Source organism: Heloderma suspectum, chromosome 2 (genome assembly GCF_057233095.1).
Source record: "Heloderma suspectum isolate Gila_16-S chromosome 2, 16-S_ref, whole genome shotgun sequence".
In the NCBI taxonomy this organism is placed as follows: Eukaryota; Metazoa; Chordata; class Lepidosauria; order Squamata; family Helodermatidae; genus Heloderma; species Heloderma suspectum.
In genome coordinates, this window is record NC_139459.1 from 74,284,413 (window position 1) to 74,428,591 (window position 144,179).

General features: G+C 44.0%; 1 long non-coding RNA gene across 2 annotated transcripts; it reads left to right on the top strand.

The window, feature by feature from the left end:
• The first annotated feature begins 1,779 nt into the window (after positions 1-1,779).
• Positions 1,780-92,593, top strand: LOC146352358 (uncharacterized). Of its 2 annotated transcripts, XR_014787350.1 has the most exons (5): positions 76,952-77,013; positions 78,858-78,998; positions 80,123-80,253; positions 84,024-84,078; positions 92,322-92,593. It is a non-coding gene; the product is annotated as an uncharacterized LOC146352358 (long non-coding RNA). The 2 variants fall into 2 exon arrangements; XR_014787351.1 differs by lacking the exons at positions 78,858-78,998; positions 80,123-80,253 and adding an exon at positions 1,780-1,900 and having other exon boundaries at positions 76,925-77,407.
• Positions 92,594-144,179: the final 51,586 nt, after the last annotated feature.

Below are 144,179 nucleotides of genomic sequence, written 5' to 3' on the forward strand. Positions count from 1 at the left end.
ACATGGTCTATGTGAGGCTGCCTTTGAACAGAAACTTCAGTCGGTCCAGAATGCTGTAGCCAGGCTGTTGACCAGGGCCAGAAACAGGGAGCATGTGACTCTGTTGCTACAACAGCTTCACTGTCTACTGATATGTTTTGGGGCACAATTCAATGTGCTGATTATGACCAATAAAGCCCTATACAGCTTGGAGTCAGGTTACCTGAAAGACCACCTTCTTCCATATGAGCATGCCTGGGTTCTAAGATCTTCTACTGGGGCCAGAAGAAAGAAGAAGAGCACCCATTGAGGGCTTTCTCAATGGCTGCTCACAGGCTTGGAAATTCCCTGCTGAGGGAAGCTAGGTTGGCTCTCTCTGTGTGTTCTTCTGCAGGCAGGCAAAGTCATTTTCATTCAGGCAGGCCATTGGTGTGTAAGCTAGTCTATTGCTGAAGGAGGGGGGTTAATTGGAAGGGTTTTTTCCATTTCTTTTATTGTTCTGTTTTCAACTGTGTTTTTATGGATCTGTTTTTATCTTATGTTTTAACTAAGATTTTGTTTTTAACCTGTATTTTATTTTACTAGCTGCCTTGAGCACCATTTTTGGCAGAAAGTCAGGAAAATAAATAAATGAATAAATAAAATAATATTGCATACCATGCAATAAGTAGAGAAGAAATTATTTGAACTACAATGAACTGTATAATCTGTGCTGGCTGGGGAATGCTGGGAGTTGTAGGACTTTTCTTCTGTTTAAACTTCCATAGGATTGCACCCTTAGGGATCAATCCTATCGGGATAGGTGGCCACCTCCGAACTCAGAGGCGACTGCCTATCCAATTCAGGGCAGAAGAAACACGGAGGGGATCATCCCCTCTGCGCTTCAGCCGCCCTGCACTTACGGCTAGACAGCTGATTCTGGCTGTCTAGCTGTGGGACCTCAGAGCACGGGAAGCAGCAGCCAGACGACATGCAGGATGTGTCGTACTAGCCTTTCCAACTTTCCCACCCTGACACGCCCCCAGGAATGCCTCGTTTTGGCCAATCCACACTCCTCTTCCAAGTCCGGAGCATGGGGCCATTCTGCACTGCCAATGAGGCACCGCGGGAGGGGATGGAGGTTGGTTCTCAGGGAACCGACCTCAGAACGCGGGCTCCGAGGTCACTTCCCAGGAGCTTACCTATCCTATGGCCATCTAGCCACTGACTAGTGGCCATAGGATTGCACCCTGAAGCTCTTACTGCCAGTAACTAATTCTTAGGAGAGATATTTTGACTTTTTAGAATTGGAGAAAACATTGCACAAAAGCTGGGAAAGCACCACATGACTGGCAGTTGGAGGAAAGGGGGTGTGGCCAGGGAAAGTGGGCATGGCCAACTGGGTAACCTCAGACAGCCATATTGGGACCTCAAGCAGGCTGATTCCACCTACAGGCCTGAGGTTTAACGCCCTTGCAGTAAAGGGTGTTAATTTCAGCCCACAGACAATTAAAAAAAAACCCTCAATTTAGCTATCAAAACCAAGCCAATACTTTTTTAAAAAAAGTTCATTCAGTTTATACAGCATAATTAAATTATACACAATGAATATGTAATAACAAGAATATAATCAATTGGAGATGCAATAAGATGAAACTGAAAATGACTCAGCCTCACTTATACCCGTGACTGTGAAGACCAACTCCCTTGCAACATAAGCAACTTGACATGTGTTTAAAAATCAGCATACTCTTTTATTACAGCCTAACATGAGCACATCATGAGAGTCCAAAGATCAAAGTCTTTAGTGTGCCCAAGTTCAATCAATTCAGGTAATCCAAACAGAAGCCAAAGGCAGGATCTGAAAGTCCAACTTTGTAATCCAAGCAGGGTCCCAAACACAGGATTCAAGGCATGATATAAACCAGGAGCACAGGCAAAGGTATGTTCGATTCAGCAACTATTTATTTATTTATTACATTTCTATCCCGCCATGTACTCACAAATCTGTTTTGCTTCTGTGCTAGCTTTTATGCAGGGGCAGAGCGACTAGAGATCCTCACTTGTCAATCTCACTCTGTCAGGAAATTTATCCTGGAGATGTGAACTGCATCAAAGCCATTGTTTTTCATTTAGCCTCTTCAATCATCCGTGTTGCCTAGGTGACAGTTTCGGGCACACCCCTTCTTTGGCCGAGTCTGGTTCCTTCTGTTTATCAAGGAATGCTCCCAAGCTGTGCTGGCTCAGGCGTGCCTTCCAACATTAGCTTTGGCTGCAATTGTGAAGGAGTAGCTGACTCCTCTTGACTTCACCCCCCTGAGAAACTAGACAAAGAAAGACAAGTTCCCAGCAGCCTGACCTTGCATAGTTTGACTAAATCAGATCCTTCTATCTCTTACTCTGAATCAGATTATTCTTCTGAGACCTTGGCAACAGAGGAGTGCAGACACTGACCTTGTTCTCATAGATGCAGCAAGAAACTTTATGTTTCTGGTGGTCATAGTGGTATAACACTCATCAGAATTTTCTGGATATAATCAAAGCAAAGGAGAAATAAAACAAGGTTTGATATCCCCATAGAAATGACAATATAGAAGAATATGGAGTAGTATTTCTATCACACTACTGCCACATGGGCAGACTCTCAAATGCCAGGGTAAGCCTTTAAATTGTCTTGCCATGACAGCTGATCAGGGCAGGAGAATTTAAATGGAGGGGAGAAAAACCTTTCTATATTTGGGAATACTTAATGATGACAAGTATTTTGCAGGACACAGGTCAGCCTTAGGCTGTAAGCTAAGATATATTGGTGAGCAAATCCCTTTTGCCAAAACAACAGAGTTTTGGAAGTTTAAGTCCAAAAGTCTCTGCTTAATACAGGCATTTGATTTCTCCAATCCAAGTGGAAGCAGTTGGTATAAGTAACCAACTGAGTTGACTTTATGATTATTAAATGTCAACAATGAGAAGACTTAATTGTCAATTTAAAACAAAGATCAATAGCTAAGATCAATAGGAGATAAATAAAGTTGCAACCAATATCTTATTGCAATATGCAATCATTTTGAAAGAACAAATCCAGACATCAAGGCATATTACTTCATTAGAAACACATCTTGGAACACTCAAAAATCTTTGTCAAAAGAGGACTGAATTTCCCATATAGATTAATTGATCACCAATACCCACAGCTGAACTCCATACATCTATCTGATGACTATTTTAGCTTTATAACCTATCAAAGCTGAGGAAATATATTGTCCTCCTTTTGTGTAGAAGAACCTTCACAATAGAGTTGATATTGTGGGACAGTAATACATGAGAGTATGGGTAGGTTCATTTGGGGGCATGGGTCTCCCAGAATGAACCTACCCATACTCTACATTCAACATCTAAGGTCCTCTTCCAAGTGCCTCCTCCAAGGGAAGCTTGGAAGGTGGCAACGAGGGAGAAGGCCTTCTCAGTGGTGAGAAGTGGTGGCTCCCCATCCATGGAACAACCTTCCCTATAAGTTCCGCCTGGCACCAACATTGTTATCTTTTCAGCACCAGGTTAAGACCTATCTCTTTTCCCAGGCATTTGGCAGCACATGATGAGTTTTAATTGGTCCTGGATGTGTCTTTAGTTATGACTGACTGTTCACAGTTATTTTTAGTTATATGTTGTTTGTGTACATTGTCTGTGTGCTTTTATGTAAATGGTTTTCAAACATTGTATGTTGTATTTTAATGTCTTAACTTCTGTAAACTGACCAGAGAGCTTCAGCTATGGGGGGCGGGGAATAGAAATGTTTTACCATATTTAAAAACCAGTTATTCATCCTTACAATAACCTGAGAATTCTGATGTTTAGAGTATTTTTCTGTTAAAGAATGAAGAATTAATGCATAGTCTAAAGTAGAATGGCTCCTTCAGATACCAGTTTGCTTAGCATCCATGATACTCTCTTCACTTGTTTATAATTTAGGTGCATAGAACTGAGTAGAATTTCCCAGTTATCAAAAGGAGCCTAAGGGGAGAACAATCCTATGCATCTTTAGACAGATCTGGCAGGGGAATGCTGGGAGTGGTAGGATTTTTTTCTGTCTAAACATGCATAGGATTGCACCCTTATAGGACTATAATTTGAAGGTTCATTTAGAACCTCTTTTTATAAATTGGTACTACCGCACTGCTTATTTACCCATCAATTAACGTTAGACTTAAGTAGTTTAGAAGGGATAAAGTCTAATCCTGGAGCTGTCCCAGTTTTAGTTGTTCATTTCTGATTCTGATACTGGTTCCCATTCTTGCAAGCCTTTGATGGAACACTCCAGATTAATACTGTGCAGATATTTGGCTGAGTCATTAAAACTGAAAACAACAACAACCCCTTTTCCAAGTGATCATAGAGATACGGCAATTATTAGTTCTATCATAGTTATCTAGTGCACTTGTGATAGTTTTCAAAATAATTTACTGTTAAATTTAATTTTCTTGTAGTAATGTCTCCCAGTTATTCTTTCCTGCCTGCTGTTTTTCAGTATACACATTTTTTCTCGTTAATCCTATACAGTCACTGTTAAACCAACTGTTTACTCTTATCAAATTAAAATGTTGGCTACCTGACTGAATAGTGGTCAGATGCTCATGAAAAGCTATGATTAAAATATCATAGGCTGCTAGTCCTGGTGCTTTCCACTTTCCAGTACATTTTTTAGATGTAAAAAATCAGGTGATATTTTAAAGGCATATAAACTTTAGCATCAAGTTTAGGTGACCACTAAAGTTTCCTAGGATCAGAAATTTCCAGTTTTAAGAATAGGGTCACCAAGCTTTGTACGTAGGGGAAATACCATCATTCTCATTTTTTAATTCTAGACATTGTTGGGAACCTATAATAAATTTATCAACAGTAGCTTCTAATGAGTTAGAGATCTGTATATAATCTACAGTATTGTTTCCAGTTAAGAGATTATAGATGACTTTACCAATAAGATCTCCACATATGGAAGCATTTTAAAATCCCAAGCCAGCTCTTAATTTGAATGAAATAGTTTAGATTGTGCAATGATGCTGATGATGTCTTCAGGATTTCTCAGACTCATCCCCAAATCCTCTTCATTACCTCCTAGATCATTACATTTTTAAAAAATAAAAGTTTAATCAATTTGAGCATTGAAGTCCACAACTGTTACCACATAGCCTGAAGGGTATTGGGATTCTAATGTCAGTAAATATTGTTATAAACAGGACCACCAGAATTCTTTATAATTATTTCAGGCCTTTTTGCACCTACCTTGAACTGAACAACAGGCTATTGAGAGTAGACAAGAGAGCTTCATAGTGTGTCAGTGAATGAAATGGATGTGGTAGCTGAGGAAGATTTGATTTGTTTTTTCAGTAAATTCTGAAATGCACACAGAAGCACATTCACAAAAGATTTTCAGTACCTTTTGCAGAAGAAAGCAATTATATTATTTTTGTCAGTATTCTCAGTTAGTGGTAAGTTACTTGTAGCAGAAGCATTAAATTTTGAGATGCTTTTATTCTTAATTAGCTGGGTTTCACTATCAATATTTTTCCTTATTTCACCCTCAGAATTAACATGATTAGCTTGTCCTACTGTTCCATTATTGAAGTTAAGTGCTGACATAATTCGATCCAGCTCCCCCCTAATCTCCTCCAGTTGCTCATAAATTGATTGAAAAGTTCTTGAAACCAGGAGGACCTGTTCCCCTTCAATTGATAACTGGTTTATGGGGAGCTTCACTTACATTCAACTGAGGATGGATGGAAGGCTGAGTTACAATATTAGAGGTTTTATTAAAGTCCATATAAGAGTCTAAAAATGCAAATCTGTTTTTAACCAGGATATCACTTTTAATCAATTCATCATCATTTTTTAAAAAATGATCAGTTTTATTCTGTTTGCCTGTTGGTGCATCAACTGAGCTAGCGCTATTGTTAGATCTTCTTAACCTCCCATTGAACTCATACAGGATAAATATCTATTAATGTTAAACAATGTAAACAACAGAACTACCTGATAAAAATCAACTTAAAAACAAAATTAACCTTTAGAACTTAGAAAAATAGTTAAATTAAAATCTAAATAACTCAGGCAGTGGCCCCAATTCATACTTCACACTGTCCTCCCTCTTCTCAATCTCTGTGTCTCTCTAAGAGGCTCAACCAGGAAAATGAGAGCAAAATTGAAGATCTCTGTCCAACTTTTTCCCTTCCTCCCCTTCTTCCTCTGCGGCTCCACCAAGAGGACTAACTTTTTTTTTTCAATAGTGCCCCTAGAGCGAATATTTCAGAGTTCATTTCAGCAAGTGATGTAACTGCAGCGTTCATATTCAGCAAGAGAAACCATCCAATATTCCAGGGATCAAACCAGAAAAAAGAGCAGCAGGAATCCAAATGGGAAACCTACCATGCGCAAGACCCCCAATGTTCTTTGGTGTCTTAGGTTGGATCCACGCTAAATTATTTGCACTGAGTTCCTACTGAAATCAATGGAACATAAATTAAGACATGACTAATTTGTGCTATTGATTTTAATGGGACCTAAGTTCAATTAACAATGGAATCTTATACCTGTCTACTCAGATGTAAGTTCCATTGAGTTCAATTAGACTTACTCCCAGGTATGTAGCTAAAGGAGTACAGACTTAGTCTGAATCCAACACATGGATATCAGGGGAAATCCTTTTCAGTTCCTTTTGTAAACTTAAATGCATACCAGCTCTGGGGCATATACATGTATTTTTGAAGGGGGGAAACCCCTTTTCAGGTCAGCAATGGCAGTAGGGGAAGGGAGTGAATGAATGGTTGGAGTTTTCCCAGCATCTGTGAAACTGGCAGGGCTTTCCCCCAACCTTTAAGCTTCACCTGTGAAATCTGCCTAATCAGCCCCACACATCGGTGTCTATCACATTTAATGCAAACTGGAAATCAAAATACAGGTGCACAATATTAGAACAGTTTCCATGGAGACAGGGAGAAGAAAGTGTTTTAAAAACAGAAAAAGAAAAAAACAATTCCTCGAATAAAAAGGAAAGAAAATATCACTTTATGTCATTTTCTTTCAAGTGTCATGTGTGTCATCTTAACTATTTGGTACAAGCACTTTGCAGCCAACGTTATGACAATCTGTGCTTGAGAAATGTTATTTTTCCAGCTCTTTGTTACTCAGTTCATCTGAGTGGGCTGTAGATCATAAAACTATTTTAAAAAATCTTTGCAAGAGTGGAGCAACTTATTCATTTCAAAATACAGAAGGAGCAGCATTTTAAAGTCTAGGTACCATGGGAAAGCTGGGTGCTTTTTTGGTGTGTCTGTGTGGGGTTTTTTAGGGATGTCTGGATTTTGTGAAATCCGTCCCATGTGTATTTCGTGGATTATGCAGTGTTGTTCATTCCGGTGTCCGTTCATAGACAGATTTGAATTTGTTTTCCCATTATGCGGAAAAATACGCAAATCATTCCGTAAGAGGGTTTGCGACAACTTACATAATTTATGTTAGTATGTAACATTTAGCATATTGTCCCCCATTCCATTCAACTTTCCCCCACGCATATTTTCCAGGATGGCATATGTCTTAGCAGAAACATGCGTATTTCCTTACGTAAATTTCGGGAAAGCAAAAAAAAGATCCGAAAGTCCACAGATTCCACACTACCTGAGGAGGCCACTCTGCAGCGGATTCCACAGGTTGGATTCCTAGAAATCCAAGCTCATTTTCGTCTGTCTTGAATTTCTCCAGCATCACTAAGGGTTTCTTTGCATGGGACTATATTCCCCTTACACACACACATGCAAGCATTGGGAGCTGCTTCCCATAGAGCGATCTATGTAGTTATGTTATGATTGTGGACAGTGGAGGCTGGTGGCTCTGATGTCAGTAGAGCACTGAATTTGGTGCACCTTGGACAGCTCCTTTAGAGTTCTGACTGGTACTGACTGAAACCCGGAGCGGATTCACTGCCCCACTGACATCGGAGCCACCAGCCTCCACTGACTGTGGATGCCACAACCATGGACATTGGAACATAGGAAGCTGCCTTATACCAGGTCAGGCTATTTGTCCATGTAGACTAGTGTTTCTCAGCTATGGCATCCCGGCTGTGGAATGCCCGCTCCTTGGAGGCCCGATTGGCGCAGACATTGGTTTTGTTTTGGCGCCAAGTTAAAACATGGCTTTTCACCAAAGCCTTTGGGGGCTGACTGAATTCCCTAAGGTTGCACACTGTTTTAACCGGGGTTGTGGGTTTTTTTAGATTTTGATATGTTTTTAGGTGTTTAAATTATTTATTGTTTTATATTGTTTAAATTTATTTTATCTGTATACTGCCCTGAGATCTTAATGATATAGGGCAGGATACAAATGCTGAAAATAAATGGCCAAATAAATAATAGTATTATCTGTTCTGACTGGCAGTGGCTCTCCAGGGACTCAGGCAGAGGTCTTTCCAATCATCTAGTACCTGATACTTTTTAACTGGAGATGCCTGTGACCATCTTCATGAAAAACATGTGCCCTACCATTGTGTGAGGGGCTGACTGCATAGATCTTTCCTATACAACTATCACCCTCCATCCCAGTGAGGCAGTGATGGGCAGCCCTGACCCATGGTCTCTTGCCCCCTGAAGCAGGAGGCAACATGTGTCGCTGCTTCCACACCTTGCCCCTTGCCCCTCTCCCTGCCACCACACCATCACTGCTGCATCACACCTCCCTCCCCACTACCTTCCTGATTGCACCCCCTTCCCCTTACCTTTCCTATCATCACCAGGCCCACTCTTGTGAAAGCTCCACTGGCTGGATCTCACAAGAGTTCAGCTAGCAAGATCTTAGGAGATATCAACTGGCTGGATCTTTCAAGAGCTCTGCAGTGGCTTCTTCTGGCCATACGACTCTCCATAGAGCCAATGTGCCACGGCAAAGTGAAGGCACACAACGAGGGAAACGGAGGGCGGGTGGCTTCTCCAGAGATCCCCACCAGCCACTCTGTCACTGCAGGAAATGCTACGGTGGGAGAGCAACTGGTGGGACTCAACAGAGCACCTGCTGGAGGAGCCAGTGTCGATGTCAATTTCAGTGTCTGAAATCCTCAGGTAGCCAGAATCAACACGCAGACAATAGGGCTCTTTTCCAAGGCTTTATTCCCATTCAACCTAATGACGCTTACAGATGCTAATTGCTTGATCTTACAAGTGAGACTTAAGAGAGCTACCTACTTGGGGGTTCTAACCTTAGGAATCAGTTGATCTCTGTTTGGAGGGGAAGGCGGGAAACCTCTGTACTTATGGGCTAGGAGGAGAGAGTCCACCCTTTTCCTGTGGGGCATCGGGGCACTGCTGTTGCTGTCGCACCAAGCAGGCTGAGCGCCTCCTCTCAGCGCTCGCCATCTCCCGCTTGATGCTGCACCAGCACCTAGCATCCAGAAACTGCTGTTGCTCCTCCCTCTCCCTGCCAGGGTCATTATCACTCTCAGGAATGTGTACCAGGAGGGGCTGTCCCGCTGGCTGCTCCTCTGAACAGCGTGTGGGTTCCTCTCCAGCAGTTTCTATCTCTTCCTCAGAATCAGAACTGCTTTGAGGCTCTCTGGGCTCCGATCCAACCCTGGCAGCCAGGGAAACAGCAGTGGGGGGGAATCTGGGCGGGGGTGGCACAATTCACTGCTCCTTCCACTCCACCACCTGATGCAGTTTCACCCAGGACCAGCCCTCATGATGGGATGGGAAAATCCACCCACATGGTGGTTATATTCACAGACCTGGTACCACTGACTGAGGTAGCAACCTGAGGAAGAAGCTCCCATGTGGCTGCTGGTTGTGTGAAGGTGGTCAGAATGGAACTCATTCTCAGATTCCTTTCCATAATCCTTTCTGGGGCTTGTTCTAGAGCAGCCTGCCCCAACCTGGCACCCTCCAGATGTGTTGGACTACAACCCCCATCACCCCCCACCAGCATGGTCCTGCTCACTGAGAATGATGGGGGTTGTAGCCCAAGACATATGGAGAGTGCCACACTGGGAAAGATGGCTGTAGAAGGTACTGTTGTAGAGGGTACTATATCACAGATGCTACAGCAAGGTTTGTGACTGTATTTGATGTGTTAAATTCACCCATGTTACATTATAGTTGTGTTAGTGTACTTCCTACTCTTGCTCCTCTGGGGTTTTCTAGTGTTCTGAGGACCTCTGTTGGTTTGCAGATCTCATGGCCTAGATGGAGTGGGATGGCCACAAAATGATTGACTGCTGTCTGCAATGTAAGAATTTGGTGCTCAGAGGCTTGAAAGATAAACCCAAGTTTATTTATTCAGTTTAAACTACTATATTATATTATTTTTTAAAAAGATCTTTCTGCAATAAACCCAGGCAATATGTACTTCTACAAAAACATTGTAAGAACTGAAATAATAACAATGTTTAAAAATCAACTAATAGGTTTTTATTGTAACAGGCATCAAAGTGTAGTTTACAGTGCAATCTTATACATGTCTACTCAAAAGTAAGCTCCACAAAGTTCAATTAGACTTACTCCAGGGGAGCTGTGTATAGGATTGCTGGCTAAGGCTGTAATCCTATGCATGTTTAGACAGAAAAAGTCCTACAACTTCCAGCATTCCCCAGGGTGCTGGGAGTTGTAGGACATTTTTTTTGTCTAAACATGCAAAGGATTGCACCCTAAATGTATTAAACTGCCTGTTTCCCCACCCACACCCCATTTCAAAGCCTAAAAATGAGATCTTCTTTCAATAACAGCAAATTTATTTTTATTCCAATCCACCCTTCCTCCAAGGAGCTAGGGGCAATGTACTGGTTCTTCTTCTCCCCACCCCACCCCCATTTATCATCATAACAATCATGTAAGGTAGAAGTAGATTACAGGGGCCGCGGTGGCTTAGTGGTTAAGACGCTGAACTGCAGACTGGAAGGTCGGCAGGTCAGCAGTTCGAGACCCGAGTGCTGTGTGACGGAGTGAGCTCCCGTCTTCAGTCCCAGCTTCTGCCAACCTAGCAGTTCGAAAGCAAGAAATTGCAAGTAGATAAATAGGTACCGCCTCGGCGGGAAAGGTAACAGCGTTCCGTGCACCTCGGTGTTCAGTCATGCCGGCCACATGACCACGGAATTGTCTTCGGACAGCGCTGGCTCTTCGGCTTAGAAACGGGGATGAGCACCGCACCCTAGAGTCGGACACGACTGGTTGGGGACACCTTTACCTTTTAAGGTAGATTAGGTAGAGAGATGGTAACTGGTCGAAGATCACCTGAATGAGTAATTGAATCTGTGCCCAGTTCTAGTCTAGGACTCTCTCCCTCACACCACACTGTCTCTCAAAATGCCTGATTTGTAACAGTAATATTATTCCACAGCCCGTAAAACTTCAAATTGGAAAACTGTAGTCATACCTATTATTTTAGAATTTGCATATCTCAAGAAACAAATCAGTAATTATCATTGCAACTGAGCAATTGCTCATTATAATTTATCCTGGCCTGGGGGATACCCAACATATTTGACTAATCAGAAGTTCAGATATATGGGGAAGCAGTTTACATGTGATTTGCTTGCCAGAAAGAGAGATGAGGGAAGCCAGCCCAATTTCAGAGACATGAGTTTAAACTAATCAGTTTTGGAAAATTGGAGTTCTGCCAAATTTGTCTTGTGTATATAGTGCATATTTTTTACAACATAAAATTAAAAAAAAACACTACTAAATTACTTCAGACTAAAAGGTCTTGAAGAGAACATGTTTTATAAAATTAGAATCATTTCACTGTTTTGGGCTCTAAAGAGGAATTTCGTATCTTTAATTTTAGTATAGCATTGTTTTAAAGTTAAAGGTTATTAGAATTACTTTATTGAAGCAATCTCTGTATATACTGGGTTGAGTCCAGATTTAGGTGCATGCAACAGGGCTGGCAGAAATGGATGTCCCACCTCTCCTCCCCGTGGCAGCCCCTTATCCCCCGCCCCCAAATGCTGCACAGAGTATTGGCAGACATTGCTGAATGGGGTAATCAATGTTGTTGGAAAGAAGGGACCTGCCCAGATCAGGAGAGGACGCCTTCTTCCACCTCATATTCAGGGGTCTCCCTTTTTTCCACACCACAGCCTTCCACATTCAGCAGATTCCCCACCTTTCTGTATAGCATTTTGGAACGGACTGTTGTGGTGGTGGGGAATCCTGTTGTACATTCCTAAATCTGGATCCAATCCACTGTGTCTGATTAAGCAATGACAAATAAAATTAATTCATGTTCTATATGTTATATAATATTTTATTTATTTATTTATTTATTTATTTATTTATTTATTTATTTGCAATATTTATATACCGTTCCACATCAGAAGATTTTGGAGCAGTGAACTACAAAGATAAAAGAATATCTACATTATGCTTTATAATAGACTAGATACATTGAACAATTCACATTTGAGTTTTTCTTCCTGTCAGTAGCCATTCTAAACCAATCCACAGACAATTCATGTTCCTGGGATCACTATATCTATGAGACAGTGTCATGTTATGACACATTATTGACTTTGAATTTGATAGAACTCAGTGGGCGCAAACACAGCTAAACTGGCTTAACCGCATGGTGGTATAGTAAGTAAAGTCTTAACATTAATCAGAACTTGCCATGTCATGAGCTTAGCTGTTTTTTCAGAATCAAATAATTCTAGTCCTACTGAGAATCAATAATTCTCAGTAGGGATGTCAGAGAATTCCACCACGGATCTTGGTGAGGCCGAATGCCAGTGCATTCGGCCCCCCAAACTCCATGGCGGAATGCCCTGCCCCCCCCCCCGCGGATCCCCCCAGGGACGAGAATCACCTGGGGCGGATCTTCCGGGCGGCGGCGGCTCCAGTAGCAGCTCCGGCAGCGGCGGCGGTGGCCAGTCTTCCGACTGGCTGCACCACCATCGCCATTTCCAGGCTTGTGTAAAAAAAAAAAAAAAAGACGTGATAGGCTACGTAAAGATTTACGTAGCCTATCATGGCTAGGTTTAAAAAAAAGGAAAAAAAGATGTGATAGGCTACATAAATCTTTATGTAGCCTATCATGGTTGGGTGGGTTTTAAAAAAAAAATGCGTACACAAATGGCGGCGGCTATGGCCCCTGCAATTTGTGTTCCTTCTTTTTACCATCTTAATCTACGTAAATATTTACGTAGACTATGATGGCAAAAATAAAGGGGAACACAAATAGTGTAACGGGCTCTATTTGCATCCCCTTTTGATTTGCTGTTTTAGCCTACGTAAAGATTTACGTAGGCTAAAACGGTGAATGAAAAAGGGACGCAAATAGCGCCCGCTACACTATTTGCATTCCCCTTTATTTTCACCGTCATAGTCTATGTAAATATTTACGTAGATTAAGACAGCCAAAAAGAAGGAACGCAAATGGCGGCGGCCATAGCCACCACCATTTGCGTAAGCGGTTTGTTTTTTGGTTTTTTTTACCCAGAGACCTCCGTGGCTGGAAATCCGGCTGCGGACAGCTCTGGCCTGGCCGGGCCGGGCCTGGCTGGCTGCTCCGCGGAGCTGCCATGGAGCACAGCCGGCCGTTCAAGGATTCCGGGGGGAGGAACAGAGTGCCTCCCCCCCGGCCAGGATTCCAGGGGGAGGGACGGAACGCCTCCCCCCCCCACCATCAACATAATCCACGAAAGGTAAGTCACTTTCGTACATCCCTAATTCTCAGTAGGACTAGATCCAGAAAACAAATGGCCAAGCCAAGAGTGAAAACTGGATAACTCAGATGTTGAGCTCAAAGGAGACAGCTGGTGTTGTTGTTTATTCAGTCAGTCGCTTCCGACTCTTCATGACTTCATGGACCAGCCCACGCCAGAGCTTCCTGTCGGCCATTGCCACCCCCAGCTCCCCCAGGCTGTAATCCCTGAGGGAATTCTGCAGCCATACTGGTGTACAGGTGGAGCCTAGGAATACTGCCACCAGTGGTTAGGAGAATGTGAGAAGTGGGAGCACCGGAAGTCAGGAAGTCACAGGCAAGCAAGAGGGATGCAGTGACATTCGGTAAAAGTAGGGATGAGTGAGGATTTCACTTGGTTTGTTTTTTTGACAAGAGCTTCACAAAATTCGCAGATTTCTTCATAAATGGGATGGAAACAGCTGGAGATTAAAACAAAAAAAATAATGTGGGAGAAAGTGAAACTGACAGATTTGTCCATCCCAAGTCAAGAGTTGTCAAGATCCAGACCGTATGAGGCTTTCTGCCACTGACTTCCATGGAATTTAAAAGTACTTAAGTTTGGTTAAATCTAACCTTACATTATCCACTCACGTGAAGGGAGGAGCAACACACAGCCCATGGCTGCTTGTGCCTCTCTGATCCTTTTTGTGGGCCCCGCTCACCCCCCACCATGGGGAAGGCACACCTTGTTTTCCCGCAAAATTGCAGACTTTCTGACCACCACGTTGTGGAATTTCTGCAGCAGGGGTATAACCCAAGCGGGAGGGGCAATATGCCCCCCAGCCCCCAGACGTTACCGTCCCCTGCACTACCACATCAATATGGTTTTGTAACTGTAGGATTTTTATATATTGTTTGGTTTTGTCAACAACTCTATAAATCATTATATTATACCTGAGTTCTGCAGTGGAACCCTTTATTATTCATGAGTAATGGGACTTTGCATGAAATCTCCTTTAGGGACACAGGGGTGTGAAATGAGAGCCAATTCAGCAAATCATATTTGTTTGTTTGTTTGTTTGTTTAAATAAAATAGGCCAGTATTTTATTAAATTCTAATGCAATCCCTCATTAGGTTTCCCAGTTATTGACAAATCGCAGCTTTTTATCTACTGGCAAGATGTTAATTTAAATTATAAATCCTGTTCTTGTTACATTGCTCACCACCCCCCATCTATTCCCTGCATGGAAAGAAATCCTGTTGCATATGCCTTAATACAAATAGTATAAAAATCAATTTTCTTTTAAAAGAATTGTAAAATGTGTGGAAGTACAGGACAATACAAACAGATCTTTTTTCCTGGGCTGGCGAATATCAAGCACTGTAGTGCAGTACTGAATGTTTCCTTAAACAATATGAATGATCAATGAGGCATTTGTGTGACAGTAGCTTTAGATGGTCACTTATCACACCTGCACTTTAATCTGGCAAGGGCAGGACATAGCTGCATAAATACTTTTCCATGGTCTTCCTAGATGCACATTCCATTCATAATCATATCGCAATGCTTAACCAAGACAGTTGAAGTTCCCAGATGCATCCAATGCAACCAAATGGCCATGGTAGCTAGGAATTATGGGAGCTGCAGTTCAACATATCTGAAGGCACCAGGTTGGCAAAGGGTGGTGTATGGTGTAACATGGGATACCGCTCCCCTGCCATACCACTGTGATCCTTTATTTGGGGGAAGGTTGGTGAAGTTGAAAGTAATTTCACAATCCGTGGGCAGTACCCTATACTGCCCAACTGCTAGTAGAATGAGAAATCACAGTTTCTGGAAATGAGCAGCAGCGTTTGCTTCCAGAATGGGGTGGGTGAGTTAATGGAGCTGACCTGCTCTGTTCTGGAAATGAGCATTGTCACTAGTTCCCGGGGTTATTTGTGGATCAGCTAGTTCTTGTTGAGCCAGCAGAAGAGAAGCATGTCCAAGAGAAACAGCGGAGGCACAGTAGCAATACATGATAATGCACCAATCAATACACATACCATGTCAGCACACCTGTATGGCTACCATCTGGACTTCTGAGACCTGGCAGGTAAATGGTCCATGAATATAGGGGGAGAACACAGGTAAGAGCCTTTTAAATATCACACTGGCCAAGTGGGACACCTACACGAGGTTAATGTTCTCTGGCAGCCTTCGTGTAGTTTAAAGCTGCCCTTAGTATCATTTCACAGGTCAGGATTTTCCCAAACCAAATCTGTTGCTGAAATGGGACATGATAATGCTCCCTAAAGGACTACGCCAGCTTGAACAATTTTGCAGATGTTTCACTATTGTATCCAAAAGTTAATGCAGTCCCATAACCGCAACCCACTCCACCCCGAATTTGATTCCCACCAGCTTCTGGGACTTCTTTAAAACCCTGTAGGGTATTTAGGATATATTCCATTTTGTGAAAAAGCTTCCAATTCCCATTCCGTACAACAGATGCAGGGGTTTTGTTGTTGTTGTTTTTGTTTTAAATCAAATTGTGTTTTGACTAAGAGTGAAAACAGGCAACCACATGCCACATGGCTGCAGTTTCAAAACATCCCACATGGCAGCTCTAATGGGAGGAACTAGTCATTAGCCTCTGGCCATGCAGGGAGTGATCTGGACGTCGGGGGTATATCCAACCCCCCCTTGTCATGGTCAGATCACTATCTGGTGACATTGGACTTCTTGGTTCCACAACCCCTCAGCAGGGGTGGAGGACCCATTAAAATGGTCTGCCCCAGGTGTCTTATGGATCCAAATGGATTCCTGAACGTGCTTGGTTCAGGAATTCTCCAGAGCACGCAAACGGCCACTCGGTAGAGACCCTGGTGGGTGGGTGGAATGCCACAATCATTGGGGCATTAGATTGGGTGGCTCCAAAATGCCCTCTCCCCCTGAACACGACTGCACCATGGTTCAATCCGCAGTTATGAGCTCTGAAACAGGAGGTCAGATGGCTAGAGCACCGGTGGCGGAAGTCTCACTCTAAAGACAATCAGACACCGGCTAGAGCTGTATCTTCAGCCTATCATGTGGTGGTGAAGGCAGCAAAAAAGGAATATTATGCTGCCTCTATTGCATCTGCAGCATGCTGTCCCAGGAGGCTGTTCCAAGTGGTCTGGATCCTGGTCAGTCCAATTGCTCCAGAACCACTGGAGCATTCTAAGGCTTCCTGTGAGGCCTTGGCAAGGCACTTTGCAGATAAAATTGATCGGATTAGGAGTGTTATTCCGTTCACCGTGGATACAGTTAGCGAGCAAGAGGCGGTCTGTGGCAAACCGGTTTTGTGGGATCGGTTCCAGCATCTTCCTCCTGATGAAGTGGACAAGGTGCTTTCATCTGTAAGGCTGACCACTGCTTACTTGATCCTTGCCCATCTTGGCTCATTATGAGCTGCAGAGAGAGGCTGGGTGAGAGGATCAGGGTGGTGGTGAACGCCTCCCTTGAGGAGGGAGTGATGCCATCAGCTCTCAAGGAGGCAGTAAATAAGACCGCTTTTTAAAAAGCCCTCCTTCGATCCCCAGGTTCTGAACAACTTTCGCCCAGTTTCGAATCTGCCATTTATTGGCAAGGTGATTGAGCGGATGGTGGCAATGCAGTTGAAGGCACACTTGGAAGAAGCTGATTATTTAGATCCATTTCTATTGGGCTTCAGGCCTGGCATGGGACAGAAACGGCCTTGGTCACCTTGGTGGATAATATGAGGAGAGCTCTGGATAGGGGTGAATGCTCCTTCCTTGTTCTCCTCGACCTCTCAGCAGCTTTTGATACCATTGACCACGGTATCCTCCTGGACCGCCTGGAGGGGCTGGGCATTGGAGACACCATATTACGGTGGTTCCAGTCCTTCCATCTTGGCAGGTACCAGAGGGTAGCACTGGGAGAGGAGGTTTCAGACCTGTGGCCGCTCACTTGTGGGATGCCACAGGGTTCCATCCTCTCCCTGATGCTATTTAACATCTATGTGAAGCCACTGGGGGCTATCATCAGGAGGTTTGGGGTGCAGTGTCATCAATATGTGGATAGGGATGTATGAAACCCCTAACTGGCTCCACGCTGGGCAATCTGCGGAGGGGGGGAGGCGCTCTGTCCCTCCCCCTGGAATTCTGCCTGGCTGGCTCTGCTCTGCAGCCAAGCCGCGGAGCCACCGGCCAGCTCTGGCCACCCGTAGCCAGACATCCAGCTGCTGGGCAGACCTGCAGGGACACAAATGGCAGCTCTCGTAGCTGCCGCCATTTGCGTCCCTGTATTGAGCCGTGATAGGCTACGTAAATATTTACGTAGCCCATCACGGCAGGGGAAAAAAAACCAGTGTACACAAATGGTGGCGGCTACCGCCATTTGCATACGCTGGGGGTTTTTTTCCCCTGCTGTGATAGCCTACGTAAGTATTTATGTAGCCTATCACGGCGGGGGGGGGGGAACCAGTGTACGCAAATGGCGGTAGCCGCCGCCATTTGCGTACACTGGGGTTTTCCCCCCTTGCCGTGATAGGCTACGTAAATATTTATGTAGCCTATCACGGCAAGGGGGGAAAACCCCAGTGTACGCAAATGGCGGTAGCCGCCGCCATTTGCGTACACTGGGGTTTTCCCCCCTTGCCGTGATAGGCTACGTAAATATTTACGTAGCCTATCACAGCTATTGAGAGGAGGAAGCGAATGGCGGCCGCAGGACAGCTGCCATTCGCAAAGCAGCACAGACGGGAGCAGGTAAGTGCTCCGTTTTGCGCGCCTTTCGTGGGGTGGGGCGGCGGGGACTTCGTCCCGCACACCTTTCATGGGGGGCGCGGGGGCTTCATTCCGCGACGGATTTCGGGGGGCCGAATGCACTGGCATACATCTTCACCGAGATCCATTGCGGAATTCTCTGACATCCCTATATGTGGATGACACGCAGCTCTACCTCTCATTCAAATCTTCACCAAGGTTGGCCGTAGGATCCCTGTCCAAATGCCTGGAGACGATGAGTAGCTGGATGGGGAGGAATAAGCTGAAGCTGAACCCTGACAAGACGGAGGTACTTTTGGAGGGAGACAAGAGGAGGTTGGGGGATGTTGACCTGGTGTTAAATGGGGTATGGCTACCCTTGAAAGACCAGATCCGCAGCCTGTGGGTCATTTTAGACTCCCAGCTGTCCATGGAGGCTCAGGTATCAGCTATGAGACAGACAGCACTGTACCAACTCTATCTGATATGGCAGCTGCGCCTCTACCTTCCTGACTATCTGCTCCCATCAGTAGTACATGCCCTGGTCTCCTCTCGTCTAGACTACTGTAATGTGCTCTACGTGGGGTTACCCTTGAAGACAGTTTGGAAGCTGCAGCTGGTACAGAACGCGGTGGCTCACCTGATTAAAGGGAGCCACCGGCATGATCACATCACTTCCGTGCTGAAGAAGTTGCACTGGTTACCAGTTGTTTTCCGGGCCAAATTCAAGGTGTTGGTTTTGACCTTTAAAACCCTATATGGTTCCAGCCCAGCCTATCTTAAGGAGTGCCTCCAGCTACACCAGACAGGCCGCTTAACAAGATCAGCCTTGGATGGCCCTTTTTGTCTGTCCCATCAGCCAGGACAGCTAGACTGGTGGGGATGAGGGAAAAGGCCTTCTCTGTGGTGGCCCCCACTCTGTGGAACTCCCTCCCCAGGGAACTCTGCCATTCCCCCTCTTTAATGAGCTTCCGCCGTGCATTAAAAATGTGGTTGTTCAGGCAGGCATTTGGGATGGGTATCCAACTGAATGCAGATTTCCAGAGAATAGCAAGGAGAGACAAGAAGGCCTTCTTAAATTAACAATGCAAAGAAATTGAGGAAAACAATAGAATGGGGAAGACTAGAGATCTTTTCAAGAAAATTGGAGACATCAAGGGATGTCTCAACACAGCCCCCCCCCCGCCGGAGGTTTGGGTCACCACGGTTGGGGAAGTGACCTGGCCAGCTCTGTGCCATGCCTTCAACATCAACCTTTGAACTGACTTGAAATCTCATTTTTTATTAATTGCCCACAGGGGCGAGTTGTGGCAAAGTATGTATTTCACTATGCAAGGGTGTACTCCATAAGAAATCTTCAACATGTACCTTCATACAACCTCCCTGTCTAAAACGTTTGTTTAAAAAATCCATTAGCCTTAGATTCTTATTGTATCACACAATGCTATTTAATAAAGTTGCAGAGAGGACAGGAGGAAAAAGCTTTCAAGTTCTTTCTTTAGTGGGGAAAAATCTCAGTCATCCATGTCTGTCCATATCTTTTAGAGCTTACGCTTTCAATCAAGTACAGCACTTTAGTTGAAGATTGAATCACCATGTATGGCCAACTATTCACAAGATCTTTGTTCTTAATAAAGCTCTAAGAGAGCTGCGGGGTGTCTCCACAACAACAGAAGGAGAAGCAGATGGTGGCTTACATGGATTTTTCAAGGAACCGGCTTTGGTCTGCGGAGGGCTCCATGAACGAGTGCAGCACACTGTTCTAAGTCACTTCACAGGAACATACTTCAGGGTGTGGTGGGGGGATTGGAGTGAACGTCATCAGACTGGCAGGGGCCGCTCAACCAATAAGACAGGCTCCTCCTCCACCCCTCTGTCCAGGCTCTACCTCCTTTCTCCTTCCCCTGCAGCTCCCATAATGCAAAGGAGCAAAGCTTTGCATTAATTACTTCCTTACAGCAACAAAGCAAACGGTAAAGAAATGCAGCATCGATATTTAGGGAACAAGCCTCACTCACCAAATGGGAGTTACTTCTGAGGAGACACCTGCTTCCCCAACCTATGCCTAATTCAGCCTTTTTAAAAATTTATTTCCCTTTAAAACCACATTAGCAAGCACTACCCCATCCCACTATCGTGCATTTGCCAGCAATTTCTATACCCCCCATCTCACTATCTCACTATTGCACAATACAGCTATTGCACAATTGTGAGATAGTGAGATGGCTGGTATAGGAATTGCTGGCAAATGCACGATAGTGAGATAGGGTGTGTAGGTACTGCTGACAAAACTGCTATTTCGCTTTAATGTTTTACTTTAAAAAAAAAAATGTTAGAGGCTGCCCAAAACATACCTCTACTTTGCAGGGATGGCCACCAGAGTTTAGCGGTTGGCAAGGTGAAGTAAATGCCATGAAGTAGTTCAGAACTCTGACGGCCAGCCACGAAATGGCAGAAACGTCAGGGAAACACAGGCAGGGAAAACATTGGGGAAACACCCCTTGACCTGCTCAGTGAGGTCATGGCCAGGTGGAAGACACACTCTGAGCAGGAAATCATGCTGGAGTACATGCAAAGGGTGGTGCACACCACAACAGAAGTGCAGACAAGCCGAATTAAGGAAAGCAGTTGGACTAAAAGGAATCTCAGAAGACCTGGGGTATTGGCATGGGACTACAGGGTGGCTGCGAGATGGCCATGACGTCATGTGCCCTGAATGACCTCCAAACACAGCAACCTCACAGTAAATCACTTGTGGAGACACACACACACACACACCTGGTTAGAGACAAAGGATGTGAAGGACTTTTACTAGATGCTGATTGGACATATCTTAATGCATGCATTCAAACAGACCTTGACAAGATCCACCTGAACTTTTAATAGACTGACTGAAATTTCCTGACGAGTTGGCAAAACCTGATAGAACTCAGACTGTGAGATATAATAATGTATTTGCTTTTCTGCCTAGCTGAACATCTTTGCTGAGAGCCTTAAAATGGGGGAAAGGGTTCTAGTGCTGCAATTCTCTTCATGCTTACCTGAGAGCAAGGGCTATTGAACACAGTGGAGCTTGGTTCTAAGAAAGCATTTATTTAGTTCAATTTTATCCCAACCTTCCTCAAAGAGCTCAGTGTGATATGCATGGTCATTCTCTCCTTTAACTTCATAACACACCTGAGATAGGCTATGCGGCAAGGTATTGACTGGTCCAAAGCTTTTTGGCTTGAGTGGGAATTCGAATACAGATTGACAAATCTGTAAATTTGGGTTCTCTCGGTTTCTCATTTTTTCAGTCCTTGATTCATTCAGTCCTGTTTCTGCATCTGTCGTGACTTTAAAAAAAAAACAGCACAAAAATTCATATGCATTTTCATCTGCATTTTGGCATGCATTTTTGCCTAATATATGCATTTTTGCAAGCTCTTTTGCCTGAGATATAATGCTTCTTGCTACATTTCTCCCACTTAGACCAAAGTCGGAGGCTGCTGTGTATCCTAATGCAGGATTAGGGATGTATGGATTCCCCACCATCCATTCCAGTGGGGAATCCACCCGGGGGGTGGGGGAGGAGATCCGTTCCTCCCCCCCCCCAAGAATCCACTGGAGCGGATCTGCTCTGTGGGGATTCTGTGGAGCCACTCAGCTTGAGGGCCACTTACCTGCTGGACCCATCCCGTTTGCCTTAAAAAAAAAAAAAGGCCATCGGCAGGATGTGCCCATAGACTTATACGTAAACTAGAGCCATGAATGGACACATAGACTTATAGGCAAGATTACATGGCCACATGTAGTCCCCATTACTATTTTTGCACCCCCTCCCCACCACACGTCTGAATTTACAGCAGCAAAAAAGCAGCAGAAAGCAAGGTCTGTGGGGAAAGGGCACATTGTTTAAAAGCGGAATCACACCCCTGGAAGCCTCCTGGAAGTGCAGTTCTTCTTGAAACCATACCACGTACTCCCTGCACAAAATTGTGTGTGTGTGGGGGGGGGTGCCACTGCTCCTGCCATGGCAGCAATTGCAGTGGTGGAAATTTTGGTGGTGGGGGAGGGGTGCACCGCTGTGGTGGGTTCTGGAAGGGCAATATAGCCCCACACCACAACCTCCAGAAGTTGCTCAGCCCTGGTCTACACTGACTGGCAGCAGCTCTCCAGAGATTCTGACAGGAGTCTGTCCCAGCCATAGTTGGAGATGCCAGGGATTGAATCTGGGACCTTTTGTTTGCAAAGCAGGTGCTCTACCACTGAGCCATGGCCTTTCCCTTTTTATTACTACTCTCTCAAGATGATGAGAAGGTACATGTAGGGAGATTAATACGTTTTTGCTTGTACTGTTGTAAGCTGAGTCTAGCTTATACCAAAGATGCAAAGTACAAACCAGACACAGCCTTCTGCTAGGACAGCCTTCACCAACCTAGCACCCTCCAGATGTGTTGGGCTACAACTCCTATCATCCCCAGCTTGCATGGTCAATGACAACGGGCAGGGATGAGGGGGGCTGTGTTCCAATACATCTGGAGGGCACCAGGTTGGGGAAGGCTATGCTAGGAACTCACATTTAGTCAGGAACAGCTCCTGCTATAACTTCTGCAGAACAGGATATTAATCCTTTGGCTAATCATTTGTATGTAGAAATCTGCTTTGGAACAAAGCATTGAGGAAGGTGTCTTCCAGATCCCATTGAGACAAGATCATTCTAGTCTTACTATATCGATAGGCATGAAAAAAGTGTGCACAGAAATTAATGCAGATTACAACACTCAAAGTTCTGGCAATCAGGTCTTGATTTTTCATTTAATCTGGTACTGCAGGCAGCTTTCGTAATTGATTTACTCCCCCTCTCTTTCTGCAAGCGCTCTCAAATTGCTGAGGTTTCTGATAGAACTCTGGATGCACAGCTGGCCAAAAATGTCTTGCAATTAAGCAAAGGTTCTGATGTAATTGCCAGTAATGCTTATGCAGCACTTCTGAAAATATTATAAATTACTGCAACCATTCACTTGACCTCCGAAAATGGAAGAAAATGAAGGATTGCTCCAAAACGTGTGTGTGTGTGTTGTTTTTAAAAGTGTGTGTTTTTAAAATAGCCTCTTAATTATAAACAAATGCTGACAAAAATAATGCTCTCCTCTATGTCTAATGGGATTTTAAAAAAAGAAATATTAAAAATATTAAAGGAAGCAATTTACTATATTTTTTGTTACTTAGCCAACTTGTTGCTTATATGAAAGAGAAAGACGGACGGGGGATGGGGGAAGAGGGAGAAGGCGAGATCTTACTTGAATCTACTTCTGGCTTGCAGATGACATATTAACTTGGACATATCTCTGTTTATTTATTTAGGCTCCAATCCTGTACCCACACACCTGGGAGAAAGCCCCATTGAAACCAGTGGAATTTACTTCTGAGTAGACATACCTAGGATTTCACTGTAAATATATTTGTACCCTCCTACAATATTCAAGGTTGCGAAGATCAGACCTTATGGACTACATTCAAATTTTATGGACTACTACAAATCCCAGCATCTCTCAGCCAGAATGTTTGGCTGGTGGATGCTGGGAGCTGCAGTCCAACACCTGGAGTGCACCAGGTTGGAGAAGGCTGCCTTTGGACATTTCTTACATTTAGGGCGCAATCCTATGCAGATAGGCAGCTGCCTCCAAACTTGGAGGCGACCGCCTATCCAATGCAGGGCAGGAGATGCACAGAGGGGATCGTTCCCTCCCTGCTCCTCCTTGCCCTGCATTTTCAGCTAGACAGCTGCTTTTGGCTGTCTAGCCACAGGAGGGCAGAGTAGGGGAGGAGGCTGCTGTATGACACATAGGATGTGTCATGATACAGGCACTTCCGCCCTCCTCGCCCTGGAACGCCCCCCGGAATGCCCCGTTTCAGCTGCTTCGTGCTCCTCTTACGAATGCGGAGCACAGGGCTTCTCCTCGCTGCCTGTGTGGCAGCGTGGAAGTGGGGAAGGTCAGTTCTCTGGGAACTGACCTCGGAGTGCAGGATCCAAGGTTGGTTGCTGGAAAACCACATATCCTATGGCTGTCTAGCCACTGACTAGCGGCCATAGGATTGCTCCTTTATTCTACTTGTACCCAGGGGGCAAGAAGATTGTACGGTATTCCAAGCCTGCATGATATTATAATGCTGCCTTCAACATGCCCTTCAGTTCTTTGCAGAACTGCATTTCCCTGATATGTTGTCAGTGTGGGATCTCTAGTTTCTATACACAGCTTTGTCAGCCGGTGCCAAATTTACAATCTTCCTCTACTTTACTCTTTATTTTTTACCCTCTCAACAGATTTCATTTCTCTTCTGTTTCACCTGAACAAGAAAAATGCACAAACAAAATAATATTTCCCTCCTCCATTTCTTTGTATCTTCATTGCTTTGTATCTTCTTCTTCTCTTCTCTCTCTCTCTCTCTCTCTCTCTCTCTCTCTCTCTGGGACTGGTCCTCATTCCAATACACTTTCCTTTCCAAGATCAGCTATCAATCTTCCTTTGCTGTTATCTCCCCCTTTCTCTTTGTGGCCCTGTTCTTGACATCATGCCTTGCTTTGCTCTGGACTTCCTGTTCCCAAGGCACATTATAATCTGTCATTTTCTAGCTAAGGGCTGCAGTAGGGAAATTGTTCCAGGTGGTTTACATAAACTGCCCCTGGCTACTGCCAGCAGCACTGAATCAGGGAACTGGCGGAATTTTCTAAAAGGTGGAGAGTCACCAGGTCACAACTTTACTGACAGAAATATGAGCTACTGAATTTACAGATTTTGTGTTATATGGCTCTCCTAGTGTTCTCAGACACACACAACAGCTTTTCATAAATAACTAGGATAAGTGCTGTCAATCCAAGGTCACATCTCAGTACTATTTATGTGTTGTGCATCAGATTCTCATCTGAGAAGTCCAGTGAAGCAATTTATGACATCTTTTTTCTTTCCCCAAACATGTTGCTCATGAGCAACATGTTACTAGCAAACCTTTCTTAAATAGCCTGAGGCTTAATCTTATCAGGTTGCATCTCTTTAAACATTTAAACATGACATTGAGAGTGCATAAGAAAAACACACACTTGTGGTATTCTATGGAGCTTGTACTTTGTTTAAACAAGGTGACTTTTCCTACACCTACCGCATTCATGGTGTGGCTGAGGGCCCAAATTTCAATGTGATGCTGGCTACATTATATACATATCAACAGACCAGAATGTGACAGCAGAATGAGATGGCTGCCTGTACCACTTCAGGTTGGGGACTGCAGTTTTGAATATACTTCTTCATAGAATGCCCCTGGATGCAGACAACTGGTACATAAGTTTTAGTTTGGCCTTCTCCCTGAAGTTTTAGTTTACTTAGGGGTCCACAAGTTCTTTGGGTCAGTGGGAACATTTGGAAGTGTGTCATGGGCAGTCTCACAAAATGGCTGCCATGGGGGCTTTCCCATTTACAAAATGGCTTCAACAGTGGGTGCAGCTGGAGTGGCAGGCATAAGAAGTGGCAGAAAGCCTGGTGGGTGCCAAGAGACATGTCCACAGGAACGTTGGTGCTCATGGGCACCATGATAGAGACCACAGAGTTTACTACATGTCTGGAATGTGTATAAATACTGCTAGAAGACAGGTTGGTGAGGAGAAGACATCTGGTTATATACATCTTATTCTCTGAATCCTACATTTTAAAAACAAAACCCTAGATGAGCCCATTTGGACCATTTCTGGTGTTTCCCAAGGTCTTCCTTCCAAAGTGACCAGAAATGAAGCTGGACCCTGCAGGAGGCATGGTTCACAATTCAGCTTCAGAAAGGCAGACAGTCGAAAATAAAAGTTGAGTGATTGACAGATCCACCTTCTAATCATATGGTATATTTTGCCAGGGGCTCTCCAGTCATTGTGCTTTGTGGGAGGGCATGAGATGGACATTCTTCCAACACTACCAGGCTTCACTATGAAAAGAGCCTTAAACTGGTTTTCTGTTATCATAACTCCCTAACCCCTGCTCCTATCCTTTCAGGCTTCTTGCTTGAAGAAACCTCTATAATGTGTGCCATATTTATACAAATTGCCCAAAGACCTTTGGCGGGAGGGAACGGGAAGTGAATCGCTCACCACCACACCACACTCACACATTTGAGAACTCCTCTTCCACATAAACAGTTCCATCTATCCTTCTGAACTTTTGCAGTTTTCTTACCTAGGGCCACTTCTGTGCTGTCATTTTCAGAAGAATGGTCTATGTCAGGAGCGCAATTGCTGCCTTCTGGAATCCTCAAGTAGCCAGAATCAACACGCAGACAACGGGGCTCTTTTCCAAGGCTGTCCATTCAACCTAATGACGCTTACAGATGCTAATTGCCTGAGCCTAAGAGGGAGACTTAACAGAGCTGCCTACCAGGGGGTTCTAGCTTTAGGAATCAGTTGGTCTCCATTTGGAGGGAAAGGGCGGGAAGCCTCTGAACTTAAGGGCTAGGAGGAGAGAGTCCATGCCTTTCCCATGGGGCATTGGGGCGCAGCTGTTGTCATCGCGCCAAGCAGGCTGAGTGCCTCCTCTCGGCGCCTGCCATCTCCCACTTGTCCCTGCGCTGGCGCCTTGCATCCAGAAGCTCCAGTTGTCCCTCCCTCTCCCTGACAGGGTCACTGTCACTCTCAAGAATGTGAGCAGGGAGGGGATCTCCCTCCAGCTGCACCTCTGAACAGCACGCAGGTTCCTCTCCCACGGTTTCTATCTCTTCCTCAGAATCAGAACTGCTTTGGGGCTCTATGGGCACTGACCCAACCCTGACAGCGTACAAGGAACATAGCAGGATAAGCACATCCTGTTTAGATACCCTCAGAATGTCAAGTCTGCTCTTGCACAAAAATCCCTGTACCTATTCACCTGAAACTTGGCAGGTTTGATCCCCTGAGAAGAGGCACCTATCCCTGCAAATCTCATCCAATTCTGCCAAGAAATAGTTATTGGCTGTTCCCCTTTTAAAAAATCAAACCATAAAGTTGCACAGTATGAACCCCCCTCCTAAGGTACTACTATCCCCCCAAATTTCAGCCACTTCACATAAACAGAATAAAGGTTATAGTGTGGGGGGGGGTTAGTTCCCATGATAGTCAATAAGAGGAATGATGCTTCAGATTTCTGAATCTCAACTCAAGTTCAGTACCCAGGTTGAAGCAGAGAGCCTCCAAATCAGTCTGAATTGGGACTGAAGTCAAATCTTGTGGCTGGTACACACCTCTCCTATGTAATCATCCATAACTACATTAGGGGGTGTTCTGGTGACGTTGTTTACTTGGACTTTCAAAAGGCTTTTGACAGGTCTCTCACCAAAGGCTCCTGAACCAACTTAGCAGTCATGGAATAAGAGGAGAGTTCCTGTCAGGGGTGTTTCTGAGTGCAGGGAGTGGGATAGCAGTTCAGATTCTGAAGAAGAACCATCAGATATGGGGGAGGTGTTTCCCAGGCTAGTCCAGATATGAATAGGCCTGCTTCTCAGGTTACAAACATACAGATGGCTGTGTATGTTTGGGCACTGAAGTGAAGTGGGGGCTAAGGGAATCATGACAGTTCTGCTTATAGACTGGCAGATGGTTAAAGAACAGGAAGCAGAGAGTAGGAATAAATGGACAGTTTTTGCAATGTAGCGATGTAAACAGTGAGGTCCCCCAATTATCTGTATTGGGACAGATGCTTTCCAACTTGCTCATAAATTATCTAGACTTAGGTATGAGCAGTGAGATGGCCAGTTTTGCTGATGACACCAGATTATTTAGGGTGGTTTTAAAAAAGGGGATCACAAATAGCTTCAAAAGGGTCTTTCCAAATTCAGGAAAAGGGCATTAAAATGGCAAAATGCAGTTCAATGTAAACAAGTGTAAAGTGATAAACATTAGGGCCAAAAATCCCAATTTCACATATACACTGATGGGATTTAAGCTGGCAGTGACCAAACAGGAAAAAGGATCTTGGGATTGTGGTGGATAGCTCGATGAAAATGTTCACTTGGTGTGTAGCTGCTGTGAAAAAGGCAAATTCCATGTTGGGGATCATTAGGAAAGGAAACAAAATTGAAACTGCCAATATCATATTGCCCTTATACAAATCTATAGTGAAACTATGTTTGGAAAACTGTGTGCAGTCCTGGTTACTACAGCCCCAAAAGGTTGTTGAACTGAAAAAGTACAAAAAATGGCAAGCAAAATTATCAAGGGACTGGAGCAGCTCCCCTCTGAGGAATGGTTACAATGTCTTGGAGGTTTTTAAGCTTAGAAAAGAAGGCAAGTAAGGGGCTTTAGGGCAGGGGTGTACAATGAAATTGGCATCATGTGGAGAAAGTGGATAGGGACAGGTTTTTCTCCCTCTCTCTTAATGCTAGAACCTGGGGTCATCCCATGAAGCTGAATGGTGGTAGATTTAGGACAGATATAAGGAAGTACTTCTTCACCCAGCACCTAGGTGAAGGTGCTGTCATTGCTGTACACAATCCTTCTTGGCCCTCTACCATTTTTCACTGAGTCTTCTATGGGGCCAAATGCTTTTACAAACAGTGCTCCCCTTTGGGCTTAGCCGGAACAGAGAGCAAGTTCCAGCAAGGTTGATTACAAAATATAACTTGCATAGCAGAAGCTACATATAACTCAAATCTACCTAAAGCAAAGCCATTTCCCCTCCCTTGTATTTTCTGCTCTTTCTGTCCTGTCAGATTACATTTCTTTGAAAACAATAAACCCAGCTGACTATGTTGTTGTTGTTCAGTCGTTCAGTCATGTCCGACTCTTCGTGACCCCATGGACCATAGCACGCCAGGCCTTCATGTCCTGCGCTCTCTCCCGGAGCGTTCTCAAGTTCATATTCATTGCATCGGTGATGCTATCTAGCCATCTCATCCTCTGCCGTCCCCTTCTCCTTTTGCCTTCAGTCTTTCCCAGCATCAGGGTCTTTTCCAGAGAGTTTTCTCTTCTCATTAGGTGGCCAAAATATTTGAGCTTCATCCTTCCAATGAGCAGTCAGGGTTGATTTCCTTTAGGATGGACTGATTTGACCTCCTTGCAGTCCAGGGGACTCGTAAGAGTCTTCTCCAGCACCACAGTTCGAAAGCATCAATTCTTCGGCACTCAGCCTTCCTTATAGTCCAGCTCTCACAGCCATACATTATTACTGGGAAAACCATAGCTTTGATTAGACGGACCTTTGTTGGCAAGGTGATGTCTCTGCTTCTTACTCTGCTGTCTAGGTTTGCCATAGCTTTCCTCCCAAGGAGCAAGCGTCTTTTAATTTCATGGCTACAGTCACCATCTGCGGTGATCTTGGAGCCCAAGAAAATAAAATCTGTCACAGCTTCCATTTCTTCCCCTTCTAGATGACAGGAAGTGATAGGGCCAGATGCCATGATCTGAGTTTTTTTAATGTTGAGTTTCAAACCAGCACTCTCCTCTTTTACCCTCAACAAGAGGCTCTTTAGATCCTCTTCGCTTTCTGCCATTAGGGTGGTATCGTCTGCATATCGGAGGTTGTTGATAATTCTCCCGGCAATCTGAATTCCGACCTCTGATTCATCCAACCCGGCGTTTCTCATGATGTACTCTGCATATAAGTTAAATAAGCAGGGTGACAATATGCAGCCTTGTCATACTCCTTTCCCAATTTTGAACCAATCGGTTGTTCCATGTCTGGTTCTTATTGTTGCTTTTTGACCCTCGTTCAGGTTTCTCAGGAGACAGGTAAGGTGGTCTGGTACTCCCATCTCTTTCAGAATTTGCCACAGTTTGTTGTGATCCACGCAATCAAAGGCTTTAGCGTAGTCGATGAAGCAGAAATAGACGTTATTCTGGAATTCTCTTGCTTTCTCCATGATCCAGCGGATGTTGGTGATTTGATCTCTAGTTCCTCTGCCTCTTCGAAACACAGCTTGTACTTCTGGTAGTTCTTGGTTCGCATACTGCTGAAGCCTAGCTTGTAGGATTTTGAGCATCACCTTGCTGGCATGTGAAATGAGCGCAATTGTGCGGTAGTTTGAACATTCTTTGGCGTTGCCGTTCTTTGAAATTGGAATGTAAACTGACCTTTTCCAGTCTTGCGGCCACTGTTGAGTGTTCCAAATTTGTTGGCATATTGAGTGCAGCACTTTAACAGCATCATCTTTTAGGATCTTAAATAGCTCAGCTGGAATACTGTGATCTCCGCTAGCTTTGCTGTTAGTAATGCTTCCTAAGGCCCACTTGACTTCACTCTCTAAGATGTCCAGCTCAAGTTCAGTGACCGCACTATCATGGCTATCAGGGATATTCAGGTCTTTCCTGTATAGTTCTTCTGTGTATTCTTTCCACCTCTTCTTAATCTCATCTGCTTCTGTTAGGTCCCTGCCTTCTTTGTTCTTTATCATGCCCGTCTTTGCACAAAACATTCCCTTGAGATCTTCGATTTTCTTGAAGAGATCTCTAGTCTTTCCCATTCTGTTGTTTTCCTCGATTTCCTTGCATTGTTCATTTAAGAAGGCCTTCTTGTCTCTCCTTGCTATTCTCTGGAACTCTGCATTCAGTTGGCTATATCTTCCCCTTTCTCCCTTGCTTTTCGCTTCCCTTCTTTCCTCAGCTACTTGTAAAGCCTCATCAGACAGCCACTTTGCTTTCTTGCATTTCTTTTTCTTTGGGATGGATTTCGTTGCTGCCTCCTGAACAATGTTATGGACCTCCGTCCATAGTTCCTCAGGCACTCTATCAGGTCTAATCCCTGAAATCTATTCCTCACCTCCACTGTATATTCATAAGGGATATGATTTAGGTCATCCCTGAATGGTTTAGTGGTTTTCCCGACGTTCTTCAATTTCAGCCGAAATTTTGCAAGAAGCAGCTCATGATCTGAGCCACAGTCAGCTCCAGGTCTTGTTTTTACTGACTGTATAGAGCTTCTCCATCTTTGGCTGCAAAGTACATAATCAATCTGATTTCGATATTGACCATCTGGTGATGTCCATGTGTAGAGTCGCCTCTTGTGCTGTTGGAAAAGGGTGTTTGCTATGATCAGCGTGTTCTCTTGGCAAAACTCTATTAGCTTTTGTCCTGCTTCATTTTGTACACCAAGGCCATGCCTGCCTGTTATCCCGGTGATTTCTTGACTTCCTACTTTAGCATTCCAATCCCCTATGATGAAGAGGACATCTTTTTTTGGTGTTAGTTCTAGAAGGTGTTGTAGGTCTTCATAGAACCGATCAACCTCAGCTTCTTCGGCATCAGTGGTTGGGGCATAGACTTGAATTACTTCAATTGATGTTGAATCGTTTGCCTTGGATTCGTACTGACATCATTCTATCATTTTTGAGATTGTACCCCAGTACTGCTTTTCCCACCCATTTGTTGACTATGAGTGCTACTCCATTTCTTCTAAGGGATTCTTGTCCACAGTAGTAGATATGATGGTCACCTGAATTAAATTCGTCCATGCCTGTCCATTTTAGTTCGCTGATTCCCAAGGTGTCGATGTTCAGTCTTGCCATCTCATGTTTGACTACCTCCAGCTTACCTTGATTCATTGTTCTTACATTCCAGGTTCCTAAACAATATTGTTCTTTACAGCATCGGATTTTCTTTTCAGCTGACTATAGGCAGTACTATATTTAAGATAACCATAGATTCTTACAGCTGCTTTTCACTTTACTTTTTTGTTCTTGGGTTCATGTACCTGAGTGTACTATATGTACTCCCATCAAGTCTGAAGGGCACATGAATGTAGAGTTAGGCATGTTTCTGTCTAAAATCTTAGAAGTGGTGGCCTATTTTTTTCACACCTGCTGATTCAGACAGATAACTACTTCCACATGATCATGCCTTTCACACTTGTACTCAGCTATATGTATTGGAGAGAAATCAGCCCTCATTGGACTCAGTATAATTGGAACAAGATGCTTTCATCTCATCAGTTTCATATTGACAAGGTTCCCACATGGTTACAACATCGAGCAGAACTAGAATCATAGAATCATAGAATAGTAGGGTTGGAAGGGGCCTACAAGGCCATCGAGTCCAACCCCCTGCTCAATGCAGGAATCCAAGTCAGAGCATCCCTGACAAATGGCTGTCCAGCCTCGTCTTGAAGGCCTCCAGTGTGGGAGAGCCCACCACCTCCCCAGGTAATTGGTTCCATTGTCGTATTGCTCTTACAGTCAGGAAGTTTTTCCTGATGTTCAGCCGGAATCTGGCTTTCTGTAACTTGAGCCCATTATTCCGTGACCTGCACTCTGGGATGATCAAGAAGAGATCAAGGCCTTCTTCTCTGTGACAACCTTTCAAGTACTTGAAGAGTGCTATCATATCTCCCCTCAGTCTTCTCTTCTCAAGGCTAAACATGCCCAGTTCTTTCAGTCTCTCTTCATAGGGCTTTGTTTCCAGTCCCCTGATCATCTTTGTTGCCCTCCTCTGAACCCTCTCCAGTTTGTCTGCATCCTTCTTAAAGTGTGGTGCCCAGAACTGGACACAGTACTCCAGATGAAGCCTAACCAGTGCTGAGTGGAGGAGAACTAGTACTTCCCAGGATTTGGAAGCGATGCTTCTATGAATGCAGCCCAAAATAGCATTTGCCTTTTTTGCAGCCACATCACATTGTTGGCTCATATTCAGCTTGTGATCGACAACAATTCCAAGATCCTTCTCCCTTGTAGTGTGGTTGAGCCACGTATCCCCCATCTTGTAACTGTGCATTTGGTTTCTTTTTCCTAGGTGCAGAACTTGGCATTTACCCCTATTAAATGTCATTCTGTTGTTTTCTGCCCAGCACTCCAGTCTATCCAGATCACTTTGAATTTTGTTTCTATCTTCCAAAGTATTAGCTATCCCTCCCAATTTTGAGCCCTGAGCCCTGCGGTACCCCACTCGTTACCTCTCCCCAGTTTGAGAAGGTCCCATTGATAAGCACTCTTTGAGTCTGATTCCATAGCCAACTGTGGATCCACCGGATCGTTGTTTCATCTAGCCCACTTTGAGCTAGTTTGCTCATCAGGATATCATGGGGCACTTTGTCGAAAGCTTTGCTGAAGTCGAGGTATATGATGTCTACAGCATTCCCACGGTCTACAAGGGAGGTTACTTGATCAAAAAATGAGATCAGATTTGTCTGGCAGGACTTGTTTTTGACAAATCCATGTTGGCTTTGAGTAATCACAGCATTGTTGTCAAGGTGCTTCCAGATGGATTGCTTTATCATCTGCTCCAGAATTTTCCTGGGGATTGATGTCAGACTGACTGGTCTGTAGTTCCCAGGTTCCTTCTTTTTACCCTTTTTGAAGATAGGGACAACGTTAGCCCTCCTCCAGTCATCTGGCACTTCCCCCGTCCTCCATGATTTCTCAAAGAGAATAGACAGCGGTTCTGAGAGTTCTTCTGCCAGTTCCTTTATGACTCTAGGATGCAGTTCATCTGGCCCTGGAGATTTGAACTCATTGAAAGTAATTAGGTGTTCATTGACCATATGCCTGTCGATCTCAAGCTGCAATCCTGCCCCTTCAGCCTGTACTTCGCCTTTGCCAGGGGGCTCATAGACCCTCTTTTGGGAGAAGACTGAGCCAAAGTAGGAATGGAGCACCTCTGCCTTTTCTTTGTCATTTGTCTGTTATCGTTTTGCCATCCTTATTTAATAGCTGAACCACCATTTCTTTCCTCTGCCTTTTACTATGCACGTAGCTGAAGAAAGCCTTTTTGTTGTTTTTAACATCCCTTGCTAACCTCAGCTCATTCTCAGCTTTAGCCTTCCTGACGCCATCCCTGCAATTCTGTGCTATCTGCCTGTACTCTTCCTTTGTTACTTGGCCTTCTTTCCACTTCCTATATGTGTCCTTTTTTGTTTTCAGGTCATCCCTAAGCTTTTTGTGAAGCCACATTGGCTTCTTCTGTTGTCTTCCATCTTTTCTTCTTGTTGGAATTGCTTGTGATTGTGCCTTGAGAATTTCCTTTTTTAAAAGCTCCCACCCATCTTGGACTCCTTTTCACACTAGCATCGCTTGCCATGGGACCTTACTGATCATTGTTCTGAGTTTATGAAAATCAGCTTTCCTAAAATCCAGGGTACGCGTTTGACTACACTCGGCTTTTGCTTCCCTTAGAACCAAGAACTCAAGTACAACATGGTCGCTTTCCCCCAGAGTTTCTGTAACTGCTACTTTATCCACTAAGTCATCTCTGTTGGTTAGGATCAAGTCAAGGATAGCCGATCCTCTAGTTCCTTCCTCTCCTTTCTGTAGGAGGAAGTTACCTGCCACACAAGTCAGGAATTTCCTGGAGGGGCCATGTTTTGCAGAATTTGTCTCCCAACAAGTATCGGGGAAATTGAAGTCCCCCATTACTACTACATCATGCTTCCTTAAAACATTGGCTATTTGCTTTTCAAAAGTTTCATCCTTGTCTTCTCCTTGATTGGGTGGCCGGTAGTAGACTCCGACCACCAGGTTCCTTTTATTCTTTGCTCCATTTATTTCAACCCAGATGCTCTCGATGGGGCTACCAAGCTCCTCCTCCTGTATTTCTGTGCAGAGATATGTATTTTTCACATACAGTGCAACCCCACCTCCCTTTCTGTTCCTCCTGTTCTTTTTGAACAAGTTATATCCTTCAATTGCTGTATTCCAGTCATGAGAGTCATCCCACCAAGTCTCAGTTATACCTATCAGGTCATAATTTCCCTCTTGTATTAAGAGTTCAAGTTCGTTCTGTTTGTTTCCCATACTCTGGGCATTAGTATATAGACATCGAAGACCATGTGCTTCATAGTCTGGCTTTCTTCCTACACGTGTCTGAAGACTATTATTGGGCATTATCAGAGCTGTTCTCTCCATTGCAGTGCATGCGCCTATGTCCATTGTTACCCCCAACATTACATCTCCCTTCCCCGTAGGATTCAGTTTAAAGCCCTCCTGATGAAGCTCTTCATGCTGTGGCCAAACACATTCTTCCCATCCTTTGTGAGGTGCAACCATCCCTAGCCAACAGCCCATCTTCCAGGAAGTATAGCCCGTGGTCCCAGAATCCAAATCTCTCTCGTCGGCACCACCTTCGTAGCCAGTCATTCACCCAGAGTATTTTTCGTTCCCTTTCTGTCCCTCTTCTAACTACTGGAAGGATGGATGAGAAAACTATCTGGGCCCCAAAGTTGTTGAGTTTCCTTCCCAAAGCTTCAAAGTCTGACGTGATCTCTTCGTAGCTCCGCTTGGCGGTATCATTTGTTCCCACATGGATGAGAAGAAAGGGATACCTGTCAGTGGGCTTTATGAGTGCAGGCAATCTTTCAGTCACGTCTCTAATCTGTCCTCCCGGGAGACAACATACCTGGCGAGTCCATGGGTCTTCGCGACATACTTGGGTCTCGATCCCACGCAGCAAGGAGTCTCCCACTACTAGCACTCTTCTCTTCTTCTTCTTGTAGGCCTGGGTTTCATCGCCTCTGTTTGACAGACCTTTAGCCTCTTGCTCACTCTCATGCAGGTTCCCCTGTGATTCTTCCTCTGCAGGCTGTCCTCCAGTCTCATCCGCAAGTACCTGGAATCGGTTCCACAGCTCCACTGCTTCCACTGGTGCAGAGTGGCATCTAGTTCTTCTTCTCCTAACTGTCACCCTTTTCCAAGGAGTATCCTCTATTCCATTTTTCTTCACCTCAGCATTTCCCACTGCCTCATCTGCTGTTGCTCCTCAAGCTTCTGGTCTGCCCTTTGCTGCTGTAGTTCCCCCATTCTGTCCAAGAACTCTTCGTGTTCTCTTATTCCCCGGAGGGTCGACAGTCGCCGCTCCAGTCCACTTGCTTTTTCCTCCAGCAGCATGATCAACTTGCACTTGTTGCAGGTGTAGGCCATGTTGTTCTCAGGCAAGAAAACAAACATTGCACACACCTTGCAGGTCACCACCACTGGAGAGTCTTGTCCTTCCATAGCCTCTTTTCCCTTTTTGTGTCTAGCTTTGTGATTGTTCTAGACTAGCCTGTGCCTGCTCCTCTACTCAGTAGAGGTTAAAAGCAGAGTCCCACTGGTGTGAAAGTGTGTGTTACAAGACAAATAAATGGAAAGAAGTTAGTTAAAATAAAAAATTTTAAAAAATGAAAAAAAATGTTAGGGGCCTCTCCCTTGACCTCCCCTGCTGAACTCCCCTGGCCAACTCCTGTTTGCTCCCCCTGTTCGCTCGCTTTGGTTGCTCGCTCTCTGGGAGCTTGCCTGCTTCTGTAGTCCCTGGACCAGCTGGAGCAGCTTGCTCTGCTCTGCTCTGCTCAGCTGGGAGGCGGGAAACAGACTGAAGCTTCCCACCCAGTCAGCTGCTGGGAGTACTCAGGCCACACCCCTCCATTTCAGTTGGAGCTCTCAGAAGGCTCACAGCCAATCAGAAAGATAAAGGGCAGCCCCCTGGGCTTCCTGCAACCCACTTACCTCTTAGCCTCTGTCTCCTTTGTCTCCTTTGTCTCTTCAACCACTGCAACTCCCCTGGCCAACTCCTGTTTGCTCCCCCTGTTCGCTCGCTCTCTGGGAGCTTGCCTGCTTCTGTAGTCCCTGGACCAGCTGGAGCAGCTTGCTAACTGTTTGTTTTCAAGCCATACACCTCAATAGGTGGCCAATATGTGCTATCACCACATGGAGGGAACATCTTTAAGAAATATTCTCCAGATAAAACATCCAAGGTAGAATTATCTGTTGATAATTTTACCAAGTCAACAGTAATAATAGGAATTGAGCCCCAAAGTCTCAATTTATGGAATTTCCTCTCAGCAAACCCCATTCATTTGCATGAATCTTGTGGTAGAAGTATGCTTTGAGGCTTTGAGGTTTTGTAGGATATAGTATAGTATGAAGACTCCCAACCTACAACTATTTGTCCACAGAACACATATAAATGCTTACAAGATTCCCTATAGTGATACCCACCCATGGAATGACCTCCCACTGGTATTCATGTAGCATAACTGCAGCATGCTTTAGACATCAGTTAAAAACCCATCTCTTCACCCAAGCCTTCCCAGAGTGAGTGTGCTGCCCAGTTTGTTAAGTATGGTATTTATTGGTTTAAATGTTTTTTTAATTAATGTTTTACATGAATGTTTTAGCATTATATAGTTTAATTGTATTTTAATGTACATCATAATGATGTTTAGTGTGTTTAATTGTCTTGTGAACCACTCAGAGATATTTTTGGATATGGGGCAGAAACCTACGCTCCCACTGATTCCTTTCCACCCTGCCAATCCCCTTCCACAAGTGGTGGGTCCCACCAATTCCATTGCATAAGCAGAACCCACTGCTTATGCAAAGGAGATTGAGTGCTTCCTAGGGGAAGCCTCAATATGAGCACAAGTACTTGTTTCTGGAAGAGGCAAGTTGGCAGAGCTCCTTTCTGTGAGCTCCACCAACCTTCCTCCTTCCAGAAACAAGCATTTCCACTCATTGTAGGTTGCCCTGGAAGTGCTAAATCCTAGTTGTGCAAACAGTAGGGACCACTTGCAGACCGGAATTGGTGGGTTGTAAGAGAATCAGCAGGGGTGTAAGCCCCCCATTGGATTCTGTCCATAGTCAGTGGTATATAAATCTATTAAATAATAATAATAAGATGGGAGCTCAAAGGTACAGTATGGTATGTATGTTCTCATTATATGGCACTATAATAATACTGATGGAATTTCTATAGAGCATAGCGATTAGCAGTTTGAACAACAGCCATTTAAAGTACCAGTTAACTATTTATGTAATGTAATTACTGGATTTTTTACACAAGACAAACCATTCTGAAGCTAATCCATACCTATTTGTAATTTCTGATTCTCTTGCAAGAGATGGTTCAGTAGGTTAGTTTGTCATAAAATTCACAACAGTTGGGAAGTCAGAGTGATAATTAATCTCTTCCATTGTAACAATAAAGGAGCATGTATAGAGACAGTGCCTGTCTATGGTGTGTTGTAAAGCCCTAAGTAGCAAAAATTTAGAAACACACCATAAGCCTATAATAGTACACCCTTGGGATGTCTAATAGTGTAACTTTTTAATGCATTTGTTTGTTCCAATTAGTATTTTAAATAAGAAGGAGTATCTGCTCCCAGAGAAACACAATATACAAAAAGAAAATAGGTCAAGATTCTTATTACAAGTTTTCTTCCCCCCAGAAAAAACCCACACCACAAATAAAAAATTGCTGCTACTTTCTTTTTTCTTTTTCTTTTCTTTTCTTTTTCTTTTTCTTTTCCTTTTCCTTTTTTTTTTTAAACCTCTTGTAAATTTTGAATAGTTCTGTGTACTCCAACTCCATCTAGTCTCCAGAGTCGACAACATTACAAAATGAATTTCTAGAATACATGTACTGGTAACAACCAATGGTTATGGGGATGTATATCTCATTTGCTCTTGAGATTTCTCAACAGCTTTGTTTGATTGGAAATTGTTTGCCTTTCACTACAACTAGTACTTGGAAGACGTCGCTGTGGTTCCCAGAGGTGTCTCTATAGCAAGTGGGACCACTACCAGAGAATATCTTGGCTATTTCCGTTGGCAGGATCAGAATCCCATGGGTATAAGGGTGGAAAACAGGACTGCATTATGCTCCCGTTGGTGCTGAATATTCTAATTCTATATGGATTGGGCAATATCACAAGAGTTCCCAAGAAGCACCTACTGAAACAGATGGTAACATCAGTGGTGCAGTTAGTTAATTTTAGACTCTGGACTTAATGGCTCCAAAGTTCTGCCCTGGTGGCACTGCTGAGTGGCATGTAGGAATCAAATATATCCAGGTCCTTCTCATTTGGAATCTGAATAGGTTAGTTTAGCCAAATGTTATTTTGATTTGCCAATAAAATGAAAGCATTGTTTTCTGTGAAGAATGATCTTTCTGTGCCCGTCTTGTGCCAAGAGCTGACAATCTCCATGGCAATATTAAGTAATAAAAAGATACAGTGGTAGGCCAAGTTTATTAATGCATTTTGAAGAGAAAGTATCCGAATGTGGGTGTAAATATTGTTATTGTTTCACTTAATAACTGCCACAAGCCAATCAGTGTTGTCTCTCATTTCTAAGATAAGCTTATTCTCTTTTCAAGAAGACTGGTTGTGTTCAGCTCTGGGGTCTATGACATTAATATACAATATAATCTCATTGCATTTTTACCTCAGAAAATGCTGTCTTGACTGAACGATATCTTAAGTAACACTTGCCAATAAAGAACTAGAAAGTGAAAGGTTTTTCTTAGGCTCAGTTAAAAAAGAACTCAACTAATACATACATGTTACACTGCATTTTAACCAGCTTTATCCTGTACTGCTACAACATGGATTTTTTAAAAATCTCTGTTTATGCAATGAGGGATCCTCCTCCCTCAACTGTCACTACCAGCAGCCAGTCTAGCAAGCTGAGCTGAGGGAGCTGAGAGGGGGGATCAGAGCCATTCCACCAGCCCTCTTGAAAGATTTAATTCCCCCCTTCCCTCTCCCCTCCCCATTCCTTTTCTTTGTGTGTTATGTATTTTTAGATAGTAAGCCTGTGGGCAGGAACTACCTTGTATTAATTATTGTACATAAGCCTCTCCAGGAGCCTTTTTTGGCTGAGGAGTAGGATAAAATACTATAAAGTAAGTAAGTAAGTAAGTAAGTAAGTTTAGGGTGACTTGCCAAAAACTACCCAATAAACTTAACTGAATAGAGATCTGAGCACAGCTTTCCTATATTCAAACTCACCACTCTAGTAATTGCTTCTCACTGAAAAAGTGGTGAAAATGGAAAGGGGGGGGGGGTTGAAAATGGCATGCAATATATTGACTGATGACAAAATTGCTATTTGACAACTTGAAGAGAAGAGGCAGTTTTAAACCTGTACTTCTTCACACAGTGCATAGTTAAACTATAGAATTCACTACCGCAAGATGTAGTGATGGCCACCAATTTAGACAGCTTTAAAAGGGTGCTGGAGCAATTCCTGGAGGAGAAAGCTATCAATGGCTACTAGTCCTGAAGTCTCTATGCTACTTCCAGTAGTATCAGAGGCAGTAAGACTATGCACACCAGTTGCTTCGGAACATGGGTGGGAGGGTGCTGTTGCTCTCATGTCCTGCTTGTGGGTTTCCCATCAACAGCTGGTTGGCCAGGGTGTGAACAGAATGCTGGACTAGATGGACCCTTGGTCTGATCCATCATGGCTCTCCTTATGTTCTTATGTTCTCTCACTTTCATATCCAAACCATTTTTCAGGAATTCAGAATATATACTTGGTACTAAATATTTTAGGAGTAAAACAAAATAGAGATTTTTGTTGCATGAGGCCCAAGAATATGCCTCAGTGTAGGGTCTGCCTGCATGTCTTTTCATGAGGCCCTGTTGAAAGTCTTGCTCATCTACAGAGAAATAAAGTTGGAGAAGATAATTAATACTATGTTGCTGTCCTATCTCCACTATTTCTTGATATATCATTCCTTTCAGCCTAAGAGGACCAAGTCATTAAGGTGGCAAACCTAAACCCAATTATCTGGGAGTATGCCCCTTAAACTTGAGCACACTCCGGGAGAGAGTGGAGGACAGGAAGGCTTGGCGTGCTATGGTCCATGGGGTCACGAAGAGTCGGACACAACTTAACAACTGAACAACATACCCCTTAAACTCTATTGGACTTACTTTTGAGTAGACACATATATAGGATTACATTGCAATCCTATACCCACTCACCTGGGAGCTCCCTTGACCTGAATGGGCCTTACTTCTGATAGGATAGGATTGCACTGTAAGTGGTCTATACTATTGGGAGATTAAAGTCACAACTATATTTTTAATATGGATGGTCTGTCTTCAAAAGCCAATGCAGTAAATGACTCCTGTACCAATGTTGCATGGCCAGCTCAGTCAGGTAGGGTGTTCAGGTGAAAGATATCAGAAAACGGTTAATATTAAAGAGACTCTGTATTTTGATGGAGGTCCAAAGAACATAACATGACCTCTCCTTTGCCTCTCTCTACCCACCAAGCCATGCTGGTAGAAGTGATGGCTACTGTTGGTCCAATAGGCAGCATTGCAGAGGCCACAAAACAACCTCTGTAGAGATCCAGGAGCTATGCTTGTGTAGTGAGAAAGAGCCAGTGTGGTGTAGTGGCTAGAGTGCTGGACTGGGAATCGGGAGATCCGGGTTCTAGTCCCCACTTGGCCATGGAAGCTCACTGGGTGACTTTGGGCCAGTCACAGACTCTCAGCCCAACCCACCTCACAGGGTTGTTGTTGTGAGGATAAAATGGAGGAAGGAGGAGGATCATGTACGCTGCCTTGAGTTCCTTGGAGGAAAAAAGGTGGGATATAAATGCAATAAATAAATAAATAAGAGTCTATGTATTTTGCATAAGTTCCAAGGTTTTTTGGATATATCCCAAAAGAATAACTAGAACAGTGGCATAATACATAATTACATCAGCATGGCAGGAAAACCCAACGCACTTTAAAATGATTCATCCCATAAGCAGGAGATGAGTAAGTTAAGATGAGATGTTTAATATATATTAAATGACATATTATGTCTGACCACTGTGCTATAAAATGCATAATACTGCTCTAAGGAACTGGACATTCCAATACGTTGTTTCAAAGGTCATCTTCCAAGCAGGGATTGCACAAAGTCCTTCCTTGTACTTTGTGATTTAGAAATACCCAGATAAAAAACATTATTGTTGTTAATAACCATTCATTGTAAGTGTATGTTCATGATAAATATTTTATTCCTATCATTGCTAACTGAAGGTGAAAATACCCCAACCGAAACAATTCACTAGGAAGGTTCCTTCTGCAAGTCTCATTGAAATAAATGGAGATTGTGTAAGAGTGAACGTTGTGATCACTTCATAAATAGTAAAATGTTGCATTTGGTTTTCTCTTCTCTCATCATGCAAGTATAGGTTTATCTAACAAGGCTGGATAATTGCACATAGCCTAAAGGAAGGGGAGGGAAGCCAAACCAAGCAACATCGGTGAGCCTTTAGGAAAAGGCAGGTGAGATAAGTAGGATGCAGGAGGATCCACCCAAAGGTACAATCCAGGGAAAGTTAGGCATTACACCCCACCCCCGGCAAAAAAACCCCCCACCAAATCAAAATCAATGGGACCATCATTTAACTGTACATTCTGTTTTAAATGGATTTCAATTGACATAAGTGTGTATAATTTGTCCTACATCACACCAATGATTTCCAGTTTGTGGTGTTTTGACCACAGACCAGAGCACATGAAGACTGGTGAAGTCATGATGCAGTATCTTCTTGTGCCTGTGCATCAGAGGGACTGCCTACTAATGCAACGAGGACTTAGCACTTCTAAAAGAAGCCTGAAATGAGCACAAATACTTGTTTCCAGAATGAGCACTTCTGCTTGTTTCTGGGGTTACTTTTAGAACTGTTAATTCCCGGTTGCACAAGCAGGCAGTCCACTGGTACAACACAATCAATGGGAGTGCAGTGGTCCCACTGAGTACTACCCATGTAGTTATAGAATGGAAGAGCCAAGGAGAAGTAAAACTGTCTTAAAACCACATCTGGAACTGGTCTTGTCACCAACATTTGAAATGACCTGATTTTGTATATGAATTTATCCAGCTCATAAGGCTTGGTTGTATTACAAAAATCTAGTCCCATTTCCCCAGATGTTTTTCTCTGACTTGGAATCCTAAATGAGATCCTGTGGGTGCGTATTCAGTGCACCACAGATCAGGCTCCCAAAGCCAGCTCTTTTGCAAGCACATGCACAGAAATTCTTAATGTTAACTGCTTACTCTCAACAAAACTCTCCTCGATTGCTGTGAACTATGTCAAGGGTGGGCAGAAAGTAGACCTTGAGATGTTTTGGACTTCAACTCCCAGCATTCCTTACCACTGGCCATGGTGGCAGGGTCTTCTGGGAACTGAAGTCCAAAACATCTGGAGATCTACCTTTTGCCCACCCCTGAAATATGTGACCAGACCATCTAACCAACCAACCTTTTGTTTGGTGTATGCTTTCATCTCATGAAATCATGACTTGGTTGGAGTCTATCATGATTGTTCCTTGCTAAGATTTTATGTGGGAGTTGTCACCCATCCTCTCTTGTTTCTGGCTGTGTGGGTTTGGGGGAGGGGGTGGTTGAATTTCCAGGCAGCTTTCTGCCAACACTGGTGCCTCAGAAGGGCAAATGAAACTCCAGTTCCCAGGGGCCAATACAATAATGCACATGCATGAAGCACCAATGGTATATGATGTGTGTCAACTTTACTGGCCAGGAGAGAACTCTTTCCCCATCACAAAAAAGCTCATAAATACCAAGCTGACTACAAATTGAACTGAGGGGATTTCCCCCTTTAATATTAGGAACACAATGGCCTTTGATTTCTTGGCAGGAAGCACATGGTCAGGCAAGGGAAGTTTGGAGGGCTGGAGACCATGAGCCCAGGAGTTAACTGTATAGGATTGCTTCATCTAAAGAGCATAGGCCCAACAGAGGAATTCTCTAAAACGTGGCTTTTACTGTCACACATTGTGACCTGGTCCTGGCAATCCCAAAAAGGCAACAAAAACCAAGAAGCAGTGGGTGGGGAAGGGGAAGGGTTGAATTTCACAATATCAGTTGAACTAATGAGCCCATATTTTGGCTGCAGGTTTTTTGTTCACTTACATAGCATGAGAAAGAGAGAGACTGAGATTGAGATTGAGATTGAGACTGAGAGAGAGAGAGAGAGAGAGAGAGTCCTCCTCAAAGGCCTTACTTCCTAAAACCTGACAGTGGGGAGAGAAGAGACTGTCATTGGGTGGCCATGTGTTCTACTTTACAGTCCTCTATTTGAAGAACTGTCCATGGACAGTCCTCTGTTTAAGAGGATCCTCTATTAGAAGGGCTGTTCAGTCCAAGTCTGGTTTAAAGACAATGAACCATAAGAAGGGAGAGCAGGAAGGGGCCGTGAAGTTTCCCATCAGCAATGAGCACCTGGGCAGCAGACCCCACAGGTCACCTGGTCACAGTCTTCCTCACTATGGTGAAATGTACTGTATTTCTATTGAAATTATAGCAATTATTTCTAAAATAATTATTATATTTAAATTATTAATTTCCAAAATTCTATCTATCTATCTATCTATCTATCTACCAATCAATCTATCTATAAATTAGCATATGGAAAGTTCTATGCAAATCTGTGTCCTCTTTTTTGGTGACGCATTTCCTGTTCTTTGGTGATGCATGTGGCCACCTTACTGTTCTACCGCCTTTGCTTATGCATGTAAAGATATTTAGTGATGCTTAGGAAATGAAAACAAAACAAATGTCACTCACTATAGGTTGGGTTCTATGCTACAGTGCAAGAGTTCTATGATGAAAACAAGGCTTCACAAAACTTTCTAGTAGTTTTATAATTAATGTAAAAGCCTTTTCCAGGCTTGCTTTCAAATATTATCTACAGATGTGATAACATGGCACGATACTCCTGACTTTCCTTTTTGCCTTCCCAGCTATCATTGATTCTAAATACCATCTGGCTGTTTCATTAACATTAATAAGAGCCATCAGCTTGAATATATCCTGACAGAACCAATTAGTAGACTCTGGTGTATGTATTATTGTAAGCAAATGCAATATTTATTAGTGTTAAGCAAATGCAATATTTATCGTACAAAGAAGTAAATTACAAGGAGAAGGTGTGGCATTCCATGAGATGCCTCAATTACATTAAAAGCTGAGATTAAATTAAATGGGAACATCCCCCAGTTTGGGGATACCCAGAGATATCATTGTGATTGACTGAGTTGCAAAGGTTTCTTTGGCCAAAGTCTGCTAAATGACTGCCTTCTAGAGTCTATAAAGATCCAGGATGTTGTGAACTGAGGTTTAGCTTTTCATTTGGGAGCCGATTCTAATTATAAAAAGAGATCAGACATTTTTTAAATGTGTGTGTGTTTGTGTGTGTGTGTGTGTGTGTGTGTGTGTGTGTCTCTGAAGCCTGGGTCTATTTTCATTGAAGGAGACATATACCATGCTGTTAAGCTGTGTGTAGCTTGTAAAGGAGTATGCCTAAAGTTGAAGCGTCTAATTTCTTTCTCATCAGCTGATACATTTACTATCAACAGCTTGAGGCACTTGTTGAAATTTATTGCTGCTAACATAATGCCTTGCTTATGTAAGTCTTACTGTGATTCTAGCCATTACATTACAAAACACGGAGCCCCAGCCAAAAGATTACTTGTTTTTTTCCCCTCCAGTTAGGAACATAGGAATCCGCCATACACCAGATCAGATGATTTGTTCATCCAGTTCATCATTATCTACACTGATTGGCAGTGACTCTCCAGGGTTTCAGGTCGAACTGTTCCTAGCCCTACCTGGAGATGCCACAGATAGAACCTGGGACCTTTTGCATGCAATATGTGCGTCTACCACTGCACTACAGCCCTTCCCTTAAAATGTATTAAGAAAACATTCAAATAAAAGCCTGTATTACTTAAACATCCAGTGCAATTACCTGAGCAAGGATGAAGGTTGTACCTTCAACCTCTAATGGGGAAAATGAATGATGGCCCATGCATCCTGATCCTAAATACTTTTACCTGGTAATAAAGACCCACTGATTTCAATGGGATGTACTTCCAAGTAAGGATGTATGGATTTTGTTCAATCTGTTGCATCTGTGTTTCGTTGATTGTCAGGCATCTTTCGTTCCATCATCCACTCATAGACAGAACTGGAGTTTGGTACGGGGTGGGGTGGGGGATGTATGAGAATTTTGTTCCACTTGCACTAATGCACATTAGCACCAATTTGCACTTGCAAGAGAGTTGCAGTCCAAAACAGCTGGAGTGCACCAGGTTGTGAAAGGCTGTTGTAGGCAATGACAGTTTGATGAACAACATCATATTTCAATTGGGCTGAAAGAAAACTGCATTTGAATTGGCATCAGTGTATCTTAAGACTAAATTACTAATTTGGTTTACTTTAGGAATCGGTGTCATGTGAAGCATGTTGCATACCAACAGTTGTTATGGGCTCATATTCTACCCAGCCCAATCTTATTGTTCAGTAGATCTTTGCTCTTGTTTTTGCTTGGTACAATACTACTGTTCCAACCTATACAGTGGAAATGTTTGTTTTACACTGTGGAATTGGGATTGTGTTTCCTCCGACAGAGATGAAAGAGAGAGAGGAGGATGTATAGATTGAGTCTTAAATCATTTCTGCTGTAAAATTACCTGCTGCACAGCTCAAGATAAGCCTGTAATTATCCTTGGGTCTGAACTCTGCTATCATGAGCCAAACTTTGCAGTGTGGCCTAATTTCGCCATATAACTACAGTGAACCCAAGACCCAGAATTTGATACGGACATATCTGTCCCTGGTGACAAATCACTTCTCCAAAGAATTGTGAGGCAGCTGTATGTACCTCTGTGCCACATTTGCGGTACTGTGAAGGGCAGCTAAAACCAGTGATCTGACAGTACCAAGCACCGATTGTCTATAAACAGAGCAATTCTTTTAAAAGGGCAATTTGTTTACAGCAAAGAATCCATACTACACACTTATGTCAAATTATGCCATTGTCAGAAAAAAGCACACTTCTGCAAAACTGAAACTTTGCCAAATTAATTATTTTAATTAATTAATTAATAATACTTAGATACTGCTTAATGTAAAAAAATCTCTAAGCAGTTCACATATAAATATTAAAAATCACATTGAATACACTATTAAAAATAATTTCAATTACAATAACAATACAAATACATTTAAAATGCATCATTAAAAACCATTTCAAACTACGCTAGCAGTTCAAAACCATACAAGGAACAGTAAGATGGAGCAGCATATAATTAATTGCAATTATTTACAAGTCAGTGTTTAAAATTAATTGTCCAGTGTTTATCTAACTAGACAGTACAAAGTGGCTAATTAGACAAATAAATATTTTCTTTAAATGGCTGGAAGGTAAAATTGTCTTGCTGCAAGAAGGGGTTCCCAAAGATCAGAAGAGATTTAATCTACAATTTGGTTCAGATGTAACACTGGATTAAAACATGTATTTGTGGTTCTCAATGTATGTTTAAAAGCATATCTGGGTTAATTTTAAACAGGGTCACACTGCATAGCATTAAACATAGATTGGGGGGCAGAAATCCCAGAATAGGAAAGGGTGCAATGTAGCCAGGTCCCAAACCCTAACCCTTCATTCCATTTATGCCTGAATTGGACTTTACAGTAAACATACTATGATTCTATGAGTTTCATAGAATTGCTTTCTTAAAATTTGCTTTCCAGACCGAGAGGATAAATGGGTATGTATTAGAAGGCCATCACTTATTGGGAATCAGGAGTCTTTAAGAGGCACGTAGAGGAAATCAACTGAGCTTGACCAATTTTCCTTCCCCCTTTTCATTAAATTCATCAATCTAAACACTTTGATCAGTAGAGGGGAACATGGCCCTCCAGATGTTGTTAGACTGCAACTTCCATCAGCCCAAGCCAGCATAGCCAATGGTGAGGGATGATGGAAGTTGTAGTTCAACTTCTGGAGGGACATATGTCCCCAAGTCTTTCCACACTGCAATACTGGTGGCTTTTGCCTTGTAAGGGGTTTAACAGGTAAAATAAAGACATACATACATACACACACACACACACTCACTCACTCAAGCATACTCCCTACCCTAATTATAGTTTTAAAAATATCCTTCTCACAGTGGAAATCTTCCCACCCACCACCCACACAGTCTTGCCTCTTAAGAAGATCTACATTCAGCCTAATGCCATGCACGTTTACCCTGACATCAGTAGAATTTGCTGCCAGGTGACTGATTGTGCATAAGATTGCTAGCATCCCTTCAGCTGATATAGTGAAGGCATATAAATCATTTATGAACCTTCATACCAATAATCACTATCTGTGATTATGGCTGTTGCCTGATCCATTTGTTTGCAATAGAGCAGCTAGATTCACTAGGACACAGATTACATTTGCCAGCCATATGAAAGGGAAGCTCAGTATGATGTCCTCAGACCAGGATATTATCAACATCGAATATAAGTAGATGGTACTGTAATCTTCTTTAAAATAGGGTGTGTTCTGCAAAGCCTGTGCTTATTTGATAAGTCTTAAGAGAATTAAAAGATCATGATGTGTAGTCCATGGTGCAGCTAGGTAATTTTAAACCCCGGACTTAATGATTTCATCCCACCCCGCCCCAACTTTGGATGGCAGTGTGAATTATTTCAGCTGTGAAGCATGGTACTAACATTTCTCTTCCTGCACCCCAACTGCCATCCTATACTTTACAGCTGCTTCTACGTTCCTTATATGTTAGAGAAGCAACAACAAAATTCAGGTCTGGCCCAAGCCATTGTGCTGCCTAAGATGGACCAGTAAATCCCACCACCACACACAAGCCAAGGTGAATAGTACCCAAGGCCAGTCAAGTTTTCTGAAGCAGAAAATCCCTCTACCCCTACCTGGCAGTAAAAATACAACAATAATAAATGAAATAACTAACATTTTACTGGCCTTTCATGACAACCAAAATCAGCTGCCTGAGGCAGCCACCTCATTTTCTGCCTAAGAGCTGGCCCTGACAAAATTGTTTGCCAACCCAGATTTTTTAAAAAAATACCCTGAGTATGCACAGTTTTGCATTTGAACTCACTTAAATCATAGCACCCTCATGGCTACAGAAAGAAAATGGAGTTTGCTGACGCCTTCATCACCTGCTGCTGTCTGAGTGGTCATTTAGGAGGCTGCTGGGTTGCAGGGCCCTGGACTTTGGCGCCAAGGTACAGCCTAGCTGCTCCTAGCTGTGTGTGGTTTTAATGAACCTCAGCCAGTTTGAAACAGGAGATCCCTGGAGAACCAATAGGAGTGTTTGGGGGACAATGAATTTGGAATGTTCCAGGACCTTCGTTTCTTTGGGAGGTGCTCTGGGAGAACATTCAAAGGAAAGAGGGCTTCCTTTGAGTTGGAAATCATTTCCTGGCAATAGCTTCCAGATAGAGCCATTCAAGTCAGGGAACGGAGAAAGGCATCACCTCCATTGATCATGCTGCAGAAACTGTGGTCTAATTGCTATAAATGTGCAGTCTGAGAAGTGCTCTGAATCCTCATATGCAAATGGCCTCGTGTCCTCATTTACAGCAGGCAATACATCCTCTGTTTGAAGGGCTGCCAGAGGCAGAGGGTCGTCCTCTGTTTGAAGGCACCCTCTGTTTGAAAGTCTGTCTGAATAGCTGGGCACACAGTCTTCAACACTATTAGCATATGCAAATTTTGTGCAACTCGCTCTCCCATTTTGTCCTCTTTTTTGGTGGTGCATTTCTTCCTTTTTGGCAATTCATGAGTGGCCACCCTAGCTGAGATTCATGTATTCCAGAATACACCTGTCATTGTGGGTAGGGTTCAGGTCTCCACGCTTTATGTGTTATTTTGAAGACAGGGATTCAGAAATGCAATTTACAAATTTCAATGTGCACATGCAAGAGAATATCTGCGTAGGCCCTCAAGGACAGAGTGGTTTGAGTCTCACCTCTACCATGGGCTCATTATGTAGCCTCGAACAAGTTAGTCTCTCCCAACTCAGTTTCCCATCTGTAAAATTAGAATACCACCAATGAGCTATCTCCTAGTAACCATTGTGGTGGCAAACAAAATAAAGAGTACAGCAATACCTCATAAATTAAAATGCTATAATGGGTAAATAGTTAGATAATAGCTAACAAACTGAAAAGATGTTAGGTGGAATTCTGATTTTGCAGTTCGTGCAGATATCTTCATATCCTGAAAGAAAAAAGAAAGAAAGAAAGAAAGAAAGAAAGAAAGAAAGAAAGAAAGAAAGAAAGCCAGCCCGCCTGCCCCAAAGTTCCCAAGACTCTGGTTTAGAAGCCTTAGGAAAAGAAATTGCTTGTTAATGGTCATCTGAGGTCCTCCAAATGTTACAAAGTGGGTCAAGAAGTAAGCCAGCACTAAACATGACACAACATTGTAGCCATACTTTAAATGCTCCTTCTGCAATGATTTTAAAATGCAAGCAGAAACCAGCAGCGTGGTGCCTTGAAAGAGGTAGCTGCTAATCAATATTGCCTACACCAGGGGTGGACAACTTCTTTGGGATCTGAGGGCCAATTTTGCCTCACCCCCAAAACCACTGGGGGCTATACCCCTTCCCCCACACCACCAAATTCACCACTAACCATTGGTGATGCAGTGGCAGGGGCAGGAAAAAGAATTGGTGCCATGGCAACAGCAAAAAAGAACCTATTTAGAATTGGGTTTTTTGCTGCTGCCATACTACCTAATTTTGGCAGCCAACTGCCAATATCCTCCCATCGCCACAATTTTGGAAGTAGCAGGGTGCAGTGGGGACCACACAGAAGGGTAGCAGCTCTCCAGAATTTCAAACTGGGATGTTTCCCAGCTCTATCTGGAAATGCAGAAGATTGAACCTGGGACCTTCCGCATGCAAAGCATGTGCTATTCCATTGAGCCACAGCCCTTCCCCAAGGTATCAGAAGTATGGGTCAATCACTTAAAGTGTTTCAAAGTAGATTCAGGACAACATGGTGAAAACCACATGAAATTTATTTTCCACACAGAACTGCTAACTGATGGCTGTTAGTATAAATGACAAGAGAACTGATAGTTTCATGAAACATCAAAGAGCCTTGTAGAATCTTAAGACTAAACAAGAATTATTATGGCATAGGTTTGTGTGGACTGAGTCCACTTCATCAGATAGTCCATGAAATCTTATTCCATAATACATTATTAGTCTTTAAGTTGCCGTAAGACTGTTGTTTTTGCTGAAACAGACTGAGACTGCAACAGAGATTAACACAGCTATCTCTCTGGACATATGTGGTATAGCGGCTAGAGTGCTGGACTGGGAGCCGGGAGATCCAGGTTCTAGTCCCCACTTGGCCATGGAAGCTCACTGGGTGACTTTGGGCCAGTCACAGACTCTCAGCCCAGCCCACCCCACAGGGTTGTTGTTGAGAGGATAAAATGGAGGAAGAGGGGGGTTATGTATGCCACCTTGGGTTCCTTAAAGAGGAAAAAAGGTGGGGGGATATAAACATAAATAAATTGTCACTGTGGAAGACAGAGCTATTGGTGCCTGATAGCCATGATATCTAAGAATAAACCTCATGTTTAGAAGCAAAATATCTTGGTTTATCAGGTAGTGGGATGGCTATCTATCATGTCTTGTTTTGGAAGTTCATGGAGTCATGCACCTATCCACTGTTGGAGACTGAATAATAGTCTTGGGGGGTATCTTCACAACAACGGAATGAAAGCGTGTTGGAATATTATCTGGATTTTCATGGAATAAGCTTTGGTTCATCAGGGATGCATGAAACAAGATAAGGGTATGCACAAGTGCACCCTACCTTTAAAATCGTGTTTGAAAACAACATACTTGTGGGTGGGGTGCGGGGAGTAGAACTGAACATCATTAAACTGGCAGGGGCTGCTCAACCAATGAGAGAGGCTTGTTTCCCGGCCCATGTCCAGGCTCCCCCCCTGCTATTGAATTATTATGCATGGAGAGCAACTAATTTTTCCCCGTGTGTGCAGATTTCCCTGAAGAAGCCAAAATCCCTGATTATCCAGTGCAGCATGTGAAAGCTCCCTATGAGAGCATCCTGCCCACCCCCAATTTCAACGCATTCCAGCAAACTGTCACAGAGTTACTCCTCTCTCCCCTGTTCTCTAATGTGCACATTTTTGCCTGGAGAAGACAAAACCCCTGGTTTTTGAGGGCAGCATCTGAAGGCTCCCCCTATTTATTTATTTATTTATTTATTAAATTTATTAATTGCCCAACTGGCTGTTAATTTATTAATTGCCCAGCCACTCTGGGCAATGTTGTTGTTGTTCAGTCATTAAGAAGTGTCCGACTCTTCATGACCCCATGGATCATAGCACACCAGGCCTTCCTGTCCTCCGCTCTCTCCCGGACTGTGCTCAAGTTCATATGCATTGCATCAATAATGCTACCTAGCATCTCATCCTTTGCCATCCCCTTCTCCTTTTGCCTTCGATCTTTCCCAGCATCAGGGTCTTTTCCAGTGACTTTTCTCTTCGCATTAGGTGGCCAAAATATTTGAGCTTCAGGCTTCAGCTTCAGTATCTGTCCTTCCAATGAGCACTCAGGGTTGATTTCCTTTAGGATTGACTGATTTGACCTCCTTGCAGTCCAGGGGACTTGTAAGAGACTTCTCGAGCACCACAGTTCAAAAGCATCAATTCTTCGGCGCTCAGCCTTCCTTATAGTCCAGCTCTCACAGCCATACGTTACTACTGGGAAAACCATAGCTTTGATTATACGAACCCTTGTCGGCAAGGTGATGTCTCTGCTTCTTACTATGCTGTCTAGGTTGGCCATAGCTTTCCTCCCAAGGAGCAAGTGTCTTTTAATTTCATGGCTACAGTCACCATCTGCGGTGATCTTGGAGCCCAAGAAAATAAAATCTGTCACTGCTTCCATTTCTTCCCCTTCTATATGCCAGGAAGTGATGGGGCCAGATGCCATGATCTTCGTTTTTTTAATGTTGAGTTTAAAACACGCTCCACTTTCACCCTCAGCAAGAGGCTCTTTAGATCCTTTTCTCTTTCTGCCATTAGGGTGGTATCGTCTGCATATCTGAGGTTGTTGATAATTCTCCCAGCAATCTTAATTCCAACCTGTGAGTCATCCAACCCAACATTTCTCATGATGTACTCTGAGTTAAATAAGCAGGGTGACAATATACAGCCGAGTCGTACTCCTTTCCCAGTTTTGAACCAATCGGTTGTTCCATGTCCAGTTCTTACTGTTGCTTCTTGACCCTCGTACAGGTGTCTCAGGAGACAGGTAAGGTGGTCTGGTACTCTCATCTCTTTAAGAATTTGCCACAGTTTGTTGTGATCCACACAATCAAAGGCTTTAGCGTAGTCAATGGAGCAAAAATAGACGTTTTTCTGGAATTCTCCTGCTTTCTCCATGATCCAGCGAATGTTGGTGATTTGATCTCTAGTTCCTCTGCCTCTTCAAAACCCAGCTTGTACTTCCGGTAGTTCTCAGTTCACGTACTGCTGAAGCCTAGCTTGTAGGATTTTGAGCATAACCTTGCTGGCATGTGAAATGAGTGCAATTGTACGGTAGTTTGAACACTCTTTGGCATTGCCCTTCTTTGGAATTGGAATGTAAACTGACCTTTTCCAGTCTTGTGGCCACTGAAATTTGGAAATGTGTTCCAAATTTGTTGGCATATTGAGTGCAGCACTTTAACAGCATCATCTTTTAAGATTTTAAATAGCTCAGCTGGAATACTGTCATCTCCGCTAGCTTTGTTGTTAGTAGTGCTTCCTAAGGCCCACTTGACTTCACTCTCAAGGATGTCCAGCTCAAGTTCAGTGACCACACTATCATGGCTATCAGGGACATTCAGATCTTTCCTGTATAGTTCTTCTGTGTATTCTTTCCACCTCTTCTTAATCTCATCTGCTTCAGTTAGGTCCCTGCCTTCTTTGTCCTTTATCATGCCCATCTTTGCACAAAACATTCCCTTGATGTCTCCAATTTTCTTGAAAAGATCTCTAGTCTTCCCCATTCTATTGTTTTCCTCAATTTCTTTGCATTGTTCATTTAAGAAGGCCTTCTTGTCTCTCCTTGCTATTCTCTGGAAATCTGCATTCAGTTGGATACCCATCCCAAATGCCTGCCTGAACAACCACATTTTTAATGCGCGGCGGAAGCTCATTAAAGAGGGGGAATGGCAGAGTTCCCTGGGGAGGGAGTTCCACAGAGTGGGGGCCACCACAGAGAAGGCCTTTTCCCTCATCCCCACCAGTCTAGCTGTCCTGGCTGATGGGACAGACAAAAAGGGCCATCCAAGGCTGATCTTGTTAAGCGGCCTGTCTGGTGTAGCTGGAGGCACTCCTTAAGATAGGCTGGGCTGGAACCATATAGGGTTTTAAAGGTCAAAACCAACACCTTGAATTTGGCCTGGAAAACAACTGGTAACCAGTGCAACTCCTTCAGCACTGGAGTGATGTGATCTTGCCGGCGGCTGCCTTTCATCAGGCGAGCCACCGCGTTCCGTACCAGCTGCAGCTTCCAAACCGTCTTCAAGGATAACCTCACATAGAGCGCATTACAGTAGCCTAGACGAGAGGAGACCAGGGCATGTACTACCGATGGGAGCAGATGGTCAGGAAGGAAGGGGCGCAGCCACCGTATCAGATGGAGTTGATACAGCGCTGTCCCGCTCACAGCTGTCACCTGAGCCTCCATGGACAGCTGGGAGTCCAAAATGACCCCCAGGCTGCGGACCTGGTTTTTCAAGGGTAGTTGTACCCCATTCAACACCAGGTCAACATCCCCCAACCTCCTCTTGTCTCCCACCAAAAGTACCTCAGTCTTGTCAGGGTTCTGTTTCAGCTTATTCCTCCCCATCCAGCCACTCACTCTCTCCAGGCATTTGGACAGGGATTCTACAGCCAACCTTGGTGAAGATTTGAACAAGAGGTAGAGCTGCGTGTCATCTGCATATTGATGACACCACACCCCAAACCTCCTGATGATAGCCCCCAGCGGCTTCACATAGATGTTAAATAGCATCGGGGAGAAGATGGAACCCTGTGGCACCCCACAAGCGAGCGGCCACAGGTCCGAAACTTCCTCTCCCAGTGCTACACTCTGGTACCTGCCAGGGTGGAAGGACCGGAACCACCGTAATATGGTGTCTCCAATGCCCAACCCCTCCATGCGGTCCAGAAGGATACCATGGTCAACAGTATCAAAAGCCGCTGAGAGGTCAAGGAGCACCAGGAAGGAGCATTCACCCCTAACCTACCCCTAAGAGCATCCCCCCCCCCAATTTCACCCCATATCAGAAAACTGTTGCAGAGTTCTAGCTTCCACTCACCCCTTCCCCCTTCTCCTTCTCTGGGCACTTCCTCCCTGCTGTTAAATGCAGGCTCCACCCAAAACCTTGCCAGATTAGCACTGTGATAAAGTGGAGAATCAACTTTGGACAGCATCAAAAAGTGACTTTATATAACATCGAAGAAGTGACTTTACACAGCATCATAGAGGCAATTTAACATAACATTGAAGAAGCAAAGTAATGCAAACTGAGGCTAATTGCTTCCACTTGGGAAAAGGAAGTGCAGGGCAATTCTGAAGGCTCAAAAGAGTGCTCTAGGGCTTTGATGTGTGGGGAAGGCAGGCGAGTTTCTGTAGTTATCTAGGTTATCGAGGGCATGGCCACACCTCTAGGAACACCCCCATCATACCAAATTTAAAGCGGAGGGATGGCCACACAGCAGCTGAACTGCAGGGGAGCTGAATTAAACCAATGATGTAAACGTACTCTGCAAAAATGCAGCTTCTCCACAGGTAAACTCAAGGGTGGCTTCAGACTGGCCACAACATCATGTGTCCTTAACAACTTTCAGCCACAGCAACATCGGAGATAAACTCCCATGTAGCCCTAAGGCTGCAATCCTATTCACATTTTCCTGGGAGTAAGTACCATTGAACTCAATGGTACTTACTTATGAACAGCACTATTAATTGATCTTTGGTTTCATCCAGGAAATCACTTCTTGTGTTCTGACAGAATTGGCATTCAAGAAGATTGGCATTGTTTCCTTCCAAGCTCATTGCAAACACATTGCCACATCTAGAGTACGATTAGCGTTTGAACATTCTTCCAACGACTCAGCATAAATTATGAGGTGTTCTTGCAACAGAGTGGCTTTTAGGCCAGATGTATTAATAATTGTAAAAGTATAGCAGTTGATTGTGGAATTGTATTTTGACTGTCTAAATTAAAATAAGGCCATGAATAAAGTCTGTATTTAAAGATTGTTAGCTATATCATAGAATCATAGAATAGTAGGGTTGGAAGGGGCCTACAAGGCCAACCCCCTGCTCAATGCAGGAAAATCCAAGTCAGAGTATCCCTGACAGATGGCTGTCCAGCCTCGTCTTGAACGCCTCCAGTGTGGGAGAGCCCACCACCTCCCTAGGTCATTGGTTCCATTGTCGTATTGCTCTAACAGTCAGGAAGTTTTTCCTGATTCACATATCTTTTTGTGAAGGATAGAGAAGTATTCACTATGGGCATGGAAATGAGAAGAGCAAATGGGCTGAATGTCCACCTTTGCAGACTCTTCCACCTCTGAAGGAATATTCAAACGGCATGCCAGTCACTCCTGTTTCAGTTCCGCTTATCCTCACGGCCTCTAAAATTATATGACTTTTGTTTGCTCTTCATTACTTGGAACTCTGTCCATATGATGGTCAGAGCCAGTGAAGTTTGGTAGAGAGGGAGGTTGTTAGACTTGGATCAGGAGTTGGCCTGGGACTGGAGAGCAGAAGAGAAGCACACTCTGGCTTTTGCCATCAGCCAGGGGAACCTAGGGTCAATGGGAGGCTGAACCCCCTGCTTCCCAGGAATAACATTAAGCCAAGGGAGACACCAACACTTTTCCCTCCCTCCCTCCCAGAAAGAACACGTGACTCCAGCTGACAGTTGCCCTGAGACTGCAGAAGTAAGGGGTAAGAACGCTCTGTCCCCATTCATCGGCCTAATGCACAAGGGCTTCATTCAAGTAAGAACAGCACCAAAGGAAGTGCATTTAAATTCTTGTTCAAATGTAAGCCACTTTGGGAGACAATACATGTCTGAAAAGCTGGATAAAAATACAGTAAATAAATTCCCATCTCCTCCATGAAGCTCACTGGGTGACCCTGGGCCCAACATATTTTGTGTCAGATCCAGGATCTGCCTTCTTCAGGAGGAAGAGACCTTCTGTGAGAGGAAGGACTCTGCTTGCAGAAAGTCTCTCCACCAGATTTTTGGGGATGCCCCCTCCCCTCTCACAACACAGCTCAACCCATTCAGCAGGATCTCCTAACTCTGTGTGCAGAATTTTCAGGGGGCTGGAGGGTCTGCTGTGGGAAAGAGGGGGCATGGAAGTCCACCTCCGCCAGCTTAAATCTGGATCCAAGCCCCCCAGATTAATTTAATTCAATATGGTTGTCATGAGGATTAAACTTATTATGTGTAATTTCTGTACCATCCTTCAGTAATGTTCCCTGGATGGTTTATATAAGAAATAGTAGAACACAATTAAGCAATAACTCCTTTTATTTATGTATTTATTTAGTATGTTTTCAATAATACCTCCACCCAATGAGCACTTGAGGCAATGTACAAATAAAAGAATAAAATTCATCAAAAAAAAAAACACACAACCAACCCCTGACAAAGGCAAACAAGAAAAACCACATTACTGAGAGTAGAACTGACCATTAAAACTCAGTGGAACACTCTTATAAGAACATAAGAAGAGCCAGATCAAGGCCCATCTAGTCCAGCATTCTGTTCACACAGTGGCCAACCAGTTGCCCATGGGAAGCCCACAAACAGGACATGAGTGCAACAGGACCCTCTTGCCCATGTTCCCCAGCAACTGGTGTACATAGGCATCCTGCCTCTGATACTGGAGGTAGCACATAGCCATCAGGATTGGTAACCGTTGATAGACTTCTCCTCCAGGAATTTGTCCAATTCCCTCTTAAAGCCATCTAGATCAGTGGCCATCACTACCTGATGTGGTAGTGAATTCCATAGTTTAACTATGTGCTGTGTGAAGAAGTACTTCCTTCTATCTGTCCTGAATCTCCCACCAATCAGCTTCATGAGATGACCCCCAGTTCTAGTATTATGAGAGAGGGAGAAAAACATCTCCCTATCCACATTCTCCACACCATGCATCATTTTGTACACCTCTATCACTATTTATTTATTTATTTATAACATTTATATCCTGCCCTATATCATTAAGATCTCAGGGAGGTGTACAAATAAAATCACATCTCCCCTCACTCACTTTTTCTCTAAGCGAAGCAGTCCAGCCCCCTGATCATGTTAGTTGCCCTTGTCTGCACTTTTTCCAACTCTACAATATCCTTTTTTACGTACAGTGACCAGAACTATACACAGTACTCCAAGTGTGGTCACACCATAAATTTGTATAAGGGGAGAATGATATTGCAGTTTTATTTTCTATTCCTTTCCTATTTTTTTTATTATTACATTTCTATATGGCCCAATAGCTGAAGCTCTCTAATTATGCCTAACATGGGATTGGCCTTTTTCATAGCAACTGCACACTGGGTCGACATTTTCATTGAGCTGTCCACCACAACCCCAAGATCTCTTTCTTGGTCATTCACCGCTAGCTCAGTTCCCATCAGCTTATATGTGAAGTTGGGATTTTTTGCCCCAATGTCATCTTCACCAGCCATCTGAAGGACAGTAAAGAGGGAGCTAACCTAAGTTCCCTCTTACAAAAAAATAACCAGACAGGAAGATGGTCCAATTTCCTTGGATGTAACAAGTTAATGTGGCTGTAAAGAGGTGCAATCTGTGATTAGTTAAAAATGTGCATTATGTTCACAGCCAGAGATATCAGCATTTCTAAAATGTGGGGGAATGGCAGATCTCTCAGTTATTTCACAGGAAAAGCAGCAAGTACTACTTAACCCAGATTTGGGTGGTTAAAAAAAAACCCATTAAGAGGAGAGGTAAGGCATCAGGTTAGGACACACTGAGCACCAAAAAGCAAGGAAATTATGTCCTCAATTGCTGCTCTAAATGGCCACCATGGTAGCATGTTTAACACTGTGTTATGACTGCAGTAGCAAAAAGAACAGAGGGCTTTGTAGCCTGCCTCATAAATACTCCACGAAATGGAGCACTTCACATTTAAACACATCACATATTATTAAATACAGACATGGCTTGAAGTATAGTATTTCTTGTCCATTTGTCCTCTTAATTTTATAAATGTTCTTCTGTCCATTCCCAAATTTATATCTGCCCTTCCAGCAATTAGGCTTGGGCTGGCTGGGGGGCTTTTTGATCCATAGACTGCATTCCTTTCCAGGGAACCTTCCAGGGGATGCATGCCAGAGGTGGTCAGGGACCCCACAGAGTGAAAGCTAGAGTCAGTGGGACCCCACCCCCCAGCACACATTCTCTCTCTGTGTCTTTCATACACACAAACATACACATCTTTATCCACACCCACATATCGTACAGCACGTACACACACAACACACATACACATTCATTCTCTCTCTTTCTCTTTCTCTCTCTCTTTCTCTCTCTCTTTCTCTCTCTCTCTCTCTCACACACACACACACACACAGATCCTCCCACCCCGAACTGCGATTCAGCTTTAAAAGGGGAGGCTTTTTCCAAGCCTAACTGGAGCATAGGGGAACAATTTGTGAGGGAGAGTTTCCAAATGCAGTCAGAGGATAGTTAACCATTCATATTCCAGCCGTGGCCCCCTGCCCTCATACATGGGGATACATATGGGGGATTTCCACCACCTATGGGGAAACTGCTCTTCATTGGATAATCCCACCTCTGGGCTTTCTTATACTTATTTCCTTATTCTTATAATAAGAAGAAGGGAATGCTAATATTTACTTCATAGTTTTCAAAAGCATGCTTGCTTTTGAAAACTCTTAAGGACTCAAGAGAGACTTTTGCTAATACAAGCATCTAATAACTTATTTTTGTTGTTGTTCAGTCGTTCAGTCGTGTCCGACTCTTCGTGACCCCATGGACCATAGCACGCCAGGCCTTCCTGTCCTGCGCTCTCTCCCGGAGTGTGTTCAAGTTCATATTCATTGCATCGGTGATACTATCTAGCCATCTCATCCTCTGCCATCCCCTTCTCCTTTTGCCTTCAGTCTTTCCCAGCATCAGGGTCTTTTCCAGAGAGTTTTCTCTTCGCATTAGGTGGCCAAAATATTTGAGCTTCAGCTTCAGTATCTGTCCTTCCAATGAGCACTCAGGGTTGATTTCCTTTAGGATGGACTGATTTGACCTCCTTGCAGTCCAGGGGACTCGTAGGAGTCTTCTCCAGCACCACAGTTCGAAAGCATCAATTCTTCGGCACTCAGGCTCAGCCTTCCTTATAGTCCAGCTCTCACAGCCATACATTACTACTGGGAAAACCATAGCTTTGATTAGACGGACCTTTGTCAGCAAGGTGATGTCTCTGCTTCTTACTATGCTGTAGCCAAATACCCTTACAACCAGGTCCAGCTCTTGGATACAATCTTCCTGTTGTTGCAGAAATCAGAGTCAGAGAGACCACAGAGTGAAGGAAAAAGAGTTCTTCTTTATTAACGCGCGGGCTTTATGGCTGGAATCACTTCCAAAGAGCCAAAAGCCCCGATTTACATCAGCAGATTTTTTTTATAGATATTGTGACACATAGGAAACGGCTCCTCCTCTCCCTCCCATGTGGGGTTGCAGTCCTCAACATTTCTTCTCCTAGCACCATTGTTTATAATACAAGAAATGGGTTATAGGGTAGCCATGATAAGCAGAGAACAGCAGAGAACAGCAGAGAACATGATATACAACTCTATGACCTTAGCCTTTGTTGACAAGATAAGAAATTCCTGTGTCTCGTCAGCTTACAAACATATATTTCAGAGAGCAAGAGCTCAGCAAGAACATGAAGCATGAGACAGCATGAGGCTACTTAGTCTGTCCCCCGATATGGCTGCTACACTGTGACACCAGAGCTCCTCCTGTTGTATTTCTGGGGGCTTGAACAGTTTACCTGGTTTTTTACTACCTGCTTGTATAACCATCCTTCCTTCCTTGTGTAGAAAGCAGCCTTTCTACACAAGGCTTTTATTGTGTGCGCATGATTCCTCACTCACAGTAGTTTGCAGGTCCTTTACATGACATTGTCATCCTGCAAAGCCTCTCCCATGCTTTGCAACCATTATTGGGGAGCAGGGGGTTAACAAGGAAAGTCTGGCATTTTTCTGAATGGCACTATAGAATCCTCATGTATTTGCACAATTCTGCTATACCACAGTGCCACCTAGTGGTTGTGTAACGGAACATTTAGAAAGGCAGAGTAAGAAAAACCCTGTGGGGAAAAACACGTGTAAAGGATCTGATCTTAATCCCAGAAAGAATCTGGAAACAGAAGCCTCGGTAAAGGTGCAGGTTAAAAGCCCCATATAGAAAAGCCCAAGACCTCAGGGCAGCCTCCTGGCATCACAGCCACTTGCTCCCTATTTCTGATCTTCACCAGCCATATGGTTATCCCACAGAGAAGGAATAGCTTCATATTCAGGACTTAGCTATTCACTTCTCCTCCGTTTTCTCTTCAGTCCTTCTAAAACACCACACACCAACCAGCAGACCTCCCCGCTCACTCTCCATAGACTGTGCTGCAAATAGGCTTGAAAACAACCGGTGGAACTGAAGGCTTTAAGGCATGCCCAGGATTTAATGTGGTCAGGATGTGACACACTGTGGCAAAACCACCAGGGAACCGCTTTCAGTAAAAAAAATGTCAGAGTAAAAGGAGCTTCAGAAAATGCAGCTTTTCAAGAGGGAAGCAGCTAGTTGGCAGCAGACTGGTGACAGCATCATCTGTTGCAAAGGAATTTAGACTGCTGTAACTTTGCACCAAATTGCTCGTGAAGACAGCCCCCAGTCAGGAAGTCAGGACTGCTCCTGTGATCCATTTCTTTCCACAGATGGCTTCATGACCATACCATCTGTGCTCCAAATGCCAAAGCACGCTGAGCAACATCCCAGAAGTGTGGGACTTGACCTAAAGCAGGGATGGAGAACCTCAGGCCTGGGGCCCCCAACTGGCCCTCTGGAGTTCCCCAGAGGGCCCCACCCCCTTTCCCCCAGCCTCTGATAATTTGGTGGTTCCTCAACGTTTATGCAGTTTTCCCCTATTCTAAAAGGCTGAAATGCCTCTGCTAAGGCATACTTACTGGCAGAAAGAGCTTTAAGCTACAATATGCTGCTATTTTGACCCTGCCCTTTTTGCCTTCAGCCGCACCCACCATTGGAATGTGCCACCCAAAAGCTTCTCAGCCCCCAGGCTTCAGGAGGTTCTGCACCCCAATCCAAACATTCACCAAAGTCTGAGCCTAAGGCTGATCTTGTGGAAGCCGTGGGTTGGCCTGTACTGGCTGAATGCACGGAAGTAGGAGGATTATTTACCTTTACTATATTACATTTAATTTTTCTTTTAATAACATGTTCGTATCTTCTCTGAGCCAGAGAAGGGAGGCAGAGGAAAAATTTAAATAAGATGCAGAAATAAATGTTGGTTAGAAACGATATATCATTAAATGCATGAATAATATCGTCTATTTTAAAACACTAATAATGAACTTGTGTGGCAATGTCAGAGCCTATATTTGATGAGATTTCCCCCCTTTAAATGATGCCGGGGCTGCAAGCCAATACTCACTGGCCTGGAAGTAAGTACCATTAAACTCAATTGGTCCTTACATCTGAGTAGACCTGTATAGAATTGTACTGCACGTGTCATAAACTGGAAACACTGAAAAGTCATTCAAAGAATGAGACCAAATGGCCAGTGCCAAAAAAAGCCATTCTTCAGAGAAAAGACAACACACAGAGTGTGTGAATTATTCCAACTGATGTTGTTCCTGTAAAAACTCCGCATCTGTAGCTCCAGGAGGCTCATTGCCAACATGACAGCAGTGCAGGGTAAAGCTTAATTGCTTGAGTGCTTTTGGCAACAATGATGAGACCTTTCTTAGTCTAGATTATAGAATGTTTAGGCCACTTAATTAAATTCTGATCAACCCTTTCTAGAAGAGAGCAGGCTGGCTGCTGCCTCTGCATCTTGAGAAGTCAGCAAGTCAAGTGGGTGCAGTGATTAAAAATGGACTTCTAGTAAAACCCCTGTTCGAAGAAGCACACTGAGAATCAAGTGCGATAAATCCAGCAGTTGAGGGAGAAGTGCTCTTTTGCGTCCCCGTGCGCGGCATGCTCTGTATTGTTTGGAATGGTTAACTGTTCAAATAACAATTTTTGTGGGATCTATAATTACAAAGAGAGGTCATGCCCACATTTCATGTCTTCCATGTTTTCTAGAAATGCTAGTGGAAGTCTGTTTCTTACAAAGTGCCCCCAGCCATGCTTTCTCTGTTTGTTTGTTTGTTTGTTTGTTTATTTACTTTCTTGTTTGTTTATTATTGATATGTCTACCCCAACATACCCCACTGGTTCAGGGTAGCTTACAGTAATTTCAGCAGTATTCCTCTTTCTCTCAAAGAGCACACAATTAATCATGATGCTAAAAGTAGTTTCAGGGTGTGGGGGGGATGTACTTTAAATAGCAGCTGCAAGGACTGGGACCCTGATGCATGAGGATGGGAATTTAACTATTTTCTCTTGAAACACACTCTCATTGAAATCCCTCCCCCCACCAGCTTCCCTCTGGGTCTAAACTGCCTAAAAGCTCAAGATAAAGATCTTACAAGGGGTGCTACTCTTTTATTTCGAAGGACAGATTAAAATATCTCCTAAAATGATAAAACAAGATTCTGTGAACACACAAAAGTAGATGAAGTTGTTGGGGCAACAGATGTTAGGGATGGCCCCCTAATGTTGTCAGATAAACTTTCCATATCACATTCACTGATGTTTGTGTTCTCTTGCTGAAAGGAAAGAAGTGCATAGTTTGCTTTATTTTCTGTGTCAAGTGTTGAATGTAGATACTGTTCTTGTTGTAACTTATGCTACAATATCAGGTTTAGAGCTTTGCTTACATAATATTGTCTTACACATCAAAATAACAAAACATGACACAGTCTGGCTTGTTGCTAGAGGAAGACTGTGTCGTGGTCAGCGGCTTAGCTGGACTTTCAAGAACCACACTAACACAGTCTGCACTCGCAAAAGCTTTATTCAGGATGGGGTATTGAGGCATGGGATGGTTCACCTCAAACATTTGAGTGACCCAGAATGGAATTCTCAACCCTCTGATATCGTTAATACGCTAAACCACATTCCTCTGTGCCCTCCCCCTTGTATTTCATCATTGTGGTTCCTCATATAAAGCAATAAGGTATTAAAGCTTAGACATAAGTTCATAAAGGTGACAGGAAAACACTAACTTGACCACAAGCTCTATAGGAAACTTACAGAAACCCACAAACTACAGCCTGTTATTTTTCACCTTTTGTCCAAGCAAAAGCCTTTCAATCAGTATTGCGCCTTGCATTCTTCCCAAATCGTATTATGGCCGCTAACTTAAAATGGGATCTCTTTGGCCAAAGCTAAATGTCCATTACAGCCATGACAACTGTATTACCAGCCAGCAACACAACAACCATAGAAATGTGGGGGGTTTTACTCCTTTAACTCCTTTTTTTAAACTCTTTTTTTAACTGTAACTGTAGAACAGCAACACCCAAGCAACTTAAATATTCATTCACAATATATGTCTTGAGTATTTCCTTTTGTAGATGAAATATGGGGAAGCTCTGTGGAGAACTGTGGATTGTACCCAGTCAATCCAGGTTTAAGCCCCCTATGTGCAGCAGTGCACAGATCTGGTGTGCACACATTGCTCCTATGTGTCTGGGCTTCCCTAGTCATTTCAACTGGTGCAACTTGCCCCCACTGAAGCTGCCCCCATGTTGAAATAAACAGTGATGCTCTTGTGGGCATAGTGAGTGCTCCATGGGTACATCAGAGTCACCATGCCCACAAGAGAACACTGGATTAGGGCACATAAATCCAAACCTTTAAACTGCTGCTCACATTATCCCATCCTTCCTCAGGATAGCATACAAGAACCCTGTGAGATTCACTAAACCGAGAGACAGTGACTGGCCCAGCCTCAACCAGTAAGTTTCATGGCTAAACCAGGAACCCAGGTCTTCCTGATCCTAATCCAACACTTTATCCACTACTCCACTACAGCACAAGTACACATTTTCTTAAATCCATGCTTACAACAACCTGATACAAAAATAAATTGCTTGCCCCTCCCCCTTGGCAAATTATGAAATTGCATCATGTTAAACTATGACACCGATGCAATTAGCTTCAGAGAAGTGAGACACAAAGTGTTTTATTTCCAGCAAGACTATGCACTGTGCAGAGTTCCAAGTCATTTCCCGATGTCATCTCATTACTCGTGATTAGGGGTGCTTCACACCGAACAGGGCCAGCATTTCAGCCTTGCATTATTAATAAATACCTAGCATGAACATTGCCCTTCTCAGCCAGAGATTTCAACATGCTTTTAGAAAGGTGTAAGAGCAAACCACCCACAGGGCAACCTGGGAACTAACATCAACTGGGATGTCTGTGCACAGATGCACTCTGATCCACTGAATTGGGTTTCCCAATCACAGACCTGTTAAGTATGAGAGGAAAGCACTTGGTTGGGAACTTGATATTTCTTAAGAAATGTTACTTCACCCAAAGATCTTCTCCGGAACCTTTGGTGCTTCTGTTAAGAAGCCCTATCCCAGTTTTGCCCGTGCTGGCTGGGGATAATGGGTGCTGTGGTCTAACACATCTAGAGGGCACCAGATTGGCTGTATGGAGACTTTCACTGTATATTTAGGGGGGGCATGCTTGTGGCAGCAGTCTCCTCTCCCCTCCACAAGTTGGTTAGAAGAACATGTGTGTTACAGCCTACATTAGTAGACCTCCAACATGCACAGTGAGAAACCATGTGAGTACACCAGCAAAACAGGGAGTATCACTCACATGGCTCCCATTTATGCACATAAGGCGCTGAGCACAAGCTCCAAGTGACACATGGAGTTGAGCACTTGGAGGGCGCAATCACAATATACATAAAGCAGGATATCTTCACCGGGCTTCTAGAGATCTGCTTCTGGCAAAGGGTTCTTCGTCCCTCTATAAATGCTTGAAAGTACAGGCAGCTTTTGGTCTTCTATAGTATTCCTTAATGTTTCTAAAACATTATCCATTATTTAATCATTATCATCATCATCCAGCATGTGACACATTTCCACGATGCCCTTTTTGTCATGTGAATTGGTGAGTCAAAGGTTATGAAACAGATATAGCCAGTAAAATGGCATATTATAAGGAAGGATTTAAACAAAGAACATTGGTGGTGGAGCACACACTCCAGGTGCACATGACTGATTTGCTCCCAGAAGCCACTTCTCACACCTTTTATGTAGTGAAAAAAGCATCTTCTAAGGAGACCTGAGAAGTAACCAGCATAACAGTGTTTTCTGCCCATATCAATGATTCAGACAAGCCATTCATGGTGAGTATGAGGAATGTGTGTATGTGTAGCAGGGGGGAGGGGTAGCATGCGTGTGATCCATGCATGTTAGCCGTAAGTGTGCAAACTGAACTAAGCAAATCTTAGGGCTTATCTACGTATATTACATCTTATGGGATTTCAAATGCACAGCATTGGTTTGCAGGGGTTGTGTGCCTTTGTATGTTCTTTCATGGTTGATACATTTGAAATGAATCCTGTGTTCGCACAGCAGTTGGCCGTTCCAAAGGGCTCTATGTTCATTTCTTTTCCTCTTGTTATTGTTACAGTGCCTTGCTAAGAAGTCTTCTATAAAACTGGAAGGTTCACATACTGTTAAGGGCATCTCTGGGGGAAGCCCCGTTGGACTTCTGCCTGTACCAGCAGTGCTCTGCCTGCCCATCTTAGAAAGCATCAAAGATCCAGGAAAAATCTGAGGCCCAGCATCTCCCAGTTCGGGGAGCCTTCATTTGGGGGCAAGCTCATGTAACCATGTAAGCCTGTGTTCTTGGGCTTTAGCTCAAAGCCAAACCAACCAGGGATGCTCCCCCAACCTCACTCAACCACCACAGAAGCTGACAAATCCCGTCCAACTAACAGCTAGCGCCAGCTTTGGAATTCTATGTTGGAAGACATAACTTGGCAGACCAGGGTCTAAAGTTATCTGAGGTGCAGGCTGTTTTCCCCACTCCCCTGGCCCTCAAAGCAACGGTAGCTTACACAGCCTAGGTAGCAATGGGGCAATCCACCCTGATGTCTGAGATAAGTTCTGGACATGCTGTCTCTTGAACAATGAAGCACACCTGTCATGGGTATCTGGGCTATTTCATTCAAGCCCTGCTTATGCGCTTCCCAGGTTCATCTGGCTGGCTACTGAGGGTGAAAGGATATTGGACTAGACAGACCTTTGCTCTGATCCAGCAGGGCTCTTCCTAAATTCTAATCTGTTTCTACTGGAGAAAATGCATATTTATTTATTTATTTATTTATTTATTTATTTTACAATATCTGTATACTGCTCCCCATCTAAAACAGATTCCGGAGCGGTGAACATAAGAGGTACAATAATAAAAAAAAACAATAAAAGATTAAAACACTATATTAAAACTATTAAAACCAGAAAACAATTAAAACTAGAATGCCAATAAAAACCATGCCTGGTCATTTAAGGAATGCGTCCAGGAACAGAACTGTTTTCAGGAGGCGCCGGAAGCAATACAATGTTGGTGCCTGCCTGAGCTCCAGGGCAGGGAGTTCCGAAGAAAGGGGGGCACCTCACCGAAAGTTCTTCTCTGAGTGGACTCCAATCAGATCATAGGTGGAACCATCAGGAGCATTTATGACAACTCTGTAAGTGCTACACAATGTGCCAGCAATGATCAGTTATGTAACATCAGATCTTCACTGCTGTCTTCTTTATTCTTTGTTTTAATGGAAGGATAATTAAAAGCTTTGGTAACTAAATTACTCCCCTTGTGTTGAGTAGAGAGAATTCTCAAGAGCCTCTTAGGTCGCCACTCATAGCAACACATATCTAAGAAGCTCCCTGCGTTGGTAATAAGGTGTGTTTATACAGAGTTCCCTTTTGGGACTGACACAGTTTTCAAAAAGATCTATACAGTATCCAAGAAGGGGACTGCTTGTTATTTTACAAGTGTGTGAGAGAAGCACAAAACATCCACTGAGAAATGATTCAGATGTTCATCACTCAGTGGTTACAAAGCATCATGTGGCCAGGGGGTTGTATGTGTCAGTGAGCCATCACAGATCAAACTCCTCAGATAGAACTTCCATAGGAACATAGGAAGCTGCCTTTTGCTGAGTCAGACCATGGTCCACCCAGCCCAATATTGTCAACACTGACTGGCAGCAGCTCTCCAGGGTTTCAGGCAGGATTCTTTCCTAACCTGGAGAAGCCAGAGATTGAACCTGGGACCTTATGCATGCAAAGCAGCTGCTCTACCACTAAGCTATGGCCTCTCTCCTTCCATATTTGGTTGGCTACTGAAGTGGGCTAGATGGACCTTTGGCCTGATCCAAAAAGAACAATGATTGCCAGTGGAGTCAGTTCACACATTCAGCTGTGAGTCATCATCAACTGGATGCTGGAGTAGACAGGCCTGCTGCGGGGCTCTTCCTATTTTCTTAAACGTCTGGGGAGGAGTCATTTCATGCCCCATCTGCTCCCTTGCCCTGTTTCAGAATGGTGGCATTTCCTGGGCCCCTGAAGTTGGTACCACATAAGAACATAAAAAGAGCCATGTTGGACCAGATTAAACACCAATCTAGTCCAGCATTCTAGTACCAGAACAGAAAATCACATACGTTTTCTGAAGGTCTTGCTACTTTTAGAAGTGTGATTTGTGTGTGATACCCTCACCCCAAGGACATCCATCTAGCTCTTACCCTGCAAGTCATTAGGTGCTGCAAAAAACAATTTTGTTCTCCTATGCTTTTAATGAATGATGCTCTATATGTTGGCATCTTCATTCATTGTTTTAGGGCGCAATCCTATGGGGATAGGCGGCTGCCTCTGAACTCAGAGGCTACCGCCTATTCAATGCAGGGCAGGAGAAGCACGGAGGGGATCATTCCCTCCATGCTTCTCCTGCCCTGTATTTGCAGCTAGACAGCCGATTTCGACTGTCTAGCTGTGGGAAGGCGGAGTGGGGGAGGAGGCTGCTGGACGACACATAGGATTTGTTGTACTGGCATTTCTGCCTTTCCCACCCCAGAATGCCGCCTGGAACGCCCTGAGTGCGGAGTGTGGGGCCATTCCACTCTGCCTGCGAGGCAGCATGGAAGGGGGGGGAAACCACATATCCTATGGCCGTGTAGCCACTAACTAGCAGCTGTAGGATTGCTTCCTCCCTGCATTTATTTTTCTTATAGTGCTTCTGTTTTTAGGGCTTCAGCTTTTAGGGCTATTTGTTATGCTGCTATGCTTTTGTTTTATTTTTAGCTTGTTGTAATTTAATGCTTTTAACCTTAATTTTTCATTGTTGCTCTTTTATTTTTTTATTTTTGTTGCTGTTGTTAACTGCTTTGAAAACCTGTAGGTTGGAAAGCAGGATATATATTTTTTAAGAAAATAAAATTAAACAAGTTTGGCTTCAGGTAGAAACTAGAACAATGTGAAACCACTTCCCAAGACCAATTGAGTAACTGTTCCTAATTTATCACTCAGACATTGGCATTCTGTTCTTGGTGGAAGAGATCATAGCTCAGCGGTAGAGCACATGCTTTGCATGTAGAAGCTACCGGGTTCAGTCCCTGGCATATCTACAGTAGTAAAAAGGATCAGGTAGACTTCAGCCTGAGACCCTGGACAGACACTGACCACCAGACTAGACAACACAGGATTAGATAGAGAAATAGTCTGTTCTGGTATAAGGTAGCTTCCTAAGAGCCTGAGTGGAGATCAGGGGCCAAGCAACCATGGGGAAGGAAATCTACATTATTACAGGCCCATGTGAGAAAACAAATGAGGCAAATTATTTAACTTTGTAACTGAAAGGCAAATTTTAAAAGCCACTCATGCACTTTTTGCATGATGAGATACTGTCTGTTAAAATTTAAAATTTAACAGCAATACCTGCTGTTAGAATTCCTGCATGTGGCAGTCTTTTGTTTCCTTTCTTTTACAACAAAAATTAAGCACTTTTATGTGAGATATTATTGACACCATTCAATCTGCTCATGATTTCCGCTTCCATGTGTAGGAGAGGGCCCTCCTAAAGAACTAGTTAGTGGTAACTTCCTGAGTTATGAAATACAAATGGCTTTTATACTTTACAAACAGATACTACAGTTTAATATTCTTCTCCAGTATCTAAACTGTAGCTAGCAACAGGGAGTCACCATTAAGTTTTCACACATGGAATAAAGCGCTTTAGATTACAAAGATTTTTGCTACGTCTCTCCAATTGGCACAAAATAATTGTAGAACACCGTTCTTTCCTGCATAAATAAAAAGTGACATTTATGAAAATGGCCTGTCATGCTGAGCTGGTCTTTCATATTCTTTTGGTTTACTTGCATGGGTGGATGTACAAAAGCAGTTGTAGGGGTAAACCTAAGGCATTTATTTTACATGCTGAGGGAAAGGAGAGAGCAAATTAGTACCCTTTGAGGGCCAAAGAGGATTAGCACTGTTTCAAAGGCATAGAGTTGCTAGACCAATTTAAAATTTTCTAGAACTTGCTAGAAGGAAAGTTTACAAACTCAGAGAACTTGGATGATATGGTCTAAACTTTAGGGCCAAGACATACAATAACCCCTAGAACGGTAACTGCTTTACTTTCCCAGGAATCCCACAACCGCCTCAGTGCATGGTACTGGCAGGATGCACACTAATGATCATAGGAGGTCATGTGACTGAACTCCTAGGTAAGACAAAGTATCTGAGTTTTTGAATGACGGGGCTCCATGCCTCCAAAGGGACAACCAGCAACCTCCAAGTTCATATGGAGAACACAGCAGACAGACAAGACTTTACAAGCTAGCGGGGGAAGAATGTTTTAATAAAAGAAGGGAATAAAGCAGCCCAAAGCAGAATACTCCACAAAGACAGGGAAAGCTGAGAAACACATTTTTTTTTTATTTAAAATTTCATCCCTGGCACCAGGATAGAGAGCCTTCAAAATAAAACAGAGCAATTTGGCTTAAAGATATTTATTAAATAAAACACAACAATCTGCATAAAACTGGAAAAAGATGACCCAGAAGTGTGCTGCATAGAACAGATATATTAAAAAAATACATGTTATAAAAGATACATTTGAAATTCAGATAAGGTTGTATTCAGTCTTTTAGCAACTTATTTGTGTGATAATTGCATCACGTGAGGAGTTTCCTTCCTAGTGATACTTCCTTCCCCCTTCACAGATACACAGATACACAAGAGATTTAAAATCCAAGTTCTGGTGAGTGGTACCCAGGCAATCATACAAAAACTGCAAGAATTGTAAAAATAACATGTTAGTGTGATACCTTTATTAGATCAACCAAAAGATCACAAAAATTGTGCAAGTTTTCAGGATCTCCAGATCTCTTCATCAGGAAAGAAGCTACAAAAGGCGAGGGGGGGGGAATAAGGGAGAAAAAATCTGACTTCATGGTGAAGTTACAGTGCCTGCATATTCAGACTCCCAAAATGAAGGGCGGGGGATCTGCAGATATGCCAACTAGGTTCTGCAGATCGTGTGATGATTGGATCTGCAGCTGCCCCTAGGATTGCTGAGAAGCAGAAAGGGAAAAATGTTGGATCCCCTATTTTGGAAATATAAAATCCAGCTGTTACTCAGATGTATTTTCATTCTCGGTGAAACATGTTTGTTGTTGTTCAGTCATTCAGTTGTGTCCGACTCTTCGTGACCCCATGGACCATAGCACGCCAGGCCTTCCTGTCCTGCGCTCTCTCCCGGAGCGTGCTCAAGTCCACATTCATTGCATCAGTGATGCTATCTAGCCAGCTCATCCTCTGCCGTCCCCTTCTCCTTTTGCCTTCAGTCTTTCCCAGCATCAGGGTCTTTTCCAGAGAGTTTTCTCTTCGCATTAGGTGGCCAAAATATTTGAACTTCAGCTTCAGTATCTGTCCTTCCAAAGAGCACTCAGGGTTGATTTCCTTTAGGATGGACTGATTTGACCTCCTTGCAGTCCAGGGGACTTGTAAGAGTCTTCTCCAGCACCACAGTTCGAAAGCATCAATTCTTCGGCGCTCAGCCTTCCTTATAGTCCAGCTCTCACAGCCATACATTACTACTGGGAAAACCATAGCTTTGATTAGACGGACCTTTGTCGGCAGGGTGATGTCTCTGCTTCTTACTATGCTGTCTAGGTTTGCCACAGCTTTCCTCCCAAGGAGCAAGCGTCTTTTAATTTCATGGCTACAGTCACCATCTGCGGTGATCTTGGAGCCCAAGAAAATAAAGTCTGTCACTGCTTCCATTTCTTCCCCTTCTATATGCCAGGAAGTGATGGGGCCAGATGCCATGATCTTCGTTTTTTTTATGTTGAGTTTCAAACCAGCACTCTCCTCTTTTACCCTCAACAAGAGGCTCTTTAGATCCTCTTCGCTTTCTGCCATTAGGGTGGTATCGTCTGCATATCGGAGGTTGTTGATAATTCTCCCGGCAATCTTAATTCCGACCTGTGATTCATCCAACCCGGCGTTTCTTATTATGTACTCTGCATATAAGTTAAATAAGCAGGGTGACAATATGCAGCCTTGTCATAGTCCTTTCCCAATTTTGAACCAATCGGTTGTTGCATGTCTGGTTCTTACTGTTGCTTCTTGACCCTTGTACAGGTTTCTCAGGGGACAGGTAAGGTGGTCTGCTACTCCCATCTCTTTCAGAATTTGCCACAGTTTGTTGTGATCCACACAATCAAAGACTTTAGCGTAGTCAATGAAGCAGAAATACACGTTTCTCTGGAATTCTCTGGCTTTCTCCATGATCCAGTGAATGTTGGCGATTTGATCTCTAGTTCCTCTGCCTCTTCTAAACCCAGCTTGTACTTCCGGTAGTTCTCAGTTCGCATACTCCTGAAGCCTAGCTTGTAGGATTTTGAGCATAAACTTGCTGGCATGTGAAATGAGCGCAAATGTGTGGTAGTTTGAACACTCTTTGGCGTTGCCCTTCTTTGGAATTGGAATGTAAACTGAGGATGTCGGAGAATTTCTCCACGAATCTCCAGGAGGCCGAATGCCAACGCATTCGGCCCCCCGAAATTGGTGGAGAAATGGTCCACCCCCCCGCCCCCCCCCCCGGAATGGGACTTACCTTTGGTGAATGTCCCTGGCTCTGGCGGCTCCTAGCAGCAGTGTGGCGGCGGTGCGGCGGTGGCGGCAGCCGGTCTTCCGACCGGCTGCCGCCACCGCCATTTCCCAGTAAAACAACAACAACAGCAACAAATGTGATAGGCTACGTAAAGATTTACGTAGCCTATCACGGCTAGATTTTCAAAAAACACCGTGATAGGCTACGTATATCCTTACATAGCCCATCACGACTGACTTTGGGGGGGGGGGAAGCGCGTACACAAATGGCGGCCCTTATAATAGCGTTGCCCTTATTTTCAGCGTAGTCTACGTAAATGTTTACGTAGACTACACATGCCCAAATAAGGAACGCAAATGGCGGCGCCCATGGGCGCCCCATTTGCATATGCGCTTCCCCCCCCCCCAAAGTCACTCCTCAAAGCCTGACTGCACGGCTGACTGCAGGGACGCAAACAGCGGCGGCTACAGCCGCCGCCATTTGCGTCCCGGCAGGAGACGAGATTCACGGCCGGAGGGGCGGGGCGCCTCCCCCTTGGCCAGAATTTCAGCCGGAGGGATGGGGCGCCTCTCCCGCCAGCCAGAATTTCAGCGGGGAGGGATGGGGCACCTCCCACCCCACCCAGAATTTCGGGGGGAGGAACGGAGCGCCTCCCACCCACCGCGAAGCAAGCTGCGGGATAAGGTAAGGGACTTTCATCCATCCCTAAAACTGACCTTTTCCAGTCTTGTGGCCACTGTTGAGTGTTCCAAATTTGTTGGCATATTGAATGCAGCACTTTAACAGCATCATCTTTTAAGATTTTAAATAGCTCAGCTGGAATACTGTCATCTCCGCTAGCTTTGTTGTTAGTAATGCTTCCTAAGGCCCACTTGACTTCACTCTCTAGGATGTCCAGCTCAAGTTCAGTGACCGCACTATCATGGCTATCAGGGACATTCAGATCTTTCCTGTATAGTTTTTCTGTGTATTCTTTCCACCTCTTCTTAGTCTCATCTGCTTCTGTTAGGTCCCTGCCTTCTTTGTCCTTTATCATGCCCGTCTTTGCACAAAACGTTCCCTTGAGATCTCTGATTTTCTTGAAGAGATCTCTAGTCTTTCCCATTCTGTTGTTTTCCTCGATTTCTTTGCATTGTTCATTTAAGAAGGCCTTCTTGTCTCTTCTTGGTATTCTCTGGAACTCTGCATTCAGTTGGATATATCTTCCCCTTTCTCCCTTGCTTTTCGCTTCCCTTCTTTCCTCAGCTACTTGTAAAGCCTCATCAGACAGCCACTTGGCTTTCTTGCATTTCTTTTTCTTTGGGATGGATTTCGTTGCTGCTTCCTGAACAATGTTATGGACCTCCGTCCATAGTTCCTCAGGCACTCTGTCTATCAGGTCTAATCCCTTAAATCTATTCCTCACCTCCACTGTATATTCATAAGGGATATGATTTAGGTCATACCTGAATGTTTTAGTGGTTTTCCCTACGTTCTTCAATTTTAGCCGACATTTTGCAAGAAGCAGCTCATGACCTGAGCCACAGTCAGCTCCAGGTCTTGTTTTTACTGACTGTATAGAGCTTCTCCATCTTTGGCTGCAAAGGACATAGTCAATCTGATTTCGATATTGACCATCTGGTGACGTCCATGTGCAGAGTCGCCTCTTGTGCTGTTGGAAAAGAGTGTTTGCTATGATATTGCTCTTGGCAAAACTCTATTAGCCTTTGTCCTGCTTCATTTTGTACACCAAGGCCATGCTTGCCTGTTATCCCAGTTATTTCTTGACTTCCTACTTTAGCATTCCAATCCCCTATGATGAAGAGGACATCTTTTTTTGGTGTTAGTTCTAGAAGGTGTTGTAGGTCTTCATAGAACCGATCAACCTCAGCTTTTTCGGCCTCAGTGGTTGGGGCATAGACTTGAATTACTGTGATGTTGAATGGTTTGCCTTGGATTCGTACTGAAATCATTCTATCGTTTTTGAGATTGTACCCCAGTACTGCTTTTCCCACCAATTTGTTGACCATGAGTACTACTCCATTTCTTCTAAGGGATTCTTGCCCACAGTAGTAGATATGATGGTCACCTGAATTAAATTCACCAATGCTTGTCCATTTTAGTTCACTGATTCCCACGATGTCGACGTTCAAGCTTGCCATCTCATGTTTGACCACCTCCAGCTTACCTTGATTCATTGATCTGACATTCCAGGTTCCTAAACAATATTGTTCTTTACAGCATCGGATTTTCTTTTCACCACCAGACACATCCACAGCTGAGTGTCCTTTCGGCTTTGGCCCAGCCACTTCACTCTTTCTGGTGCTACTTGGAAATACCCTCTGCTCTTCCCCAGTAGTCTATTGGACACCTTCCGACCTGAGGGGCTCATCTTCTGGCATCCTATCTTTTAGCCTTGTGATACGTTCCATGGGGTTTTCTTGGCAAGAATACTGGAGCGGGTTGCCATTTCCTTCTCCAGTGGACCACATTTTGTAGAACTCTCCGCCATGACCTGTCTGTCTTGGGTGGCCCTGCACGGCATAGCTTATGGCTTCACTGAGTTACACAAGCCCCTTCGCCACATCCATGAAGGGGAGGTGAAGCATATTGGCCCCTTTTATCAGTGGATCTCAGAGAGAAACTAGGCAGTCTTTACAGCAACCAAGCTAGATACAATTTTAGATGCTGTACTCAACTGAAGCCAGATTGGGTAGCTTTACCTAGTAGTTGGAGGGGATGAACCCTCAGAGAATAAAGTCCCAGCTTCAGGTGGTATAAAATTCTCTTCCTCCAGTGCAAGGTCACACTATAGGCACCTGAAGCCATCATAAGCCTGCGCCTGGATAGCATCTGGACCTGTATGAGGAATTTCCTGGGAACAGAACAGATGCAGGCACTCAAATCTCTTTGGAGAAAATGCAAGATACAGATCTAGCAAGTCGGTAAAGGGCAAAATAGTTCCAGACAGCTTCTGTAATGTGTGAGGGAGGCTCAGTGCTGGTATGGGACTTCCCTACTCAATGGCCCCTGCCCCCATGTGGAACTTCAACCATGCTACTGCAGGAACCTAAACTGGCCTGAATAACTAAGGCTGCAATCCTGTTCACAGTGACCTGGGAGTAAGCTCCACTGGATTCAGTGGGGCTTACTTCTGACTGAGTTGGGATTTTCACTGCCACGCTTTTAAAAAACACAGGCGCTAGGCACTGTAAGCTTTTGTACAATCCCTTTTCGCCTCTTACCAGTTTATGCCTGTTTTGTCGTTGGCACGTTTAAATCATTAAAAAAAAAAGCCCAACGCAGTCCATTTAACTCAGTATGCATGAAAGAACAAACTCTAAGTTACAACAGAAATGTTAATTCTTACCTTTGCATTTGTAATGAGAATTAATGAAGAAGAAAACTTGTGAAATGATACAGTAATATATTTTACACAAAGTGAGGATAAACAGCAGAAACAGGTTTGTGAAATATGCCCTGGCTGGACTTCTAAAAATTCTAATGAGGAACTGAAATGATTACTATGTCTGTCAAAGAAAAGGGATAGTGATACATTGGTTTCCTAACGTATTTCCCTGCTAGGCTGTGTTTGATTAATTGAACTCCCTTTTCAAGTTTAACAGCCTATTGTGATTAGGCTTCATTACAACAGAGTTTGCTTTTTTCAGTACATTGATGCACTTCCTCTGTTAACTGCAGGTCCTCCAGTTCCAGTAGCCAAGAGCTGAGATTGCAGAAAAAGCAGTTACAAAATCTTCCTTCAAAAACCTTCTGTACAGAGAGAGAAAGTAAGATATAAGCTAAGCTGTGCTGAGAAGCAAACGGACAAGAACACCAACGCTTATTTTGTCAGACTGCTGGCACGTGTATGGTATACCATACTGATCCCAGTGACATAAAGGGCATCCAAGGCCTGCCTTCATGGATGATTTGCTGTGGACTGGGACCCTTTGGACTGGAGGCCCTTTGCAGCACATGACGTTGTGGACAGTCTGCAGCCACCTCAGAGTTTACTTATGGGGAAGCCGCATTTTTGCGGGGTACTTGTACTCAGTTTTTTCCTCTTTAATTCGGCTCCCCTGAGATTCAGCTGCTGTGTGCCCATCCCTCCGCTTTAAATTTGGTATGATCTGGCATTCCTAGGAGGGTGTCTTTCACCTGGCTGTGACCTCAGTAACCTAGGTAACTAGAGTAACTAGCCTACCTTTCCAACTAATCAAAGCGCCACAGCGCTCTTCCATGCCTTCAGAATCGTGCTGTACTTCCCTTTCACCGGTGGGAGTAACAAGCCTCCATTTCCTAGCTTGAGAGCTTTCTCTGATGCTTCTGTAACTTTGCTGCTTCTCTGCATGGAGGGAAAGGGCTGGCTGGAGTTGCCTCCCTCTGCTAGCACCTCTGCTGGCCGCCTCTTCTCTTCTTTCTCCTGCATTCTTTAGTTTTCACTGTATGGATACAGCAAAATACTGGGGCTGCAGGCTCCTGCTCCTCTGGCCGCCTCCTCTTGCTAGATAGGTAGTACTTAAAACAGTGTGTCTCTGATTTTCTCAATGGGAAAAAGATGCTACAGATTCTCAACTGGGGGAAAGCAGGCAACAGAGGCTGCAGACTGAGAATGGGTAAAGCGGCTAGATCGCTATATTTACTCCCTGGAAGTGCACAACTGGGATTTTATGACTGGGCAACACACACTGCAGACTATCAAAGGGTGAAATGGCTAGATCCCTGTAGTTACTCCCTGGAAAAGGAGGAAGGGGGTGGGAGCTCTAATTCTCTGACTGTTGGCTGGAATGGGGCAAAATTGGACTGGTGGGGTGGTCTCATGGGGAGCCTTCAGATGCTGTTGGGGTTAATAATGTGGTAGCTGCAGGGAGCCTGGACAGGGGCAGGAAACAAACCTCTCTCATTGATTGAGCAGTAGGGATGTACGAAAGTCACTTAGCGTTTCGAAGGGTGACATTCGCAGTGGGGGGGAGGCGCTCCATCCCTCCCGCCAAAATTCCCTCCAGCTGGCTCCATTCTGTGGAGATTCCGCGGAGCTGCCAGCCAGAGACGCCCACAGCCAGACATTCGGCCGCTGGGCAGCCTGCAGGGACGCAAATGGCGGCTGACGTAGCCACCGCCATTTGCGTCCCTGTATTTTGCCATGATAGGCTACGTAAATATTTATGTAGCCTATCACGGCAAAAAAAAAAAAAAAGTGAACGCAAATGGCCGCGGCTACGGTGGCCGCCATTTGTGTTCCCTTTTTTTTTTTGCCGTTTTATCCTACGTAAATATTTATGTAGGCTATTATGGGGGGGGGAATGCCTTTTGTGGGGTGGGGGGCAGGGGGCTTCGTTCCGCCACGGATTTCGGGGGGCCAAATGCACTGGCATTCAGCCTCACGGAGATCCGTGGCAGAATTCTCTGACATCCCTATTGAGCAGCACCTGCTGGGTTGATTGTGTTCAGTTCTACTCCCCCCACCTAACCAGGATGTATGTTGCTTTCAGGCTCTGTGTGACCTATGAAAATCAGATTTTAAAAGTACTGTACACTTGGCTTATCTTGTTTCATGTGTCCCTGATGGGCCAAAGCTGATTCCATGAAAATCTGGATAATATTCCAATACATGTCTCATTCTGTTGTGAAGATCCCCAAGACACTGGAGTAATTTAGAAATGTGGCTAAATGGAAGTACTATTTAAGATACCCTCACATGTCAGAGAAATCTGCAATGGATTCAAATGCGTTCGGATTTCTATGAAGTTGACAGCAGGCCACCTTTTTCCAGGTCAGGTGGATTCTGCAGACTTGAGGACCAATTTTTTACTTGGGGGGGGGGGAATTTGCACAAATGTGCATTAGCACAAGTGTGCATTTGTGCAAGTGCAAACAGGGACAAAATTCTTATACAACTCTTTAACAAAAAATGTGATTCCATCAACAAGCAGATGATGGAACAAAAGAAGCCTACAATCCATTGAACACAGATGGAACAGATTTAACAAAATCCGTACATCCCTACTACTTATACATTGGATTTAGGCAAACTGTGGCCTGATGCAAAAGAGGACAGGGCTTCTGCACCTTTGATACTGGTGTAGAAGGGAAATCTTAGCAGGTTTACCTTTGTCACACCACCTATGCCTGCTGAAATTCCCTCTTCTACACCACTATTAAAGATGCAGGAGCCCTGTACTCTTTTGCGCCTGTACTCTTGATTTAGATATGGGGCAACCAATTTATAGATTATAATAAGTACTTGTCACCCAGTTAAAGAAAACTTGGTTGATTAATCATCTCAGTTTAGTCTATTAATTTAGTTGACAAATGTGCATATGAATGCTATTTCTGAATAATGCTTAAAAGCATGCTTTCTTGATTTTATGTAACGCGTGTATATGTCATAGCACTGCAGGCACATTAGAAGAAAGTTCCTTTCTGAGTGAAAAAGATGAGGCAATACCTCCTTTAAAATGATGGCTCCCCCCAGAAATCTTCCTAAATACTTCTAATCAAAATAGTGTTTAATAATAATAATAATAATAATAATAGGCTCCTGATTAATTGGAGGCACAGTTTAATCCATCAAAAGGGTTTTTAATAAATTAATCTATCCAATTAGTCTACAATCCCATACCCACTTATCTGAGAGTAAGCTCCATTGAGTAAGTGGGGCTTTCCTCCAAGGAAACATGCATAGGATTGTGCTGCTAAGCACCTCAGCCGCTTACAAGAGATCCCTTTTAGCAACGCCAGCTGAGATGGTATCTGCAGTGATAAAATATCATTTTTAGGAGTGTGGCCAGTAGGTTTGGCAGGGCTATGTCTGTGCCCATACCGAGAGATACCATAAACTGCTTCCACTGTAATACTCTAACTTGGTTCCACCATAATTAATTTGGCATATGCAAGGTTTTGCTGCTCTGGAATGATGCTTCAATATAAAGCGGACCACTGGGTATATCAACACAACACAGACTTACAGCACAGTCCTGTAATGTCTAGTCTGAAGGAAATCCCACTTAAATGGAGCTTATTCCCAGGTGAGTGGATATAGGATTGCAGCTTTCAACTGTTTTAATAGTCGGACTTTCTTGCCAGAAAACCCTAGGACCTGTACTAGTACTGTAAGAAGAACTAGGGTTTTGTATCAGAGAATGCTCAGCATCCTCACCAAACTACAAATCCTAGGCGTTTGTGGGAGAAGCTGTTTCTGACAAAACTAGTATAAAGTGTGGCGAGGGGGGGCGGGAGTGACCACAAGATTTGGTTTGGATCCTGGTTTAGCAATTTGGAAAACAGAATCCACCAACCCTCTTTTAACATCCCCAGTCCTGGGAGACTAAACTAGCGAAGAAAACACTGAATCTGTCCTGTGATATATTACTTCGGGCTGCTTCACACGGAGCTTTTATCCTGCAATTGAGATTGCTCCTTCAGGGAAGTTTGTTGTTGTTCAGTCGTTCAGTCGTGTCCGACTCTTCGTGACCCCATGGACCATAGCACGCCAGGCCTTCCTGTCCTGCGCTCTCTCCCGGAGCGTGCTCAAGTTCATATTCATTGCATCCGTGATGCTATCTAGCCATCTCATCCTCTGCCGTCCCCTTCTCCTTTTGCCTTCAGTCTTTCCCAGCATCAGGGTCTTTTCCAGGGAGTTTTCTCTTCGCATTAGGTGGCCAAAATATTGGAGCTTCAGCTTCATTATCTGTCCTTCCAATGAGCACTCAGGGTTGATTTCCTTTAGGATGGACTGATTTGATCTCCTTGCAGTCCAGGGGACTCGTAAGAGTCTTCTCCAGCACCACAGTTCGAAAGCATCAATTCTTCGGCGCTCAGCCTTCCTTATAGTCCAGCTCTCACAGCCATACATTACTACTGGGAAAACCATAGCTTTGATTAGACGGACCTTTGTCGGCAAGGTGATGTCTCTGCTTCTTACTATGCTGTCTAGGTTGGCCATAGCTTTCCTCCCAAGGAGCAAGCGTCTTTTAATTTCATGGCTACAGTCACCGTCTGCGGTGATTTTGGAGCCCAAGAAAGTAAAATCTGTCACTGCTTCCATTTCTTCCCCTTCTATATGCCAGGAAGTGATGGGGCCAGATGCCATGATCTTCGTTTTTTTTATGTTGAGTTTCAAACCAGCTTTTGCACTCTCCTCTTCCACCCTCAACAAGAGGCTCTTGAGATCCTCTTCGCTTTCTGCCATTAGGGTGGTATCGTCTGCATATCGGAGGTTGTTGATAATTCTCCCGGCAATCTTAATTCCGACCTGTGATTCATCCAACCCGGCATTTCTCATGATGTACTCTGCATATAAGTTAAATAAGCAGGGTGACAATATGCAGCCTTGTCGTACTCCTTTCCCAATTTTGAACCAATCGGTTGTTCCATGTCTGGTTCTTACTGTTGCTTCTTGACCCTCGTACAGGTTTCTCAGGAGACGGGTAAGGTGGTCTGGTACTCCCATCACTTTCAGAATTTGCCACAGTTTGTTGTGATCCACACAATCAAAGGCTTTAGCGTAGTCAATGAAGCAGAAATAGACGTTTTTCTGGAATTCTCTTGCTTTCTCCATGATGCAGCGAATGTTGGCGATTTGATCTCTAGTTCCTCTGCCTCTTCGAAACCCAGCTTGTACTTCCGGTAGTTCTCGGTTCACATACTGCTGAAGCCTAGCTTGTAGGATTTTGAGCATCACCTTGCTGGCATGTGAAATGAGCGCAATTGTGCGGTAGTTTGAACACTCTTTGGCGTTGCCCTTCTTTGGAATTGGAATGTAAACTGACCTTTTCCAGTCTTGTGGCCACTGTTGAGTGTTCCAGATTTGTTGGCATATTGAATGCAGCACTTTAACAGCATCATCTTTTAGGATTTTAAATAGCTCAGCTGGAATACTGTCATCTCCGCTAGCTTTGTTGTTACTAATGCTTCCTAAGGCCCACTTGACTTCACTCTCTAGGATGTCCGGCTCAAGTTCAGTGACCGCACTATCATGGCTATCAGGGACATTCAGATCTTTCCTGTATAGTTCTTCTGTGTATTCTTTCCACCTCTTCTTAATCTCATCTGCTTCTGTTAGGTCCCTGCCTTCTTTGTCCTTTATCATGCCCGTCTTTGCACAAAACGTTCCCTTGAGATCTCCAATTTTCTTGAAGAGATCTCTAGTCTTTCCCATTCTGTTGTTTTCCTCGATTTCTTTGCATTGTTCATTTAAGAAGGCCTTCTTGTCTCTCCTTGCTATTCTCTGGAACTCTGCATTCAGTTGGCTATATCTTCCCCTTTCTCCCTTGCTTTTCGCTTCCCTTCTTTCGTGAGCTACTTGTAAAGCCTCATCAGACAGCCACTTGGCTTTCTTGCATTTCTTTTTCTTTGGGACGGATTTTGTTGCTGCCTCCTGAACAATGTTACGGACCTCCGTCCATAGTTCCTCAGGCACTCTGTCTATCAGGTCTAATCCCTGAAATCTATTCCTCACCTCCACTGTATATTCAGAAGGGATATGACTGAGGTCATACCTGAACGGTTTAGTGGTTTTCCCGACGTTCTTCAATTTAAGCCGAAATTTTGCAAGAAGCAGCTCATGATCTGAGCCACAGTCAGCTCCAGGTCTTGTTTTTACTGACTGTATGGAGCTTCTCCATCTTTGGCTGCAAAGGACATAATCAATCTGATTTCGATATTGACCATCTGGTGACGTCCATGTGTAGAGTCGCCTCTTGTGCTGTTGGAAAAGAGTGTTTGCTATGATCAGCATGTTCTCTTGGCAAAACTCTATTAGCTTTTGTCCTGCTTCATTTTGTACACCAAGGCCATGCCTGCCTGTTATCCCGGTGATTTCTTGACTTCCTACTTTAGCATTCCAATCCCCTATGATGAAGAGGACATCTTTTTTTGGTGTTAGTTCTAGAAGGTGTTGTAGGTCTTCATAGAACCGATCAACCTCAGCTTCTTCGGCCTCAGTGGTTGGGGCATAGACTTGAATTACTGTGATGTTGAATGGTTTGCCTTGGATTCGTACTGAGATCATTCTATCATTTTTAAGATTGTACCCCAGTACTGCTTTTCCCACCCTTTTGTTGACTATGAGTGCTACTCCATTTCTTCTAAGGGATTCTTGGCCACAATAGTAGATATGATGGTCACCTGAATTAAATTCGCCCATGCCTGTCCATTTTAGTTCGCTGATTCCCAAGATATCGATGTTCAATCTTGCCATCTCATGTTTGACCACCTCCAGCTTACCTTGATTCATTGATCTGACATTCCAGGTTCCTAAACAATATTGTTCTTTACAGCATCGGATTTTCTTTTCACCGCCAGACACATCCACAGCTGAGTGTCCTTTCAGCTTTGGCCCAGCCGCTTCACTCTTTCTGGCGCTACTTGGAAATACCCTCTGCTCTTCCCCAGTAGCATATTGGACACCTTCCGACCTGAGGGGCTCATCTTCCAGCGTCATATCTTTTAGCCTTGTGATACGTTCCATGGGGTTTTCTTGGCAAGAATACTGGAGTGGGTTGCCATTTCCTTCTCCAGTGGACCACATTTTGTCAGAACTCTCCGCCATGACCTGTCCGTCTTGGGTGGCCCTGCACGGCATAGCTTATGGCTTCACTGAGTTACGCAAGCCCCTTCGCCACAACAAGGCAGTGATCCATGAAGGGGTCAGGGAAGTTTGCAGGCTCTTTATACAATGTCATGACCCGGCCATAACCCTCCAGGGTGTCTCCTGCATTAAATGCCCTTTGTTCCATTTTTAAATAGATCGCAGATAATGAGCTGTCAAATTAACCCCGTTGTGTTCCGCTTCCAGTTTCCTTCGTGAAAAGAGTAAAAAGAAGCAAGAAGAGGAGCGAGATCAATGAAAGGTAATGGAAGACTCAGATACGGGGAGAAGGAGGGGGAAGGGGGTGGGGGGAAAGGAAGCATGTGAAAAAGGGAGTTGTGATCCTGCACTTAAAATGGAAGCAGAAAGCCCTGTTTTAAATGCAGGATTTTAGGCTGGTGTAGAGATGCCCTTCAACATCCCTCCCTGAAAGTACTGGGACTGGAGAACTCTAGTAAAAATATTCACTGATTACAAGCTAGAGGTGCCCGTCAGAAAAGTACACCTCCTCCTTTTCCTCCCTCCCTCCCTCAATTTTTGGAGACATACTGACCGTGTCTTTGTGTTCCTCCAAATCCTAAATCTCCAGGAGTGTTCAGAATCAAATTCAGTCCACTTCAGAGAAGCACTGCTTCAATTCGAACATCTTCTGTATCTGTCTGAATCCGCCCAATTAAGCTTGGGATTCAGCTGAACCCAAAGCACGCCTAACCTAAATCACATGGTTGTTGGGAGGATAAAATGTGTGGTGGGGGGACCATCTAAATCACCTTGGGTTCCTTACAAAAGGAAAAAAGGCAAGATATAAATGTAATAATAAATAAAAATGAAAATAGTACTGTTGATCATTAGCTTTTAGATGATTATCCCCATTTTATTTGTAATAAAAATAATCTAATTAAAGTTGACTATATTGACTCAACAAGGTGATGAACAAGTAACACAATTAAGAACATGTCAAAGTTTCAGTTGTCCCCTATGCCAAATTTTCATGGCGCCTTGTAAACTTGATGTATCATAAACACAGCAAATAGTCTTGTGACACCTTTACACAGCTTTCTCCAGCCTGGTGCCTTCCATACATTTTGGGCTTCAACTCCCATCAGCCCCAGCCAGCATGGCCAATAGTCAGGAATGCTGAGAGTTGTAGTTCAAAACATCTGGAGAGCACCAGGCTGGAGAAGGCTGCCTTAAATACTAACAAATGTGTAGCCCGTGAAAGCTTACCCCATGAAAGCTTATGCCAGAATAAATGTGTTCATCTTTAAGGTGACACAAGACTCTGTTGTTTCTGCTGCAACAAACTAACATGGCCACTGGGGCTGTGCATGGACTCCCCGATCTGACTCGGAAGCTGCTTCGAGGCTTCCAAGATGGGTCTGATTCATCTTGGGCTGATTTGGGGGGGGGGGGCTGACTCACTTCAGCCTACAAAGCTGAAGCAGGATTCGGGCATCCGAAGCCCACTTCCCTAGCACATACACCGCACAGCCTCCAGCTCCTTACCTGGGCCCTTGTTCTGTGGGGGGCCACCGCCACCAGGGAAGCTGCTTCCACCACCGCCAGAGGGAGCCGCTGCTGGGGTGAGCTGCCACCACTGCCGCCAGGAGAGGTGCTGCCGGGGGAGCCACTGCCACCAGGGGAGCCACTGCCACCACCAGTTCCTAGGCTTTCTTGTTTGGGGGGGGACGGCATTTTTAAAATGGCAGCTCCCTGTATTTCCAGAAATACACAGAGTCGCCATTTTAAAAATGACTCCCCCCCTCCAGAACAACAAGATGGCTGCCAGTGCATGTCCAGAGGACCCAGGTAAGGAACTGGGGGCTGGGAAGAAGCAGTTGTGGCAGCATGGTGATTGGGCTTCCAGATTGCTCTGAAGCACACTGAAGCACTTTGGAGTGACCCACTTTGCTTCGGGCCACTTTTGGCCCCCTCCGCTTCAGCTCAGAGGTGGCCGAAAGCAGCCTGAAGCACCCCGCTTCGGCTCAGACTCAGGCTTTGGGCTGAAGCAGTGCACAGCCCTACTTAGGGATGTATGAAAGTGACTTACTTGTTCGCGGATTCTGTTCCCGGTGGGGGGTGCTCCATCCCTCCCCCCGGAATCCTCGACGGGGGGGGAGGCGATCCAGTCCTCCCCCTCAGAATCCTGCCTGGCCGGCTCTGATCCGCCAGGGCCGTCCACAGCCAGATTTCCGGCCACGGACTGCCATTTGCGTCCAGCCAGGCAGCCATGATAGGCTACATAAGTCTTTATGTAGCCTATCACGGCTGGGCAAAAAACAAACAAACAGCGTATGCAAATGGCGGCAGCTACGGCGGCCGCCATTTGCATTTCCTATTTTTCGCCATTTTAGCCTACATAAATATTTACGTAGGCTATTACGGCGGAAAAAAAAGGAGAACGCAAATAGCGCCCACTACGCTATTTGTGTTCCCCTTTTTTTCTCGCCGTAATAGCCTAAGTAAATATTTACGTAGACTAAAATGGCGAAAAATAAGGAATGCAAATGGCGGCCGCCGTAGCAGCCGCCATTTGCGTATGCTGTTTTGGTTTTTTTTAATTGTCTTGCCATGATAGGCTACATAAAGATTTACGTTGCCTATCACGGCAAAGACCAGGATGCAAATGGCGGCCGCGGCAGCTGGTCAAAAGACCAGCCGCCACTGCCAGAGCCGCCGCCGTACGGAACATCCGCCCCAGGTAAGTCTCATCCCGGTGCATTCGGCCTCACTGAAATCTGTGGTGGAATTCTCCGCCATCCCTAGCCCTAATGGCTACCCATCTGGAAAATGAAGTGGTTTGGAAAAGGGTCAGCACAGAAAGGTACCGAAGGAAACTCTGCTTGAATAAACTCCAATGCCTGCATGGATTCAGGCAAAGTCTGAAATTAACACCGTTATGACAATACGTTATGACAATATGATAATTGCAAAGTCTGCAATTAACACCGTTATGACAATACGATACTCCTTAAGGAGAATAAGTCATTTTTTTCCTTCAAAAGCCCATGTTTTCAATTCTATTTCTTTTTGATTAAGTTAAAAAAAATCCCTTCAAGCCTATTTTCTTCTAACAAAAGGTATCAGCTAGTGCAAATAAGAATACTCTGGTTTCATCTCATTTGACTGAGTCTTTCAAAATCTTTTGTTAAACAGATGAATCCTTTACCTTTCTCTCCTGACCCCACCCCGCAACATCACCCACTGCTTTTAACACTGTTGCACATACTTGCCCTTGGAGACTAATTAGCGGATAGCAATGAAATAAGCAATGAGTATGAGAAAAACAAGCCGGAGGGGGGGAAAACATGATGGGCATTGTTTGTGTGAATCTTGGTATCAAGAAAGAGCCTCTGAGCTAGACTGTTTTCCTAAAGGGCAACATAACAGTGATAAATCTGCTGTAAGGAAGAAGGAATGTTATACTTCTTCTTTGGGAACATGTAATAGAAGTCTACAGCTACAAAACATACAGCACAGTCAAAACTCCTCTGTATGCCCATTGTGAAAATGAAGGTTTTAGATCAGTCTTCCCCAGCCTGGTGCCCTCAAGATGTTTTGGACTTCAACTCCCATCCACCCCAACCAGCATGGCCATTAGTCAGGAATGCAGGGAGTTGTAATCCCAAACATCTGGAGGACGCCAGGTGGGGGAAGGCTGCTTTAGATCCTTACAAGCTGGATTTGAAGTACCATTCTTATAGTGGTAGCAAGGAACAGTAAAGAAATTGTAAATAATAATTTAGAAAATAGAGACAGAGAGCATTCTTACATGAGGCTTTTATTGTGCACTTGTGATTGGTCACTCACAGTGTTTTGCAGGCCCTTTACATGACATTGTCAATCTCCAGGGCCCCTCCCGTCCCTTCTGGCCGTTATAGAAGCTTAATTCTCTATGGAGGAAATGTGCTAAGAGCCTTCAAAGCACAGTAACTTTCCTGTGAAAAACTGGAGTCATGCTATATTGCAGCACCATCTAGTGGCTGTATAATGAAACATATAGAACTTGCCCAGAAAGAAAGAAAAATGTATGAGACCATGTGAAAAGGAGCTGACCTTAATCCTACAAAGAATCCGGAAGCAGAAGACCTGGTAAGGGTGCAGAATTTTAGCCTGGTGCAGAAATGCCCAGAAAATACAGAAAATAGCAGCAGAATTATGTAAATCTGTAGTGGGTTTATGTTAGTGGTGAACAAGCAGAGATCTCAGCATCAAATCCAACTGCTGTGGAATAACAGCTGGCCTCTAGTTGGTGATACAGAGGCAAAAGAAGTATATGGAGGGAGCAGTCACTGTGGCTGAGGGTCTTGTTGGCGATCCTTGGCCCACCAACCTCCTCCTGTAAGAGTCATTGCTGGCCAGGGATCTGCATCATGCTATCTCAAAAAAGAGACAAAAGAGAAAGAAATATGGAGAAGAGCTCTAATTTATTGGCCCTCATCCAGTCCGTTACGAGTTCTAGGCACCTCTTCAGCACTTCCACAGTTTCAGCTGAACTTAATGAAAAGGAGAAGAAAAATTGGGTGTCATCAGTGTATTGATGATACCTCACCCCAAATCCCTGAAAGACCTCACCTTTTAGTCTCATATAGATGTTAAATCGATTGGAGGAAAAATTTGAGCCCTGAAGCACACCACAGCACAACACTGGTGCTAGTCCAGCAGCACCAACATCTGGAGATGGGAGTAGAACTACTGAAGTGTCTTGTCTCCACTTTCTGATCCCATACTGTTGCTGTAGAAGGATACTATACTCAATGGTATGAAAAGTAGGGATGTACGAAAGTTCCGCCACGGATCTCGGGGAGGCCAAATGCCAGCGCATTCAGCCCCCCGAAATCGGTGGCGGAACGGCCCCCCGCCTCCCCCCAGGACGGGACTTACCTTAGACGGATCTTCCTGGCGGCAGCATCTCCGGTGGTGGCTCCAGCGGTGGTGCGGCAGCGGCAGCGGTGGCCGGTCTTCTGACTGGCTGCCGCCGCCGCCATTTCCAGGTAAAACAAAAACAAAAAAACGTGATAGGTTACGTAAAGATTTATGTAGCCTATCACGGCTAGATTTTAAAAAAAACACCGTGATAGGCTACGTAAATGTTTACGTAGCCTATCACGGCTGATTTAAAAAAAAAAAATGCGCGTCCGCAAATGGCAGCACCCATGGGCGCCGCCATTTGCGTTCCTTATTTTGGCACGTCTTGGTCTACATAAACATTTACGTAGACTAAGATGGCGAAAATAAGAGGAACACAAATAACGTAGCATCTACACTATTTGCTATTTGCGTTACGGCTGACTGCAGGGACGCAAACAGCGAAGGCTACAGCCGCGGAGAATGAAATCCTATGGAGAATGAAATCCATTCTCCGTAGAGAAGGCTACGGAGAATGAAATCCATTCTCTCACAGTTCTGTGAGAGAATTATGAGATACCAAGTCTAGAATCTGTGCACATTGGCATCCTCTTTGCCAGAGAGTCTTGCTGCACAGAAATACGTATTATTGGTTAACTCTAAGGGAAAGAAGAAATGCAACATAGCTGTGGAGTCTTTGAACAGAGCTTGCAAATGCAAAATAATAGCAAATAAAATTGCATTTGACTGAGACACACATGTACTGGAGGTGAAGGGGGACTAGGACATGGAGTTTGATGGAACAGTAGGTGACGCTACCAAATCTGTCAGTGGCTGAAATATAATCAGCGGATCCAAGAAAGTTTCAGACTGTGCCAATATCCTCAGGTTTGGACCTACCATGTTAACATGCCGTAAGAAATGCCTATCCAGCTATCTGTAATCCTTGCCAAGTGAGTGTCAGGTATGGAAAGTGAATAGAGCACACAGACAATTTCACTTTCCCATGCCATATAGTAGGCATTTGCCCAATGCAATGCATTAAAAAGAGAAAGAGGCAAAGGCTGGGAATTAAGAGACATGAGCAGTGGATTTTATTTTAATAAGGAGGAGCAGCCAAGCAGAAGACCCTTTGCCTAGCTGTGCTTGGTGCATAAGTTAGCTGAAGGACTGCCCTCAACTATATCAGCCTGGCTACACTCTTAAATCGGCATCTGATTCTGAAGCCCTACTGACATGTCTGCCTATGAGAACAATTTGGCTGGCTAGCACAAAGGAGCAAGCTTTTTCGGCAGTGGACTCACATGTGTGGGATCCAGTTCCAGTCAAGGCAGGTCAGGCCCCATCATGACAGGCCTTTAAATGGGCCCTAAAGACCCATTTATTTACTATTGCCTTCTTTTAAATAAGGATTTTTTCAGACTGCTTTATATATGATGGGATTTTAGCTGTGATTCCTTTAATGATTTTATCGTTTTTACTGGGTGATATGCTACCTGGTTTAGTGCTGTTCTTAGCTCTTATTTGTGGTTCATCTTTTCCTGTGGTATTTTATGGTTTCAAAGTTTCTTGTTTATCTATAGTAAAATTATACGTTGGGAGCTGCCTTGGGAGGGTTTTACCCTAAAAGGTGTCCTACAAATATTTTAAATAAATAAATAAAGTTAAGGGTTTTTTCTTTAAGGATAGTCCTCCTTATGGCCCTTTCTGCACAATCACTGATTTACTCGATCAATGTGCATTTGTTAGTGATTTCTTATTCACAGAGGCCACCCTTCACTTGAAACTCTGCTTCTGTTCTGAGAGAATCAGATTTGGCATCCATGCTGATTTTTGCCTTGTCTCCACTCTACCATGGCTTGTTACCAAGCTACCTGAAAGACTGATTTCTGATTTCTCCCATATGAGCCTGCCCAGGTCTTTGGGAGAGGTGGCCTTCGAAGTTGCTGCTCCCAGGCTGTGGAACTCCCTGCTGAGGGAAGCTAGATTCACTCCCTCTCTGCTGTTCTTCCACTGGCAGGCCTTTATTCAATCAGGCCTTTGGCATATAAGTGGGTCTTTTGGATTGAATGTTGTTTTTATTCTGTTATTGTTGTGTTTTTTAGGGTGCAATCCTATCCAGATAGGTGGCCACCACCAAACTCGGAGGCGACCACCTATCCAAAGCAGGGCAGGAGAAGCACAGAGGGGATTGTTCCCTCCGCACTTCTCCTGCCCTGCATTTTCTGCTAGATGGCCAACTGCAGCTGTCTAGCTGTGGGAGGACGGAACGGGGGAGAAGCCTGCCATACGACACATTGGATGTGTCGTGCAGGCATTTCTGCCCTCCCCGCCCTGGAATGCCCCTAGACACGCCCCTTTTGGGCCACTCCGCACTCCTCATGTGAGCGCGGAGGACATGGCTGTTTCACACTGCCTCCACGGCAGCGTGGAAGTGGGGGGAGGTCAGTTCTCCGGGAACCGACCTCGGAGCGCGGACTCCGAGGTCAGTTCCCAGATAACACGATATCTTATGGCCATCTAGCCACTGTCTAGCGGCCATAGGATTGCTCCCTAATTGTGTTTTAATGCATTTGTTTTATTACTGTTTTAATCAGGTTTTATTTATGATTGTAAGCCACCTTGAGTACCATTTTCCTTGGTAGAAAGGTGGGGTACAAATCAAATGAAATTAAATCCAATCAATCAGTTGAGGTGTTCTGGGTTTTTCCAAAGAAACAGTATTAACACGTTTTAAGAAACTTTTCCACATTATTCTTATTCTGTTTGCTGCTGTTGTTAGCAGAATCTTTCATGCTCCACCTAGTTAACTTCATCACCAAACTATTTGTCATTTCTTCACTACACATCAAAGAATAGGTCTTGGGCTGACCAAAACTGGAAGATGTTCAGATACAATGGCATTAACTAATCACAGGCAAAATGGTGTTCTGTGGTCAACAGTTTATGCAAAAAAAAAAAAAAAAACCTCTTGAGAGATGAACATCACTTCATTCCCAAATTTCACCACAACATGAGAAAACTGCACCCACAAGCACTGAAAGTGAGGCACAAACGTAGACAAGGCATTACACATTATTCAATAGAATAAAATAGGTACAGCAGACTATTAATAGGAGAATATGTGTATATATAGTTCTGTTTCACACATGGGAGTATATTGGGTAGAAGAAAGCACAGAAGAATGTCTGGGATTGATCACTTCAAAGTGAAGTTTTTCTGCAAACTTCATCCATATTGACGTGGATGGGAGTGGCTCGGGACCCCAATACGACAAGGACCACCTCTCCCCGTATGAACCTACCCAGTCCCTGAGATCAGCTTCAGAGACCCTTCTCTGTGCGCCCTCTCTAAGAGAAGCTCGGGGGGGGGGGTCAGTTTGGGAACAGGGCTTTCCTGCGACAACCCCATGTTTATGAAATGCTCTCCCCAAGGAAGTTCACATGGCACCAGTACTGTCATCTTTCTGGCACCAGGCAAAGACATGCTTATTTTCCCAGTCATTTGGACATTAGTTATGACCTAGTTGTCGTGGGCTGCTTGTGTGGTGTTCATTCTAGGCTGTGGGGAGAAGATTTTGTGTATTTGTGGATGAACACTTTTCATATTGTAGTGGGTTTAGATTATGTTTTTAAGGTATATATTTTTATTTTATAGAGCCAGTGTGGCGTAGTGGCTAGAGTGCTGGACTGGGAGTCGGGAGATCCGTGTTCTAGTCTCCACTCTGCCATGGAAGCTCACTGGGTGACTTTGGACCAGTCACAAACTCTCAGCCCAACCTACCTCACAGGGTTGTTGTTGTGAGGATAAAATGGAAGAGGAGGAGGATTATGTATACTGCTTTGAGTTTCTTGGAGGAAAAAAAAAGGTGGGATATAAATGTAATAAATAAATAAATAAATAAATATTTGTGCTGTTGTGCTGACTATATTGATTTGGGGGTTGTTGTTGTTTTCCTGTTACATTAATCATGAATTTCTGTATTGGGTGTGTAAGTTGCTTTGAGACTGCTTTTTGCAGTGGGAAACAAGGTATACATTTAAATAATAATAATACTGTGGTGGTATTATATCAAATTGGTACTTAGTCTATATACTGCCAGCAGATCACCTGTTGGGCACCACTGGTTTAAACCAGGGGTGCAGAACCTCAGGCCTGGGGGACCAAATCTGATGCCCAACCCCCTTTCTACAAGCTGTCCATCAATTGGTGGTTTCCCAGCTTCTGTGCAGTTTTCCCCCCATTCTAAAAAGGTTGAAATTCCCCTCCTAAATCTTAGCCACTGGCAGGAAGAGCTTTAAGCTACAATATGCTGATAATTTCGTAGTGGTGGTGGTGCTGGTATTTTGGTCCTGCCCTTTTTGCCTTTGTTTGGCCGCACCCACCACTGGAACGCAGCTCCCAAGAGCTTCTCTGAAATGCAACTCGCCCTCCAGCTGAAAGATTCTCAACACCCCTGCTTTCAATGATACTCTTATACTGTAGTTTTAAGCTTTTAGATTTTATATTGTATTTTATTTGTGTATTTGTGGTTTTAATATTTGTGAACCAGCCAGAGAGTTTCGGCTATTGGGCTGTATAAAAATGTAATAAATAAATACACTGACATTTGAGGATCAAGATCACCAGCAATGGAGTCGTGGTGGTACATTCTGAAGAGTAGGAGCTCACCATGACAGCCTCACAGCCACGACTCTAAGGAGAGTCCAAGAATGCAGAGATCCATGTTGACATACACATATGGGCAGCAGCCTCATAATATCCAATTTGTTAGGATCAACTGATACACCATGGAACAGTGAGCTGGCCTCATTCTCTGACTTCCCCTATGCTAATCTGAAATTTTAAAAAATAGTAAAAATTGAAAAGCTCATCACCTTATTCACTTGTCAGAGCAAGGAGAGTTTGTCAGAGCAAGGAGAGTTTGCCCTGGTGCTCCAGGAGATGACATCATTGCTGCTGCTCTGAAAAAAGTTCCTGGAGTTGCACTCACCAGACCCCTGATCATCAGAAAAGAGCTGGCTATAAATGTAGATGAAAAAAGCAGCAGCAGCAGCAGCAGATCAATGACAAATTCGGGGGAGGGGGGAAGGATTTAAGGAAGATATATAAGCCCTTTTGACTACCAATATGGTAATGTTGCCAGATCTTCAAGTTTAATCTTTGAGTGCTTCAAAGCCCATATGTGTACTGCACCCAGAATGTGCATGTTTATCATGAATGTTCAGTGACATAAAGCAAAGCTGACAGCCTCCAAATATTATCAATGTAGCTTAACGTTCTCATTTTCCATGCTTTGCTGGGCCCTTGTTCTGATTTTGATTGAAAGACGGTGGCTGGATTTTCACAGGCTAGGCTGAACATACAATGCCTCATGGCAGGCTTGTCAGGGATATGATTGAACTTGTTAAAATGTATCTCCAACTCCACGTATTAGCTAATTTAGCACAAACTTGAGAGATTGTATACCAGCAGTTCCGGGAAGATTATTCATTATCAGTTGTGACAAAAACAAGCACGAGCTTATCATTTGAGACTCAGGTTTTATTATAATACTTGTGTTACTTAAGAATGCTACCTCCTCAGTTAAAATCCTCAGTCACCTGTCATTTAAGAGCTGGACACCAGGTTTCCAAAGCCAATATAGAATTAATTTGTTTGTTTATAAAACATTTCTATACTGCCCTTCATCAAATCAGAATCCAGCAATGTAGATAATACATTATTTAACCACAATGTAGATAATGTAGCCAATAAGTACAATGTAAATAATCCATTATTTAAAACCAAATACAATACAATAACATGCTTAACATTGGACAACCTTAATGGAACACAGCAAATAAAAAATTACAAGGCTGACTGAAGGATTATACAAATTTAAAAGGCCTCAGTGAGTAAAAACTAGTGCTGTACTGAATATTTTGAGGCTTTCATTTCCAGCAATTCGTGTGTGGTGAGCATTCGGGAATCACTGTTGGGCTGAAAGCCTCTGTTCTAAGAACCCTGCCCTGCTGCAAGCAAGAAAAAGGCTTTTAGAGGAGGAAAGCTTAAAAAGAAAAAAGAGCTTTCCTAAAGTTCTAAAAGCCCCATTCTTGCTTGCAGCGGAGCGGGGCTCTTCACACAGACGCTTTCAGCCCCAGTAGTAGTTCCTGAATGCTTAGGAGAGCACGCGATGTCACATGGTCTCCTTGGCATCCCAGGAAGCCTTGCCTGGTGACACTGTGACTGCACAACAGGGATTTTGGAAGTTTAAAAGAAAGCCAGGAAGAAGCCGTTTTTAGCCACCTCTTACAGTTACAAGGTAAAGGGAACCCCTGCCTGCCCACACCCCATTAGAAGTGTTGTCAAAATTCTCCCCCTCCCTGCGAGAGAGGCAAGAAAAAATGAAACTTTGCAATTTCACAAAAATAAGGGGGTAGAGTTTGACACAGCACTAGTAACAATTTCTTAGCTTGGCACTGAAAAGACTGTAAAGAAGGCACCAGGTGCCTACAGAAAAAATCCCAGAACTAGGATGACACTGATTACATGGTGCACATTCAATAAGGAAGGTACTTGGAATAGAGCCTCTGTGGAAGATTTAAGATATAAGACCCTGGCAGGCTCATATGGGAAGAGGTGCTCATTTAGGTTTGGGTCCCAAGCCAGGTAGAGATTTAAAGGTAAGCACCATCACCTTGAATTGGGCCCAGGAACAAACAGGCAAATAGTGCAGTTCTTCTAATATTGGAGTGATGTGAACAAACCTAGAGCTGTACAAGTTAAAACTGTGGCAGATGTATTCTGCACTAATGGAAGCTTCTGAGTCATCTTCAGTGGCAGCCCCATGTATAATGCATTATAGTCATTCAACCAGGAGGTTACCAGAGCATGGATCACCACGGCCAGACTATCTCTTTGGCATATTTTCTATGCCAAACCATAGCTTGAACTTAACAAGGACATCCTGATCAATTATAGTTGCTCATCTACATGGCAGACAGTTGGATACCTCATCAAGGGGCCTCTGGGGGAAATAGGTATTTTATGCTTCATGTTAAATTAATGCTATTCTAGAGTTAATGCAAGTTATGCAATAAACCATACCTGCCGGGCTCCAAGATCCAAGAGGAGGCTTTGCTGTAGGTACTGGCAATATCTGAAGGGCCGGCCCTACCATTAGGCAGAGTGAGACAACTGCCTCAGGCAGCAGAAGAGGTAGAGCAGCAGCAAGATGCAGGAAGGCAGAGTGGTGTGTGCCATGCAGCCTGCCCTGTGCCCTCTGAACCAGCCTGCTGTCTTCAGGTGCAGTGAAGGATGCTGTCCCATCACCAGTATCAAAGAAAGATTCAGCTACAAGTCCAGTTGGCTTTGTACATGGAATGGGGGAAGGCTGCTTCATGTCCTTAGCCTCAGGCAGCAAAATATTTTGGTCCAGCCATGAGTGAGATGATCAGTGCTTCTAATGCTCATCTCTCTTTTGAGGTAAATATTACTGAGCCCCTGAAACTCATTTCCAGGCCTGCGTCCACTGAATTTTGACAGCATCTCTAGTCCTGACTAAGCAATTGTATCTATATGTTGACCTAATGGGAGAGCTTCTTATACTTTGGATCAGTATTCAGGATACCCAGCATGTACCAATGAAGATAATGTAGTACAGTGGAAGTTTCTTGAACAACATCCAAGGGATGATCTGGCCATGGTGTTCTCATCGATTTTCTTATTATTGATCTTAATTGTGTTGATGTCTGATCAGTAATCTTGCTGATATTTGTTTACTTGGTTTTCAAATTTCAAGGTTCTCTTTTCGAATCCTGAAGTTCTCTGACATCCTGCAATGTGACTCAGTGAGATCTAGCCAGTAATTTCCCTATATTATCTGGGAAGATATGAATTCTGTTTCCTAGCTCATGTTCCAATTTTCAAGGAGACTCTTGTTGTTATTGATTCTTTCACTCCCTGAGTCAAATACAATATGGACCATACACTTTTTCACTGAAAAGAAAATGAGAGTAGGGGTATATTTACCTATCACAAAATGGTTAATAAAGCAATGAGAAAATTACAAGTGGTCTTGCCTTTATCCTGAAACATCAATCAATATACAAGTGCATTATTAACTTCTTATAGAATTACTTGAGTTATTTAGATTAACTTTTAGCTTAACTTTTTGTTATCATGAGCATTCAGAAAATGGATTTAAGATAAGGTGGGGAAGCTGCCGATAGCAAACCAGTCAGGGTAATTGAATGCTGTTTGTGAAAGTAGCAATGCACTTGTTTGACTATCTTAGCTCTTAATTTGAATGGCCAATAAGATTTGATCAGAGATTGATAGGGAGACCCCTGGCACAATTGTAGAATTCTGGCTATTCATGAAAATGTGGCAATAACACTGAGAAGACTGAGAGTTACGGAAGTCTATTACCTAGTTTCCATCACTAGGGACCCAGAACATGCCAAAAAGCATAATGAGCCTTCAACCAGTGGTACCGACAACCATCACCCCCATTCATGAACTATATGGTCTACCAGGGGGTTACAGATTTGCTATTTGGTTTTAACACATTATTGTTTAAATTAGGTTAGGTCCAGATTTATTTGCACTTACATCCCATTGAAATCAATGGAACAAGTGATGACTAATTTGTTCCACTGATTTCAGTGGGTACTAAGCGCAACTAATATAACCTGGATCCTACCCATTGTTAACTGGTGATTTTGTTGGTTGCTACCATATTCTTTGACTAGTTGGCAGAATACATGCATATGTTAGCAGAGAGGCATACAAAAATGCATACCATAGAAGTAATGTATACAAAAATACATACTTTCCCTAAGGCATGCATTTTGTGCACAATTTCTCCTAATATATGCATATTTGCATGCATTTTTTATTGGAGAACTGCATCACAAAATTCTGAGAAGTGTGAAAACTGACAGATCATAGAATAGTAAGGTTGGAAGGGGCCTATAAGACCATTGAGTCCAACCCCCTGCTCAATGCAGGAATCCAAGTCAGAGCATCCCTGACAGATGGCTGTCCAGCTTCGTCTTGAATGCCTCCAGTGTGGGAGAGCCCACTACCTCCCTAAGTCATTGGTTCCATTGTCGTATTGCTCTAACTGTCAGGATGTTTTTCCTGATATTCACCCGGAATCTGGCTTCCTGGAACTTGAGGTCATTATTCTGTGTCCTGCACTCTGGGATGATCAAGAGATCTTGGCCTTCCCCTCTGTGACAACCTTTCAAATACTTGAAGAATGCTATCGTATCTCCCCTCAGTCCTCTTCTCAAGGCTAAACATGCCCAGTTCTTTCAGTCTCTCCTCATTGGGCTTTGTTTCCAGTCCCTTGATCATCTTCATTGCCCTCCTCTGAACCTTCTCCTGTTTGTCTGTATCCTTCTTCAAGTGTGGTGCCCAGAACTGGACACAGTACTCAAGATCAGGCCTAACCAGTGCTGAGTAGAGGGGAACTCGTACTTCCGGGATTTGGAAGCTATGCTTCTATTAATGCAGCTCAAAATAGCATTTGCCTTTTTTGCAGCCACATCACATTGTTGGCTCATATTCAGCTTGTGATCGACAACAATTCCAAGATCCTTCTTGCTTGTAGTATTGTTGAGCCAAGTATCCCCCATCTTGTAACTGTGCATTTGGTTTCCTTTTCTAGGCAGGGATGTCAGAGAATTCCGCCACGGATCTCGGTGAGGCCGAATGCCAGTGCATTCAGCCCCCCGAAATCCATGGCGGAACGGCCTGCCACCCCCCCGCCCCCTGAGGATCTCCCCCAGGACGAGACTTATCTGGGGCGGATGTTCCGGACGGCGGCGGCTTCAATGGCGGCAGCGGCGGCTGGTCTTCCGACCGGCTGCCGCTGCCGCCATTTGCAATCTCGTCTTTTTTTTTTTTTTACATCAGTGATAGGCTACATAAAGACTTATGTAGCCTATCACAGCTGGGTTAAAAAAAAAACACACATACTCAAATGGTGGCAGCTACGGCCGCTGCCATTTGCGTTCCTTATTTTTTGCCGTCTTAGTCTACGTAAATATTTACGTAGACTAAGACGAAGACAAGAAAGGGGAATGCAAATAGCGCCCAGTACGCTATTTGTGTTCCCCTTTCTTTTCTTCGTCTTAGTCTACGTAAATATTGACATAGACTAAGACGGCAAAAAATAAGGAACGCAAATGGCGGCAGCCATAGCCACCGCCATTTGCATATGCGTATGCGTGTTTTTTGTTTTTTGTTTACCCAGAGCCCTCCGCGGGCCAGAAATCTGGCTGCGGACAGCCCTGGCCTGGGCCTGGCTAGCTGCTCCGTGGAGCCACCACGGAGCACAGCCGGCTGTTGAGGATTCCGGGGGGGAGGACTGGATCGCTTCCCCCCTGTCGAGGATTCCGGGGGGAGGGATGGAACTCCTCCCCCCCACCATGAACAGAATCCGCGAAAAGGTAAGTGACTTTCATACATCCCTATTTCTAGGTGCAGAACATGGCATTTATCCCTACTAAATTTCATTCTGTTGTTTTCAGCCAAGTGCTCTAGTCTACCAAGATCACTTTGAATTTTGTTTCTGTCTTCCAGGGTATTAACTATCCCACCCAGTTTTGTGTCATCTGCAAATGTGATCAGCATTCCCTGCACCTCCTTACCAAGTCATTAATAAAAACGTTGAAGAGCACTGGGCCCAGGACTGAGCCCTGCAGTACCCCGCTTGTTACCTCTCCCCAGTTTGAGAAGATCCCATTGATAAGCACTCTTTGAGTCTGATTCTGTAGCCAGCTGTGGATCCATCTGATAGTTGTTAAGTGTCATCTAGTCCACTTTTAGCTAGTTTGCTAATCAGGTTATTATGGGGCACTTTGAAGTCAAGGTATATTATGTCCACAGCATTCCTACAGTCCAAAAGGGAGGTTACCCAATCAAAAAATGAGATCAGTTTGGTCTGGCATGATTAGTCCTTGACAAATCCATGTTGGCGTTGAGTACTCATTGCATTGTTTTCAAGGTGCTTACAGACTGATTGCAGATGGATTGCTTTATAAACTGCTCCAGAATTTTCCCAGGGATTGATGTCAGACTGACTGGTCTGTACTTCCCAGGTTCCTCCTTTTTGCCGTTTTTGAAGATAGGAACAACATTAGCCTTCCTCCAGTCATCTGGCATTTCACCCGTCCGCCATGATTTCCCAAAGATAATAGACAGTGGTTCTGAGAATTCTTCTGTCAGTTCCCTTATTATGTAAGATGCCGTTCATCTGGCACTGGAGATTTGTACTCATTCAAAGAAATTAGGTGTTCCTTGACCATATCCCTCTCGATCTCAAGCTACAATCCTGCCCCTTCAGCCTGCGCTTCGCCTTGCCAGGGGGGTCATAGACCCTCTTTCGAGAGAAGACTGAGCTGAAGTAGGAATTGAGCACTTCTGCCTTTTCTTTGTCCTCTGTTACCATTTTGCCATCCTTATTTAATAGCTGAACCACCATTTCTTTCCTCTGCCTTTTACTATGCACATATCTGAATAAAGTCTTTTTGCTGCTTTTAGCATCCCTCACTAACCTCAGCTTGTTCTCAGGTTTAGCCTTCCTGACACCATCCCTGCAATTCTGTGCAACCTGCCTGTACTCTTCCTTTGTAGCTTGGCCTTCCTTCCACTTCCCATGTGTGTCCTTTTTTGTTTTCAGGTCATCTCTAAGCTTTTTGTGAAGCCATATTGGCTTCTGTTGTCTTCCACCTTTTTTCTTGTTGGAATGGTTTGTACTTGTGCCTTTAGAATTTCCTTTTTTAAAAACTCCTACCCATCTTGGAGTCTTTTTCTCATTAGAGTTGCTAGCCATGGGACCTTACTTACCATTGTTCTGAGTTTATTAAAATTGGCTTTCCTAAAATCCAGGGTACGCGTTTGGCTACACTCGGGTTTTGCTTCCTTTAGAACCAAGAACTCCAGTATAACATGGTCACTTTCCCCCAGAGTTCCTGTAACTGCTGTTTGATCCACTAAGTCATCTCTGTTGGTTAGGATCAAGTCAAGGATAGCTGATCCTCTAGTTCCTTCCTCCACTTTCTGTAGGACAAAGTTATCAGCAACACAAGTCAGGAATCTCTTGGAGGGGCCATGTTTTGCAGAATTTGTCCCAAGAAATATTGGGGAAATTGAAGTCCCCCATTATTACTACATCATGCTTCCTTGAATCATTGGCAATTTGCTTTTCAAAAGTTTCATCCTCATCTTCTCCTTGATTGGGTAGCCAGTAGTAGGCTCCAACCACCATGTTCCTTTTATTCTTTGCTCCATTTATTTTAACCCAGATGCTCTCGATGGGGCTACCAAGTTCATCCTGCTGTATTTCTGTGCAGAGATTCGTATTTTAACATATAGTGCAACTCCACCTCCTTTTCTGTTCCTTCTGTTCTTTCTGAACAAGCTATATCCTTCAATTGCTGTATTCCAGTCATGGGAGTCATCCCACCAAGTATCAGTTACATCTATCAAGTCATAATTTCCCTCCCGTATGAAGAGTTCAAGTTCGTTCTCTTTGTTTCCCATACTCTGGGCATTAGTATACAGACATTGAAGACCATGTGCTTTATAGATTGGCTTTCTTCCTACATGTTTTTGAAGACTATGGTTGGGCGCTATTAAGGCTGTTCTCTCCATTCTGGTCCATGAGCCTTTGTATATTGTTCCCCCAACTTTACATCTCCGTCCCCTGTAGGATTCAGTTTAAAGCCCTCCTGATGAAGTTCTTCATGCTGTGACCAAACACATTCTTCCCAGCCTTTGTGCGGTGCAGCCCATCCCTTGCCAACCGTCAGTTTTCCAGAAAATTTTCAGCCTGTGGCCCCAGATTCCAAATCTCTCGCACCAGCACCACCTTCATAGCCAGTCATTCACCCAGAGTATTTTTCTTTCCCTTTCTATCCCTCTTCTAACTACTGGAGGGAGAGAAAACTATCTGGGCCCCAAAGTTCTTGAGTCTCCTTCCCAAAGTAACAAAGTCTGATGTGATTTCTTCGTAGCTCCACATGGCGGTACCATTTGTTCCTACATGGATGAGAAGAAAGGGATACCTGTCAGTGGGCTTTATGAGTGTAGGCAACCCTTCAGTCATGTCTCTAATCCATCCTCCTGGGAGACAGCATACCTGTTCTGGTTTGCATATTAGTTTGGTAAGTACAAATTAAGTCAATTCATATTCAAATGTGAACCAAACAAGTGTCTCCCCATTGTCCAAGCAATGCACCACTGTCAGGATTTATATATGGAATGACAACCTCATGTTGCTACTGGATCCTGCAGTTCCTTTGGCCCCTACAAATCAATATACTTGCCCTTGGCTACCATTGCTGTGCCACAACAAAAACGGAGGACAACTGGCCACACAGGAGCATTTATGGCTCCCATTGCATTGACAGAAGAGCGGGATTCGGATCTTGGCATGATGTGAGATCCTGACTCCATATCCTATCAGCTTTAACTGGCTAAACAGTTGGCCAGATTCTTTGTTTCCCAATCCTTTTTCTGTAACATCCCACCACCTCAAGTGTTCTTCACAATGTAACATTTATCTTAATGTATATTGAGTATGCAATATGGCATGTGCCTCAGTATCCAGACTTGATATTTCCCAGTAGGTGCTGATGCATCCAACAGCGTTAAGTGGAACTTCATCAATCAGTGAAATGTCTCAGATAAGAAGGGTTCTATCTTTTCCTTAGAGCATAAAACAATGAACTGCTACAATCCCTTAAAAGCAGGGACTGGAAATTTATTGCTTGGTAGTAGTTGTTATTTTTTTTGCCAAGCAGCTCTTACTCTAACCATGACCTCATCTTCAGCTTGGGTAATTGGTAAGCCACCGTGCAGTAGACATAGTTCTCAACAGGAGGCTGGGAAGTTACATTCTGGAATATGCACTTGTTCTCTTCTGCATCAAATTTAATAATCAGCAGGGAGGATGGTGCAATAAAGTGTACTAACCTGCATGTCAGGGAAAGTAAGCTGGTAAAAAGAAAAAAGCCCTCAATGAGACTGTCATTAGAAAGAAATTATTCTGAAGATCTAAGGGCAAAATCCAACATGAAACTTACTTAGAGTAGGCCCATTGAAATAAATGGGACTTCAGTATGTCATGACTAATTTAAGTTCCATTCATTTCAATTGGTCTTTTCTAGGTAGGAATTACATTGGATTTTATCTGAAGTATTCACACATTTGTCACAAATAGTGACTTATGACCAAACTTACTACAGGTACAGGGCTAGCCCTCCCATTAGGCAGAGCTGATTTGGGATGTCATGAAAGCACAGCAAATTATTTATTTTATTATGGTTGTATTTTTTACTGCCAGGACGGGAAATTATTCCTGCGGGCTTTTCTGCCTCGGGTGACAATAACTTGACTGGCTTTGCACCTTCACTTGGAGTAATGTGATTTGTCACTCTGCCTCAGGGAGCAAAATGTCTAGGGCTGGCCCTCAATTTTCCACATTTTTAAAAAAATCAAAAGCAGCTTTGAGAGGCTGCTGGTTTCAGCAGAGGACTGGGCTAGTTAGGGAGGCTACATTACCCTTTCCTTCATGTCCTGTGAGATAAAATATATGGGTTGGGTACCTATATTTCTCTCTCTCTCTCACACACACACACACACAGAGAGAGAGAGAGAGAGAGATGAAAACACAGCTGGGGGAGCAATGTTAAATGGGGGGGGGGGACAATAGGAGAAGGAAAGTTTAACCAGCACCTTTCTCCCTTCTCTCCTCTCCCCAGGACCATCACTCTGCAGCCTTTTTCTGGTTTGTTTTTTTGAGTCAGGGAAAAAATACATATGACTGAGCTTTCCATGTAATTTAGGACTTGAACCTCTGGTAGAATAACTAATAAAACAGCTACTGCTATTTCACATATAAATAGGTAGCCTGAGTCCTCTTCACATGTTTCTCACATGAATGGGCAAAGTGGGTAGAGATGGGCTGTGGGGGTCACACTTCTGTCCCCACCCTGAATGACATGTAGCCTCCTCTCGCTAGTTCTGCGCCCACCATGGGTGTCTGAGGCAGGGAGGCCTTCATGCATGGATCTCTACACACACAAGTAGCCTTCCACAGATTCTAGAACATTGACTGTGCACAGTTCCAGAATCTGAGGACTGCCCCACTGCTTCTAATGTGTAGACAGGGGGTGGGGGATGCACCACTGTGACAGTGTCAGAAGCATAGCCCCACACCGCTTTTTATACACGTTGCCCCTTCACATGAACAACTCATGAGTGGGGCTCCAGATGATGTGAGTTGCAAGCGGAGACAGTGTAATGAAGAGGCTGACAACAAATCCTGGATCAAAATTGGGCCACATTTATTGAAATAACTGCAAAGGGGAGACATAGGACAGGCCCTGTCTGTGCCAGTGGCTAGATGGCACCTTTTGGGCAACATTCCCATGCCTGCATCACTGCCCCTCCGGTCTGCCCCTCATGGGGGAGGTAGACCTTCCCATGTCACCCCCTCCCAGGGCCACAATGCTCCTGGGTGAGTGAGGTGAGTTATCCCGCAACCCTTATCCCCCCACCAAGCCGCAAAACCCCTGCAGGAAGCCTCGGGCGTCTCCTGTCACTGTAAGTTACCTCTGAATGCTCACCATCCCTAAGCTCGTTCTCCTTGGGCCATCCCAACCACCAAGATAAATGTGACCTAAGCTGAGGAATAATTTGCCAAAATTACCTACAGGACACACCCAACCCCATTAACAATGTGAAGTAGGCGAAAAGACATGCAGTCCCGTCCAATCGGACTGTGAGCCCAAAATTCCTACTTGGCCCCCGAAAAGGGCAACCAGTTGGCACCCACATTGCTTAAGGGAGGGTGGGAGGGAGCAGCGCCAACAAGAGACTGAGGGGAGAGGGGCGCGGGGACACAAACAAAACCCCTCCGGCCCCTCCCCCCTCCAAATGGCGGGAAGGGCTGCCCAATAGCAGTCCGAGTCATCTTCTCCCTGCCTGCCCGCAACACCCCCCCCCCCACGGCCAGGTGAGCCGGACGTGGGGGTAGGGCATATGCCACTGTAGGACAACAAATGGAGGGGCTCTCCCAGCTTCAGTTCTGCCACCGCTGTGGGAGCCTTCCCCCAACATAGACTTTCTCCCTGTTACCCTGTAGCAATGGCGGCAGCAGAGTCTGCAATCATGTGGAAAGTTCTGCTCATGTTCAAGCAAATGCAAGTAGAGTTCCCATTCCAACCTTGCCGATTCAACATGAGTAAAAAACACAAGTAAAGGGAGACATGATAGAGGTGTACAAAATTATGCACAGTGTGGAGAAAGTGGGTATGGAGAGATTTTTCTCCCTCTCCCATAATACTAGAACCCGGAGTCATCCCATGAAGCTGATTGGTGGGAGATTCAGGCTGGATAAGAAGTACTTCTTCACACAGCGCATAGTCAAACTATGGCATTCAAGACATGGTGATGGCCACCAATTTGGATGGCTTTAAAAGGGGGTTAGACAAATTCCTGGAGGAAAAGGCTATCAATGGCTACTAGTCCTCGTGGCTATATGCTGCCTCCGGTATCCAAGGCAGTAAGCCTATGTACACTGCTGGGGAACATGGGCAGGAGGGTGCTGTGCACTCATGCCCTGCTTGGGGGTTTCGCATCAACAGCTGGTTGGCCACTGTGTGAACAGAATGCTGGACTAGATAGACCCTTGGTCTGATCCAGCAGGGCTCTTATGTTCTCATGTTCTTATGTTCTTATGAGCAGGACCAATGTGCATGGCTCTGATCCTCTACCCACTTTAAGTCTTCATGTGTTCAGGTGAATACCTGAACAGGGCTGATCTGTAGAGCTAACATGGCCACTGCTTATATGTTTGCATATGTTTTCCAATAGACAATGCTACATTAATTGTCATCAGAGGCCATTAATAAAACATTATTCATATTTTATTTACAAAATATCTAAAATTACTAGGTGCTTTGTGGTGATCATTTTTAAAAATGCAGAGTCCTGCCCACAGGTATATATTTGCAATTATGTCCTTCCCTAAGTACCCATGATGTCTAATTGTAAACAGCTCTGTATTTTAGCTGCAATCTGCAACATAATTTGTATTACCATCATTCTTAAAATCAACCGAGAAATTTGCATTTAAACTCATCTAGCATGGACACACATTTTTTGTTTATTTTTCCCCTGCTGAAAAAAAATGCTGGGGGTTTAGGTGTCCTTGAATGTTCAAATATTATGCAAATGTTATAAATTGCTTAAAGTATTCACTCCTATTAAACTGCATAAGTGACAAAACATTAAGTCAATTTGGAAAAATAATTTGTGTATATAATGAAAAACTATAGCAAGAACGGCATTAATGTATTCAATATTTCCCAGAACTTCCTCCTTAATTGCATAAGCATTTGTATCTATGAACAATTTCCATCTAGTTTATTAAGAAGTTCACAGTGGGGGATCCTCTAATGAGAAAAGATGGAGAAAAATAAGGCTTTTGTTAAAGGACTGAAGAAGAACAGGAAACAATGGTGATAGGACTGCCAATAGAATAATCCTGCTTTGGGCCCAGTTCAAATGTAACTTGGTAGATATTATTTTCGTATTTTTCATGTGTATACACATGTTCAGGCAAACATAAGCCCTATTCAGGCGTTCCAATCCCCCATGCAATTAGAATGGTGTGAGGGAGAATGAGTAGAGGTGCACTAGCTGCGATGCTTCTGTTGCCATACTTGTCACCCTCCATGAGTTGGAGGGCTGACGTCTGCAGTGGGAAACCTGCCCTACTTGTGTAGTTTCCCTGTGTGATTTAGAATCCTGGAATAACATGAGTAGAGCAGGTTTCCCACTGCAACTATTCACCCTCCAGCTTGATGGAGGGAGTGGAGTTAACACACTTGTCCCCACTCTCCCTCATACGTGGAGGATTAGCACACCTGAATGGGGCTATAGATATATTGCTGAATGCTAACCACACAAATATGAAACACGTTCAAGTTCAACCAATGTAAGCACAAAAATATGAGGAAAAGAGGGTGTCCCAGGAAGCCATAGGATTGTTCAGCATTCCTCCTCTGAGGACAGAGAGAGAGGCCCACCCTTGGAGGGGGAGGTCCAACCTGAGTCCCGTCCCCACCCCACCCCCGCTGCTGCAGAAACTTCTGAGGCAGATTTTTTCTGACATTGGAACTCCAAACTCAGAAAAGGGGGAAAGGAGTCATGATGGGGATGGGCTATGGGGTGTGCCAGGATAGGCTTTTGATCTGCAGGATCCAGAGCCCTCCTGGCCTCCAGATGCTCCCCCAAAGTGGCTGCTGCTCTACACACCCCTGATTTCAATGGGAGGGAATCTGTAATTTATTTATTTTTTACAAAAGCTGCCTCGGGGAGGAGGTGGGGGAACCAAGAAATGCTGCTTCTTCCTCTCTTCTCCCCCGCCAGGCTCACTGAAGGCTCCAGCGTCAAAGGGTCCAACACTGGAACTCTCCACAGCAGTAGGATCATTCTGTTAATGCAGCATAGAGTTGTTGCTGTTTTGGGCTAGAGCCCAGCCCACTTCATCAGATATTGGGTATAGAGGGGAGGGGGAATTGTAAACAGTGTGTGTGAGCAGATACATATATCTTTCAACTCAAGATAACAGTTCATGAATCTGATGAGGTGGGTTCTAATCCATGAAACTTATCCCACAATAAATATCTTATGCTGCAGTCCTGTCTACATTTATGTGGGAGTGAGCACCATTGAAAGGGAAAGTTGTCTACAGCATGATATGAGGGACCTTGTCCCTATAAAAGTGTAGAGAAGCTCAGCAGGCAGTTTTCAGACATTGTGCTTTTCTACCTGAGGCTGTTAATCAGTTTTTAATCTGATGTATCTACTTTTGGTTTCATCACAGAATTGAGATCTCAGCACTACATGAGCAGCATTTCCTTTCCTGTTTTCTGCTAAATAACCTCTAGGTGGCACAGTAGTATAGTGGAATAGTGCAAATACACAAGAGGAAATCCCACTGTCTTTCACTTTCACAATTAAATGCTGCATTTTCCCTGCTCTAAAAAAAGGCTTGGAATGTGCTGGTTAGAAAATAGAAGCAAAACTGGGTGGTCACATCATCGTCTAAGAACCATTAACAACCATGAATAGGGAATGAAGAGCATATGAAAAATGCCTCTTGTAGAAAAGCCCTTTGTCTTGAGTTTATCAAGACTGCTGAAGTAAAACAAACAACAACCTTTAAATTTAAAGGGGGGAGGGGAAAATAGCAAACTAGATGTGGTGCTATTGCCAATATGGATTGTGATTTGTAGGATTATTTTGAAAATAGGTCCTTACTTTGGACTAAGAAGTGTGTTTTCTGTGGTGGCAGCCCATTTGTGGAATTCTTCCCCAGAGAGGCTTGCCTGGTACTCACTTTGTTATCTTTTAGGCATCAGTCAATATCTTTTTTATTCTCCCAGGCTTTTAAAGTTTGGCCCAATAGTGAGAGCTACTCAGCTTTGTAAATTTAAAAACACTAGGCCATTTAGGGAGCAATCCTATGGCCACTGGACAGCGTCTAAATGCGTCTTTCGGTTCCTAGAACTCTGGCTCCCCTCTCCCTCCCCTGCCACCTCATAGGAGGGGCAGTTCATTCCCAGCTTCGCACTCAGAAGAGCAGTGTGGAGTGGCCAGAAAAGGGGTGTTCCTGGGGATAGGGAGGGGAGGGGGCTGAAGAAGTGCTGTTACGCCATTTCCTATGCTCTGTCTGGCCTCCCTGCCCCACGCTCCAATGCACCCTGGTTAGACAGCCGAAATCGGCTGTCTAGCCGCAAATGCAGGGTGGCTGGAACACAGAGGAGATGATCCCCTCTGTGCTCTGCCCGCCCTGCATTAGTTGATCGCCTCTGAGTTTGGAGGCCACCCACTATCTCCATAAAATTGTGCCCTTATTATTACTTGTTTTTAGAAGATGGTTAACACAGGTAATATAGTTATAGAGAGTTAGAATTAAGGTTCTAGAATAAAATAGGTCTTTCAAAAGTGGAAAATAACTTTAATTAAACTAAAACTTTAATTTCCAATATTTCAAGGTTTTTACACCATAGAATAGAAAACTTATTGGCTAACGTTATCATGATGTTTATCATTCCAGAAATTTATAGCCAGATGATTTCTCTATAGAATTGACTGTGACCCTTGTTGACTTCTTACAAAATACGTTAACTTCATTGATAAAGCAAATTCCTATAGTTTTTTTTTTAACCAATCAGAGATCTTGGGGTTTTGAGGTTTCCAATTAGAAGTTGTACAAATTTTTGCTTCTACTAATAGGAATACAGTTAACTCTAGTTCTTCTGATTCAATGCCCTCCTTTAAATAACACAATTGCATGATAATGAGATAGGGGCTATAGGACTTGCTGGCAAATGCACAATAGTGAGATAGTGAGATAGGGGAGGGAAAGAAATAAAAACAAAATTGGTGGAATCGGGCATAGGTTAGGGAAGCAGGTGTCTCCTCAGAAGGAACTTCCATTGTGGTCAATGAGGCTTGTTCCCTAAATATCAATGCTGCATTTCTTTACTGTTTGCTTTGTTGCTGTAAGGAAGTAATTAATGCAAAGCTTCAGTCCTTTGCATTACCGGAGCTTCAGGGGAAGGAGAAAGGGGGGGGACAGCCTCTCTTATTGGTTGAGCAGCCCCTGCCAGTCTGATGATGTTCACTCCAACCCCACCCCATCCAGAAGTATGTTCCTGTGAAGTGACTTAGAATGGTGCAGTGCACTCATTCATGGAGCCATGTGTGGACCAAAGCTTGTTCCTTGAAAAATCCGGGCAAGCCACCATTCACTTCTCCTTCTGTTGTTGTGGAAACACCCCCCTTTTATTCCAACTTTTTTACTGAAAGCTTCTCCCTGGCAGTTTTACCACAGTGTGCCATGCCCCCCACACACACATTAAATCCTGGGTGTGCCTCTGGGACCTGGCAGTGACATGGTCAAGGGGGTGGGACACCCCATTCCCCCTTGTTTCCCCAACAGAAGTAGTTTTCCCATTGAGAAAATCCCCAGGAGCACAGCAGCAACCCCTCACATTACCACAGTAGTGGGGACACTCAATCCCCTTAGCTAGCCTGCTTTTAATCTTTAACATATCCCCCATTCTGTGCGTTTTTACTCAGAAGTAAGAAATAAATCTCACTCCCCTGCAATGAAAGGGTTAAAGACTAACTTTAGTAACTGCCCCAAAGCACTCTTTCATTTCTCGTTGAATAAAAGCAGCCTCTGCCAGTTTGATGATGTTCAGTTCTACTCCCCCCACCCCACCGGGAAGTATGTTCCTTTCAAGTGCTGAAAACCAGATTCTAAAGGTATGCTATACTGGGCTTATCTTGCTTTGTGTGTCCCTGATGGACCAAAACCAATTCCATGAAAATCCGGGTAATACTCCAGAGCACTTCTCAATCCGTTGTTGTGAAGATCCCTCTCTTCTTTGAGCATGCCATACAACAAAGGAGCAACAACCGTGCATTTGTTGTACCATGTACTGAATCAGTGCCAGCTCCAGGTTTTTGAGGGCCCTTGGGCAAGACAGCCTCACGGAGCCCTTTCCCTCAATATTTTCTTACCGCCATTGTCACCAGCTGCTATTGCTCCTCATTCTCTTTCTCATAATTGCTGCCTGCCACATGCTTGCTTGACAGAGAGCCAGGGAGCAATAGGCCAGGGCATCTACTACTACTCCTTCTCACCACCACCGTTGTTTGGGCCAGAGTGAGAGGTGGATCAGCTTGTGGGAGGCGCTTGTGAGAACAAGCAGATTGCAATGGTGAAGAAGAGGAGCAAGTTCAGGGGAGTCTTGTCAGTGGGCCCCTGCTGGGGTGTGCCCTGAACAGGTGCCCAACCATGCTTACCCTCCAGGCCAGCCCCATACTGAATGTCCAGAAAAGCTCTGAGGAGCTTACTCCACACAATAGGGTATATATATTCCTAGAAAACTGCCTTGTAAAGTAATACGGAACTTCTTGCAAAGGTCTGAACTTACCTATTAGCTGCCTCTACTCTTCCATTTTTTGTGTTAATCTCCTATAACTGAATGTATTATTTTATTTATTTATTTTGCTCTCTTTTTGGTTTCACTAGAGTTACTTGTCAATAGGCAACACAGACTTACTTTTGTGCTCCTTATCATTGCAGATTTTCATCAGAGGGAGGAGAAAGCCTAGAAGTAAACAGGTAGCTAAATCTGATCTGCAAAAGCTTGCCTGTGGCTGTCACAGAACTACAGTATAAGCACTCTCTGATTATGTCAAGCAAAGCAAGAGATAAGGAAGGATATTACATATTTTGAGTTTGTAACCTACTTTTAAAGCTTCTTATTAATCAAGAGGATTGAACCACATTTTTCTGTAGCTAATTCCCTACCCCCTTCAGATTGTTTTTAATGAAGATTTTAGAAGGTTCCCCTTAGTTCTTTTTCCCCTTCAGGCCCTTTTTCCTGGCACAAGACTCAAAGGAGAACTCTGCTTTATACCCTGAAATTGGGAAATGGTGATAATGCCCTCACAACAGTATATGCAGATATTAATAGTGGCTTGATGTCGAGCACTCTACAGGCAGGTGATTCCTTAAGCCATTGAGCATCTAAGAAACAGATTGACCTATAATCAGGGATATCAGAATACTGCATGAGTTTAATTGAACTAGGCCCATGTGAATACCACAAGAGTTTATTGAACTGTAATGGATTTTGACATGGAAATCTATTTCCCAAGTCACCACAATGGAATCCATTGCAGCCTTCTGAAAATCCCAGCTCTCATATGCTTACAAGAGCACATTTACTATCCCCTTTACTTGTGGAGAAAAGCTTACATAGATGAAAACAGGTTTCTCTCTTTCTTATATTTTCCAACCAACCACTAACCCAAGTTCTCTGGGTGGTGTACAATACATTAAAAACATAAAATAACAAACCATAAAACAATGAATGAAAACAATACATCAAACAAACAAACAAGGTAAAATTAGTAGCAAAGAGTAAAAACACTCCAGCACATAAAACCAATGTGAAACTAGCACCAATAAAAGTGCAGTGATCTAAAAGCATTAAAAGCAGTTCTTAAAATTCCTGGGAGTATTAAAAAGGTCTTCACCCAGCACTGAAAAGACTATAAGGTAGGTGCCAGGTGAGACGCCCTGGGGAGGGCATTCCACAGATGGGGTGCCACCACTGAAAAGGCCTTATCTCTTGTAGCAACCTGCCTCACCTCATTTTGTGGAGGTGCCTAGAGGAGGCCTTCAGATGATGATCTTAGTGTCCAGGTGGGTAATAATGGGAGGAGACACTCCTTTGGGTATCCTGACACCAGCCATCCCTAGTGCAGAGGTAGCATATGCACATAGCACTCCCTCACCCACAAGTGTTCCTGCATTAATTGACTTCAAGATGGCTGTGTTGCATGTGCAAAGGGATTGACATGCAGAGCTGCCAGCTGGGCTATCCATTGAACCAAATGGGAAGACTTACCCTTGCTAAAGTTAGTGTACATCAGCGTAGGCATGGAACAGAGGGATATGGAGAAAATGTTTCATGTCTAGTAGAATGGCCTTGTTCATTTTTACATAGGAAACTGCCTTATACTGAGCCAGACCACTGGTCTATCTAGATTGATGTTATCCACTGGCTGGCAGCAGCTCTCTGGGTTTCAGACAGTGGCATTTTCCAGCTCTACCAGGACTAGCTGGGGATCAAACCTGGGACCTTTTGTATGTAAACCATGTGCTCTACCACTGAGTTGTTACAGGCCTTAAAGCTTCCTGTTCCTTTCCATTAACCTAGGGGCTTACTTGCTTCTCATATCTTTCCCCTATGATTATTCTGTGAGTTCAAACCCTTCTTCCACTCCGCTCTTCCATTAGCATACAATCCCTTTCCCAATTAAAACAGCCCCTCGAAGTGCCCATGAATGGCACTGCCTCCAGCCAAGGTCTTTACCGCTGATGTTACACAAAGCTTGTTAATGGTTTCATTAGATCACATTCAATGAGAAATCTCTGGCCCCAGTTCAGTATGGCTCAAGGAGCAGCAAACCTAACAAAATTAGACAGGTGAAAATAGTGACATGATGAAATGTGACCTTTGGGTGAAGACAGCATCATCATATGCCCAGAAAAAACTTATTTCCAACTGCGTCCATTCTACCACATCTCGCCATCTAAAATGGTTCTTTAATTCAGTACTAGAGACCAGCTGGCAATGATCTGGCTAGTTATTTCGAATTAATATGTGAACTTTACCGTGCTTTACCTCGGCATATCTGGAGGCCATGGGCACATCTCTCTGCCCACCCTCCCAGTTGATCTTCTTCTCTCAGGCTCTTCCCTCCACCCTTTACTTTTTGCCCTCAGTCTTCCTACCTAAACCAACTCACCTTTCCCAGACCCACTCCCTGCCCTGCTTTCCTGGAGCTGCTCTCTCCATAGGTTCCTAGGGTGGCCATATGTCTCCTTATACAGAGAAAAGTCCTGTATTTGAAGGGCTGCCAGAGGACTGTCCTCTGTTTGAAGGGCTGTTCAGTCCAAACTCAGCTTAAAGATAAGGAACCGTAAGATCTGTTGCCCATCAACAGTGAGCACCGGGATTGCAGGCTGAACAGGCAGGTACACAGGTCACCTGGTCACAGTCTTCCACACTATGGTGAGATGCATTTCTATTTAAATTGTAATAATTATTCTAAATTTGCATCTACATATATAAATTAAAGGGTTAGATATCATATACATATAGACTCTTTTAGTTGCTCAGATATTTTAATAAATTATCATGAGCTTTCATGCACAACCTGCTTCATCAGATGCTAAAAGTGGAAGTAGAGGCTTTGAGTCTGAAAAAAAAAAACTTAAAACAGTTAGGTCTGCAGCAAGCATTGCATTCTCTTAAAGCAACAGTAATAAACTACAAAGTGTACTAAAGGCACAATCCTATGCACGTTTAGACAGAAAACAGTCCTACAACTCCCAGCATTCCCCAGCCAGCTTAGGGAATTGTAGGACTTATCTCTGTCTAAACAAGCATAGGATGTGAGAGCTGGACTATAAGGAAGGCTGAGCGCCGAAGAATTGATGCTTTCGAACTGTGGTGCTGGAGAAGACTCTTACGAGTCCCCTGGACTGCAAGGAGGTCAAATCAGTCCATCCTAAAGGAAATCAACCCTGAGTGCTCATTGGAAGGACAGATACTGAAGCTGAAGCTCCAGTATTTTGGCCACCTAATGCGAAGAGAAAACTCCCTGGAAAAGACCCTGATGCTGGGAAAGACTGAAGGCAAAAGGAGAAGGGGACGGCAGAGGATGAGATGGCTAGATAGCATCACGGATGCAATGAATATGAACTTGAGCACGCTCCGGGAGAGAGCGCAGGACAGGAAGGCCTGGCGTGCTATGGTCCATGGGGTCACGAAGAGTCGGACACGACTGAACGACTGAACAACAACAACAACAAACAAGCATAGGATTGTGCCCTAAAAGTCTTTATAATATGCATAGAAACCATAGTCCCTATTGAGTCTCTGACCATTACAGTCAAATTTATTAGTATTTGCAAATTTTATGCTGATCACTGTCTGCTTTTGTCCTCTTTTTTGGGATGCATGTCCTGGTTTTTGACAATTCATAAGTGGCTACCCTAGGTTCCATCCAATTTCATTCTTAGGCCCTTCAACCCCTTCCTTCCCTACATTCTTCTGCCCGCCATGGCTCTGCTCTATCTAGGGTCTGCTGCTCTGAGCAGCTCAGCCAGTCTGAGCCAGAACCCCTTCTGCCTATCCCAATCATCTGTGACAATAGGGCAGCTCAGCCAGTCACCAGCAGCAGCTTTACCATCACCACACACATTACAATATGGATTATGCTTTTCTCCAAATATTCTTTGGTCCCAGCCAACCCTTCCTAGGGCTTTTGACCATCTCTTTCCCTAAGCCCTTCAGTCTACTGTGCAATGCTCTCTGCTATAGGACCTCTCTGAGCAGCTCAGCCAATGTCAAAGACCTTTTGTGTGCCCCAACCATCTGTGACAGTTTATTTTAGTCTTAATTGCAATGGTCTGATCAGTTTAAAGCACTCTTTGCAAGACAACTTCCTCTTGTTTAAAGACTATCCAAATGCCAGTGACTGCATTAAATTGATGTCAGTGGGTTGGATCCAGGATCTACCTCCCATGAGAGGAAGGGACCTTCTGCAGGACAGGAGGAAGGACTCTGCTTGTGGAAAATCCCCCACTCCATGCACACCACAGCTCACCCCATTCAGCAGGGTGTCCTGACTCTCTGTGTAGCATTTTCAGGGAGCTGGAGGGGCTGCCATGGGAAGGAGGGCACAGGGAAGTCCACTTCTGCCAGTGCAGATAATCCATCTTAAATCTGGATTCAGCTCAACAACTTGAACAATTTTATCCTGTAAATTATTTGATGTTATTTATTTCATCAAAATGTGAGTCATTCTTTGAACCTAGAGCATTTGGAGACAGTTGCATCCTGTTTTAGGGGCCAAAGTCATAAAAGCAGCCTAGCCAATCAGGCAATGAAATGATTTCACAAAATATATGTGCTAGGAAGTTCATTACTGGCATTTCCACGGGTCTGTGAATGCATGCTCAGATATATAAATTGTCACATGTATGATAAAATGCACACAAAAAGCCACAAGATAAAGAGGAATCTGCATAGTTTAGGATGGCCATGTATCCTAGAGCAGTCCTCTGTTTGAAGGCATCTTCTATTTGAAGGGTGTCCTTACTTTTGGTGGGGGAATGCATTTCTTCTTTTCTGGCATTTCAAAAGTGGCCACCCTAGCACAGTTGGAAGATCAGATTGGCAGTGGGGTGTGCAATTAACTTACAAAGTGTTTATATCCAGGATCAGCACCCTCCATGAAAGCTGAGATTCCCATGGAGTATTATCTCTATTATCCTCATTGAGCTATCATAAAATAGCTGGAATTCACACCTTTTATCTGTCATCAGTGTATGTTTCTAACATTTGACTTATAAAACAGCTCCCCCCATTTACTGCTGCTAGTAGGGTGCTCTATATCTTGGCTCTGAGCCAGCCTTTATGGGGCAACTTAACACTCATCTGTACATGCAAAGAAAGCACCATGGGAGAGGAGAACAAAGGCAGGATGAAAGAGGAACTCCCAAGGCAAGAAAAGGTTGAGTACAAGATAAAAGATGAGTGGCTATCCTCCTCATTCTCTTATCTCTTGATGGGTCTAAGTAAAACAAAACAAAGACTAAATGTTCCCTTTCAGGATAAAGGTAAATGTCGTTTCCGTCCAGAGCAACAAATAAATAAAACCAACTGTGCTGGTATACTTCAAATGCCAATCATTGGGCTGTTAGTAAAAATTCCAAAATGATTTGTTCAAGAGTAGCACAACAGAATCTTGCTGGGTCAATTCTAAGACTATATTTTAAGAAGAATACCTGAAATAGATGGGAGATTTAAACCTGCTTTTGATATTGACAGAGCCATGAAGATTAAAACAAGGTATTAAAACATTTTTGAAAGCAAAAAGATTCCAGGAACCAAACCTGTCTTTTGAGATCCACAGCCAAGTGGTAGTTACAGAATGCAGGTTGTCCCTTATACATGATCCATTCTACTGAAAGGGTAGAACAAAACTGGCTCCTTAATAGAATCTAAAGTGAAATATCAGCTTAAAAATTGCAAGTGATCCATGTTCTTTAAAATGGCCCTGTAAATGCCAGCGGTGTATGAAATCACTTTATTCCACGTCATAAATTGCAAAGGGAAAAGGTGCAGTGCTATGGCCAAAAATAATAGCATCCTATCCCAAGCTTGTGCCAAACAGCAGCCTCTAGGGTGCCCTTTAGTTGACGAGAAAGATGCTATAACATAAAAGAAGTGGAGTGGAGGGTTAATAATGTGCAATTGGAGGTCAATAACTGTTTATACCAGCCTTCCACAGCCTTGTACCATCCAGATATGTTGGGAAACAACTCCCACCATCCCCCAGTCACCATGGCCATGTTGGCTGGGGATGATGGGAGTTGTGGTCCAACACATTTGGAGGGAGCCAGGTTGAGGAAGGCTGGTGTATACAAACTGTCAGGGGAAGCTCAAGACAGTAATTCCCATCTTCCTCAGGAGCAGCTGGCGAGGTTGCTCCTGTCCATCATTCAAGGAATAAGGGGTTCCAAGTATGGCAGAAATCCTTCCCTTAGAGCTGTGTGCCAGGCAGATGGCTGAAGACCCCTGTTTAATTGGTAGTGGATTTTCCCAATATCAGGTAGACCTATGGAGCAAACCCCATGGCACACATTTGTGTCGTTTTAATAGGTGTTTGAGAAGTTACTTTATTTGACCTAAACACTCATTTTTCTATGATAACTAGATTATTGTAATCAAATAGAAGCCAAGTATAAGTGAAATTGATGGCCTCCTTGATGAGAACTGATAGCCTGATTGATTTATGTAAGCTAAGGTTTTGGTAGGGAAATGTATCATCATTTAAATCATTTTTGCAAGGGCTGATCCCCCATATAATTTAGTTTGGGCTGAAATGTCATTTATCATATTCTAAACTTCTTTGGAGTGTCCTCAGCCAACACACTGATGTACTTCTAAGTGCTCATCCACTCCAATTGACTTGAATGAAAACTCATTTGAATTGCACTTTAACTTTTTCACATGAGACCAATTAAGGGTCTGCCATAGATAAAGACTTGAAGAGGGGAAAGACATGATATTTAAGCAAAAAAAAGGAAATTTTCCCCACATTAAAGTCAAACATTCAGAACTATCATCAAATTTAGTGTTCAGCTATTTTAAATAAATGTGATTAAGAAGAGGTGGAAAGAATACACAGAAGAACTATACAGGAAAGATCTGAATGTCCCTGACAGCCATGATAGTACGGTCACTGAACTTGAGCCGGACATCCTAGAGAGTGAAGTCAAGTGGGCCTTAGGAAGCATTAGTAACAACAAAGCTAGCGGAGATGACAGTATTCCAGCTGAGCTATTTAAAATCCTAAAAGATGATGCTGTTAAAGTGCTGCACTCAATATGCCAACAAATTTGGAACACTCAACAGTGGCCACAAGACTGGAAAAGGTCAGTTTACATTCCAATTCCAAAGAAAGGCAATGCCAAAGAGTGTTCAAACTACCATACAATTGTGCTCATTTCACATGCCAGCAAGGTTATGCTCAAAATCCTACAAGCTAGGCTTCAGCAGTATGCGAACCAAGAACTACCATAAGTACAAGCTGGGTTCCAAAGAGGCAGAGGAACTAGAGATCAAATCGCCAACATTCGCTGGATCATGGAGAAAAAGAATTCCAGAAAAACATCTATCTCTGCTTCATTGACTACGCTAAAACCTTTGATTGTGTGGATCACAACAAACTCTGGCAAATTCTTAAAGAGATGGGAGTACCAGAACACCTTACCTGTCTCCTGAGAAACCTGTATGAGGGTCAAGAAGCAACAGTAAGAACCGGACATGGAACAACCGATTGGTTCAAAATTGGGAAAGGAGTACGACAAGGCTGCATATTGTCGCCCTGCTTATTTAACTTATATGCAGAGTTCATCATGAGAAATGCCGGGTTGGATGAATCACAGGTCAGAATTAAGATTGCCGGGAGAATTATCAACAACCTCAGATATGCAGACAATACCACCCTAATGGCAGAAAGCAAAGAGGATCTAAAGAGTCTCTTGTTGAGGGTGAAAGTGGGGAGTGCAAAAGCTGGTCTGAAACTCAACATTAAAAAAACTAAGATCATGGCATCTGGCCCCATCACTTCCTGGCATATAGAAGGGGAAGAAATGGAAGTAGTGACAGATTTTATTTTCTTGGGCTCCAAGATCACCGCAGACAGTGACTGTAGCCATGAAATTAAAAGACGCTTGCTCCTTGGGAGGAAAGCTATGGCAAACCTAGACAGCAGAGTAAGAAGCAGAGACAGCACCTTGCCAACAAAGTTTCGTATAATCAAAGCTATGGTTTTCCCAGTAGTAACGTATGGCTGTGAGAGCTGGACTATAAGGAAGGCTGAGCGCCGAAGAATTGATGCTTTCGAACTGTGGTGCTGGAGAAGACTCTTACAAGTCCCCTGGACTGCAAGGAGGTCAGATCAGTCCATCCTAAAGGAAATCAACCCTGAGTGCTCATTGGAAGCCAGATACTGAAGCTGAAGCTCAAATATTTTGGCCGCCTAATGTGAAGAGAAAACTCATTGGAAAAGACCCTGATGCTGGGAAAGATTGAAGGCAAAAGGAGAAGGGGACGGCAGAGGATGAGATGGCTAGATAGCATCACCAGTGCAATGAATATGAACTTGAGCACACTCTGGGAGAGAGCGGAGGACATGAAGGCCTGGCGTGCTATGGTCCATGGGGTCACGAAGAGTCGGACACGACTTAACGACTTAACGACTGAACAACAACAACACTTGCTGTGTTAAAATGTGCATACACTTTAAAATTCACTAAGCAAATATATATGATTTTGGAAATATATGTTCCATGTGCAAACATGGTTCTTTCCCTGGCCACAGCCAATATCTATGGAGAACCTCACTTATCTACAGAGTTTTGTTTCTTAAACTATGAAATTATGCAGCATAGCACATTTTTTGCCCCCCATTTTCCTAAGAAACCTGAAAATACATTTTACTTCTAGATCCACAGCCCAACATGTTGTGGTAAGCAAGCCTTAGGAGGGAGTGGAGAATCACTGCAGCATAGCAAGGACATAAATACCAGTAGTCTAAAACATTAAGCCATTGGCCAGAACATTAGAAGGTACGAATATGGCTAAACGACATGCATCTGACCCTGACTTAATTGTTTACCTCCAAGTAAGTGTGCAGGGTGTTGGTCTGGATTAGTATCATCACTCTTAAGGCTGTGTACAAAATAAAAGCAATGCAAAACTTTGTAAAACAAATACAGTAGAAAATGAATAAATAAATATTCAGAAAAAATGCCGTAAAAAACAGGTAACGCCAATAAAATGTGCAACCTACAGACTATGGAAAGGCTGGAAAAAACAAGTGGGTCTTTAGAGCCTTCATGACAGCCTATAAAGAAGGAGCCTGATGAACCCCTGATGGAAGCCAATTCCAGAAGTCTGGGTCCACCACTGAAAAGGCCCTCTCCTTTGTACCCCACAGTGGCACAGACTAACTGTCCTTCGCCAGAGGCCAGTGAGAAATGCCTCTGCTGATGACCTCAGAGTTTGGGCAGGCTGGTACAGGAGAAGATAGTCCTTCAAGTAACTTGACCCAAAAGAATGTAAGGCTTTAAAGTTTAAAACCAGCACTTGAAATTGGGCTTGGAAATGCACTGACAGCCAGTGCAATCTGGCACAGTACTAGTCTCTCATGAGTAGATCGCCCAGCCTCCACCAATATCCAGGCAACCGTATTCTGCACCTGCTGAAGTTTCCGACCCATGTTTAAAGACAGCTCTGCATAGAGTGCGTTACAGTAGTCCAGCCTGGATGTCACCAGAGCATGACTGTCTGAAGCAAGATCCTCCCTCTCCAAATAGGGTCATCGTTGGCTTCCCAGAAAGTACTCCTGGCCCCTGCCACCACCTGAGCTTCCCCAATTAGCACTGAGTCCAGGAGCACTCCCAAACTGCACACATGGTCCTTCAAGGTGAGTGCAACCCCATCAAAACCCAGATGTATTCCTCTGTCGAGACTGGTCAGTTTCCCTACCCACAGTACCTCCTTCTTGTCTGGGTTAAGAGTCTGCTTCTTTGCCCTCATCCATTCCAAAACCACCTCCAGATACCAGTTCAGGTGTCCCACAGTTTCCCTAGTATAATTAGATGTAAACGAGAGGTAGAGTTGAGTGCCATCCACATATTGGTGGCGTGGCACTTCAGCCCAAACCTCTGGATGACTTTCCCTAGTGGTTGCATGTAGAGGTTGAAAAGAATAGGGGACAAGATGGAACCTCGCAGAACCCCATAGGCCAGTGGCTTTTTTTACTTGGGACTAAAAAGAAAGAAAGAAAGTGAAGCTCATCGGCATGCTATGTAGTGTAGTTACGTAGAATCCTACATGCATGCCTGCCCGCCCTTATAGTCTCACAAGAAAAAGAGTTAGAAGAACTTACTTTTTTAATGAATGGAGATAATTCAGAGAGGGGGATTGGAATATCTCCAAGGTAACCAGCTCCTATGTCTATTGTCCTGATTAGTTCTCTCTCCCCCCCCCCCCCGGCACCCTCTGTTGTAAACTAAGAGGATGTCGCTAGTGCTTGGCTTATTGAACTTCACAGAAAGATCTTTAGCTGGGAATCTGAAAACACATAGTGACCTCTCTTGCAACAGCAGTACAGAACCCAGGGACATAGGAAGCTGCCTTACACTGCGTCTGACCATGGGTCCATCTAGCCCAGTATTGTCAACACTGACTGGCAGCAGCTCTCCAGGGTTTCAGGCAGAATCCTTTCCTAGCCTTATCTTGAGGCACCAGGATTCAGACCTGGGACCCTCTGCAGGCAAAGCATTTGCTCTACTGCTGAGCTATGGCCCCTCCCCCTATTATGGGATGGGGGGAATCAGGACTGGCCATAGGCCAGTGCTAGTCCCAGAAAATAGATGGTCTGGGTAATGTCCTATATTCCAATTATGCTGGGCGGGGGGGCAGGGAGAGATACACAGCTGTTATATTGGTGGGAAGAGCCATTGTATCTTATGACTGCTCAGCCTTGGAGGGGAGAGGAAAACACGCAGGTCAGAGAAAAAACAAAAATGGGATTAAAATGGGAGACATCCTTTAGCATCCCTGGAAACATCACCACAACCCACCACCAGAGACTGTGCTGCCAATGGCATCCACATGGCACTCACACACAGAGGGAGCCAATGAACTTACGGCAACCGAGACACAGCCCACCACAGCCCCTGCATCACAACCCTCACAAGGATACCACAGCACTTCCAATCCACCATCTCCAATAGCACAGCAGTGGCCCAGTCCTCAAAGGTAGGGGTTTGAATCCCGTTCTGCTGCTCGCATAAAGAAGGGTGATAATACATCGTGAAATGGCTAAATGAGAACTCTAAATGTTCTCAGTTACATGTTCTCACACTTTCACTTCCACTCTAATCCTTATCACTAAAGTATAGCAAGCTTTTCTACATGTCCCAGTTTCATTGCTGTAGCTGATGGATGGAATTTCTTTTGAGAAGGTAATCTGCCTGTCCAATCAGTGTTTGATTACCCAATGGACATCAATATTTTTGTTGCGAGGATCTTGGCAAGCTAGCTGTTGTTGCTGCAACTCTAGCTGCAGGAAGAATTTTCACCATATTTCCGTCTACATTTACTGCAGTTTTACTCTGCTTTGTTGAGGCTTTCCCCCATGAATAATGTATCCTTTGCAAAGGGGTGACAGTTTGTGTCATTTAGAAATGGATGACTGAGCTGTGAGTACTCGCAGAGTTCAGCATCCATTTTAGAAGGAATAAAACTGTTCTGCAACGTCAGTTTAACGTCTTCTTTTTTTAATCCCAAATTTTGTAAGGGAAATATGTTAGTATAGGACATCCATACATACAGGTTAACCTATGCTTGTATAACCAGGGTTATTATTTTCATCATGTGCACAGACATTTGGAACTTGTGTTGTACTAACAACAACAACAACAACAATGGACAGTTAGGAAAATCTGGGTTCCTATATGTGGAGTTATATTTTTCATTGTATTATTGTGAATAGAACTAAAAATAAATAAATTCTTGGTTGAACCTAGATCTAGGCCCCATCTACATGAGCCATTTACTCTGGGGCCACTGCAAGTCGAAGTCCTTCAGGACATATGACTCAGTCACCACTTCGCAGCCTAACCATGGCTTCATCTGGAAAATGCTGATTTCCAAAGACATGTTTTGCTGCGATGTTTTTTGTTTGCTGTGGGTTGTCCAAGTTGCAAGCTGTCTGTCCCTTCCCCGAACTGACTTCGCATTTTGTGGTGGGCATGTGGAAGGCGTGCCTAGTGTTTCTGTCACTCTATGACACCCCTTCAGTCCTCCCTGTTCCTCCGCAGCTGCACAGTTACAGAGGCACGGGGAAGCATGCGCATTTCTTCAACCACACTTTCGCACACCTCCACAGCTTCGTATCTTTGCAATGACTGTGTTGGTGTCAGTGACCAAGGGCCAGGGGGACTCAGGGGAGCAGAAGGTCCAGGACCAACTTCGCTCCAGCCACCATTTTGGAATGATGGGTAGGCACGTGCCTCTCAAGGGCACATGCCTTGGCAAACCATCGCGAGAGTCTTGGGCTGGAGAACTGCCAAACAAGGAACAGACAGACACAAAAGAATCCCTGAAATACAAAACAGCCACTAAAACACAAACTGTTGCACCCCCACCCTCATGTGCCTGTGCAGCTGCACATTTAAATATAATGGGTTTTTCTTAAAGGGGCAGCATGACCGCCACAGTTTACTTCGCTTCAATGGCTATGTGTCAGGGCACCGCAGATTTTCCCGTTGGAGAAGTCCGCAGTAAAACGCATGTGTACTGCAGCAGATGCTAATTCGCAGCTGCAATGCTATGCAGCTATGATGGAGTGAAGGTTGAAAGCAGTGCCATGTAGATGGCCCTCTAGTCATGCTTAGAGTAGACTTGACTAACCTGAGTTCCATTGATTTCAATGGGTGTCCTCTAACCATTGGAACCCTGTATCCAAGCCATCAACCTTTTTATACTATGCTTCAAATGAACCACAACACACAGTGCAGAGATAAAGAATTCCCACCAATTTATTTACTGCCATTCTCTAAGGTCTTGTCATATAAAAGTGTGGTGTTGGGCTGCTGCCCAACAAGTCCTTAGTTAATTGAACATAATTATTCTGCATCCTACTTTCAAATGCTAGAACAGTTTCCCTGTTCTTGTAATACAATATGCCTGAAAGCTCCAGTTGTTGTCTGGTACATGTAATTCTTTCCTCTCCAGTACATTTCCTTCCATAATAAGGCAGCACTTTGCTGGGTGTTGATGATCTTTAAATATAATGCATGGTGATCAGCTAAATTAGTAATGGTAGGTAGCTAAAGGCATTCTTTTAAAATGTGAACAGTTCTTCACCGAAGGCCTAAAACTGGGAGCGTTCCACATTTTTCTTTCTGTCATTAGCCATAAATAAATTAACAAGGCACTCAATTAGCATGTTCATCCTGATCCAAGATTGACAAGTGCATAGAAAGCAAAGGAGGTAATAGAGGATGGCTTTCACTGAAATGAAGACCTCAAATATCAATAATTGTCTGTCAGGGGCAAGGCGAAGTCTGTATCTGTTTGGAACATCTAGAAAGCCAATTGGTGTAGCGTTGCCTCTTAGGAGGTTTCTGGACACATTTTAGGAGATGTTTTAAGCCCATTTAAAAGCCTCTTGTTTTAATTCACATAGGCATCAAGGGGGAAAGACTGCCACATGTAACCCAACTGCTAATAAATGACCCACATAAACAGAGAGTGAAACATTAAGTTGTGCAAGCAGAAAGCAACTCATACAGTGGAACTTTCCCTTCCCCTCCTCTCCCTGCAGCCCTTTGTACCCTCCCCCTGCCCCCAAAGCCTCTCTAGAGGGTTGGTGGGACCTACCAAAAGTTGTGGGCTGTGTCTTATGGGGCTGCAGTGGAAATGGGAATTGCCCAAAATTGGGCAGAGAAATATTCACCATTTGCACTAGATTCTCAAATTCAGCAATGCCCACTGCAGCCCCCTAAGAAACAGTCCACGTTTGGTAGATGCTCCCGACAACCTGGAGAGGCTTTTGTGGTGGGGGGGTACAGAGGGCATGCAAGGGGGAGGAGGGGAAGAGAAAGATCCAATGTGCCTTCTGCTCATACTATCCATGGATAGTAACTGCTGTTAATATAATTTGTTAGATGCTGCAGATGGTGGGCAGAGGGAGGCATTTTGTACATTTTCCTGTTTGTTCTAGAGCTGACCATCATTTTTTATCGTGGCTGGGAATGTTGTGAACTGTCAGTTTCAAGCTTCTAATTTTTTTTTATTATTTGTAAAGCCCCTCACCTCTGCCTCCTGACTATGGCCCAATTCATATATTACCGGAATGAGATGAGAATTGCTTCCCCATCTTCCAGTCCCATGCTGCTGAGGTAGCATCAGAAGAATTTTCTCCTCCCATACGAACATGCCTTTCCATTCAGGTCATCAGGAAAGACCATGCCCCAACCATATTGGAGATCTGGTTGATGTGTATGCTGGACAGAGCCTTCTCTACTGTAGCCCCAGGGCTATGGAACTCCATTTGGACTCTTCCATGATGACATTTCGCTACCAGGCTAAAACATTCTGTTGCACCAAGTTTCTGAATTTGATTGTATGACCATCTATACTTCTGATGATTTTTGTGGTGGTTTTCTGTTTTTAATTTATTGCATTGATGTTACTATCTGTGTGGATGCTAGCCACTTTGGGGATCTTGCCTGAATTTGGAAAGGTGGGGTATAAATATGTTATGTGCAAATAAATAAATACCAATGCGAGTTTGCTAAGTAGTTCCTTCCCATGCCAAAGCTATCCCTCCCTGACTTTAGTCTGAATGATACCCATATGTCTTAAAATAGTAAAAAATTCTTCAAGTTCAAAAAGCAGTTTTGCAAACTATGTGCAAGGGTTTTCAAAGGGAAAATGGAGGTGGAATCATATGCACTGGAGATATAGTTTTTGCATCTAAATTCCAAATTGCTTTTTGTACTTGGGATTTTTAAAGAGCATTAATGGAGATCCAGGGTTTGTAATTGAAAAAGACACCTACAAAGGATACATCAGTTGTGTCCCTTGTGGATCCCAGCATGCATTCCACAATTTCTCGTTATTTTTTTAAGTAAGCGTTTGGAAGAAACAGGATTCTGAAGTGACATTTATTCAGTAATTATACCTTAGCATTCATTATGTCCATGAGAATAATATGAAAATGTTGCACTAATTAGCTACAGTCCCCTCATTTATATATCTGTTGTGGTCTTTGTCAGTCAACAAGTTTACCCCACCTCTGGTGTGCTGAGGGCAATGCGATCATAAGCCATTTTGGAAGGCAGGAAAGCCAAATCCCCTTTGTGCTTCTGTAAAAGCCAGAAGCATTTTCTCCCTTTGTCTTGGCACAGTGGATACACTCATGCACCACCGAACTGTACAAGTTGGTAGAAACCCATCAAGATTAACACCCATTATGCTCCATCAAACCCGGCCCCTCAAATAGAAAGAGGAGATGCCTGTGAAAACACAATTAACTTAATTAGGCCAAAGTATCCTTAACAACGGGGCTCTCAAACTTTATCACAGGGAGTTCCTTATATTATAAAGAAAACTATTCCAGGCACCAGAAAGAATGATAACACCCACTATCCTAAGCAGGAACACTCCAAGGCTGCCAGACAAAAAACAAAAATGTCAGCTCCTTCCCTCCCTCCAAGAGCAAGGACCACATCACATGACTGCTTGGGCATGTGATGTGATATGCCACATTTGTAGTACACCCAGAGAGTAGTGTGAGTGTGCCTATGTGTGTTGATCAGGCACTTGGAGTAGAATTATGCATTAAAGGAGACACAGGACTGCCGCTGTACATAGCATCCCCAGTTTCAAAATCTCTCCCCTCCCCCTTGAAATAATGCATGATGGGGTTGTAGCTCTGCCATGAGAGTAGCTCTACCATGAGACTGAGGCTGGATCTACACTTACTGCCTTTTTTCGCTTCCAATGAGGTTTCACCACCCGTCTTTCACACTACGCAGTAGCCGCCTCGCATTGGTACGAGAATTTCCCACTTCCATGCTCCCGCTTTCAATACCCTAAAATCTTGGTATTTCCCCGTAATGTGCTCTGATTTTCCGCCTTTGCTACCATATCCAGTCGTAGTCCCCTCCCCCACCTGTCCATATGCGGCGGTGTTTGTATTTCCCTCCTGTCCAATCACAGCTCTCGACAGTCCCATGTCTTCTTCCGGCTTCCGATCACATAGCTTCCTCAGCAGCCCCCATTTCCTCAGCAACAAGCAAAGGGCTGGATGTGCGTGCACTTGTCTGATCTCGGAAGCTAAGTGGGGTCGGTCCCGGTCAGTGCTTGGATGGGCGACTGCCTGGGAATCAGGCTTCCTGCACTGAGCAGGGGGTTGTTGTATCCCTTCAAATGAGATTAAGTTTTACCCCCTCCTATCCCCCGCTCCAGATGTGTTTTTTTTTAAATTAAGGCGTTATCCTCGCAGAATTGGGGCTTCTCCGCAATGTTTCCCCCCCCCCCCAATTCAGGCATGATCTTCGAAGCTTCACAAACTGGAAGCTTCGAAGATCATGCCTGAATTAGAAAAAAAACATTGCGGAGAAGCCCCGATTCTGCGAGGATAACGCCTTTATTTTAATAAAACATCTGGAGTGGGGGATAGGAGGGGGTAAAACTCAATCTCATTTGAAGGGATAGAATAACCCCCTGCTCAGTGCAGGAAGCCTGATTCCCAGGCGGTGGCCCATCCAACTACTGACCGGGGCCGACCCCGCTTAGCATCCAAGATCAGACAAGCACGCGCAGGAAAACAGCAGGAAAACAGCACAGCACTCGAGTGCGAACCGAGCTCGCACATTCGATGAAGCACTGCAACGGGGAAAATGGGTGAGTGTGAATAATCACGTTTTAATGCGAGAGCGTTTAACCTGATGGGACACCAAATTAATTGCGATGGCGGGCACAATGTAGATCGGCCCTGACATGCTTGATTTCAAGACTTACATCAAGTCTAACTTTACTGGAAAAGCAAGGGGTGGAGGAAGGCATCAGCAGCTGCCTTCCTCCACTCACACTGTAGGCCTACTGCATGTCTCCTTTGCCTCAATTAGAGCACAGATCCTTACCCTGACAGGATCCCAGATCTCCCCACATTTGCAACAGTCTTCCCCTTGTTGGATCCCAGTGGTGTCCATCTGTCTCCCCAGTCTTGTCCTCTTACCACTACTACCAGCCTTCTCCATAACCAGGAAACCCGCTTCCCTTATCCCCAAACAGCCCCTTCATTCCCACTACAATTCTCAATCATTGGGTACCCCCCAAACATCTCACATCTTATTTTGAGGTGAGCTTTATGTTGAGCTCCCAAAGTTCATTTATGAGCTTGGCTCAGAAGGATTTCACCACTGTCTCTACTATTTTGTGGTGGTTAAGGCTTCTTTATCCCTTTCTCAGACCTTACCGTAACCTAACAACCCCCTAGTTATCTGTGTCACATGTATTTCTTTTCCTCGGATATATGTGCAGCATTTACTGTTCTCCAATCTTTGTGCACCACAGCAGACATTCTGCGCTCTCCTCAGCATAGAGCTGTTCAAAAACCCTCCACCTGCCCCTGCAGAAAACACCAGAAGCAAAATGGCATTGAACTGTTGTGCTGTCCCCAAGATCCGGACATTGGCCATGGGCATTTGTTACTATATGGGCTATCTGCACTATATTTCCTGGAATATCAGATTGATGATTCTCTTGCCCTTTGGACTGCCTGTGGCTATCTTGTACATGTCAATACCAAGAGACGAAAGAAGAAGCACACAAAAAAAGCTGTGATACCAGCATTGTGATTCAAACATCTTGCTGCAATATAATTCATGAAAGAGCTTTTCCTTTTGTTTTATGCCCACATCAGTACATGTATTGACTGATCACTGAACATCTGGAATCTGAAAGGATTCTAAGCGCTCTTGAGAGGGCTCTAAATGGAACAATCCAACAGCATTAAAAAGGACTTGCCAAAGCCTCTCTTTAAGCCTTTTTGTTCTTGACACATGCTGTTATATCCAGCTCCTTGGAGGTTCTGCTTATATCCTCACAAGAATGGTGGGGTGGGTTAATAGAAACTTGAGTCTTGATAGGAAGTCTGTTGTTGTTGTTGTTGTTGTTGTTGTTGTTGTTGTTATTGTCGTCGTCAAACCTTAAAGGGGGCAGTACATTTTCCAGTCTAAACAACTACTGAAAAAGATGGAAGACTTAATCTGATGAAGGAAAAATCAACCTGATCTCACAAGAGAAATCTGCACACACACACACAACACAACTGATGCAAATGCAGCACTGGATGAGGATGATTAGCTGCATCATGATGCTCTTCTAGGCCTAGATTTGATGAATGCATCTGCAGATATAGATGGTGATGCACTTGCCCACCCAGGGTAACTAGTTGCATGCAGAATCAGGGCTTCAGTCTGGCTTCTCAAATATGCCACAGATACCAATGGAATGACAGATTAGTTGCATGATCTATACTGTCTGGGTTGATTATCATTATCAATAATGATAATAATAATTGTTTATGTAGCATGTTAAACCCTGCTACAGAGACAGGGCTGAACTGTCACAGGACTACGATCTACCATTTCCTGTGGGAAGGGTCAGTGGTAGAGTATATGCATTGTATGTAGAATGTCCCAGGTTCCATTCCTGGCATCTCCAGGTAGGGCTAGGAAAGACTCCTGTTTGAAACCCTGCAAATCTCATGTCAGTCACCTTGTAGACAAAGGTGGGGAATGGCCAGCCTTTGGCTCTGGCCCACAGCCTCCCCTCCTTGGCCATCCTTCTGGGCAGCAATTGGGCTTAGAAAAACATTCCCATTCACATGAATGGGAACTTTTTTATAAGCCTAATTGCTGCACAGGAAGGGATTTTTGGCATGTAGGGAAAGGGAAAGAGAACAGGGGGAAAAAGCGGGAAAAAGGGGGAAAAGGGGAAAAAAGAGAGAAAAAATGGGTAGCCCACTACCAGCTCTGACCTTGCCCACTTTTGGCTTTAGCCTACCCACCCCCAGCCCTGGCTCTGCAAACCCATTTTTTGGCTCCTGAGATATTTTCCCCAAGGAAATGCAACCTTTGACACAAAAAAATGTTTCCCACCCCTAATGTGGACAATGCTGAGTTAGATGGACCAGGGATTTGACTTGGTATAAGACTGCTTTCTATGTTCTTAATTGCCTGGTCCTCTTGCCATCCACCTGCCCAGAGAAAGAACTCACGGTCATGGCATGCAGTGTTCCCTGGGGTCAGTTCTGTAGACGATTAGACCTCTCCCATTTTCTCCTGTCATCAATAAGAATGTATTCACATACATATTTTGCATTCTGCTACTACAGACCTGTTAGCCCTTCATATGGATAAGTGGTTGTCTGCATAAAACAGATGTCCAGATGTCCCCTAAGCGTCAGTGGCCATTGATGGGACAGGCACATATTTGAGTGCCAAGCAAATGCCCTTTGACTGCTGGGCACCACAGACTTGCTCTTACATTTCATTGAGGGAAACATAGGAAGCTGCCTTACACCCAGCCAGACTGTTGCTTCATCTAGTTCAGTATTGTCACTACACTACCTGGCAGCAGCAATCCAGATGCCAGGGACTGAGCCTGGGGCCTTCTGCATAGAAAGCAGCTGCTCTACTGATATATGACTTCAGGACATATATCTGCACCATTAGTCTAAAGAGAAAGTGCTGATGAGTCTGGAACATCTCCCGCATTAAAGGAGATATTTTAGAAGATGGCGCTCCATAGGCAGAGATGCTGAAGTCTTTTCTCTTCCTCTCCAGTTTGGATCCTGGCAAACCAAACAGTGTCTTAAGAATAAACAGTGCTCCCCAACGCCTTTCTCATTGCCATCTTCTTTGACCATTTTGTTTGGAAAATCTAACCTAGGCACCTACTTTGCTAGCTTCCCTTCCCTCCCATTATTCTTCCCCGTGCCAAGCAATGTTTGGCAAGTGCTGGTCTCACGTTTCAGTATTGAGTTGGGCTCTACCACACAGGCAGCTGCTGCTGGTGCTGCCGCCAGCCCCACCCACCTCCTCCAAATTGCAAGCTGACACATCAATGGCCTGAACCTCCCTCCACCCAGCTGAAAAGAGCCAGTTGTTTGCTTAATTCAAGGCAGATTGTGCTAATGACTAGCTTAATTACTTTTCTGCCAGGAATGGGTGGCAATCGCTCAGCAGTGCTGAATGCCAATTAATGGGAGGTTTGAGAATGGCACTCTCACGCAGCTTGGAGAATTCTGGGCTCCCACCCACAGATCGAGAGGGGGAGGGGGGAAGAGTGTCAAACTCTGCAAAATGTCCTCCCCTAAATCTCTGCAATAGATGCAAAGGCTCATATAAGCATAAAACTGAGAGCAAGCTGTTATGTAGTTATTGAATTTAATATCACGAAAGAAGGTGTCTTTTGTCTTGGGACACCCACCAAGGAGTTGATTGCCTTACTGTGAAAAATTGTTTAGTGGTCAGCGCCCTTCAAGTCATGACGTACAAATTTGTATTCATAGATTCATAGAATAGTAGGGTTGGAAGGGGCCTACAAGGCCATCGAGTCCAACCCCCTGCTCAATGCATATTCTAAAATATTCTAAAAGGCCACTCCATTCTGCCCATAGCCTTTGTCTTTTTCTTATGTATTACTCTCTGTTCCTCAGAGGGAGGGAAGCCCTTTCTAGCTCGTTTACAATCAGTGGGGGAGAGAGCGATTTTAAAACCCTGAGACTTCCCCCTTACATCCCCCCCATACCTAGAATAATGACACAAAGGAAAAGCTGTCAGCCATGTACGGTGGAGAGCTGTGAAGGGTTTTAAAACTGGCACAATGATTATGGAAATCACTGGAAATAAGAGAGCTGCCCTTGAAAAGAACATAATTTTGCTCAGTTTGAAATGGGACTGACTTCCAGAATACAGCAGGTTAGTTCATGTGACTCTTAAGGACTAAAATGTCAAATAGGTCATTATTGCTTGTGTGATATTAGATTGGCTCTACCATTTGCCAATCCTCAATTTTACCTGAATTTATTACATTTATTTCATGAACAGAGGTGCCCCTTCATATTTAAGGAGCAAAGAGATTTCAGGATGTGGTGGGGTGGATTCCCAAAAGGACTCAAAGGCCTATTTCCAGGTGCATTCAAGATTAAAAAGCAAAATAAAAAGGTGCCATGCAAGCCTTCCCCAACCTGGTGCCTTCCAGATATGTTGGACTGCAACTCCCAGAATCCCCCAGCCAGCATGGGAGAATCATAGAATCATAGAATAGTAGGGTTGGAAGGGGCCTACAAGGCCATCGAGTCCAACCCCCAGCTCAATGCAGGAATCCAAGTCAGAGCATCCCTGACAAATGGCTGTCCAGCCTCGTCTTGAAGGCCTCCAGTGTGGGAGAGCCCACCACCTCCCCAGGTAATTGGTTCCATTGTCATATTGCTCTGACACTCAGGAAGTTTTTCCTGATGTTCAGCCGGAATCTGGCTTCCTGTAACTTGAGCCCATTATTCCGTGTCCTGCACTCTGGGATGATCAAGAAGAGATCCTGGCCTTCTTCTCTGTGACAACCTTTCAAGTACTTGAAGAGTGCTATCATATCTCCCCTCAGTCTTCTCTTCTCAAGGCTAAACATGCCCAGTTCTTTCAGTCTCTCTTCATAGGGCTTTGTTTCCAGTCCCCTGATCATCTTTGTTGCCCTCCTCTGAACCCTCTCCAGTTTGTCTGCATCCTTCTTAAAGTGTGGTGCCCAGAACTGGACACAGTACTCCAGATGAGGCCTAACCAGTGCTGAGTAGAGGCGAACTAGTACTTCCCGGGATTTGGAAGCGATGCTTCTATTAATGCAGCCCCAAATAGCATTTGCCTTTTTTGCAGCCACATCACATTGTTGGCTCATATTCAGCTTGTGATCGACAACAATTCCAAGATCCTTCTCACTCGTAGTGTGGTTGAGCCACCTGTCCCCCATCTTGTAACTGTGCATTTGGTTTCTTTTTCCTAGGTGCAGAACTTGGCATTTATCCCTATTAAATGCCATTCTGTTGTTTTCTGCCCAGCGCTCCAGTCTATCCAGATCACTTTGAATTTTGTTTCTGTCTTCCAAAGTATTAGCTATCCCGCCCAATTTTGTGTCATCTGCAAATTTGATCAGCATTCCCTGCACCTCCTCCTCCAAGTCATTAATAAAAATGTTGAAGAGCACTGGGCCAGGACTGAGCCCTGCGGTACCCCACTCAAAAAGGCTGTACGACGCAGATCTAGATCTTCTGGGGCAAAGAAGCAAATAACAGATAATCCCCCATTTCTGACCATCTAAAATCTAGTCGTTATTTGGGTCCATCTCCAGCCCTATACAAAACACTCAGGTTCTTTGTGAATTATAAAACATGAGCAAAGAGAAACATGGCAGTTTTTATATTAACAAAGCCAGAGATTCATTTTAGGTAATGTACTAAGTAAAAAAGCCAATAGAAGCCAAATCGGATAGCATCGCATAGTGGTTGTGGAGGGCATGTTAACACACGCACACACAGAGCCCCATCTTCTGGTGGCAGAAAATAATTTTCTTCTATTTTTAGGGTCCCATCCCTGAATGACTAAATTCAGCATTCTCCAGGACATACCAAATGCAGAGGAAGACATGCTGGTCCATTGGGAAAAATTCAAAACCCAGTTGGAAAATACTATTCTATTTGTAGAAGGTGCCTTGTGCTCAGTATTGTGTGATTCCCACCTCGAGCAACCCCTTGTGCCCCATCTCCAAGCGCACAAGGAGTTCGGTAGAAGGAGGTAGTAAAGAAGACCCTAATGTGAGGTTTTCTTGTGCTTTGCACGAGGTTGGATGCAATTCATTGTGCCTAGAATACAGACCACTGAATGGATCAATTGTCTTTGAAGCCCCTTGCGGAAAGAGATGGGAGTAAGGAAGGAGAAAAGGATCTTGTCAGTGAAAAAGAGGATATGTTTTGCAAAGGCACCCCAAAGCCTTAGTATTCATCCTATTTCTGGTATCACCTATTTTGATTTTGTTTTCATTTCTGAAAAAGTGTCAGAGACCAAGAACCAGAGAGAACATAAACATTCATAGCTTTTCTTTTCACACAGCTCTCATCTTAAACCTTTGCCCCCCAAATATGCATCCAGTTGCTTTGTTCCTTACATGATCTTTTTTTCCCCCTGCCTCATTTACATTTTGGGATGTCTCCATCAATTTCCCCAACAGTTTCACAAGACTATCTCATTAAAACCAGCAATTATTAAACACCTGTTTCTGGGGAGTTTAGCAAGGCTTGCTAAGATAATAAAGCTCAGTTACTGTAACCATATAGGCTTTTCTCATTTTCTTGAGACAATTTGATGGAGGCCCTAATTTCCCCCAGCAAAAGTGAATCTTGATGGATTTCCACAACAGAGAGAGTTTGGGCTGCCATCTATTCATTTGTTTTGCTAACTGAGATGTCATTTTTAAATTAGGTCATAGAATCATAGAATAGGAAGGGGCCTGCAAGACCACTGAGTCCAACCCCCTGCTCAGTGCAGGAAGCCTGATTCCCAGGCAGTCTCCCATTCAAGTACTAACCAGGGCTGACGCTGCTTAGCTTCCGAGATCAGACAGGATCAGGCGCATCCAGCACTTTGCTCGTGTAGGTCATATTTGTGCAGTGCTGTGAGATTCTTAGGAACGAAACAAAATGTTAATAGTAATAATATATTTTGTATGGATTTATATACGTAGCAGTATCCATGTCTAGTAGCCACATAAACTTTGATCCTTCAGGGTACAAAAACACGACTAATCTTAAGGAGCTTCACTTTTCCCCAGCAGATCAACACTACAAGACCCTAATCAGTCAGAAAGCAAACAGTGTCTTGTTTCCAAAACCAGAATGTGGCTGCAGGAAAATAAGGCTAAAATTCCAACATAAGGCCTACTTAGAGTAGACCCATTGAAATAAATGGGATTTAAGTTGACTAGCTTGTCCAATTTATTTCAATGGGTCTATTCAAAGTAGGACTTGAGTTGGATTTTACCCTACAGGTTTTTATCAGACAGAGTTAGGTTGCTAGCCAAAGTGATGGTTTGAGCATTAGATATGGACCAAAATTTGGAGTGGTCCAGATGGGACTGGAAACTGGAATGGGCCCCTTGGGGTCACACCACCAGATGGTTCAAGTTGTATTGCTGTCCTAGGCAAAAATTAATGTTGCACCACCACCTGGTTGCACCACCACCTACAAGAGGCAGGGCAGGGAGGGGGTACAAAATCCATTGTGTTCCCTCTTCAAGAGGCAGCTCTTTTCCTCCATTGTATAAGTGAATGGAGCAAAGTGAAGGCTCTACAACTGGGGAGATGAAAGATACCTACCCTGCCCCAGACTTCATTGTCCCAAGGTTCTGGAGTGGGGAGGAAACCGTTTTTCCCCTTAAAGGTTTTAACAGCTGAGCTGAGCATCTCTTCAACTGTAACACCCTGCCTCTACTCTTCTACTGGGTTGGACCAGCCCTGCAACTGAATCATGGGGGGGGGGCATAAAGGAGGGGCAAATGACAGCACTTAGGAAGGACAATGCTTAACTTTTGGCTGAGAGCAAAAGCCTAGTGTATAGCGTAGTAACCTACCTTACGGTGGTAATAATACAGTATACTTTTACCTAAGAGATAACTGATATCTCTTATATAAAATAGATATTGTATTATTGTTTTAAACATTTTTTATTGTAAGCCATCTTGTGAGGGCTTCGCCTAAGAGGCAAGGTAGAAATATATTTATTAAATAAATGGATAAATCGTGTTCATCTGTATGTTCTATAACAATTGTTACGACAACATACACTGGACTTCACACATGATGACTTCTGTTTTGTAGAGATATCACTTCCATGTACACACCATGATGTAATCATCTGTGTGTTCCTATCTGGTACCAGAGTACACAGAGTGTACATATCTTTTCTACACAGAACTGATAATTGTGTAGAACATTTATCATATGTGGAGGGACCCTAAAACCAAATGAAATACACCCTCTTGACTGTTCCAGCTTTGCTACAAGCCCTGAAAAGAAATATTCTTTGTGGCTGCTCTGCAATTACGGAACTCTCCTCTGTTGCAGACTCGTTAAGGCCAAAGGCCAAAGTAGACATGATATAGGGAGATATTGGGATTCATATTGGGGCTGGGCCCCTGAAGAGGGATTTTTAACCCTTTCCCTGGTGCTGTTTTTCTGAATCAAGTTGTCCCAATTCAAGAGCCACCATTTGCCCTGTGAGGAAAAAACTTATGTAAAAGCCTGAGGACCAAACTAGACTTGACAGGGGAGATTCATGAATAGGACCTCGACATGTTTATTAAAGGTTAATAGTGGCCATGAGGTGGGTGCTATTCAGATCAGGACCATGGCACTGAGAGAGGGGGGATCAACCCATCCCCCCATCGCCATTTTTCCAGTTAAAATTCCCCCTCCCAGGTATTCTTTGTCCCACAGGGCTAAACATACAGGTATCATAAGGTGGCTGTATATTTTTGCCATGCTGAGTAAATAGGTAAATTTGGGGGTAATTTTATTTGAGAAAATAGTGCGGGGGGATGAACTTTCCTCTTTTGGCAAAGTGGCCCTGATCCAAATCCCACTCCTTGCAGCTATTTTATTCGACTTGTATTGCTTTAGTGGTAGTTTGGGCCTTAGATTTTGTGATAAGTCAAAATAAATACACAAACAACCGTGAGCATTCATATCTCACTGAATGTTCACCTAACTTTCTCTGTGCTGACTAGATGTTAATAGTAAGGTAATTAAATCCATAGCTTCCTAAATTACTATTGAATGGATTCTGAAGTTGCTTATCATGTGCAAGCACATAGAATCATAGGGCCAATCTACACTTATGGGTTTTTTCACTTCCAATGAGGTTTCACCACCCGTCTTTCATACTACGCAGCAGCTGCCTCAAATTGGAACCGGAATTTCCCGCTCCCATGCTCCCACTTTCAATACCCTGATATCCCAGTATTTCCCCTTAATGTGCTCTGATTTTCCACCTTCGCTACAATATCTGGTCGTAGTCCCCTCCCCTGCCTGTCCATATATGGCGGTGTTTGTATTTCCCTCCTGTCCAATCACAGCTCTCGAAAGCCCCATGTCATCTTCCAGCTACTGATCGCATAGCTTCCTCAGCACTCAATGTTTCCTCAGCAACAAGCAAAGGGCTGGATGTGCACGTGCTTCTCTGATCTCAGAAGCTAAGTGGGGTCGGCCCAGGTCAGTAGTTGGATGGGCGACCGCCTGGGAATCAGGCTTCCTGCATTGAGCAGGGGGTTGTTCTATCCCTTCAAATGATGCTAAGTTTTACCCCCTTCTATCCCCTGCTTCAGCTGTTTTTTTTTTTTAATTAAGGCGTTATCTTCGAAAAATCGTGGCTTCTGCGTGATGTTTTTTTTTTTCTAATTCAGGCATGATGTTCGAAGATTCGAAAAGTTGAAGATTTGAAGCTTTTAACCCAACAGGACACTGAATTCATTCTGATGGCGGGCACAATGTAGATCATCCCATAGAATAATAGGGCTGGAAGGGGCCTACAAGACCATCGAGTCCAACCCCCTGCTCAATGCAGGAATCTAAGTGAGAGCATTCGTAACAGATGGGTGTCCAGCCTCACCTTGAATGCCTCCAGTGTGGGAGAGCCTAGGAACCTCCCTGGGAAATTGGTTCCATTGTCATATTGCTCTAACAGTCAGGAAGTTTCTCCTGATGTTCAGCCGGAATCTGGCTTCCTGTAACTTGAGCCCATTATTCCATGTCCTGCACTCCGGGATGATCGAGAAGCGATCCTGGCCTTCCTCTCTGTGACAACCTTTCAAGTACTTCAAGAATGCTATCATATCTCCCCTCAGTCTTCTCTTCTCAAGGCTAAACATGCCCAATTCTTTCAATCTCTCTTCATAGGGCTTTGTTTCCAGTCCCCTGATCATCTTCATTGCTATCCTCTGAACCCTCTCCAGTTTGTCTGCATCCTTCTTCAAGTGTGGTGCCCAGAGCTCCAGATGAGGTCTAACCAGTGCTGAGTAGAGGGGAACTAGTACTTCCTGGGATTTGGAAGCTATGCTTCTGTCAGGAGCACCCTAGCTGCCTCTTGCAGTCCCCTCCAATAGCCAACTCAGGACACAGACAATGAGGATTCTTTTCAAGGCTTTATTCCTTTATTACTTTATGACTCTTACAGATACTAATCACTAGCAACTAAGCAAGGAACCGCACTGGGGATAGATAGCAGAGTAGCCTAAGCTCCAGGTAAGGCAGTTGGTCCCCATTTGAAGGAGAACCGCGGGAAGACTATGAACTTATGGGCTATGGAGAGATCCTCTCTCTTTCCCTTGGGTCCTCGGGATGCGACCATTGTTTTAGCGCCAAACGAGCGGAGCACCTCCTTTCGGTGCCCTCCATCTGTCGTCGCTCCCCACATCTACGCTGAGTGTCCAGCAAGCCCCCCTCCAGCACTTTCTCACTGCCAGGGTCACTATCTATACCAGGAATGCTGGCAGGAGGAATCTCTGCCAGCTGCTGTGCTTGTGAGCGATGAGTGAGCTCCTCTCCCATGGATTGCGGTTCTTCCTCAGAATCAGAACTGTTCTGGGGCTCTATGGGCTCAGTTTCCACCCTGAGAGCTTTTATTAATGCAGGCCAAAATAGCATTTGCCTTTTTTGTAGCCACATCACATTGTTGGCTCTGAACCCTCTCCAGTTTGTCTGCATCCTTCTTAAAGTGTGGTGCCCAGAACTGGACACAGTACTCCAGATCAGGCCTAACCAGTGCTGAGTGGAGGAGAACTAGTACTTCCCGGGATTTGGAAGCGATGCTTCTATGAATGCAGCCCAAAATAGCATTTGCCTTTTTTGCAGCCACATCACATTGTTGGCTCATATTCAGCTTGTGATCGACAACAATTCCAAGATCCTTCTCGCTTGTAGTGTGGTTGAGCCACGTATCCCCCATCTTGTAACTGTGCATTTGGTTTCTTTTTCCTAGGTGCAGAACTTGGCATTTATCCCTATTAAATGTCATTCTGTTGTTTTCTGCCCAGCGCTCCAGTCTATCAAGATCACTTTGAATTTTGTTTCTGTCTTCCAGAGTATTCGCTATCCTGCCCAATTTTGTGTCATCTGCAAATTTGATCAGCATTCCCTGCACCTCCTCCTCCAAGTCATTAATAGAAATGTTGAAGAGCACTGGACCCAGGACTGAGCCCTGCAGTACCCCACTCATTACCTCCCCCCAGTTTGAGAAGATCCCATTGATAAGCACTCTTTGAGTCCGATTCTGTAGCCAACTGTGGAACCACCTGATCGTTGTTTCATCCAGCCCACTTTGAGCTAGTTTGCTCATCAGGATATCATGGGGCACTTTGTCGAAAGTTTTGCTGAAGTCAAGGTATATGATGTCTACAGCATTCCCACAGTCCACAAGAGAGGTTACCTGATCAAAAAATGAGATCAGATTCGTCTGACAGGATTTGTTCTTGACAAATCCATGTTGGCTTCAAGTAATCAATCACTGCATTGTTTTCAAGGGGCTTACAGATGGATTGCTTTATCATCTGCTCCAGAATTTTCCCAGAGATTGATGTCAGACTGACTGGTCTGTAGTTCCCAGGTTCTTCCTTTTTGCCCTTTTGGAAGATAGGGACAACATTAGCCCTCCTCCAGTCATCTGGCACTTCACCCGTCCTCCATGATTTCTCAAAGATAATAGACAGTGGTTCTGAGAGCTCTTCTGCCAGTTCTTTTATTACTCTAGGATGCAGTTCATCCAGCCCTGGAGATTTGAACTCATTCAAAGTAATTAGGTGTTCCTTGACCGTATGCCTATTGATCTCAAGCTGCAATCCTGCCCCTTCAGCTTGCGCTTCGACTTTGCCAGCGGGGTCGTAGACCCTCTTTTGGGAGAAGACTGAGCCAAAGTAGGAATTAGCATTCATTGCTGAATGCAGGAAATGTGAACAGAGATCTTGTGTTCAAATTATATTTCCCCCCTTTGCTCTAGCAAAAAGGTAACTTCTGTGTTTACTTCTGCTAGCTTCCAGTGTTGTGCAGACCCTATGGCCCACCAATAGCTCCCTACTCTAGCTGCAGAATATGTGCAATACTTACAATACTTACAGACTTAAAAAAAAAAAAATTCTTATGACCAATAAAGTTCCTATGAGTCATTATTGGACTAAGATGAAACAAAGAGGAAAGAGAATTATAGTACAATCCTATGCATGTTGGTGTCTTCACAACATATGAAGTGTGAAATAAGAGTTATGTGATAAGTAACTTCCTGAAAGGAAATGGGTGAGCCAAGTAATCAGTCTGAACAACGTAGAGCAGACCTATTTTATTAATGTCATCAAATCTGTGCCTATTCTGCCTGAAGGGTGTTGCCAAGTTGGGTGTGTACTTTTTATTAACTCTGAATCCATATATCAATAATGGAAATTATTTGAAATATCAGATTGGTTGGAGTTCTCAGCCTCACCTGACTTTAGTTTAAAGCAACAATGATAGTGGAAGAGCTCACAGAAAAAGAAGGGGATAAGAGAAGATTGAGAAAAGCTAGAGGGCTCCTTCACACTGAGCTTTTATCCTGTGATTGAGATTGCTCCTCCAGGAAGTTTGCAGGCTCTTTACATGACACTGTGTCCCTCCAGGGCATCTCCTGCACTAAATGCCCTTTGTTCCATTTTTAAATAGATCGCAGATAATGAGCTATCAAATTACCCCATTGTGTTCTGCTTCAGTTTCCTCCATGAAAAGACTCGAGTAGAAGCGGCAAGAAGAGGAACAAGATCAATGAAAGATAATGGAAGACTCAGATATGGGGAGAAGGACGGGGAAGGGGTGGGGGAAAAGGAAGCACATGAAAAAGAGAGTCGTCGTGATCCTGCATTTAAAACGGAAGCAGAATGCCCTGTTTTAAATGCAGGATTTTAGGCTGGTGTAGAGATGCCCAGCATATGAGTCCATTGGGAAAAATAACCATGTATGTATAATTTGTATTGATCTGCATATAATGTTTTGGTTACACACACATACACACAATAGCTGGACTATAAAGGAATGTCCTTCAAGTCATGTTTCATGCAAGTGGGCAGGGAGGGATTGACAGGGGGGTGCAGGGTATAAATGGGCTAGGCAGAAAATTCAGGACTTTAAGGAGAACACTTCAGGATTATGAACTTTTTGAACTGCAAATAGCTTCTATTTCTGATTTTCAGCCAGAAAATGTAAGAAGAGACAGTGGTTCAGTGCTCCCTTCACCTAAAGCAGTGGTCTCCAAAGTGGGGTGCGCAAGTCGATACGTTGGGGTGCACAAGCCGCCTGATAATTGAGCAGCCTCCTGCTGCCCCGACAAGCTGACATTGTCAGTGATGGTGGTGGCAGTGCCAGCAGGATGGGCCGGGAGCTGAGAGGGAAACTCCATGGCATTTCTCTCTCAGCTCCAGTCCTATCCTACTTCTACCACTGAGAGCAACCATGCCAGTCTCTGCCAGGCACGGCAGAGGAAGGCACAGTTGCTTCCTCAGCCGTGGCACTGGAGCAGCTGCCATCCTGCCAAAGGACAGCAGACATGTTCCAAATTTGCTGACCTTTTCTGTGGTGACAAGCAGCTGTCAGTAGTATGCTACCCAACAAATATTTTTGAAAAAATGAACACACTTAATCTGTCCGTTCAAGGTAGGGATGTCAGAGAATTCCACCACTGATCTCGGTGAGGCTGAATGCCAGTGCATTTGGTCCCCCGAAATCTGTGGCAGAACAGCTTGCCGCCCCCCCGCGGATCCCCCACAGGACGAGACTTACCTGGGGTGGATGTTCCGGGCAGTGGTGGCTCCGACGGTGGCTGCGTCGGTGGCAGCTTCGGCAGCTGGTCTTCCGACCGGCTGCCACCACCGCCATTTGCAGTCTGGTTGTTTGGTTTTTGTTTTTTTTTACAGAGACGTGATAGGCTACATAAAGACTTACGTAACCTATCACATCCTGGTTAAAACAAAAAACAAAAACGGCGTATGCAAATGGCGGCAGCTATGGCCGCCGCCATTTGCGTTCCTTATTTTTCGCCGTCTTAGTCTACATAAATATTTATGTAGACTATTACGGTGAATCAAAAAGGGACGCAAATAGCACCCACTACGCTATTTGCATTCCCCTTTATTTTTGCCGTAATAGTTTACGTAAATATTTACATAGACTAAGACGGCGAAAAATAAGGAACGCAAATGGCGGCGGCCATAGCCGCTGCCATTTGCGTACGCCGTTTTTGTTTTTTGTTTTAACCAGGATGTGATAGGTTAAATCCAGCTGCGGACAGCCCTGGCCTGGCCGGCTGCTCCGCAGAGCCGCCGCAGAGCAGAGCCGGCCGTCGAGGATTCCGTGGGGAGGGACGGAACGCCTCCCCCCCCCATGAACAGAATCCACAAAAAGGTAAGTCACTTCCGTACATCCCTAGTTCAAGGTAAAGGTGACGTTTTAACAATGAGTGAGAAAGTACCTGCTTTTCAAAAGAAACTCATGCTGTGGAGAGAGCATTTTGAAAATGGATGTTTGGAAATGTTTCCATCGGTATGTGATTTTGTTGCTGAAACTGATTTAAGTATGTCACCTATAAAAACTCCCATATCTGCACACTTAAAAACTTGGAAACTGAATTTTCTAACCTATTTAAAAATCTTCCAAAAGAAGAGTTTCAGTGGGTTTTGAACCCATTTGTTGAAAATATAAAAATGCAACACCTTCCGATTAGTTTTCAAGAACTCATTGACATCAGGGAGGTTTACTAGCTGAATTTCAACAAAAACCTTTTCATAATTGGTGGATGGGATTGAAAAACGAGTATCATGATATAGTAAGTGTGGCCAAGGATGCAGTTCTTCCATTTGGATCTATGTATCTTTGTAAGGTGTCTTTTTCAGCTATGACAGCCATTAAAACCAATTATCAAAATAAACTGAACTTAGAACCAGACCTTCAAATCATTGTATCATAAAGTGTTAAACCAAGAGTTTCATAAATAATGAAGCATAGTCAATCACATTGCTCTCACTAAAAAGTATTATTATTATTATTATAGTGAGAGCAAAAAGGGTTTTATACCGTTAATAAATACAATCAATTATTTTAAAAATATTGTTTATTTCATCCTTTTTTAATTTCTATTTTTGCATATGTTTTATAATGCAAATAATATATTAGTACAGCAATGAATGTATAGCATTTATAAATAAATATACATATATCGGGGATGCATGCTCAAAAATATTTTACTGATAGGGGTGCGCAATTAAAAAAGCTTGGAGGCCACTGGCCTAAAGCACCAAGGATCAGATTTTCATTGCAATATTTATTTATAGAGCACTGGATCCAGGGAAGCTTCCTCCATTGGAAAAAAAAGCTTCTTCTAATGGAGCATGCACCTTCCTTCAATGTATTAAGGTATTCTGTGGGAGGTAGCTCCTCAAGAACCAACCGAGAGAATATGGAGGCTATACTGCTTTGAATATTACATCAACATAAATAGTATTTATAGGCTAGAGATTCAGTAATATCCAGGAAACAAGCTGGAAAACACACATTTTGCAGTTTTCCTGAGCTGTCAAGCCTTCCATTGAACTAAAAACAACAACACAACCCCTCATGAAAAAAGCATGCTGTTCGTAATGGATCATTTATATTTAGAACAAGTGGTCTATATTTGACAGTGGATTATCCTTCTCTTTTGTTTGCTATAGAGCAGCCATTTATAAAGCTATCGGATCTGGGCACTAAGTTCCCCCTCAGGAAATGATTATCAATGTACACTCTTCACCCCCTAATAATAGCACAAGGTCTACCATGGTACTTTCATTTTCATATAGCAGGAGGTGATGAACCACAATCCCTTTGGGGTACTTCGTCCCCAGGCAATATCTCACTAATTTGCCTTTCCAATCCTAGCATCGTACATCAAACAAAAAATGTATACAATAATAGCACTTTCCTGGAAGTGAGCTGCCCAATCCCCCAAACCTTCTTGCCGATTTTCATGTTGTAGATCTCAGGAAAGAACTTAATTGGTTTAGCCAGCCACTGGAAATCAGCATTTTCATTGGTCTTATAAAGCGTAGCTTAGAGGAAGATAGATGAAAATAACGTGAATGTGTCTTACAGAACAATCCTAAGCAAGTTTACTCAGAAGTAAATTCCAGTGTGTTTAATGGAATTCCCTCCCTAGTAACAACAAAGAGTCTTCTATCTGATGAAATAGACTCCGGGATGCAATAAGACCCATTGTTTTTGCTGAAACACAGAGCTACCCCTCCAGAAACTTCCTAGTGAGGAGTTTACGACTGCAGCCTAAGAGGGTTTTCTTCTCTTTGTAGCATAACATATGAATACATGATGAAGCTGCCTTATACTCGTTAAGGCCATGGGTCCATCTAGCTTAGTACTGATTATTCCCACTGGTAGAAGCTCTGTGGGGTCTCAGGCAGAATTCTTTCCCAGCTCTGTTGTCTTAGATCAGCCTTCCCCAACCTGGTGCCCTCCAGATGTTTTGGACAACTCCCAGCATTCCTGATCCTTGGCCATGCTGGCTGGAGTTGATGGAGATTGAAGTCAAACAGGTCTGCTGGGCACCAGATTGGGGAAGACTGTCTTAAATCCTCGTTAAAC